Here is a 144179-nt window from a genome sequence, read left to right as displayed (position 1 = left end):
GGCATATTATAGAGGGATTAGATAAAGGTCCCCGCGAGATTTGTTGTTTCAAGCCAAGGAATAACAAGTCACGGTCAAGTAAGCACCTGGGAGGCGGCAGCGCGGACTTTTGACAAGGTCGGGGAGCGAATGAACTTCTCGTTCGGTATGACATTAATACACATGTTTTCTTTTCCAGTAGTGTTCAGTAGTGCTGAGCATTGATACGTGCATCATGGGACGGACTGTGGAGGAAGTCATCTGCACATGTGCTTAATGAACAGTGCACTTTATGAAGGTCTTACGAGATGAAGGTCTTAGGGCGATGGGATTTGGGTGCGTTGGTGGGTATAGTTTGGTCTCATGCCACTGCATCGCCGTTTAGATTGAGTGCGTGCATGCAGTGGGCCTTGAATGCCGAGGAATTGAACTGGGCAACGACAACTTGCTCTGAATTCAAATCACTGCATCTCTTATTAAGCCCGGCGGACACCTTTCTGGTTTTACCGGTTCACCGGATCACCCCATCACCGGTACGTCTTTTTTTTTCGCCGTTGCGGTTACACCACAACGTGCCGCAAACATGCCCGATAGATTCCGTTCTATAAAATCGGTCACATGATGAACAGTAACCCATGATGACAAAATGGCAGCCATCAATTTCGAATCATGTGACTTCCATTGTGAATCTGATTGGTTAACATAAATATCCCGTCCGGTGAAATAACACTGTTGCCCGCACACCTTTCTGCCGGATTCGATGAAATCGGATGCGAAACAATCAAACATGTTTGATTTCATCCGGTCGCCCAGTGTACGGTCAGATCGGTCCGAATGTTCAGCGCACACCTCTGTACGATGGCCCGATGATCTAGTGAACCGGTAAAATCAGAAAGGTGTGCGCCGCAGGCTTTTAGCTTTCCGTCCTATCAGTTCTCTGTTTGAAGCATGTTCTTTATCGAGTCCATCCACCCACGAACAACTTGAATCAGTTCTTTGTAGCAGTAGATGTGGATTGCATAAAATGGCTGGGGTCCGGGTCCCCAGGAGGTTTTGGAGACACTAGTTCATGAAAATATTAGAGTAGTTTGTGGAAGAATTTTGAGTCAATCCGTAAATGGAAAATTATAAACTGGCTTATACCAGCAGCTTTCGTTTTGATTTGTCCACCTGGGTGTGTTTTTGTAAGGCCATCGTGACTTTGGAAATCAGAACCGAGCGGGGAAGCCGTGGGGCGAATTGAGCGGAGAATACACCGTGTACTAGGCCGAGGGGCGTGTCACGAGGGCATTTGATTTGGCTGGGTCGCTTCTGAAATAGTCAGAGTCTAATGTCATATTTATGACATGTGAAATGAGCCACTGGGAGCGTAGAACCAGTTTAAATAAAAACAACACAAATGACAAAACAACAACAACACACTCATGTTGCGGCAGCTGCCGACTTTGATAGGCCATTATGACTATACCACTTATTTGCATTGTTAACATTTTTATGAGGACATAACTTCTTAACCAGAACGGATACAGAAGTTTAATTAGTTATAAAGAAAAAAAAACAGTTCTGAAGACGTTCAAAAGGTATCGTGACAAGTTAAGCCACTCGGCGTGTGTGTAGTAGTCTCCACTCAACTCCCTTCGTAGCCTCATTCTCACTCAACATCTGGCCCAATTCACTATGGATTTATCAAACGGAAGCCCCGTTGGAGTAGGTCCCAATATGGATGTATAGAGACCTTACCCCTAGTGATCACCACCTTAAACAACTGCTTGGTGGCTCACGGACCAGTAATTAAATTGTTCTGTATGTTTGTTTCGCGGCGTTCTTCAGAGAAGCGAGATCTGTCCAATCCAGGCGTTGTACATCGTTCTGATGAATGCTGTGGGGGTCCTGTTTTCTCTATCACATCCTCAGTAAACGCTGTGTATGAGTCCGTTTGAGTATTGGCACGTTGACGTGTAGTGCATTTACCACCGAGAGCAAAATTGGACCCCCATCAACACTACTTTCTCCAAATTGCGGGTATTGGTAAATATAACCCTCGACCGCACACTCTCATGAGACGTCATCATGAGCATAACAGGAAATGTATAGATTGGCTTGTATTTTTTTTCATGTTTTGCCCAGACGTACATTAAGTTAATGTGAGCTGCATGCTGCTGTTGTCGTTCGACCCTGTTGGGCTAAACGGATAACCTGTTTTTGATTTGTGAACATTTCATGGCAAATGCGAATGTTTACCTTTCGCTATCAGGGATGTGTCTGCAAGCGAGTTTGGAACAGGTACCTTGCTGTGTCATCCGTTCTTGACTCGTCCCGAGTCTCAATTTCAATCGGCCACATGGCAATTCCTAACAGAGAGTTTCCTTACTAAACGATGCAAGCAATAGATAGATACTAAACTTAAAAGCTATGACCTATAGCAGTGTTACACTAATGGAATCTATATCTGAGATGCATCACAGATGAGTTTTAAGTATAGAACAGGAGTTCAGAAATCATAGGTCTCATCATGACGTCTCTGCGTGGCCGCACAATTCTGCTGTTTTATCTTAATGCCGAACCTGCATGGTGACATTCGGGAAGCCATGCCCCTTAACCAAATCAAATCTCGGCTGACGGTCCAATCCCCCCCCCCCCGCACGTCTGTGAGCGAGATTTAGCCTACTTCGACCGTGTACCTTTTTCTTGCCTGCGTGTGTTGTGTTCGAGCATTCGAGGGATCGCGGCACTTTAGCGTTGATTGGGGACATCACAGTCCGGACACCCGCAGCGCGGCATGTTCCCGGCCTAAAAGTACATTCATCAAATGCTCGATGCAATTTCACGAAACATTTAATGCGTGTCACCAGGGCAACCAAGTGTCTTTCATACGGGGAGTTGCCATGGATCCACTATGCATGTGTGTTTTCTTATCCAATTATAAAGCTCCGTCCATTCTGACGGACATGATGTCTGCTTTTAGCCGGCAGGCGTTATGGGCTGTTTTCGATTTAATTGGTGATGTCCCCAATTTCTGTTTGGAGTTGTACTTTTGGTAAAAGGGTTTTGTCGTCATGAACCAGTCTCACGAGAAAATGTTTAAAAGCATTCAGTTCTGTTTGCCCAACGTTGTAATTGTTATCTTCCACCTGGACAGGTAGGATGCACTGTCGTATGTGAGGGGTTAAGGGTTTTCAATGAGAACTTGTGGCTATATTAAGACAAGATAAGTTTGCGATGACACCATGTGAATAAATCTCTTTTGTGAGTATGTGTGGTTCTGAAAAGAACCGGAGAGTTCACACATACTCACAAAAGAGATTTATTCACATGGTGTCACCGCAAACTTATCTTGTTTTAGTATGTTTCCACCATGTAAACCTTCAAATCTCATCTTGTGGCTATATTATTTTTATAATTTTTGTTTTTGGAAAATGTAGTTCTTTCATTTCGTGGCTGAATTGAAGGTATTTTCTTTTTATAAAATGTACTTTCAACGAAAACAGCAAGATACTTTAATAATATAATAATCATTTGGTGCTTATATATCGCTTTATACCAAAGGTCTCAAGCGCTTCACAATTATTACCCCTGTTCAGCAGGCCATGAGACCAGTTTTTGCAGCGGCTCGAGAGCAGTGCATTCTGGTCTCTACCTTCACATTTACCCATTTATAATGCTGTGTGGAGAGAGGCGATTGTAGTAAAAATTGTCTTGTCCAAGAACACAAGCACCATGTTCCCCGTCAGGATTCGAAGCCACGCACCACGGCAGAGTCGAACACCGTTGGACCACAACATTTTTGTGTGTTATCAACTACGTATTGAAACCGAAGTCTCCTCATAAGATTTAAGACATTTGTTTCTGTCATTTCTTTCTTTATTTAAACTTTTTTGGGGGCTGCAATAACATCGAATATCTACAACTGTTAGGAAACTCAAACTAGTAACATACACATGTATATGAACTTGCGTACTTAACCACAGTTAAACTTACAACCTATACATACAGCATATAGTCTTGCACATTTAATATACATTCATAATATATATTTTTCATAATAGAATTGTTACAGTAAAATGTAATTTTCTCACTGTACACTAGCAGCAAACATTCATATATTACAATTGAAGCTGCTATAATATTCTGCCATTATAAAGATAGTTTGAATAGCTGGCAAATGGTTGCAAACACCGTGTGCTCAGCCTCACCACACGTGACTAGGTAGTTCCTCTTATTTGCTCTATTCGGCCTTTCCACGCCCAGTTATCGATATTTACACTTAAAAATCAAGTTGTGTCATATATATATACGCCCAAGAACACTTTCCAGTTATGCCTAATATATTACTTACACCACAGAAACAGCCATTCCACAGCCTAAGGTACATGCCCAGTTCACGGGTCCACATTCCACACGGATCCACATTTCAGTGACGTAGAGCTAGTACTAACATTGGTACCTGAGTACATATTTTTTCGTACTCTTGTTTGTACTCGTAGTAATGGCAAAGTTCTCATATGAAAAAGTTCTCCAGCTGAAATTGAACAAAAATTCAAGAGATATATATACATGCAGCAAATTGTCTACTGTTTGCGAGGCTTTTGCATTTGTTAAGTGCACCTATTTAAATGTGCTCGTCCTCATCGAAAGTACTTGAATTTGTACATCGTACGCCTGAAAAGGTACATTCGTAGTCGTACTCGTGGAAAGAATGCCTTGTACCCATACTCGTAAACTCATGACACACTCGTACTAATGTCAACATATACATGCGAGTACCTTGCAGGCATGCAAGGTACTCGTACTCGTGCTCATGTCAACTCATACTCGTACTCATGGCAAGGTACTGGTACTACTCGTACTCGTACTCATACTCGTACTCATGGCTAGGTACTCGTACGCATGGCTAGGTACTCGTACTCGTACGCATGGCTAGGTACTCGTACTCGTACGCATGGCTAGGTACTCGTACTCGTACGCATGGCTAGGTACTCGTACTCGTACCCGTGGCAAGGTACTCATCAGACTGTTACTCGTACTCATGGTCAAGTACTTGTAGTTAGTACTTGTTTACAGTATTTGTAGTTGGTACTCGTGGAAATGTACTCGACTAAAACACTGCCTCATTCAAACATGCTTATACTTACACATTTCCCGCTTAACTGCTTTGAATTGCACGCCCCTCACAAATCACAATCTTCCCACTCACAAACCACGCCAATTCCCAGACACTCTCTCATTCTCACACCCTCCATACATTATATCTTTTCCAGTCGTGGCAGTTACTTCACTATTTTCGCGTTCCAAAAATAGTTTTTCCTTTTGATCTAGGGCCTATGCGTTGGAAGGTTAATAATACAGTAATACATTAAGTAATACGCTAATATATGAATCTACTAATGTTTGTGCAGTGTTTCTTTGAAAAGCTGGTGCATAATCTAACCCATTATCATTGTTGTAATTTCTAAAAGCATAAATTGCCCTTTTGAATTACGTACGAATTGAATTATTCTCGAATTATGCCAGAGTATATTTATCAAATCATTTAAAATGCCATGATATCAGAAACATACTGTGGTCTTCCATCATTCTTTCGTTTGCATTTCATGTTGATTGGTGGCCAATTGCCCCAGCATGCCAATTTCGGTTTCTTTTATGCTTGATAGATCTTTGGCTACTTACCAAAACGATACATTTAATGTAACTATCTGGCTGTCTGATTACGGTCAAATCTGTAGGCTTTCCGCCCGTAAGAATAGCCAACTTCGTACTGTAAAATCAAACATTGACATGTCGTTGACTCTAGATCTGTTTTTCCAGATCGACTCTGTGACAGACGCGGTTCTAGAGCCAATATTTTTTTTTGGGGGGGGGGGGGGCTAAGGTGGATCCAGATTTTTTCAGGGAGGCGTTCTTAAATGTAGACAGGTTATTTTCTCCGGACACTTAAGCCTCTGAAAATCAATGCAATACGTGCCATATTTTCAATGGGGAGCGCTGATAAAATCCTACAATCAGGCACACTATATTAACTAAAAGTGTACAAATGCAGTTTAATGCACCCTTCTCATTTTAGGGGGAGACCGTTCCCATGTATGTTAAATTCTTACATTTTGCTTGTTCAGTTTTTTTTATGGATTTTTTTTTGGGGGGGGGGGGGGGGGGGCTAGACAAAAAATTGGGGGGCCTAAATCCCCCGCTTGCCCCCCCCCCCCCGTAGAACCGTTACTGCTCTGTGACCTCTGGGTGACCTTTGTGGCAATTGCTCAGGTGATGATCCAACTCAATCATATCCCCATACTGACCAAAAGGATAAAATCGGTGAGGATACATGCCTCGAATAATCGGCCAACTTGTACATGTGCGTACACTTGTACTACTAACGTGTAATTAGTTTACTGTAGGGAATGAACTCTATTATACTCACACCACAATGCACAATATACATGTACACATTTGGACGAGAATCACAATATAAACCGGTGATTATATATTCAGGAAAGCATGTGCACTTGTACCACACGTTCTGTTACTGGTGAGAAACAATAAAAACAGTCTCATAGGTAGACCACGATTATTCGCACTTAGCGAGTGACTGAGGGCCGAGTAAAATAATAGAGTAAAAAAAGTTTGTAAATTGCAAGTATTCAGACCTTTTTGGGATAACAAACACAGCCGCAGCTAAAACAAGTCCTCTCAAAAGTTTCCTCGCGTAAAATGGCGACTGAAACATGAGACTACGAGTAGGCTACAATTCAAGGCTATTGGGTGGCCTGTTGACGTCACGTCGTTCCCATTGTGGTATTGGCTGAACGGCCAGGGCAGTGGGTACAACTATTCTGCATGCAGGGGGAGAAACAAAACAAATAAAAACCGAGGCTGGACTAAAGGCTATAGTAACTGCTGTCGGGCGAGAGCAACTACACACTACAACATTAAGCGATATGATATGATGAATTAAACTAACAAAGCTGCTGATTAGCAAGGCGAGATAAGAGGGGCAGAATTGGCTAATTCTAGCTGAAGTTGGGAACAACCGTGAGTAAGCATTGCATTCTCGTGTGATCGACATAGAAGGCTCAAATTCCATCTGTCAACTTTTTTTTATGGCACATTGCTTGGTTGAACAGCTGATATACAAAAGTGGTACTGATACGTGGATCTACTAGGGGCCCGAAAATGCAGCCCTGAATTATTGTTAGTTTTTTGCGTCCATTCCCCCTCTTTCTATGCTACTAGCCAATGCAATATTCTCAGGTGTTTTTTTTTTTACATTAAAACACCCTACCGATAGACAAAGTGATGAATTATCACAAATAATTAATTTTGTGCCAACGACTGTTGCAAAAAATGTCCCACAAATAAATGAACGTGGACTTGCTTTTGATTATATTGGGAGTTGGGTATGAGCCACACACAAGATCCTCAAAGTCCCGGGCAGATTTGACCCATACATTTCCGGGTCAAAATGACACCTTTTCGAGTCAAAATGACAACTGTTCGGGTCAAAATGACATCTTTCCGGGTCAAAATGACATCTGTCAGGGTCAAAATGACACATTTCAAGGTCAACATTACACAATTTGTCTTCAAAATGACAATTTCCGGGTCAAAATGACTCCTTTGCAGGTCAAAATTACACCATTGCGGATCGAATGACACCTTTCCGGGTCAAAATTACACCTCTCGGTGTCAAAATTACACGTTTCCGAGTAAATACAAAAAAAAAATTCTCTGGATCATTTTCTGGGTCAGTTTGACCCAGACAAGTGTCATTTTGACCCTGTGAAGTTTGACCCTGTCATTTTGACCCTTTGAATCCGGGTCAAAGTAACCCGGAATATCAGGTTAAATCTGATCCGGGACCCTTCAGAGCGCACGTTATTGTGACATTAATGGGGAGACAGCCACCACGTAAGACAACCACATCAGCCTTTGACTACAGTTATAAGTTCAAGGCACTATATTTTTTTTTAAATTGAGCTTCGCACAGTGACTTGATGGATGATTACCATGCTCATATTATTGACAAGCAATTAAAAAAATTTGTTCCAGCGCAACGGCAGCGGTGCCATTAAAATGCAATATTGGAGATTATTTTCCGTCGGTAAATATTTGAGGACGTGCGATCGCCTACGCCAAATCGAAGGACGTTTTTTGCTGTGAGCTGAGGCGAATCCCACGAAGTCTATTTTTTAAAGGGAGGATAACAAAAGTATACCTCGTTAAAATTAGCTCTGACAACAACTCAGAATCACCATGTTCCGTGTACTCCGAGAATAAGTCAATGTTTGATTTTTGGAGTAATCGTGAATCTGGGCTACGAGTCGATAAAGTATCCGTATATTGGCTTAATACTCAAGTGCCGACAAATATAGTTGTCAAACAAAAAAGTGCCACATGGGTGAGAAACGAGGGGAGAGAGTACTTTGCAACATGCCATGGAAAAAGGAAAAGTTGATGACTCGTTTTGCATGTATGGGCATCTTTTCTTTTTTGTATTTTGATATAAAGTTTCAGCCATGTGGAATAGTGTGGCCTAGTGGTTAGGGTTTATGACTCGCGATCAGAGGGTCAGGGGTTCGAATCCAGCCGCTTGCCATATGTGTGTCCTTGGGCAATCTAATTTACCCCAATTGCCCCTCTCCACCCAGGAGTTAAAATGGGTACCGGCATTAGCTGGGGAGCAACTTGCGATGGCCTGGCATCCCATCCACGGGGAATAGAAATATTCTCAGTTGTGTCATGCCTAGGAACTTACCGGAGGTAAATGCCGGCCTGATGGGCCATATTGGCACGTGACAGACTTTATTTACTTTAGCCGTGAATCCTCCAATTTTGAAATATACAGTGTATGTATTTTTCCCACACCAAATAGGGAGTTAAGAGATATAGATACACGTGTTTTCATCACTTACTATATCCAGATTAAAAAGACATTTAGAAGCATGTGAACAACCTGCTGACTATCTTTAACTAATTTGTGTGAGTCTTAACCAAAGTGTTGTTCGACTGATCGTATCTACAAGTGGTTGAGGTGACTGCAAACGGTGGTCAACACGAATAAGGATACACAGACATGCATGCAAACTAGCCATCGAACTGGGTATAAAGCAAGCTTGGGAATCGGGAAATGCCCCAAATACTTAAGAAGAAAGTAAAATAGCAAACCAGGTTTTTTTTCAAATGAGTGTCAGGCGGAAACGAACGAAAGCAGTGAGACCTTCATCACACTTTCATCTTAGTCTGGCTCCCATCCAAAAGCATTTCAGCGTATGGTATCGTCGTTAGACTTGGATTTTCTGGCAGCCATGAGCTGTATAGAAAATCTCATACAGTTTTGGTCCGTACACATTTGGACTCATAATCATATATCGCCGTATGTGCTCTCTTTTACACGATAATGTACTCAATATTAACAGGAAAAGTGCTCGATGTTCGATTTTGAATTAGTCGCCAATTTTAAGGACTAAAAACATTTATAGTTCGTGTGTGAGCAGTCCAAATGCTGTGGAAAGTTAGGGCTTCTCACATACATGACATAAGCGTGATGAAGGTCTGAATTACAGCGGGAATGGTCAAGCAGCGGCTAAGGCTAGCCATGGTAGTCAGTCGTGCGGCCATGGACTCTCAGACTGGACGTGGAAGTGAAAGAGCGAGTGGATATGGACCTCTTGCTGCGAGACCGCCGAGCGTCCTCGCAGCGGATGACCGACCGGAACGCCGCCCGGAACTTGGTAGAGATGAGGTTGTACAGGATGGGGTTGATGGCTGAGTTGATGTAGATCAGTACGCGGAAGCCGGCCAGCATGACCACGAAGGTGTGTTGGTTGGCCACCAACCAGGAGTAGACGGACTCGCGCGGCGCGAAGATCTGCCAGAGCATGAGGATGCGCATGGGAAACCAGCACACAAAGAAGACGACCACCACACTAGCCAGCATGAGCACCACGCGGCGGTGGGACTGCCGCGTGGCCGCGTTGGCCATGCTCTGACACGCACTGTTCGAGCTGGCCTGCTGCTGGCCACCAGAGGCCCCTGACCGGAGAGCCGTGTAGTGATTGGCCTCCCCGTCCACCGTGGCCACCGTGAGTGGCTCCTCGCTCTGGCTGCTCGTGACGTGATTGGTCGCCGGTGCCGCATGGTTGTTGGTCTCCATCAGGTACTCCACGCTGTTCCTGCGTGGCATGGAGGCCAGTTCCACCAGCCGTCCGGCGTCACGCGACGACGCCAAGTCACCAGACGGCGGCGCCAGAGACTCCTTCTTCCGGATGGCAGCCATGTAGTTGTCGTGCATTCGCAGCGTGTTCGCGATAATGCAGTAGATGACGGTCATGAAGCCGAAAGGGAGCAGGAAGAAGAGGCAGAAGATGCCCCCGATGTAGGCTTCCTGGAGCTTGGTGTTAGCGTATGCCTCGCAATAGCCCTTCTGTTCCCCAGTGTCCAGGTCAATGCACGACCTATAACCGGTCAGCAGGACAACCGGGATGCTGCTGATGAAGGCAATGAGCCAGACCAGACAGCAGATGATGAGGGTCCGCTTAGAGGTGCAAGTGTAGTTAGCCTTGAAGGGCATACAGATGACGTAGTAGCGCTCGACGGATATGGCTAGTAGGGTCAGGATGGAGGCGTGAGCAGTGGCACTGTCCAGCACGCTCACTAAATAACCTGAGGAAGAGAAAAACACACACAGGAAAGGCCATCAGCAAATGTTTGAAAATATGAAATTGACCTTTTCTATCCCTCCACGATTAGGCGATCTTCCTTTGCTGAATGTTATCGTTGATGGCTCGGTTTTTGTCAACAAATCTACCCTTGTCTATACCTCCGAACTCCTGTGAAATCTTTGAAAAGGCTCATGAATATGTCTTCTTTTTTTTAAAGGTTTTTATTGTAACTTTTTTTTGAGAGGCTCGTAACTAGTAGAAACACTTTACGTTGACGGATCCATTACTAACTGTGCCAGTAATTCCAAGTACAACTACACCATTACCTACGAACATTGCCAATTTGTGTTGTGCTGTTCTGTATATACTATCGAAAATTATACCAATTTGGAGACACTTTGGCGTCAAAGTTATACCTTTGGGAGACATTGTGCAATAAGGGAGACTGTTCAATGTCTCCCTAATGCCTCAGCTTCTATTTAGAGGCAACATTTTACCGTCGGAAATAGGCTAGATCGATTGCTTGTGGTTCATTAAGCAAAATAACCAAAACTCGTGGGGGTAGGATAAGGTAAAACTGGGTTAAGGGGTCAGGAAAGTCGGAAATTTGTTTTTGCACAAGTCTATGGGAATCTCTCCCTCAATGGTATTTTTTACGGTTATTATATTACATGTATTTACTATAGACTGATTCATAAGTACTAAATCTCACAACCGACAAATTCCCCGCTTTTTCTCAACCAGTCTTCTGCTTCCATGTCCTAAACAACACACTTTTTACAGTACACAAAGAACGATTTCAATGAAAAGGTGCTCTGATATTAACCCACATAGGAAAATAACAATTTTTGAAAAGCACATAAGTGAATTGAATGATTCTTGTACAAAATACAGCTTATGAATTGGGCTTTTATATCCTAGATTTTTTTACTCAACCTGTACAATGTTCGATTATCGTAAGTGTGATTTGACTTTTGCTTGAGACTACATCTTGGGGAAATATATCTGAGTTCTTTCGTGACAGGAGTATGTGCTTTCATCTTTCATCGGTTGTTGGTTGAGGCCTCCAGAAAGATGGAGACTGTCACAAATAGCCCTAGTGTACTTGATACAATAAAAGGAATTTTTTTGTATTGCGGTTTGGTATTATGGGCCCTGTTACAACTGATATTGTAATAACCAGCGGGCTACGTATCACCAACCGATAATGTAACAACAATTGACTGATACTGTATCACCAACCGATAATGTAACAAAAAAATGACCGACAATGTAGTAACTGTTACTACATTGTCTGTCAATTTTTGTTACATTATCGGTTAGGACTGATAATGTAACAACAATTGACTGATAGTGTAGCACATTCTACTACATTATCGGTCAACGTTTTGTAACATTATCGGTTAGTGATACAGTATCGATCAATTGTTGTTACATACATTATCAGTTGGTGATACGTTTTGGTTATTACATTATCAGTTGTAACGGGCCCTATAAATCTGAAAACTGGTTGCCGTGTGTCCGTGTTTTTTTTAATGTCTTATATTTTCATAGCATTAATTTTTATGGACTATGATGTAATGCTTCGTATCGATTTTTTTCTTTTTAAGTTTAGCAAAATGCTATTGTAGTTTCGACCCAATTGTGGTGAACCAATTGGGCTGACCGCTCAACGACCTTAAGGCAAGATTTGACAAGAAAAGACAGCAAGAAGAGAATCTTGGAGGCAACAAGAGAGACCCAAATGCATCAGTCAGATTGATCGAGAACACCCAGCTTCTCATTTGGGTGTTATTAGTATTCGGAGACCCCGCATCGCCCGCCCGCACTGCATGCATGATGGAAATGCAATCTGATTCCTCCTCGAATGTCGGGAAGGAGAAAAAAAAAGCAGGGCAGGATCGAATCGGTCTGACACATTATTATGGACACCAACCGATAGATGTTAGCTCAACTATGGCATTTTACCGGGGGGACTGCCCTCTGGAGACGAGAAAACATCCAGGGAGCACTTGCTCCCCCTCCCTTTTCTATCCCCTCAGTGCCAGAACGAAGGATCGGTTTCAGGTCGGCATTATTATAGGCCGCTGCTCTGAATCGATACGCCCCGGGTGCTGTAATGAATGTTACCGGGAAAGCTGAGTAAAGCTAATCTGGCTAAAAATGCCCGAGCGGTGCCTGGACTTGGCCTGGTCGCCCGGGCTCCGGACGACCCGTGTGGGACGCCCCTGTACCTGCCCGGAGCGCAATCGATGTCGGAACGGCGTGTATGGACCGAGCGAGACGCGGCCCAAGCCTCTGTACCGTGGATCGCTTCGAATTGACCCGGGTCTATCGACAGGCGCAGCTGGTGAAGGAGTTCTCCCCCTCCTCCGCATGTTAATGGACAAAATTAGCTCATTTGTGTAACGATTGACACACAAGTATCAGTGTAAATTATTATGGGCAGACGCGGTATCGGGTTTGTGTTGAAAGAGGTCCCACTGCTCCTCGGCTGCAGAGTTTCAAAAGGTTCTCCGGAGACTAGATTTGGCAGGAATTTCAGCGTGCTGAACTAAAACTTGAGTTTACTCATTGCAATGTATCAGAATTGTACATCTGGGTGTGGTCAAGTAACCGCCCCTTTATATTCGATTCATACTATAAGTAGGCCTAAGCAGTGAAAGTATCATAAATATACCAGTCACGGTATAGCCAATTAAGCTGAAAGATGGAAACATATTATAACTACATTAAAGATGAATTCATGTGTTAGGTTTTTGTTGAAAACATGAAATTGCAGGATGGTCCAAACTTGTGATCATCTCCCGCCCCTATTATTCTGAACACGCAAGGACAACAACAACTGTGCCGAAGTACGTCAGTGGTAGTACTGAAAAGAACACCGCTCAAACTATTCTGAAATTGGAATATGTTACGTTAATCACGTTGCCATGCAGGAATGGTTTAATCCACCTGTTTCAAGTTCTCTCTTTTAAAGGCAAATCCAGAAGACACTAGTAGCGGATCTAGAGTGGTTGGGGGTTGCACCCTCCTCCCCCGTTAAGCCTCTGACTAATGTAATGATACTTGTAAAATGGGGCCCAAAATAATAAAATGGAACGCTAAAGTTCCTAAAGTTATTCTCGAATTGCCTTAGAATGCAGCATCGTAGGTTTCAAATGTTTCCGGGGGCATGCCCCCGGCGGACCCTCCATAGCAGAGCGTGCCTTTGGCACGCCTTAGTCACCCTCCCTTTTTATATATCACCCGCCCCTTTCTTGAAAGCTAGACCCGCCCCTGGAACAGTAACACTTAGTGTCAAATGGTGTATAAACTCTACCCTCCCTCTTTAAATTTGCTGGATGTTTGTATCATGACTCGCTCCTACACCCATTCGTCGGAGCAAATTTACATTATTGAATTGCATTAACTAAGTTTTCAACATCGGTCCATTCAATGAGCCAGTATAAAGTCATTGCTTTAGAGTGCGGTTTTTCTTTTTTCTCAAGAACCAAAAAATCAATTATGTTTATACATTTTTATCCAAAACGCATAAAGGTTTACCCCCCCCCCCACTTCCATCGAATAACCGTACAGCGAGGAGAAAACCTGCTCGACGTCTATACATTCTGGCACCTGAAAGTCCCAGCTTCCAGAAGACAGCTGTAGAACCCATCGGCCAGGAGAATCAAGTTCCTGCTCAATAACCATGGGAATCGCTCCCGGGTTGTGGAAACATTATATCAGGCTTGGGCAGACTAGCTTAGGGATGTTCCCCTTTATTCCTATCCATTCTGTGTATTTTATCGGACGAAGGGTATCGATTCTCGCGCCTGGAGAGGTGCTTCACCCCCACCCTCCCCCGCGCTGAGTTTTATGCACAGGCTGTGGTTCGACCCGATTGCCAATTTGGCTGTGCCTTTTTTCTTCCTTCTAGATGCTTCGTTCCCTGGGGGCGTCTGCTCTTCCCTATTCAAGACCCTTTCCCCCCCCCCCCCAAAAAAAAAAACCATGCCTAAAATCAAAGCCACAGCTTTGCATTCTGCCACAATCTCGAGGGGGTCCCCTAGAACGCTGTCTTGGGGAGATACCATTGTATCAGGCTTCGTTGTTGGCTTTTCCCCCAAAGGGATGGGGGATCAGAGAGAAGTGGCGAACACGTATAGTCCGATCCGTTTTTACATTATCTCCAGACTTCGGCTTTGCGAAATGAAAACTGCGCTGGCCTGAATCGCTTAACCTTTCAGACTCTAACTTGCTTGAAAGGTTACATTTCGATAAACAAGCGTTTATTACAAAGTCCACCGTTCTTACCATATTAGATTGTAATCGAAATCGATAGGGAATTGTGAATGAATATTCAATTCCGCCCACTCATGTGACAACATGACGCATTTTATCAAAACGTCGACGTCACTTTTTTTTCGTTCCCCCTCCCCCGATAAATTATGTACATTAAGAAACATTGGTCGAGTTTGTTTTACCTCTTCTGTAGCCTTATTAAAGCTCACTCATTATGCACGTCGTTCACTTTCACGATTGTTATCCCCGAGTAAAAGCATGCATTGGCATACCTCACGTCCGGATCCCAAATTGATACGATTTCAGATACGTTTAATCGCTGACTATTTTTGAAAGGCTTCGTTCTGTGAGACAATGATGTTTTACTGTCAACTCTAATTATAGATACATATGCATTTGGCAATACAGATATTCTGCTGCAAATTCTCTGTGACTTTGAGCCTGAGGTTTGATTCAGTAAACACAAAGGAGAAAATCCCACTGGCAAGATGTACAGTGGACAAAACAAGGCACGAGAAATGCAAAACAACGCAAGATAAAGTATCGATTGATGCGCCCAAAGTGGTGCCCGGTTCACTTAGCGAGTAGTGACGAACTTCCTTCAGAGGCAGAGAGCATAGAGATGGACCGGAATCGATCACCGACAAAGGCAAGAGAAAAAAGTAGCATCTTAATAATCGATCCCTTGGCAATTTATCATGGGTTTGTCGTGAACGGGTGCGAGCATCGGCTGTGATTTTGAAACCCGTGGAGGAGAGGGGTATAAGACGCGAGAGAGAGAAGCCCTCGAGCTTGGAACGCGATACCGGGTTCCGTTTCTTAAACAGAGCGCGGCAAAACGGTCAGCACCAATACTTGGAATCATGAAAAGGGGGCATTTCCTCTGTCAAGGCCGGCCAGCTCAGCGCCAGCCCACATGCACGCGTCTGCCATTAATGTCACCGCCATGTTTGGGCCCAGCGTAATGAATGAGCATCATTGACGCAAACGTCTGCCTTGTCTTGCTGCCTCACCTGTCATTCATTGTGACAGTGAAGTTTCGAGAATTTAAAGATTTTAATGCACCGGGATATCGCAATAAAGTTTGGCCAAACATTCTTTTTTTAGTCACTGCCTTGAAATAAGTGTGCATAGCTGTTACAATGAAGTTGATTTATTTCCTACTGTGGATACTAATATGTTAGTGTACATGCTTCTCTGGAGAGTTGAGACGGATGCGGACGAGTCACTCGTATATCTGTGGCCTTTTCAGTGAAACTTATTTTTAACTGTTACGTGCTAAAAGGCCGTTTCGAGAACAACCTTTTAGAACTGCGGCCACATCTATTGTCAGTATCTCCCTTCGTATAGTAGTGATGATCGAAGACCTTAGCACTAACCAATGACACCAGATTTACACCCAGCCTTAGCCTGGTGTTGACGTCCCGCTTGCCAGAACGCATCTATACCTCGAACTCGTAGAGAACTGAAGAAAACGAGTGCCAGTATAATGCAACATCAGCTCTGGCCGTGTTGCAAGAAGTCTTGCATGCATTGCATGCATGAAAGTCTTGCATGAAATCGATCGAAATGATCCCTGCCAGAGCTGAAAAAAAAATGCGACGCCGAAAAATGCGGCGCTGATGGCACGTATGGAACACCATAGTTTTGGTCAGTTTCCGGCGGAAAACAGACCGACCACCAAGTGACATGTAGAAGCTCATGCCAGGCCTTAAAAATAGGACGTGGTTAGAGAAACCCCTGACATGACAACCCCTGAAAAATAAGCATCATGAAACCCCTTAGGAAGATAGAAAATAGTTATCACCCCTAAGCTGGTAGAAAATAGGTAGTGGCAATTGGTACTCCTTAGGAGGATAGAAAAAAGTGCACAACGAGCTTTGGCTGTGTTGCAAGAAGTCTTGCATGACAGTCTTGCATGAAATTAATCAAAATGATCCCTGCCAGAGCTTAAAATGAAATCGATCATTACGATCCCTGCCAGAGCTTAAAAATGCGACGCCGATAAATGCGACGCCGATGGCGACACGAACGACCGACCGAACAAGTGACATGTGGAAGCCCCTGCTGGAGCTTAAAAAATTATTGAAAGTAGCATTTTGTGAGTACCACGCAGCATATGCAGTTCGCAGCTTGTTGCACCTGCAAAACAAAAACATCGGCAAAATCGTTGAGCTACTTGAAGTAGGGAATCGAAATATGGACCTTGTCTCAAGTTGACCCAGCTTTTGCCGGGGTGGTTGGACGAACCTGGCCAAGTGTATATGGGTGGAGTGCAAGGAAGTCCAGGGTAGTCGTTGGTTGAAGTTCTTGCCGTGGGAGGTTTTGGATCGGAACACAATGAGTCTCTGGAGTTGCTTTTCACTTTGGACTGGATACCGATACATGTATTGTGTTTACGTCTTTGCATGGGTGCCGCTTCTTGTGCTGGAATGGTTATGCAGTATTGCTTATGAAACACAATATCGTTATTTATCGGTGGTGAAATGTTCTGGTTTACACAATTCTTGAATGTCTTGGCTGAAACGTGGGCTGTTAAAAACACTCGAGCAAAGTGCCACCGTACAATCAATCGTCTTGTAGCTTTTTGGTATTCCGCAACTAATATCATTCACACAGTTGCGTCCATCTCAAATGAAGTTATGTTAAAGCATGCGGGGCTTGTTAACAATTGACATTTCATTTGGTTTTGCGTATTGCAGTTACGAATAGATCCTGCACCAAAACACAACCAAGTTATCGTTTTATATGCAAGGATATAAAAAAAAAGTATCATGTATTACTTCTTATAAAACTGCTTGGCCACTGAATATTCAGACGTTGATTACTTAACGCTGTTGAAACCGCGTCCAAAGTACGCGAAGTTCTCAAAACATTAAGTGGTACTACAGCTTTAGTGCTACAAGTATCGGGGTAACGTTCAATCCAGCTACCGCTTTATGGAGATTAATGTGAGCGTTCAAATAACAATGCCAGACAATAATTAGACGGCTTTTATCCCCCGACGGCTTTGCGCGGCGTTTTATTTATTGTTTCCTGCCGGCGTTACGCGCTCAATTTGCAACGCCTCATTGAGTCTCGGAGTCTGGCAACCGCGCCTTATTTCGAAACCTGGTTTCGCCACGCAACATCGGTGGACCGAGACCCGTCTGCAACGTCAAAGGAAACCTTGAAATTGATTGCAACCACCATTGCACATTAATCCATTAATAAGGGGCGGCCGTGGAAGCACGTTGCTTAACGAGCCTGGTACGACGCGAGACCCCTCGTACTTTTTATCACGACCGGTAGCAAGTCATTATGAAGATTGGTGCAACCAACGGCCCATTTATTCTGGTCTTTTTAACTTTTGCCGCACCCCATTAATTTTGAACAAGAAGTTATAACATCGATATTACAGGGTAATCGTCATTGATGACGCTGCATGTCGCATTCGATCCATTTCGACGAGGCATTCGGAGGCGTCATAACACAGTTGGAGATGCATGGTAATTTTTGGCGACTTAAGAATTGTTGGCGTCTCGACTAAACTCCAGTCCCAACGGGTAATTGACTCGACTCGACTCGACTCGACTCGAGTCACTGCGAGCAAATGACTCAACTCGAGTCCCTGATCAGATGACTCGACTCGACTCGAGTTGAAGGCTAATAACACTCGAGTCCCAAAACTGTGCGAAAATATTTTCGTGATGACTTACGGCACAAAGTTATTTTCATGTACTTCGTGTATACTTCGCGTTACCGTAAAGTTGTGGCCGCTTATTGCATAGACGGCCGTATCATTAAATTCCCGCCTCGTGATTTTATAATGTAACGCACAAACTACTGTCCTGGAACCAGACTTTAAACGCATTTCCCAATTCTTGGTTTCATCATCGGCTTCGGGTGATTTCTTAAGCCCTTGATGGAACTCTGGCTAAATCTGTGTCCCGCTTTCAAAAATTAATTATATTTCTATAAAATCAGAAACAGTTTCGTATGTTGCAATTCGGTTTTGACATCAGCGTAAACAAATTCCGGACCCAAAGCCAAACCAGATATAAAACCGAATTTTCCCTTGTTAACTGTTTAACGTAAATATTTGGTAGAAACGGATATAGCATAAGCTGTCTATTGGGTACCATACAGCATAATTGTAAGTCTTTGGATCTTCATAATAGACAGGTGCCTCGTGTTCCTTCTTCTATTCTGTAACTATTACATGTAGATGGTGTTCATGTGTTATCAGTGACTCAAATTGACTCGAGCATAAGTTTGACTCGACTCGACTCGACCTTCTTGACCTAACAACTCGACTCGAGTCACTTCCTTTAAAATGACTTGACTCGACTTGAGTCACAACATTCAGTGACTCTGCGATACCAACTCGGTGCGGCCCAGGTTTTTGGTAACTCTTCACAGAGCGTTATAGCCAGACCTTCGGAGAAATCACGATCCGATAGTGAACTTGCAATGAACCTTGAAATGACAGTGGAAATGGGGGAGGTGAGAAATTAGTCACAGATGATACAGCTTTTCTTTTTATTGCCCACGTGAAAGTTGTCCAACTATCCATCGACTTGCGGTGTTTTCGTTTAACCGAAGCCTCTTGCGAAGGACTTGCAATTTTGATTGGCCCTGACAGTTCAGGCTCAGTTGCAACTGCTGTCACAACACCGTCACACAAAAACAGATCAAAACATTTCAGTTTCACTCATGTGCTACACAACCGAGGCCTGCGGCATGACTTTTCCTTGACGGGTGCAATCTAACCAAAAGACAACGACCACATTTTGCCCATCGCCCGCAGGTATTTCAGGCACTCTATGGGGAGTAAAATGTTGTTTTACGGCTCATAAAACGAAACCAGGTATACCCGTACCTCGATTTTATTAATACATTTTGTATTTACTAGAAAGAGGATTCATGGTGTGATTTTCGACTTGAGAGGACATTTCTGCCTCTTTGGATACTGATTGAAACATTCCCTTGCGGATCACAAGGGGTATTTCTGTGTGCATCATCACCACTCGACATTTTTTTCTTCCGTCTCCGAGGGAATGAGAATATTTCTCTCCCTGGATGTGCCTAGGGGATGAAGGTGTATTTTTTCCCCGTAGTTGAATAATTTCTCGGTAAGTGGAACGTTGACCGGTAAAATGAAGGCATTTTTTCGTCAGCAAAGGACAGAAACGGACCGGTTCTCTAGAATAGACCTCGGAGTAATCTTAGAGACTTTTCTCCCAGAATTGAAGCGATGAGGTAGGATTTAATATGTAACTGACAACCTTGTAAATTGGAAGCTAAGAGATTTGTCAGTCCGGATCCTTCGCAATTCGGCCCCAAACCCAAGGCATTAACGGAGATGTTGGAACATTTTGCAGCCGTAGACCCTGCATTATGGCCACGCGATTGTGTATGTTACTGATTGATTCCTCCACATCAGCCCGTGTAGGCTACATACTGCTCCATCTGATTGTGTCACATCGTGACACGCGCAAACGACGCCTGACACATGCCATCCGTTATCGTGATAATGTATACATTTTGACCTTGTCCCAGTTGCTTGTCACTAAACTGTTCAAGCCTGTCGAAAGCTGTCATATGAAGGTTTGTCCATTACCATATGGTATCTGAACCGATACTGGTCACATCTTTGTCCACAACGATGGTCGTGCTGATCAATACTTGATATTCCGATCAAGCTAATATTTAGTCCAGTGATTATTAACTGCTAGTTTACCAATACAACAGTTACTGGTGTGTCCTCGATCGATATGCGTGCAATTTCCGTGTAATTTCCAATTAAAAGCTTTAGTGTCCAATAAAACTTAAAGGGACATTATGGCCTAGAATGCGCCCAATTGGGCTACAAAACGAGTTTTAAAAGAAATGATATTAAATAGAAAGAGCATTTAAAAGTACATTGTAGAAACGTCCATGTAACCATCTTCAGGAACTGGGCGTTTGAACGAATTGCAAGAACGAATTTTGGGGGTCACAATTATTTTGTGCCCGAAAAATCCGAGCTGTTCAGGGCTAGTTGTCATCCAGGCGCACAGCTTTTTTATTGCATTTTGCGGACGTGTGAGAAACAACATTCTGTGTATTTGTAATGTGTGTAATAATCTGTACCACACACACGAGGTGCATGTACGCTGCTTGAATAGACACGACTTGAAATGCGTATAGGTGTGCCGCAAGATGTCTGTCTCGTCTTCTAAACAACTGTTGTTTTTTTCAGCTTTTCTCGGGAACGGTAATTAAGACATTAGGTTTGTTTCCTTTATACCAGACATTTGAAATAGGATAAGTAGACAATCCAAAACATGACATTTTCGGGGATTTTAGGCCGCAATGCCCCTTTAATACTCTCTCTAATTCCACTTGAAAGGTCTACTGACCTCACAGATACGAAAGGTCTGAACAGTTAAACTATTCCAACCCTGATCGTTCTACGTGCAAATCGCGTAACGACTTCTTAAAACAAGGCACGGCAAGCTTATTTAATAATGTTATCCCAGACGGTCCAAAACTCTATTCGATTTATTATCTTCAGAATGACTTTTACATGCAATTCTCTATGCATTTCTTGCAGACAATGAGCCGTAATTAGCCGAATCATTGGCGTTGTGGGGTAATCCTATACGAGAGCACTGCTCAGCTCACACGTGACAGCCAGTCAGTCAGTCCGCCAGCCAGATAAAGAGAACACTGCCGGTGCTGGCACTCTGACATCAGCCAAACTAAAACGTCAACAAAATTATTTGAGTTGATTTGATAATGGTCCAAGTATACGACAAACATCGCTATGCTGTAAATATTTCGAATTCTGATAAAGTAGTGGAGTAAGCAGTGGATATTTTAACCGTTAACCATTGACGTAGGGGCTAACGCCAGCCTGCTGCAGCTGCTGACGGTAGCAGAACGCAGATTTGTTCACGAGTCGGCCATATTAAATTGAAAGCGAGGTAAACTCTTCATTTTGGAACTACGAGTACGTGGAAATAAAAGCCATGAGCTCGTCTGCTCTGATGAATGACAGTCGGAACGCACGCCAATCTAAAACAGTCGAGTCTGGCACCATCCCATTCAACAGTTAACAGTTTAAAAAATAGATTCAGGGAACACGATCGAAAATGGCTTCGTCGTGAATAAGGTCTATTCCAACCTCGTTCCCATGGGGACGAGATCTTGCTGCGCCATGTTGTTTCCCGTCATGCCTTGCGCGATCTCAAGGCACGCGCTCATGGAGTCGAGGCTGGGTCTATTCCGTTTGAGGTCGTGTTTTCACGTTCCTCGCGTGGGAACTAAAAGGAAGAGGATTTTGATATTATTACCGGGCTCAGACGGTCTGGCCAATGTCTGGAATGAACGGCTACAGTTGCAAAAGTGCATTAGTTTCCGGTGGGCTGGCTATAACAAAATATTAAAACCGTGCTCATGCATTACTTTAGCGGCCAGGATTTAAAATTAATCGGTTCGATTCCCGGAGCAGATTAAACCGTGGGTGCGGAGTGACGTGGGGGCACGCACGGCCCGTCGTTCTGGGATTAAAGGATGATCCCTTGTTGACAGGACAGGATATTAAGGACTCGGGCCGGATTAGCTAGGATCAACAAAGTAAACTGGATTGCCGGTAATTTTCGGCAGATGCGCCGATGTCAACCCACAGGATGGGTCAAAATGTCGAAGGGGTTTACTGAAATTCCGCTCTAAGATATCATTATGATTTTGCATGATGTCTACAGCTGCACAAAAAGAACCACAAAAATATTCCTGAATAAGTTTTCGTTTAATTGGACTTCCAATTTTCTCGTTTTAATCTACCAGTGGTTCGAGACCCAAATCTATTTCTAATTGTTACAAACATGAAGCAGTGGCGAGACTATCGGAAACATGTAAAGCACCATGATATCACTCACGAAAAGTCTAAAAACAGTCTGCTTCCCTTTCAGAACATCCTATGTTTTCGACACTGCAGTTCTCATGGAAAGCGATGTGCTCCTTCGAAATTGGTGTGGAAGGATGGACCGTCCGGGCACCGAGGCTCTTCTTTCTCTAAGTCAACTCATTAACGCAGACCCTCCACCGGCACCGAGGTACAGTGTCTAATTTTTTATTCAGAACCAATATATCTGTTGACAGTAATGACGCCAGGGACCATCAACGCTCATGACTAATGACAGGCGCTGCCGGCTAGCGGCTGACGACGGTGATCACCCTGACGACAATGACACGGGTTGCCGCGATGATGACGACAATGACAAGAGACTGTCATATTTGGTGTAACAGCCGATGCACCAACAAAGACAATGGCAAAGTCAACAACAACATTATGTTCTCTGATAAGTGGCCAATCATGTATACCAGAAATTGAAGATTTCAGCTCAAACTTACTTTTGGAATCAAGCAGTTGCGTCTTGTTAGACTTGCCTGTTGCCCAATACCCGGGTAGAAATTCCAAAATCTACACCAGTGTATTAAGTGTGAATGGTACGCCTTGCCGACCCGTGCTCGATGGGACCCGGTTCCGCTCACAGTGGACCGGTGCTGATTACAACACATGTAGGTGAGACGATAGTGTGAAAGGGCCTTTTGATGTAACAGTTAGATATATCAGAGTTGGGGGGGGGGAGGGTGGATTGTGAGCTGGTTTGACGGGGCTCTCAACTCGCGGTGATCTATGTTCAGTGACGCAGTAGCAGCTACACGGAGGCTGTTTATACGCACGTATGTCATTTGTTGCCGGGGTAATCGGAGGCCGATAGACAATGTGTTTAGGATGCAACGGGGGCCTCTTCCCGACTCCGTAACTATGCTAAGGAAACGAGGCTGGTTACGTTGATTACCATCCGTCTTGTTTACCATCAGTTGACTCGCCGAGACCATAGCTTCTAGAGAGAGAGTGAGAGAGAAAAAAGAAGACATCTCGCAGAGGGACTTTTATATTGGCGCAAATTTGTACCACCGAATGTTGAATCCTGATTTCAATCATGCTGATTTTTGTTGTCGGTGCTGATCTATCTGATTGTTAATACTCAAAATGTGGAAAATACCTGGGTTCATAATTGATGATAAAAATAGTAATCTGTATAGTGAGTGGCCACAGAATCGGATATATCTGTGTGATGCTTTCCATCACTGTAAACCAGATCGGTGTTTTTGACCGTACTACATACGATTATTATTATTATTGAATAATCGATAATTGTTTCCCCAACGGCTATTGTTTGATTCCTGAATCTTTAACATCGATCAGAGGCTATCATGCCTACAATTGTGATACGATATGGTCAACACAATAGCGCTAAAAGCACTGCAATAAGACCTAATGCATCATTGCAGTTCTCTGTGCATGCAGTGCTATTTTGTTTACCATATCTGATATCTCACAGAATTGCATGTGGACAAACTAGTTTATGACCATCCTTCTTTCAACCATCGCCATTTCTTAATTGAGGCTTTATATTCAGCGCCGTTTTAACCATATACCACGAAGATGATGTTAAGGAATGTCTTAAGAAAAGTTTACATGTCTTTCCAATTTTGAGACATCATGCGTCTGAAGAATATATACTTTTTGTGGACCACTCTGTATTTTGAAAGTGTAAGAGAACCCCGCGGTGTTTGGTATCTTTCTTTCTTTCTTTCGTTCTAGCCTATTTCGCTCCACGTACTGCAGGAGGAAAGCCTCTTCACCAATTTTCCATCTCACTCTTGCAATGCCATTATATGTTTTTAGTTCATCCCTCCATCTTCTGTTTTGTCTCCCTCTTTTCCTGGTTTGGTTTCTTGGAGTCCAATTGGTGGTTTTGCATGTCCACCGGTTGTCATACCTCCTTGCCAGGTGACCTGCCCACCTCATTTGTCACCCTGTCCTTCTTTTGTACCCATATCGTTATTCTTTCCATAACTCTCGCTGTCACCCTTAATTTTTTCTCTAGACGTTTGGTGGTAGTCCATGTGTCGGCACCATATGATATGACAGGTAAGATGCACTGATCGAACACCAGCCTTTTCAGGGATATAGGAAGTCTCGAAAGATGTAGCTTAGTGTGCCAATTTACACCCAACCGAACTGGATTCTTCTCTTTATCCCCCCAGTACCATTGTTGAGGGTGATCTTCTTTCCTAGATAGATGTAATAGTCTACTGTCTCCAAATCTTTCCCCTGAACTGCTATTTTGAACTTTTGACTATTGCTATACTCATCACGACCTTTGTTTTCTTGATGCTCATGTTAAGGCCTGCCTTACTACTTTCGTATGCAAGCTCCAGAATCATTCCTTGGAGTTCCTCTGGGGTGTGACTGAAAATGAGGATATCATCAGCAAATTGAGATGGGTGAGGTGTTCCCGGCGCACCAAGATCCCTTTATCACTCCATTTGATGTTTTTGAAAACTTCTTCCAGGACTGCTGTAAAAAGCTTCGGTGATACTAGATCACCTTGTCTGACATGCTATGCATCCCTCAGTGTCTCAATCGAGTCGGCGATAGTATCGTCTAGATGATCTCTTGCCGTGGGCTCATTGTATATTGCTTTGATGATTTTCATGTACTTCTCATCATCATCTTGGTACCATATATAGTCCTTTAATCCTTTACGGAAGTCAAAACCCCCTCCCAATTCAATATCAGCCAATGCCAAGAAGATATAACTAGATTATATAAACACTCTGGCCAAAAGACGAATATTTGCCGTGTGTGTATCCACGGGGATTTTCATGATGGAGCTGCACATGTCGTCCGGAACGGTTAGATTTGATCGGAACGAATATTAAAAAAAAAATAAAGATGAAAAAGTGCACACAAGTACTTTGCCTTCTGTGCGCCGAGAACGAGTGTGCACCTCCTTGAATGTGTCATTGCTTCGAGGGGGATGAATATATCACTCGTAATCACAGTCTGGGGAATCCGGATGGAGCGTCCTTGTAATCAGCCCGGATGAATACTGGAGCATACCGCGGGATTTACTGTCCCGCTTATTCCATGGAGGGCGTACGTACGGGGTGGGCTTAAGGACCGTGGCTTTGGTATGCCGCGCGTTTCTCGGTCAAGTTTAAGCTAGGTTTTTAAGGTCACATCGGATTTCCAATGCACATGGAAACAGAGTTGATCAGTGTCACACTGTGCTCACATAAATTGACATTATATGGAGTTGCTGCTGCTGCTGCTGTTGCAAAAGCTCACCATAAACGTGTACATCTTACTTCAATACTTGGCTAACTTAAGGATCACGTTGAAAGCTTCTGAAAGTAAGCCGAAAAACAGGTTTTTACGAAAGGATAACTGTGGGGGTGTGGCCTGGTTAGGGTTCGTGACTCATGATCAGAAGGTCAGGGGTTCGAATCCAAATGCTGGTCATATGTTGTGTCCTTGGGCAAGCCATTTCACCCCAACTTGCCTCTCTCCAGCCATTAGTATACATGGTACCGGCATTAGATGGGGAGTAACCTGCAATGGACTAGCATCCCATCCAGGGGGAGTAGAAATATTCCCAGTCGTTTCGTGCTACTGAAACCGGAGATACACGCCGGCCTGATGGGCTACATTGGCTGGTGACAGACTTTACTCTAATTTACTTGTGGGGTACTCCTGTAAAGGAAACAAGGCACCCCACAAGTAGGATTTTGTCTGACCGTACCCCACAAAGAAAATTCTTAAGAGGAGGGATAAAAGGGGAACAAAATCATGCAAGTACCCCATAAACTCCATCCGTAGGGTTTGGCGGGCCGTGACCGCGTTATGGGTAAGTTTTTATTGTAAGACAAAAGGACTGAGTTATATCCACACAGTGTCTTCGGTCCCCATGGTACAATGGGACAACTCGTGTGTAGTCCCCACGACTACGGAACAAGTAGGTGTGTACGTGAACTATATACACCCCGAGGACAGACAGACAAAGGGAGAACAACATATTCTTTGTTGTCCTCGAGAGTTCATCTTTTGTTGAAATCGGTCCTCAGTCGTGCGTTTGTGTGCTTTATAGTCTATGGGAGAGTGTTATATTACTTATTATATTATTGTCCTCGAGAGTATAGTAAAACACGACTGTGTGTGTCAGTTTGTTTCTGCATTCAATAGGGGACGTGGAACAATAGAAGACAATAGGGTCCAGAATTTCCGAACGTCCTCAATTGATGATCGTGTACAAAACATATGGGAGGTCTTCCTAAAAAGTTTGAGTACAAAAACAAGAGGGACAATAGGGGGTCCGCGATTGCAGGCAAATACACACTTGTGTGTGTGGACGGATGTGTGTGTCTTTACAAGGTCTCCTTTTCTCCGTTTTGCTGCTTCGCACGTGCACGGTTTTACCCTAGTTTTACTTTTGTTCAATACGTATCGCTATGAAGCATATAGCGACTACTTGACATGCGACGTTTGTTTCAAGCATTTCCTACGAAGGAAAAAACTCCACTAGATGAGGAAATTGTGCCACTTCACCAAAGGCTGACATCATCAATTGACCGATGTACGTTATAACCAGTGTGTGACGTAAAGCGACTGCGTGTCTGAAGAAACAAACGCAGGAGTAAAACGATTTTGCGGACTCGGCATTTTGTTCTTTTCGAAACGTTCGTCCCTCTATCTCATCTCGCTCTTAAACACGACAGCCGGATCATCTAACAAAGAGGACGGAACCCGAAGAAGCCTCCGTCGAGAAAGGAGAAATGCCAACCGGAGTGGAGAGACAACGCGGCACCGCTTCCCTTCGGGATTTCTGACATCTGTCCGGGGGATAACAGAGCGGTTGTGTCCCGGGAGGCTACACGCGCCCAACGCAGCAGCTCGCACCACTTGAACCCCTCCGCAGAGGTAAAGCATCGGTAATCATATCGGTGACATTATATCTTCATCCCCGTGCCAGTCTTTTTACATCATGCCAGCATCTCTGTCATATAAGCGATCTATTAAATGTGGAGACGAAGAGCACCAGTTGATGTCCCCAGGCATCGTGCCGACTTCACACGCGTAAAACGCTAGACACGAGCGAAGACTGAACCAGAAATCAAGCGGGTTTTCACCCTTTTCTTTTTCTCTGTTCGCCGGTACGCCGCTGGCGCTTTGGCGGTTCCTTAACAGATGAGGCACCGCTTTGGTAGGGCATTGAACGGCGCTGACGTCGCTATAAGTGGCCTGCCTGCAATTCGCCGGCTTTACACTTGAGACTTTGGATGGAATAGCCATCTCTTGTATTTGCTTAGTTTTTCATCTGGTCTTTTCATTTTGACAGGGAAGCAAATCTGATTTCTATACCACTGCCCGCTTGATGGCACAGACAGGCACGTTGGACTTGCAAATAGTTTTCTAACCGTGGCGCTGTTGTGAGATCAGATTGATCTTGGTCCTTGAAGTTGTTTGCTTGTGTTTGCTATTTATGGTCAAGAAATGTCTTAATCATAGACCATCAGTCTGTGGTGGGAATACCGTGGCAAATACCACCTGCGTGATATTCAGTAAGGAGCACGCCCGATATTGCATCAGTCGGATTCCATGTCTAAAACAAATGTGCGGTCCAAAGCTCTCTTGGGGAGTTTTGACATCTTGGCGTCAAGATGTCAGTGATCTGGAGCAACCCAGTTGATTAGAAAGGTTGCTGCAAGATTGTCCAGCAACCTTTTGATTCATCACCCCGTGATGGGAGGAGCAAGCATCTGCCTCCCCCTCCCGACCGTCATCGGAATGCCATTGCCAGCTGGTCTCCACGGTCCACCGTTTCACTGCCCAGCTAAGTGGAACCGGCATGACACCGAATTCCGCAGATGTTTATGCTCGGTCGTAACTGCGCCAAGTGCGATATTTTGTTTGAAAGCGTCTCCGTCGTTCCGCATCCAACAACTCAATCTGGACTTCATCAGAACCCTCCAGACGCGTCTATCAATTCTGCACTAATCAGGCTTTGGGCCGTCGGCCCCAGATCTCCAAATACCAAGCTATAAGGTTCGATGTGTTATCACGGTGCGAGGGCGTACTTGGCATTGATAGTCCATTTATCGTCACTTAACGGCCATGGGTATCCGTATCACTGTCACATGTGAAGTGACGATCAGTTAAGTGAAGATCACTTCACGTTTGGTTGCCACTGCAAGGACATTGAAGTGATAAGAGAACCTTGGCCTTAAAACTACAGCCCTCCGAAAAAATTGTCCAAGCATGATCTGTTCATCTCGCAGATGTTTTGCTCGTTCTTATTAGACGTGTGCCAATTTAATAACCATTTTTTTCGCAAGTGACAAGCCGCTCTGGCCTTGAAATCCCCGAACCAAGATTTTATGCTTGGGATGGTTTACTTATCCTATTTTTCAAAGGGTTCGGTTGAAAGGAAACTAACCTAACGTCTTACCATTCACGAGAAAAGACGAAAAAAGAAACCCCGGTTGTTTACATCGGACGCGGCGGACATTTTTGTGGCATACGCATACGTATTTTCATCCGTGTCCATTCAATGTATGGTAGGGGTGTGTGTGTGTGTCACGCATTCATACACACAGCACCAAAACACAAATGTTTCTCGCACGTCCGCAGAATGCGATGCACTGGTGGATCATGTGCAGCAGGATTCACGACTAGCACCCCCAACAGCTCGATTTTTGAGAGTCAAAATTTGACCCCTCCCCACGATATGCGATAACGATAACTCGATATTCTTGCGAAAACGCAAGAATGAAACAAAACAAAACAAACAAAAAAAACGCCCAGTTTTTAAAGGATGGTTGTGTGGACGTTTATATCCTACTTTAAGTGATCTTTCTAAATTAACATCATTTCGTTTGAAGCGCGTTTTATAGCCCAACTGGGCGCATTCCGTAATGGCCCATTAACTCAAATGCAGACGCACCCATACAGATCAAGACACGAAGCGTTACAGCTTGCTGCTGCTTCTTACGCACACAGAAAGCGGGCTATAAAGCTTGATACCATTATGGAGCAAGGAAATAGTTCGAATTGCCACTCGTTATTGGTTAGAGGTCATGGGTAGAAGTATCTATCCACAAACGTACAACAAATCTAAATAGTCGTCGACTTTTACATTTTCGCCACTGTCTAGGTGCCACTCATCTGATAGTGTCTTTTTCAGCTGTCTTTCTTCAGCTGTCATGGAATGATTGACGTGATATTCTTGGCCGTGCGCTAAGTTACAATAACAATCATCAAGAAAATAGTATAAATTTGTTTCAATCTCGCCAAAAGGAATGTAATGTTTTTGTACTTCCCTCGCAATAGACCCTGAAAGTACGCCATTTTGCCTTTTCGAGGGGCCCGCAAGCGCGCCACCAGGGGTCAACTTTCAGGCTCTACACTTCCCTTACCATACTTAACCTCTGATAAGAATGACTATGTAGTTTTCATCCCTCCAAATCTGTTTACTTCAAAAAAAAAAGCACTGTGTTTCGGGTAACCTGTCTCGGACAAACAAGAAGTATAACAAAGACGCCCGTCCTTGCATAAAAACAAATCTTCCACTTTACTGACTGATCTTTTTGTCTCGAACTATATTTAACCGGAGGCTCCTTCACCCACGCACTGTTTAAAACATGCTTGTAGCAAATCCAGCTGCTCGCGTCAAGCGTAGGGTACATGTAACTCATATTTTGATACCAGACCGCATTATTTTTTTTTTTCTGCAGGCTATTATACTCATTGATCGTAATACGCCTAAGCATGCGTGTAACATATCAAGTGAATGATAGATCACATGATTTTGAAGTATTACGTCAGATATTCATTAGATGGAATTTTTGCGTCGGGGTGATATCAATCAATTTAGGTTTTGCCCTTCAAAAAATTCCATCTTACGAATAGTTATGCGGTACCTGCTGCTATGTACATCAGATTCGAACCAGCCAACCGATCCCGTCACGCTGTAACGTCCATGCAGGGCGTTCACATTGCGGTGTTGAAATTCTTTAAAATGTAACAAAACGCCATGAAGGCGCAGGATTCATGGCGCCAGTGGCTTGCAATGCGTCTCTGTGAAGTCCACCGAAAGTCTAAGACGTCCGTGTGACATTCTATAGCGTCCTTGTGGTGTTCTCCATTAGTTTCTTTGCAGACCAATTAGAGGTCTGTGTGGCGTCCTCTGCGTCCTCGCTGCGTTCCTCATTGCGTCCAATAAGTTCGTACGACGTTCTTGGAGTCCTTATTGCACGCTTGATGCGACCTTAAAACGTACGTGTGACGTCAGCAGCCAGGAGCGCGGCGTATACAAAATACTCGGGCAAAAACAGGCGATAGTCGTTGAGTCTACACATTTTGAACGGCATGGACGCAGGAGACGCAGAAGTGACGCACAGTCCTGATGCATGCACGTCCGTGGAGTTCTCACAACGTCGCTCCCACCTGCCTGCGTGTTGCCAGTACGTCACGGCCGTTGGCGAAGAGTTCGCGCAGAGTCCTTACCGCGTTCTGGTCAAAACGCCGAGGCGCAGCGTTTGTTTTGTGCACGTCCAAAACGAACGTGGCAGTTTGGCGTTCAGCGAAGTCCGTAGAGTCCCTCTGAAGTCCTCAACTAGTATCAATGTGTCCCCACGCCGTCATCAGCGTTCCCACCGCGCTTTAGTCAATTTTCTTGGTTGCAGTACGAACCAGAACGTGACAGTGTGACAGGCCCTTTAACTCGGTGGTCGAGTGGTAAGACGACTGCACTAGAAAGCAGGAGGTCGTGGGTTCGAGTCCCACCCAAGTGATCTTTTCCAACTTTCACTTAGGAGGTTACACACTGGGTATACAGTATTTCAGATAGTTTATATTCCACGGCGGATAGCATGGCTTCACTGTGACGTGCTACGCTAAATGCTGTAGGTTGCGGGTTCGAATCCCCAACATTTTATATTGTCATTTTCCCCCAAAAGTGGATTTTCTTTCCTAAATTGTGTTTAATCAAATCCTACTTTCACCTTTTCCTTCTCATTGATGGCTTTGTAGAATTTCTTTTTAAAGAAAAGTTAAGTCCGAGAACCATTCCGGTAGTAACTGACGCATGCGCATTATGGACATTGACTATACTTGGTTGTCCCCCAAAAAATTGCTACCCGTACATTTTACAAGTAATAGAACTATAAATTGTCAGTGCCTGGTACTGTCAGTTTACATGCAATGTCGTCGGTTTCGGCCGGCAGGCCTGGCCGAACCACTGCGACCGGACGGCGGGATGGATCTAATTGATTGACTCGGTAATAAATCTATACGGGCGGCGGTATCGGGTAGATTACGTGGGCACGACACGGGCCGTCGGCCGCGGTTTTGAGTTGCCTTATGAGTCGACCGCAACTTAGTCGGAACTCTGAGTGACTTCAACAGGATTACTAATAAGTAATGTCACTTCCCATCATTAAACACAGACTCTCCGGGTAAAAGACGGTCGTCACAGTGAGCAAAACAATAATTATTTGGACGGAAAATCCTTGTAACTTTCCTTTTTGATACTTCCCGGTAACTTGCCGAGGCGTCTGCGTTCAGTGAGGACAGAAAAAAATCCCTACATTATATCATACTGCGATGGATTCACGCGTTAGAAATCAAATAGTCGTGTACCTTAATTCCCCTGCGCAAGCTTGTTGTGACGGCAGCGGGTGTTAGGGGATAGGTGGCGGGTAAATGGACCGTGTGCACAGCAGGCTTGGCGAGATCAGAGGCCGTCCAAAATTGAGTCTGATCGGCCCGAGTTAGCCCCCGCTTGGCCGGTGCCATTTTGTTCTATTATCCGTGGTCTAGATTTTCGCACGTGAGTTGTTCAAAACACCTGTTATGTTCTCACCTGCCGAATATGACCTTTAAGTTTGGCTTCATACCTGAATCGAAGACAATTTAAACTTTTGATATTGTCTGGTCGCCTTTTCCCCGATGGACGACCCGATGCATGCAGCGTGCTTGCTTTTTAATCTTTTAGTGTGGGCGTCATATTGTACGACTGATACCAGAGGGATTGTATTGATATCGTTATGTAGAAGAGTTGCACATTAAATTGTTCTGTTCAGTATCATAGGGTGTGGGATGCGTCTAGTCTCTCTCTCCAGGTGTTAATCTAGATAGCTTGATACATTTAGGAAACTTTCGATAACGGTTTTACCAGATCAGACTCTTTCAGTCTCGAACTAGGTAATGTGGTCATGATTGCGTGGAAGACACATCTCCAAATAATGCAATGCGAGCAGTTATTACATCTGTTTTAGCTGTTTGGATCGGCAAATCCAAAATCATGTTTCAAACCAATCTTTATGCTTGTTGTTGTTGCTAGGGTTGTTTTATTTTAGTTAAATATTTAGGCCTAAATATTTTAAAGAGATAGTTATAAAGTACATGTCATTTATTAGCAACTGTGCAAATTTCACGTCATCTGCACACTCTATTCCCAAGTTACGTCTCTTTTAACATGAGGATCACAAAATTTAGGTTTCCACCACTGATCATACACCGTTCTACCAACTGACGAATACCCATTAAATGCAATGAAACATGAACGGTTTCCCACCACCGCGATAAATGGAGATGATTTCCAAAGGAAAAACATACCAAAAACCGCCATTAATGTTTCAGACAAAAGTAGGTGACTCGTTTCTCGTATTCAAAACACACAAGTTGACAGTAAAAATAATTTTCCAGTCTCGATTCTAATGATTAAAATCTTATTTGTATTTGAATGCTTGTGTGCAACTGTAATTCTCACTCAGCTCAATAGCCTCTAATGACGTTCCATGGACAGCTATAAAAATTGGTTCTTTTAGTTAAACGTGCATAACTTCGGATAGCATTGATCAATTTCAGTATTTTTATTTGTTAGATGAGTGGAAGAAGATACCCTTAAGATATACTTCATTGATGCTTCAAACTTGATTGCTTTTTCAAGAAAAAAACCCCGTTAATTCTGGTCACTTTCTTTTTAACTCACCCCGTAGGGCAGAACCCGTGGACGAGTCTAAAGTCTATATACAGCCGCCTATCGATAAACGTCTACCAAAGTTCTCTGTGGACTTCATTGGTAGACATGACAGACAGATATTAGTCTAAAATCTCAACGGATGTTGCAATGCCTTATGGGCTTTAAAAAGCAAAGAATTGTGTACTAATCGAATGGGTGGGTTCAATACATTCGAAATCACAGAGCTGGCACATTTTGTTATTGTAAGTTGAAAGAATTAAATTAACTCATTTGGAGTAAGTATTTTGTGCGCAGAAATATCCGTTTTGAAATTATTCGGGAGAGTATGTAGCCCCTAGATGTATCCTAGGATAAACACTTCATGAACTCTTCATGCAACACGTACTCGCATCTGGGGCTTCATGTAAACACTATGCTGTTTGTGTACGACACAAGACCTGAACAGCGAGTAGATTTTATAGACGCACAACCGGCGACGACTAGGTTTTTAATTTATTGGCCGTGTATCGCACCCTCGAGCTCTATGATTTACGGTTAATTATGAGACGCGAATCTTTATCAGAACCTATAACGGAGATACGGAGTACGGAGCGCACATGCAGCTAGGAGCCGCATTGAATTCAGCAGTGCACCGTATTAACTTCGCAAGGCTCAATTAAGTGCCGATTCCTCGCCCCAGACTAACATTCCGTTGACCTGTGGAATTTTTTTTTCACCGCAGGCTCGGCTTAATACGAGTTGCTCTTGATGTTCACACCAGAGACTGAGTTTGCAATAAAGTATTTGGAAAATTATTGGAAGAAACGGTTTACATGAAAAAGGCAGAAAAGCTCTTTAGAATCAATATTTTTTCAAGACCCCTTAACATCCATCAAAATGACGGAGCTTGATTTCTTTCTGATCAAATCAGCCAAGCTGTAGGCCTGTTTTGTTTTCAAACATTATCAAACATGCGTTTATAAAAATCATCACAACTCGGGCAAAAGAAAAATTGTCACAATCACTCACCGTCACCATTTTAGGCTCTCTCGGTCGATTTTATTGCGGCATTAATTCGTTTTAGAAGTGTTAACGACTCGAGTAAACATAATCCAACGGCCTATTTTCCCCCTATTTTGGCAGGTGTCGCTTGTGAAAACAAGTGCAGATCGGAGGGCCACATTTTTATTGAGTTTTGAAAAGCCAAATTTAATAGACAACATGAGAAAGAAAGAAAAAAAAGTGTTACCGAATGTGGGTAGCCAGCTGTCAGATTAAATGGGGGATTTATGAAATAAGCAGAGACCGAATGCTTGTCACATAAATTGCTTGATGGGCGATACAAAATGTTTAATGGCACACTCGAATGCTTCGGCAGCCATAGCAGCGGCATGCGTCAACATTCGTAATTGCGGACTTTGTTCCAAGATCGTACATTGCCGTTTGATCTTAGCCGCTGCAGAGCGATTTGCGGTGATCTGTGTACAGGTTGGATAGGAGTCAATGACATTCTGTATCTTCTTTCCTGGATGAGCTCCGGATGAGCCGCTTCGTTGTAAAAAAAAATCCGGAATCATCCGGAAGCCTGAGGCCAGGTTAGTGAAACCAGACCGGCGATGGCTAAAAGCCATACCGTACGTTTTGAGACAAAGGCCTGTCTTTAACTTCAGGTAATAACTATCCTGAGCTTTCTTAAACAAAAAACAAAACAATTTATTCAACAGATGAATGGAATAAAGAAATCACGGGGTAAGGCTTATATAATACACTCATCTGACGTAATCTCAATGCCCTGCACCGAGCTTTATGTTAAATAAGCAATTTCGAGATTTTCGGAAGCTTCTTAATGGATGAATAAATTAAAACAAAAATTGGTCGCCAACAACGACACCGACGTACGTCAGTGCATGATGCGCTGACGACAGACGTAGTCGCACCTCTGAGAGACGGTTTCGGAAGTGGCTGAGAATGGACCGGTGGCCAAAGCCTATACACTGTAAAAATGGTGCTTAGGATTTAAACACATTTCTAAACACTTATTCTGTACCCACTTTTTCCACACGTTTAGCATCATGACATGTTTAGATGTCCTTTTTCTGTGACACACATTATCCGTTTGACATGTTCAATGAATAATATGTTTAGCATTTAAACACCTTCCTAAGCGCATTTAGATATACAATCCTAAGCACATGTCCAAAACGTAAACACGTTTTGTTTCACAACATTCAAAAGTGGTAAACGTTTAGAATTGAAACACATTCCTAAACGTTTTAAACTCTAAACACGTTCTGATGTGTCTAAATGCTAAACACTGTTTTTACAGTGTACGTGCACATACAAAAGCTGTACCTTTTAACGCAAGGAGTGTGAATTTCTCATTGGAACCTGATGAGCACATTACAGCGGCAGGACCGAAGTTTTTTTTGTTGTAAAACACCAAGGACAGAATTTCACGTTGCTTCTCTTAATATTGTCTGGCTTGCAATTAGGCATATGGTCTCCAAACTGACAACATGTCTCGAAAACAAATCTCGAGTGTCTGAATTCGCGACAACATTCATTTCCAGATGGGGACATGTTGAATTGGGTCACGCCTGCACAAGGCCACAGATAGCTACATGTTGGAAGCATATTTGCCTTTATAGTGCCTGCGCATGTTTGCATAACCTGCAAAAATGGACTTTTCAATGCGATTGGGGACATGATCGGATAATCGCGTGCAGTCCCATACCTTTCGCATATTGCAGTCAGGTAATTCTGGCGTGACGCATATCGAGCCGTCACATCTCGCTGGGGAATAGTTCAAGCATTTCCATGTACGTATGCCCTGACTGACCACTTTGAGCTTTGACTGTCCTTTGGTTGTTTTGCAGATCTCCCAATAGCGGGTCGGTAAACAAACAAACTCTATTTAACCACGGACGCGGCGGACATGTTTGTGCGTTGAGTGCGTTGCTCCTTCGAAGTGCTTGGGTACAGGCCTACCGGGAGACGATGTTGGGATAATGTAGTTCCAATGTATAACGCATAGAATTGTGATATCTGTGCATGATTACCAGTAACAATCTCACATTCCATATACCCTGTAGTCACGTACCGAAAACGAAGTTTTTGATAAAGGGTAGGCCTAAACTGGGTCATTTTACATCTAGCTATCACCTTTTATGCGTTGAGTTTGGTATACCTTTTTGAGAGCAAACAGCCCCCATGTCACAGTTATAAAAAAAGAAAAAGATGGGAAGAAAAGTTGCGAAACCTACTTATAAACGGCGATACACTGACGTGACTGGAGGTAGATGTCTCCAGAAAATAATTAGGCGTGTTTTGTCAAAGATTGAATTTTAAAAGTCCACTGATTTAAAAAGCTTCACAAATCCGGTAACACGAAGAAGACAACTGTCTTTTTGTTCATTTTTGATCAAAAAGCTCTCAGAAATAATGAACAGCAGTGGCGAAAATACAACCTGCTGGCTGTTATGGCTTAATACCACAGCTTCCAAAAACCAACCGCTCATGCGCAAGGCAATGACAACCTCTGCTGACGTTCCATTGTGCCTATTTGAAAGAAGAATAAATGATGGGCAAACATTTTTATCACAATACTTTGAGGGTTGGCTCTGTATGAGGAATACCTTAGGACTTCATTGTTCAATCGATCACAAAAATTAAATATCTACCATTTTACTTGATACAATAGACGATAACAGAGGTGATGACGTCGATTGGGGACGCTTGACTTGTGTGTGTGCCCGCCGGCAGTGTTGTAGTTCAGTCGAGTACATGTCCTTGAGTACACGACTACGAGTACGAGTACGAGTGCGAGTGCGAGTACTTTGTCATGAGTACGAGTACGAGTGTCGCAAGGCAATTTTTTCCACGAGTACGAGTTCCGAGTACGAGTACCAAAAATGTATACTCGAGTACGAGTACGAGTACGAGAATTTCCACAAGTATGATGAGCAAATTTCGCTTCCTTGCTATCAAACTATAGGCATTAAAGAAATGCAGAAGCCTCCCAAACAGTAGAAAACTGGTTCTTTTCCTGCTTGTAGCTCTTAAACAAGCTGGATCGGAAATATCTCACGAATTCGCGTTCATGCATGAGTCACGTGATCGTGCCATGTAATTTCTAGATGGAGTAGTGTTTTGAGTTAAAAATCAGGTTTTTGACCCCGGTGACCCCACGATGACCTTTGACCCCAGTTTGGTCACGTGACATGTTGGGCCGTGCTACTGATACGTTGACAAAGTTTGGTTGAAATTGCATCGTCAAAACGTGTAGAAGCAATGTCAACGTTTGTCACTAACTAACTAACTAACGGACTATTGGAGAGACACGATGATTTGTTGAGTTGCTATCCCGCAGCTAAAATAATGAAACCCTTACCGAAGAACATTTCCAGGAGTACGAGTACGAGTACGAGTACTTTGTCATGAGTACGAGTGCAAGTACGAGTACCAAAAACGTGTACTCGAGTACGAGTATACGGGTACTACAACTCCGGTACACGGCACAATTGGCAGCAAAAGAAACGAAAAATGTCCCTCTTGAACTTTACACTGTCAATTTGTGATGGAAATGTAACGATTATTTGTCAACGCAAATGGAGACAATCGAATTCCTAAAAAGCAAAAGGGAGTCCCTCGCGAGATCTTGTATGTATGGAAAAGCGTAACTTTATTAACCTCCAGTCATGACACGACATGTCGGCGCTAATACCATGGAAAACACCTTAACGACGATCCTTATAAAAGCAAATATGATTCTGATGGTCCCCCGCTTGCAATTTGCATTTAAATGAAGTACGTCTACACTATATTAGAAGTGTGGACGCACACGAAGATAAATTGCTGAGACTTTGGATTTCGAAACAAAGTTTGAAAATAAAAGTTATTGGAAACAGCTTAAGCTCGTCCTGGCATCGCTGTAGTACCTGGAAGTATTTGTGGATGACAGACATTTCAATGCACATCTCTGGCTGCATGTATACCTATATGATCGCGCGGGAGTGTCGCACACCGGCCACGATTATCGCGTAGCCGGACCAGGCGAATACAAAACGCGTGATTCAAAAATTAGTATTACGTTACGTTTATAGCCGAAACGTCACTAGATATGAATATTTTTAGAAGCGCGCTAATAAAAACCATTTTAAAACTGTAGAAGGGCCTGCAAATGCAACCAAGCAGTATAATTTGTTACAGGACATTATATTCCTTTAATAATCGTTCGAAAGAAAATCGAAATTTTTTGAAAAGCACGTATATACCACCTTTAACGTACAGCAGTGACTCTTGCAGACACTATCTCCAGGACAATAATATCTTACATCTCGCCTCTATTCTTTATCACATAAATAAATGCATGGGGGTTCAATGTCCATTGTTCGCAAGAATACTGTTCGATAAACAATTGATACACAGCCAAACGAAAGCTCTGAATTATTGGCCTAGTTTTGGAATGAATCCAAGTGGTGTCACACGGACTATTTTGCATGTCTCACTAATACTTTGACACCAGTTCGCATGTGTTATCGTGTGACACTCATGCTTATTTATAATTACGTCTCCATGATTCATTATTCCCAGCCGCAGGTGCACAACCTGAAAATACAATAATGAGAACCACGTCAAGACTTCTAAGTGTCGTCGTATAAAATGTTAAAAAAACACAATAACAATAACAACAGGAGTATTTGAATTTCAAGAAAAAATCGTCAATCTTCCTGCATGTTTCAAACTGTCTGTAAATGCGGATCGATGTATTAAAGGGGCATTACGACCTGAACTCCCCGAAAATATCATGTTTTGGATTGTCTACTTATCCTACTTCAAAGATCTGGTTTAAAGGAAACTAACCTAATGTCTAATCGTTCGAAAAGACGAAAACAACCGGTTGTTTACATCGGACGCGACAGACATTTTGTGGCATACCCATACGTATTTCAAGTCGTGATATGCTGCGTACACGTTGTGTGTGTGGTACATAATACACACATTGCCAATACGCACATGTTGTTTATTACACGTCCGCAAAATGCGAATAACCTGTGTGACTGGATTCACAACTAGCACTGACGGCTCGATTTTTCGGGGACACCGAAATTGTGACCCACGAAATTCAGTCTCGCATGGTTCTCGCAACGGACACAAAAAATACTTTTTACGTGAATGCAGCATCAGCTTTATTACGACCCACTCAGGTACAAGCCCATTATTTTGCACTTGTCATGTGTATGTATTGTCACGTACATGTACTTCGTGGCTGGCCGGCTGTTGGAACCCGCCCTATACCACACCCGACCCCTCCCCTCCCCCCGTCAAGCGAGAGCTCAGTCCGTCGTGTTTGATGCGCATCGTAAATGTGCATGACGGGGATGTATGACGTGATACCCCGCGTTGGCTTTGTAAGCAAACACCACGAACGGGAGACGACACTTAGGAGAGTAAAGATCGCGTGGACGTGGCGAATGCCGTTGCTCCGTATTCCTTGGCGCAGAGTTGTATTTACTCTATCATTAGCAGTCCATTAAGGCGAAATTGAAGTTCAAGTGATGGCTTCACAGCCCAAATAAATACGGTCAACTGTTACAGGAACGTCTTTAAAGGGTGCGTGTAATAGATTTCTGAAAAATAATGCGGCATTTGTTTCCCCGTTCCTTTGTTTTCAATCTTCGTTCGTACAGGTTGAGTATTAAAAAAAGCGGAACTCAAACTTCAATAAAGATATTTCATATTTAAAAAAAAAATATTTAGCACCTACAATAAAAATGACTGGAAAGCCAATTTCAAAATGAAAAAAACAATTACTGAAATTGCTCAATCCGTTCAAAGTGTATGACCCTAAAACCTCTTTCGTCCAAAAATGCAATTTCAAGACTTGTCGTCATAATTGTCTTCAAACGGCACTAGCGATAAAACCCCAGTTTAAAAGTTATTAATATTCAACAAAGTCCTTTTGATGGCCCGTCTTTTGGAAACAAAAGTGGATTTTATAAATATTGTTTGCCTAAGCAGGGTTGTTAATAAAGATATTATTTACTACAGTTGTTGACAGTAACGTTGTTGAACCAAGTATTTTGTGTCATTTTATTTGTTGATCCTATCAGTCAGAACGCACAATAAATAGAGGGTTTTTTGGTGGGGACGAAACAGGTTTTAGGGTCATTTCGTTTAAATGGTGCTATTCTTTGAACGGATTGAGCAAATTCAGTATTTTTTTCATCTAAAAGTAGTTGTTGAAATTGGCCTTCCAGTCATTATTTTTGGTGTTACATATTTTTTTTAGATATAAAAGATTTTCGGGGGGGGGGGGTGTAGGTTCCGATTTTTTTGGCTTGCTCTGTATATGCAATGTCAAACTGGTCGGTGATATTTCTTTGCGTTCATTTTGTACTCGACAGCCAGTCAAAATGGGCAAACTACGTGCACTTTTTGTTTCAAAATGATCTACAGTGAAGTATTGATTGTGGAGTTTGCGTCTTAAGTGACATCACAGCAACAGCGCCCTCGGTTGTCAGGACATAAATATTGAAAACGGTGCACTTAAAATTAATCAATCATGGATGTCTCAATTTTTTGGGTTCAGAGCAAAAGTATGGCCTTCGTCCAAAAATAGGTGTAATTGTCAAATCCAATTCCCTGAGCATTTAACCATTCCAATGTTTTCCCTTCCTGCATGTCCGGTCTTTCATCCGACGACGTATAAGAAATCTGCATTTTAACAAGATTTCAGCCTTTTTTTAATTTGCCGATATCATATTTGGTGCCATATACATTTGAGCATACTTTACTGCCGTACCGTTCTGTCAGATTGTATTTACATCCCTAATTATGATTAACCATCCATCGGGAATCGCTCTCAGGTACGTTTGATCAGCCATTTTACATTCCCTGACGTGTTACATAAAGGAGACATTTCCTGCTCTAGATCTTAGATTCTCCACGGATCAACGTGAAGAGGGGAAAAACAAGGTTAAAGGCCTTTTTGGTATTAAAGGTCTTATATTTCCCCTGACCATATCAGTCGCCGTCGGCGTTTCATTATGATAAATCCCCGGGGTTTGTTCCACCGGACGGGTCATTTATAAAATGTACGTAGTGATAAAACGCTGCAATTTGTATGATAAAACGCTGCCGTGATTTGGACATGTCCCACCACTTAAAAAAACAAAAACGGTAGTCCCTTGCGCGCGGACGCGGACGTACGTGCGCGGCCTACGTCATTTGTCATGATCGTTGTTTTTACTTTCGCAAACGGAGGAAGAGAGCACCTTTCAATTTGGAGTTATTTTCCTCCGGAAGTTGAGAGATATAGGTACAGAGACATTGAAAACCCCAGCCACAGTTTTCTTACTTGGATGAAAAATATTTTGACGTGGACGTTGCAGCCTTGTGTGACTATTTCACTTTTGTATCGGCCCATCCCGAGTTCTGTGTATTTGGCATTCGCTTTTTACAAGTTTCACACTTTGATTTAAAAAAAAATACCTAAAATTCTTCAGCCTTATTTCTCGGTGTTAAGCCAGTGTAAGATGACACCGAATACCTTTTTTTGTTTACTTTTGAAGAAAAACTATACTATAATTTAAAATTAGTCGGTATACTTCTCTTTGCCTGCATGCTAGAACATTGTCTTTGCACATTATTGATGCTTTCAAGATAGATTTTCTTTCTCAGCGTAAGGCCTGATATTTTTTACACAAGAGGATGTCTTTGTGTTAAATTTCTGTCCTCAAAAAACGTCAAAACCTCATGTGGTTTCCATCTTAAAAGTAAAAGGTTTAGTCTGCTAAACTGCCGTCATCTCCGGTGGCCCATAGAGGACAGACCGATAATGGACGTGCCCAGGGCACCTGACCACCTGTGTATGAAAAAGCCGGCGTACTGACAATTTGCTGTATTTTTGTTATGTAGAAGAAATCCACCGTGGGAACCATTCACACTAAAACCTGTTGAAATCGATTTTCAAACTACATGTTCGCCTCAGCAAATCAATACAGTAGAATTATATTTCATACGTATCCAGTAAAGACTTAAAAACTACTTGGTAATAAGAGCAGTGCGGTGAAAATACATGATTTTTATACGCAGCATTAGTTCGGGTCTCAAAAGTCGGCCTACACAATATACCCAGAGTTTGCCAAGACAGACACCTGCCCACCAAAAAAACGTTATTAGGCCTACCTACTGTTCAGTGGATAGCTAACTTGCTGGTTCATGAATATCAAAACTACATGGTCATACAAAATCCATTTTTAAAAAGACAGTTGTGAGAGTATTTGAAAAAATCCTTATTCTGCTTCACTTTTAAATAATAAATAAATCGTAATGCTTATAATAATAAATAAAATAATCGTAATGCCTTTCATACATCGTATCAACAATCTCAAAGCGCTTTTCAATTAATCCCTCTTTCATCAGGCCACGAGGCCACGCGACAGCCGATTATCAGCGCACATTCGGTCCTCTACCCTCACAGGTACCCATTCATACTCCTGGGTGGAGAGAGGCAATTGTAGTTAAGTGTCTTGCCCAAGGGCACAAACACAATGTTCCTTGTAGGGTTCGATTCGAACCCTCGCACCATCGTGCACGAGTCAAACATCGTAACACTGGACCATGGCATCTTCAGCTGAGTTGCAAGTTGTGTGGCATGTTTTTGCCCGTGTAGCGTTGGTGTTAATATTTCGGCTATTAACAGCTGCGTTGCCCAAAGTGAGACCTAAGTGGATGGCTGGGCAATGAGGTGCATCTGTTTATATCTGTCCTTTTTTGTGCTGTGGGTAAAAAGTGCAGAGCGATCTTGAGGTATGGATGGGGCTGGACTACCCTCTCCCTCCAGCTCTCGGCGCACACTTCCCCCAGTCTTCATCCTATCAAGTAAATTGAGTTTCATGAACCCGCGTTGAAGCGGCCCGGGCCTTCTACGCTTCGTCTCCCTTGAGAGTTGAGACCCACGGTCTTGTCACGGGGCAGCGGCCGAGAGATATCGGAAACTCCCGGACGGGCAGCCGGTCGTTTGTCTTTGCGTTGTCACATTATTTCGAGCCTTACAATGTTTGCCCGGGATTAATTGCACCGAAACATTATTGTGTCTTGTGCATCATTTCATCTCGGGGGAAAAAAGCAAAACTAACCCGTGCCCAGCCGTTGATTGGACTGTGTATGTGTGTGTGTGCCTAATTCGGACCTTGGTCCGTCGTTTCGTCTCAAAGATACACAGCGTGTCATCTCAACGGACGGTATTCCATCAGTAAGTGTTGTGACTTAATAATGCGTTGCTACGAAGCCTTTTCCGATGGAAAGGTCTTAATATGGCGACACTTCAAGTAATTTGTGTTTGTGCACATTAAGTCCCTCTACACATTCTAAGAATTGAGCAATAACGTCGCGCAATATAAACCAGGTAGGTTTACACTGCTAGTGTGGGCCAATATTGGTATAGTGTAGCCTATACCACATAGCCACAATTCAACAAGCCTATAGACAATTAGCGGTCAAACAAACGTGGAGGATAACTGTACTTGCATTCATTCATATAAAACTTGCAGTCATTCGTATATTGGTACAGTGTAGCCTGATAAAGTTCGTGACTCATGATCAGAGGGGCCGAGGTTCGAATCTAGCTGCTGGCCATAATGTTGTGTCCTTGGGCAAGCCACTTAAACCCCCACTGGCCTCTCTCCACCCAGGAGTATAAATGGGTACCGGCATGGGCTGGGGAGTAACTGCGAGGGGCTGGCATCCCATCCTGATGGGCCATATTTGCTGGCGACAGACTTTACTTACTTCACTACAAACCTAGCTTCCCTGGTGAAATTTAAATAGGAAATCCATTAGATTGCCATAACCTAAGGGACTTAATTGTTTTGAATAAGTCAAACATGCAGACGTGTTTACTTTCTTTAAAACCGACTAATTAGTTGTTCGGTATCTGCCGAAGCTGTTGAGATTTATTTAAATCAACTCTCAAGGCGATTTAGAAGTAGTCGGTTGAAATTGTTTTCAATGATTGTAAGTTCTGTGAACAAAAAATAAAATCATTACTCTTTGCACAAACAATCACGCAGCCACTGTTTGAGCATTTTTTTTTGTAAACAGACGGTCTCCGCATAGCCACAACTTACCACGCCTAGACAACCATACAGTGTAAATATTTTCCATTATTGGAAGATCAGTACACACAAAGGAGATTCATGAAGTGTAGATAACGCAAAGTTGGTATTGACTAAAGAAGCAAGAATAATTAGACCCGACAAAAGCTTGAAAAAAAAAGAAGAAATAACGCAGAAAGGAAACTTAACCAAAGTAATGCACATAAAAGCTGTCACCAAACCACACACATTGCATTGCTAAATATTTACAGGATGATTGCTAGAAAACAAGCAGCCATTATCGTAAAACAACCTAAATTGGCTGTTTCACAACAATGAAAACAGCAATTTGGTAATTGCGAAACAGCCAATGTACACGTTACATGCATATACACATAAGCATGCGCACGCATGTTTACGTTACATACCGGTACCAAGTGTGGACATTCCCTTGGTTTCGTGTAGTTAAGAAAAACCTCGAAAAAAAATCAATTTACTCTCACTGTGAAAACATTTTCAATCCAAATTTTTTATCCAAGTGTTTCTCTTCATTTTGCCACGGATAAACCTAACCCAAAAATGCCTCTAAACCTGTTTTCCAGAAAGGGGGAAACACTGTGTGGACTTGCCCAAGTCCACACAACGTCGCCTCTACCTGGTTTATGTGGACCTCTTTTGTTCGAAAGTCCTCACAGTGAATGTAATGCGTAATGCCTACCCATAAGTACATGGTATATATGTAATATAGTCCAAACAGCATATATATTGTTTCTGACAAGAACCCATAACGGAAAGGCAGATTTGTTGTCGTGTTTAGTATACGATTAATTGTTTCGCATAAAAAAAAATATGTTTGAAATTGTTCGTACTGTTTTTTAAAGGGAATATACATCATTTGCTTTTGCTGTAATTTTCAGAAATGGATGGAATTGGGGGGTTGGAAACATATAGCAAATATAGTTACACTGACTTTTTTGAGGTTTTGGGTTCGAAAATCCTATAAAACCAAGAAAAACGATCATTTTCCTGTAGTCTGGTTCCCTGACTCCATATAAGAAGAAACAGAGCAGTTTACATATATTGGGGAATTGTAAGGTCAGGGAACCAGTCTAGCTGGCTCGTACCCGTTCATAGGTTTGTAATCGATTGCAAACAAGTGCGATGGTCAATTGGGGCCAGTATTTGAAAAAAAAGCCAGTTGTTTCCAACGCTGATCGGCCGATCAGCGTTGGAAATTGATACAAAAATACCACTTTTCTTGAAAATGACAGTATACCAGGTGCCATGATTTTACAGGATGCTTTACACTGTCATTCACTAACAGTCCAGCAAGGTATTTCAAAATGATTTGGTAGTTTTATTTTTTGATGTTTGCAAATGTTGTATTTTCCCTTTAACACCTGTGCTTTTCGCCTGGACTCATTAAACTACCGTGGAGTTTGCCCATTGATAACCGTATCGTTAAACAGACGCCAACATACTCTTACTTCATTATACTCCTTTCGATATCAAGGTATATACATAAACATCGATAAAATGCATGTGTACCTTATGAATATATTAATATTTGGGGTGGGCTTATACATACAACACTTATGGTATATGTTACAGCAATTCCCATCCATATCAAATCGTTAGTCACACCTGTGAATATGTCTTGTTGGATGGTTTGTTACTAGTTGCTGAAAAAGGTAAGGATGCAAGTACGTTAAACGTACGTTAAACAAAACTACATATACATTTATGGCTTTGCGATAGAGGACAGACACACAAAGGGAGAACAAAAGATCCTTTCAGTCCTCGAGTGTTGGGTCTTTTGTTGAAAACGGTCCTCGATTGTACGGTTATGTGCTTAGTCTATGAGAGAGTGTTATATTACAGGGACAAAGGGAAACACAAAGCATTGTCCTCTGGCGTATAGAAATTCACGATTGTGTCTTCAGAAAACCTTAAGGCATTTGACACAAAAAGGGTCGACAATATTTGGAAAGGTTGGCAAAGGGGAGGTATTAATGAAACTTGTGCTTGGGTATTGAAGTGATGACTATTGAAAGAAAAGACTTTTGCTTGCTGACAAAAAATACACCTGTCCTGTTCAATTGTTTCCGTCATGTTTAAGCTCATGTGCGCGTGTGCATACCAGCAATAGAAAAGGGCACGCGTGTTTGCTGCCACCAAGCGTCTTAAGTGTCCCCAATAAGCCAGTTCGGTATTCCTACTACGCATGTGCACATCAAGATTTGACGATTTTTCTTTCGGGATAAACATTTCATCGTAAGCTTGCAATAGCAAAATTGAAGAGATCGGCGTGTTCTGAAGTAACATTTTGCAAAAAAAAAGTTTGGCCGATAGCGAAGTGTTTTAAGGTGTCTTGTGTCCAAACTTTTGAACGAACGAAAGTTTCCATCTCTTTTCCATTGCACGAACAATGGTTACTACGTCCCCCATAGCCTTGTGTGCACTTATCTGCCGCGTTTATCCCGGAAAAAAGTCGAATCTTGTTGTGCACCAGACTACTTTGGAATACCGAACTGGCTTATTGCACATGATTTATAAAAACCACAATTCCTGCACAGGTTTAGGGGTGGGACTTCAGCCCGCTTCCCGCCCCGTGTTCTTGTATCAAGAAAACGAAGGTGAACTGCACCTGACCTCAGGTGTGTTTTTTTTTTTTAATTTATATTGGCGCCTTTTATACGTAAATAGTCTGTTGTAATGAACACCTGTGGAATGTACGCCAGCCGCAAAGTTTGTGTTTACGTTGCAATTATTGCGATACAATCGGTCTTATTTTTAGGTTAATTGTTTCATATCATACTTGACTCATGATAAAAACCGAACTCGATGACAAAATAAATTATTGACAGGGAATACAGATACAAAATACTGATAGCATTATAATAATAAAGTGTATGAAAAGGGTAAAATGTATGTATTGTGAAAACAACCGTCAACGTTAACACATTTCGAAATAAAGAGTATTGTATGACAAGTATTGATAACATAATCATTTGTACATGATTAGTGTTGATGCAACATGTGTGCGTCAGAATTAAAGTTCCGAACAATGGAACTCTACGAGTAGAGATCCAAGAGAATATATGTAAAAGTGTATTTTTTATCAAATGTAAGGCGTACTTTATAATACATGTACAAGTGCAACATGTTGTGACAAGCAGTCTGGATTTTGGTGACGAGTTTGAATCAGAAGACTAATATGAAATGGGTACTTGTGGTTAGCAAGACTAGTCTAAGTAAGTGTTATAGTCCATACGACAGTGTTACAGCTCATGATGCATTGTTGCTGACGTCCAAGTACATACGTGATCGGTGATTTTGTATGTTTTGGATAGCAGATTGAAGCTGAGAGCTTTTTCTCCCAAATGCTGAAAAAAATCATGAAAAGATCACCGTGACATTGGGTTGCTGAGAAAATGTCAAGAAAAGGATTTGTCATCCTTTCCAAAGGTGCTTCAAATAGTAAAACATGTTACTGTAAGCCCACTGTGCAATGTCTTTCCATTGAGCAAGTTCTTTAATATTTTGACACAGTTTTGATGCTGAAAAGGTTTAAAACAGAACTAAAAAGGATAAGAAACCTGTTCAGGTGGAAAATGAAAGATGTTTCCATCAAATGCATTTGTGCTCGTCATATTATGTGCGTTGTTGTTTTGTAAGGATTAGGACACAATGCGCTACATGCAACTCATGCGCAAATAGGTACAGTGTAAATCCCTTAACTGTGGTAATTCCATTGGAATGGACCAAAAAGGAGTTGTCCTACATAATTGGCATTTTCTCAGCAACCTAATGTACTATTTTCATGATTTTTTTCTTTCAGTATTTGAAAGAAAAGCTCTCAGCTTTAATCTGATATCAAAAACAGGTCACGTTTTTGGAAATTCTACAGTATAATAGTCATGTTTGTTGATAGAGAGACAAAGAAGAGCGTGGCTGCTGAAGCCAGGCTTGAATTTCAGGGTTTATGTCCGGTTGAATATATTCTTAATCGATCAGACAAGTTGTCGAGTTCAGAGGAGTTAGGTTTCTCTAGGAAATACGAGCCGACAATGTTACATCTTGAGTGGTTTGTGTTTCGTCTGCTCAACATTGCAAAAGTATCCGGCCGGACTTGGTAATAACGTCACCTGCAAACCTTCCGTAGTAAATGTTGCAATCATGGTCGTTCCATAATTGGATGAATTTCCGTTGATGCCAGTTTGTCTAGATTTTTTCGAGTCAGAGTTTGTTGTGATTAATCTAAAGCTAATATGTAATCTGATGCAGTTAATAATGTGCACCGTCTCTTAGGAATGTGAATTAAGCGTCATTTAGCGCATTTATTCTGACGTCGAAGCTAGACATGTCTTTACATAACCTGCCCACGTGATTCCTCAAGGCGCTCTCTGAAGTGCAGTGGGCGCGCTTTTAAGAAATCTTTGTCCTCATCACTGCAAAACATTATCAAGAAAGTCTTGACATCTGTACACTTCCTTCCTTTGTTTCTTTAAACTAGAAAGCACTCAGAGAGGGCATACCCCACCAAAGCTGAACAATATCCCGCCATTTCACACCGCACCAATGCACAAATGTGGTTTCTAAAACAAATCCTTAGACTCAAACATGTTGTAGTTTACATGTATATGCCTGTGTTGGTCTACCTTTCCACACCCCCATTGTATAAATGGTCTAGTCCATTGACCTGTGTGGTTAGGTGGGTGATAAGGCATACTGGGTCACCGGGTCAGTGCCACGCACACCAAGCTGGTCACACAGAGTGAAAGTTTTCAATATGATGGGTGAAAATCCTGAAAAAAATCCTGCATCCAGACGCAGATCCGGATCACTTCCAAAATCTAACCGATTTGTACTTGTATACCAAGGACCACCCCTAAACATTTTTTAGGAAAATCCATCCATAACTTTTTGAGTTATCCTGTTCACAGACAAACCAACGCCGGTGAAAACATAACCTCCTTGGCGGAGGTTATAAGAAACTGACAAGTGAACCCATATAACATGAGATTCTAAATTTTGAACGTAAGTACACATTAATCATTCGATACGTCAGTCGGAAATAGGTGCACTTTGGCGGATCAACGCAGAGTATGCCAAAAGTGACCAAAAAACCCCCAAAAATTCAATGAAGTTATTCATTACATTAAAGCCTGACTATTTCCCAATCCACTCCAATTTGCCCCATTCCATTTGGGTCCCTAGATCCAGAAATACAATCAATTAAGTGAAAGGGTGTACATTTTGGGCCACTCTCACCTGGACATGCTGAATCTGGGTTAAGCATTGATTAGGCATTGAACAGGCATTGAAGTTGAATCACAATAATTGAGAGAGAGAGTGGCCCAAGGAATATTGACACCCTTTCACTTAATTGATTGTATTTCTGGATCTAGGGACCCAAAATGGAACGGGGACAAAAGTAGTGGATTGCAAAATAGTCAGGCGTTAATGTAATATATAATTTCATTATATTCATTGGAGAAAAAACATTAAAAAGTTTTAATTATTTGTCTGAATGTTGCCCCTTTTTGGCACTCTCTGTATTATACAGGGTGAGTAAAAAAAAAACCGAAACCCAAATGGCAGGACCAATCCCTGAATGAAGTTTTGCCTGTGGCACTTCGAAAACTAGGATATGAACGCCCAATAAATAAACTTTCTTTTAGTACAAGAATCATTCAAATCACAGATGTACTTTTCAAGTTAGGGAATTTTAAAAACACCGCTTTGATGTTCTGTCCACGGATCACAAAAAAAATGTTCTTTCAGCAAGACGATAACAATTCACACAGGGATGTGTGTGAATCGATTTCGTTTTGCTAAAAAGAACTTACTTTTTTGTGATTCGTGGACTGAACTTTAAAACGGTGTTTGTGTAGGGGAGTCAGGTTGGCGTAGCGGTATTTTCCTCGCCTTCCACCGCTGTGACCCAGGTTCGAATCCCGCCCAGGCCAATATGTGGATTGGGTTTTCAGTCCCTACCTGATTCCGTGGGTTTTCCTCAGAATATTCCTCTGGGCTTATCCCCACCTCTAAAACTGTAATGTCTTCTCATTGTCTTCTCTCTACAGGTTTCTTCAGGCTTTCGAGCTACAGTGCTCAGGGTAGTTTTGAGGAATCCTTGGTTTCATTACCAGAAAGAATTAAAATAAAATAAAACATAAAATAAAATTCCCTAACTTGAAAAGTACAGAAGTTATTTGAATGATTGGGTTTTTATATCCTCGAGTTTAAAAGTGCTACAGGCAAAACTTCATTCGAAAATTTGTCCTGCCATTTTGGGTTTCTGGTTTTTTTTACTCACCTTGTACACTTTATAAACTTGTCATAAGCCCTTCATAAGCCGTTTGGCATAAACCCTTCCCCTCATACACGGAAAAAATTACTTGGCAGAGGATACGTCACATCCATTACTATGGATACACAGAAACGACCGCTTTATCTGCAGTCGACTTGCTGGTATTCCTAATTACGCGGAAGTCATTTAATGCCGGACTGCCCTAGGTAACCGCGCTATCTGTGGAGCCAAATGAAGAACACTTATCAGAGAATGCCAAACTTATTACTATAGTATTGCTACCTCTCTGCAATGGACGGCCACTGTGGGAATTCCACCACCTTGTTCATTATGCTCCCGTCGGTTCAGTGTCAACGTTGCAATTTGTGTATTGAATCTAGTATTTGCGAGTGTGTTTTGTTTTGCCGTAAGACAATATTAATATTTACACGTGGCGTCCCATTCGCGGAATGTGGCTGCAGGCCTAATGGAATGTAATTTACGAACAGGAAGTATTTTAGACGTAGCCAAAACCCTCGAAAAATGTTGATGTTATCAGGATTATATTTGGTAACTTCTGAGAAATAAGAATGACATAGTGGTTGCTCACATTCGCTGACTTTTATTTCTGTAATAACTAATATAACTAAGGAAATAAATTTGTGCTTGGCCGGTATTAAAATATGCTAAAGACTGGTCGAATTCTGGGTGCTGATAATTACCCGAACTGAAGATTTTGTTCAACAATTTTTACTTCATGTTCTTCGAAACACCCCTCTAGCTATATTTTGGTATGTCCCTCTCGCGAGAAGCCGTATAAACAACTCCTTATATGGAGGTTGGCGCGCGCATCGTGCGTACTGCGCGAAGTGGCGCAGAAGGCAGCTGTGCCGGTGTCTTGTGAATTTAGGACCATGCAAATACTGACTCACTGGTAGTATTGCACACGCCTACGTGAGTACAGTGAACGTTCAACCAATGAAACAGATAAAATGCACCGGATTTCATAGAAGTCCAAATTTCATGTGACACTGGAAAAGTGTTTAAGACTGGACAACAGTTTTTTATGGGTAAACTGTTTTAGGTATTAATGCATGTTTATTTAAGGTAAGGTGTTTTTCTTTTTTGGGTTAAATTTAAACTTATTTGTTATCAACGGGGCATGGCCAGGTTCAAGCTTAATTGGCTTTCTGCCAGCCTCCACCTGGTTGCTGTAATTATATTCCGTTAATTGTAACTGTTTATTGTTACAATGTAACGTTTGGAAATATATCTATTCAAAATCAAATCCAATATTGATTTTTTAATTAGTTTTCGAATGCACGTTGTCTGTGGAGGCTGATATAGTTGCTGGTATTGTGTTCAATAATAGCATTTGTTCTTCCTCCTCGCTTGCTACAGGGTGAGTCAGAATGATCTGGACCCCAAGTAAAGGAAATTTTAAAATATGTAGCGATTCTCAAAACAAGTGCAAATGATGTATGTTAGAGGCTGGTATTTTGGACATTGGGGAAAGTTTTATGTATATCCATTGTACCATTTTGAAGAAAAGAGGTGTGCGTTCTTTCTGCAAAACGAAAACAATTCACACATCCCCATGTGATTTCTTCTCGTTTTGCTGAAAGAACACTGCATTTTTTTGTGATCCGTGGACAGAACCTTAAACGGCGGTGTGTTCAAAATTTAAAATGATTTGAACGATTCTTGAACTAAAAGAAAGCTTATGAATTGGGCTTTCATATCCTAGATTTTAAAAATGCTACACGCAGAACTTTCCTAAAACAATGGTCCCAACAATTGGGTTTTTTTTTTTTTTTTTAACTCACCCTGTATACTCTATTTGCCAAAACAAAATGGTGAACTTGGGTCCAAATCATTCCGGCTTACTCTGTACTGTGAATTTGAATTAGCAACTTATTGTATAGGATTCGAATCCCCACCCAGTAAACCCTCTTGTTTCAATCCAAGTATTGTTCTCACTGATTATATATACAGCGTTTACATTTCTACAATGTCGCCAAGAGCAAAAATAGCGGCACGCCTTTCATATGCTGAAATTGACGACATCTGCGCAATGTATCTCTGCGAGTAATTCACACCAAGCATATGCTGCACAGTTATTGCCAGTTGTTGATAACTCGGGAGAGATGCAAATAATAAACGCGTATATGAGAAACAGCAAGCGCGTGCGGAGGCACGTATTGACAGATTTGTCGTGATTTTGAGGGGCATTCATCAATTTTAATGAGATTCACATTTTATTCAGATCGATAAACTTTGTTCGTTCCCCGCGTTAATTATTTTTTTCTGGTTTTGAAATCTCGTGAGCAACCTCTAATTGTCGGTGTCATTTGAAATTTAGACTCATCTTTATAATATAGCTTCTTTTGTCAGCCTCATATTTTCCTGTGAGTTACCGCTGCTGGGTTAGTCACGCATGCGCAATACGGTCAACGAGTCCGTGTTTTTATGCAGTCCAAATCTCACACTTCACCGGTATTGCAAAAAAAAGAACGACAAAAATATTGAATATTCAGAAAGTGCCAAAAAGTTCAACATTAAGAAAACAAATAATTAAAACTGATTAATGTTTTTTTTTTCTTCAATGAAATTGTGTATTACATTAAAGCCTGACTATTTCTCAATCCACTCCTTTTACCACATTGTATTTGGGTCCCTAGATCCAAAAATACCATCAATTCAGTGAAAGGGTGTAACTTTTACCAGGGCCACTCTCACCTGTGATGTCACCAACTTTAATGCCTATTCGATGTTTAACCCAGATTCAGCATGTCCAGGTGAGAGTGTCCCGAGTAAAATTTACACCCTTTCACTTTATAATGGATCGTATTCCTGGATCTAGGGACCCAAATGGAATGGGCTAAAAAGGAGTGGATTAAGAAATGGTCAGGCTTAAATGTAATTATGTAATTTCACTGAAGAAAAACAAATTAAACAGTTTGAATTGTTTGTTGTCTGAAAGTTGCACTTTTTTTGGCACACTCTGTTTTGTACCGGATATCTTCAAGTCCACCGTCAATATAGAAGTTGTAACTCGTCCGAATGAACAGAAGACGTGATATCGTGGTAACGCAGATCAAAGTGCAAATGTTCAAGTACTACACTTTTGCAAAAGCTTGCTTTCATGCTTGGTGTCAGTATGACGAAATAAGAATAAGAAACACGAATTACGATGGAGCCCCATGCCGAATAACATTCCACTTGACATGGCTCTAAGTGAATAATATTTCTCTTTAAATGAACTAGGCCTACTTTTTAATAACGTTTGTCATTTTATCAACGTTTTGCACATTTGTTTAAGCTGACAAAGAGGAAAGTACAGGATTGTTAATGCGCATGTTTGAACTCAAACTGATTAATGGAATAACGAGAGGAACATGTTAGTCCACGTCAGCTTAATAAATTGATGTGAAAAAAAAGAGATTAGATTTAATGTAAACAGGTACTTTTTGTCATAGTAGGGTGCAGGCCAGTAAATAGGCCGGAAATTCCTTTCGCGGCCAAATCACGATTTGCATGCCCTCAACTTCTCCGGTATTAAAACATTTTGTTGGCCGTGAACTTGAGGGTTTGTAAAACATGAAGGGTGGAAGCCGTGAAGAGGACTGCGAGCTTGTATTTATGTGAAAATCGGATGAAATTGGGCCCTACAAATTGCTATATTTTGACATCCTTTTTCAAAATGGCGATGGGCTTCAGGACTTCTTTTAGGGGTGATCCTTTTTGGATGGAATTTTCTCCCAAAAGCCATCGTTTAACCCCCAGAAAATTGAACCAAAAATAAAGATGATGAAATAAGCTTTGATTTGATGTGTGTCTAAAACACCTTAGTTAGTTGTTAGTATTATTTAAAAAAAATTGTGGAAGTGGGCGTAATTCTCACTGAGCTCTATGGCAATTTATTTACTGGTCTGCAACCTTAAAATTATCTGGACTTGCATGTAAGTCAGGGTAAACAAGATCTTCAATCTTCTGCCTGTTGTCTCGCGCCAAAATATTTGATTGCTGATTGTTTGGCATTCCAGTTTAATATTGCTGCTTTGTGACTTATCTTTTACTATGTTATTGCACTTCAGTGGTAGTATTGAAAAGTGGGTGCTCTCAATCCAAAAGGTTTGAATGATGTATGACGTGTGATTGTACTTTTCAATCAGATTGTTTCTGAAAGCATTTTCGTCCCGTCCTAGCCTGTCGATTTTCATGTCCGATTTATTGGGGAGTACAGATAAAGAAACTTAGCAACTTAGCACAGGCAACTTAAAAATTTAGCTCCAAAAATCAATAGACTTTCATTAACCATACAAAACAACCAGTTGTTTGCCAACCCATGAAAAAAATACATCTCACATTGATTGATGAAATTAGATATTTAATTAAGAACGTGCTTGGCGTGCAGAATGGACCTAAATCAACCATGCTTCTGTTGTTTCAACCTCGGAGTCTTAAAAAATCATTGATCGACGATTCAAAGGAAAGGTCTGAAACGGAGAAATGTGTTCTAGATTCCAGAGGCTTCATTAATGTGCGATATCCGCAAGCGTCAGACCGGAAACGTACGACTACATTGCTTTCTTTGCGTGTAACCCCGAAGGACGCCGAACAAAATTCCCGCTTCGAGGCTGAACTAGATATGGCCCGGTGCTGCCATTTTTGTGTGCGTGTCCTACAGCAGTTTAATTAAGCACACTCGACAGATGTGAGAAGTGCCATTATAACGTGTAACACCGAAGTGTTGCGTTCATGGGTTGTGTTGCCGGCCCTGCTGAGTCCTTGGGTTACCCGTAACCCTGCGGAATCTCGGCCACACTGTTCCCCACAGGTGCGAAAACCGGGAAACGAGAGAATGGTCGAAGGGATAAAAAAAAAAAAATGAAACAGTTATCGATTTGATTTCATCGATCAACCAGTTGGGTCCGCGGCTGGGAAAATATGATCGCCGTCGCGGCGTGAAAAATCCTTGGGTTGAACCACGGGCAGAAAGGACGCTCAGATTGGGTGCGCGTTCCCGTGCAATGACGGGCGATCAGTAATTTTTTTAAGTGATCCCGGGAAAACAGGGTCCAAACTCGTTAGACGCAATGAGCATATTTGTTGTTACTGTAGTGATTTACTACAAGCCGGTGCCATTACATTAATTGGAAACGTACGACCACGAGATAAATGAGAATTTGTAGTACTGAGGTTGTCATGCCAAAAAGTTCTGTGGATGTGGTATGGAGTGCTGTGGCCTTGTGGTTAAGGGCACTGGGTTCGTGGTCTGTGGGTAAAGCTGCAGGTTGTGGGTTCGAGTCCAGCCTGGGGGCAAGGCACTTTGTCACTCATTGCTTCTCTCCACCCAGGAGTAAATGGGTACCTGTGAGGGCAGAGATGGTTATTGTGATTGAATAAGCTTCCTTGCGCCTAACAGGCTACATCGAGCTGTATACTCCCCAGGGAGCTGAGATAGTATTTGGAATGTTTTTAATTGGCCCAGTGATCAGGGGTAATAATAATGTAAAGCGATTTGATCTTAAATAAAGGCGCTATATATAAGAACCCGTTATTATTATTATGCACCAAACGGTTTCTTTAATACTTCACGTTTCGTATCGAATGACTCTCGCCAATTCTACAAATAATGATCTTTCGCCTAACCCATCCAACAATATTTCGCCTTTAAGGCTATACGGAATCGCCCGTCGCGCGCATTCTACACCGATTGTAGCCAACCAACAAGCACATCTGACGAACGAATATTGACTGAATGAATAACTACCGAATGAATATTAACCGGCATAATAAATTGAAATTTGTCACCACGCCAAGATTATACGTCAAACTACACTCTTAATTCGACACATCTGAAAAACTAATAACTTGAAGAGAATGGAATTCCCATCTGGGCCTGTTTCTTTCATCTAAATGCGATCAGTGACATATTGCGGATGTGGTTGGATTTCCTCATATCACGGCACACCACGATATTTGCGGCGTCGCGGAGTGACGCGTGCGATGATTTTTGTGCCACACAGTAACACCTGGCTATGTCTTTTCTCGGTCAGGTCAAACATTGGAACACTCTTTGACAAAAAAAGAATTAGCCATCCATCCCCCAGGTGCTTCTTCAATCAGGCACACACACTTCAAACACCTGTGGCAATAATTAGCTGGGGAACGTCCCAGTGTAGACGAGAATATACGACAATCACTCGGTGTGCAGGACATTCTGATTATCAAAGGCTGTTGTGCGACTGGTTACCAGTTTGGTCCTGCACTCCCTTTATACATGGATCAGTACGGGCCACCAGGCAACTGACGCACCAATGTCATTTAGTTTGATGCTGGTATCTGGGATCCGCCAGAAAACTTCCACGATACCGTCATTGCAACAGACTGAGGTCGAAGGCAAGCCTTGTCGGTTTTACCATTGGGTCCCGTTGTTTTACCATTTCTTCCACATCAAAACAATACGCAAAATAAGTTTGCAAAAGTGTTTTAATTGGACCCACTTGTTCTAATGAGCCCCTTTTGTTGGTTGAGAGTGGAACACACGACCCTGTATGTGCGAGTGCAGTTCTGAAAATGTCTTCATAAAATGAATCAATGAATAGCGGACATACAGATCAAGCGGATACCTCAACTTGTCCTCGGTACACGCGTCTGAAACGCGCGCGTGCAAAAAAAGGGCAATCAACCGAGTACGTGACGTGCATCTCACGAGCGAGTGGAGTAGCACGTCAATTCGGCCTGTACTGTAGTTGGCACTTGCGAAGTAGGCAATCGCTGTTAACACGTCTTCAACTCGTCACTTGGTTATAGACTTCGAAGTCAAAGATTAATCTCGCGAGGTGAGCTGTTGAAGTGCATCGGCAATTCGCCACACGATTGATACGTTCGCGTTATCAGATTTCCCCAGTCCGCTGTAGCTGGTGAGTCTGAGGCCAGGATTAATCATCAGCCAGAGGACCGCCCTTTTTGTGCGAGTGTTGACTTACAACACTCCTTCATGTAGGGAATTTGTTCATGTAGCTAATCGCGCTGGAGTGTTGCTAAGACCCAAATGGATGAGGAAAAATGTTTCATTTAAGACATGGCAAAACAGTGTAGCACCGGCATGCTGAGGTTGACTGACATTTTTATGCGATCCGTCATGTCATTTTGAAGAGTGGTTTGTTTTTCTTCCGTGACATGATTAAATTCACAGCGAGAACATTGCATCACAACCAACTGGACTCAAGAGTTGAGGCGTTATTTGGGTCGAAACCCGTTGTTTAAAGAGGAGAATACGTTGAACTTTAAGATATCGATCGCCACATTCTGCAGTTGAAGAAATTTGTAGTTGGTATTGCTCTTTCGGTGTAAACATAATAGGAAAAAAACGGGTTTTATGATCAATATTATGCAGCCAATCAGCTGTACGCTTAAAAAAAAACACCGCTAAAACAATTTACGAAAACTCGATGCACATTTCCATATCGTGAGCAAAACGGCTTTACCATCTCCTGTGCTTCAACCTTACAGTCGATTTAGCTTAAAAGTTTCTCTTTTGGGGGGGAGGGCTGTTGTTTTCTCAAAGTCAGTTCTTTAATTTTGTTTATGCTTGAGTACCAGTCATTCAATGAAATCTGCATGCTGCCACTTAAGGGTTTATTAAGTGACAAGAGACATTAATGTGTTACGTTAATTTTACTTCAAGTACGAGTAATAACAATCAAGTATCTTACGCCTCTACGGTAAACTTTAAGAGCGAATGATCTCCAGACGAATCAGTGTCAAATTTAATCTGGAATACTCAAATCCTGGCTCCCTCCTGTATGTATGTCCTAAATACGATACGATGTTGGTAACCACTAACCAGCTGTGCAACTTATGTCGATTGCTGTTCTCATCGAGTCGATTGGGCTTAAGTTGATAGTGTGTGTTCCTTAATGTAATTCAAGTTGACCTCACATCAACCATACCGTAGGCCTATGCTGTCCGTGCCGAGACTTGAACACTTGAACATTGGGAAATGATTAAGGAGCTCAAAAGAGGCAACCACTGTGTTTCCGCGATTGTTATGCATGCATGTCGTCAAGAAATATGATATGGTACTCACTTATAAACTACACGGAAAAAAGTGATATGGCACTCAATCCACGGAATAATCTAGCGAGATCGAGACCCGAATAACCAGGGCAAATAACAAGTAGCTGATTTTTTTTCTACATGCGGCAGTCTTTACGTGACAGAAATTGATTCGATAGTTCCAAGAGACAAAATCTTCAGGAAGACGGGCATCAATCAGTCTATACAGGGTCTTATCTGTAACGATAGTCATCTCATTCCGTTGTACCAACAACAAATCACTTCTGAGTCAATATTCGCACGGTAGACCATGTCGCAAAAGGCAGACAACTATCCCTCTGAATCAATACTCATGTTTTCGATGTGATACTTATAGACTTGTTTTTGGAATTGCTCGGTTTTTTTAGCTTTTACTTTCCGTTTATTGTTTATTTTATTCATTTGTTTTTTAGGGTGGGTGGGAGATAAACCACGGTTAAGTGCCCAAGTGTATTTTAAAAAAGAGCAAGTGTATAAAAGCAAAGGGAATTAATTTCACTACATCGAAGATTAGATTAATCGAAGATTAATTGCAAAAATCATGACCATTTCGATGACCTAATTTGATTGCACCAATTGCGAAAAAACGGTAAAAATTTGACTACAGCACGATTAAAAATGCAATCTTGAAATCCCATCAAAGGAATGACTCAAACGAGCCTGCATATTAAAAACAAAATCTCGTGTGCACAAACACACAATTGAATACAATACTATTTAAAAAAAAGAAAGCCTAGATTGATCTTAATTCAGACACCTGCGTGAATTGGAAAACTTTAAAATCAACCGAATGTTGTTGAATTTGGCCGGGAAAACCTACATTTATTTGAAGTATTTGATTAAGTACTCTATACACAAACCGTCCGCACTCGCCCCGAGCTCTCTCTGATGAAAGTGGATCAGAGAGACACGATTATTGCGCCGCCGCGATTATCTAAATATTTTCTCTAGCAAGCCAGGTGCCCCCTTTGTCAGGTAGTATTCAAGCAGCTGTTTTTATGTCGGTTTTATCAAGCCCTGATCGTGGGTGTATTGCCGTCGGCGTTGTGCATGCACGACTGAAAAGTCAGTCTTCCAAGTTCCAACCTACAAACCTGGGGCTTGAAAAAGAGCTGTGGCCGGCGGCGAAGTCTTTAATACGCACTCTACATTTGGGGAATTTGCAGCGCGGATAAAAATTGACGTCATAATTTCGTTTTGCATTCATATTTCGCGTGACGTATGTATTGTGTTTGTAAGTGGGCAGTTAAAGGGATTATGGCCTGGAATGCGCCCAATTGGGATAACGCGTTTGAGACGAAATTATATTAATTGGAAAGAACATTTAAAAGTAGGATATGAACGTCCACAGAATGATCCTTTAAAACCCGGGCGTTTTTGTGTTATTCCTTCGAGAACCATAAAAGAACGAGTTTCAGGGGTCATTTTGTCCCAGAAAAATAGAGCTGTGAGTGTTAGTTGTGAATCCTGTCGCACAGTGCGTCGCATTCTGCGGACGTGTTAGAACTAACATTTGTGTATTTTGTGTCTGTGCGTATTATGTTAGACACACACACACGACGTGAGTAGTTCGTTGAATAGAGACGACTTGAAATACGTATGTTGAGGCCTATGCCACAAAATTTCCACGGCGTCCGATGTAAACAACCGGTTTTTTTCCCCGTCTTTTCTCGGGAACGGTAAGACATAAGGTTAGTTCCCTTTCAACCAGACCTTTGAGATATGATAAGTAAACAATCCAAAACATGAAATTTTCGGGGACTTGAGGCCATAATGCCCCTTTAACATTAAGGTGTACTTACGATAGCCAGTAAATTCTCCCTAATTGAAGCATAAATAAAGGGAGGGGAGAGGAACAATAGATTGGGATGTGCCTGTTTGTCCTCTTTTTTTTGTATAATAGGCTATGAGGATATCAACTAATTATCTAGGGTGTTCCAAGCGCACGCCTTGTATTCAAATTAATATGCTCTGCTTTTCAATCGTCTGCATCTCCTCTTCTTTACAACTATGGCTTACTGGCACGTTTCTATTTTGCGTATTGTCTGTTCCACCTTGTTGTTCAGCTATACCGTAATTGTTTATGAAGGACATTAAACATTGTTAGAATACCCCATAAATTGTCAGCAAGAGTTTACGTTAGGCCAACCATAGACCAGTACAACCAACAATAATACTTTCATTTTATGACTATTTCTGAAGGACAAAAACATTACTGTTAACGTCACGAGAAATGATGTAAAATGCACATGACATTACGTTCTGGGGCCAATTTCACGGCGCTGCTCAGCACAATAATTTGCTGAGAACAAAAAAAAGTCTGGCTTATAAAACAAGTTACCAGCCAAAACACCTTTTGATGTATATTACTCATGATTAGTATTCAGCTGTTGTTTGCCTAGCATGAAAATCACTTGGAGTTTTGGCTGGTAATCTGCTTGTATAAGCCACACTGTTTTTGTGTTAAGCAAATTTAGGCCCTGATGAATAGATCGTCTGCGGCTTCAAAGTTATGACGAGAACAAGAGGATTTTAACTTTTCTTCAATGAAAAAGAGTTTTTACTCACACATAAACTTTCCAAGAAGCCAGACGTGGGGCACGTACAGCTCCATCAGGGGAGGCGGCATACAGACCAGGAGAACCATCAGGTCGGCCAGACTAAGGTTGACCAAGAAGTAATTGGTGGAACTCCGCATGTCCACGTTGTTCCAAATGACGATCGCCACCAGGGCGTTGCCCGTCACGCCGAAGAAGAATATGAGCGCGTAGGCCACGGTGACCAGGGCCACCATGGCGCTGGACAGCAGGTCGGGCGGTGCCGGGCACGAAAGTGTGGGCTCCGTGGTGGTATTACCACCAATGCTCGCGTACACAGAATCCAGGGTGTGATTAGCGGCATCGCTGTACAGCGTTGTGGCGTAGCTGGAATACACATCGGGCGGCCAGGTAGAGTTTTCCATGTTTTTTTGGTGGTAAGGATTGAAATCTATCGATGCACCAGTTTTACTCCAGAGGATCCGACAAACGAAAACTTCAAGATGGAACAAACTGCCCAGTAAAGAAGCTGTGGTGCGTCTACGTCATGCCAGAATCAAGGAAGATGAATCTGGAAACGTCGGCACGAATATCATCTCACAATTTAGAAGGAGACTGAATGATGCCACAGCATGTTTTATCTTCGGAAGTGCGTATTCTCACTAGTCTCGTCTGGTATCGTGTGAACGGTAAATTGTTAGTTTGGTCTCGTGTATCGTGGTAAATCACGCGTGCTGCCCGCCAACACACGAGTGTGCTCGTCAATACAGATATCACTGCTCACTGTTCAGCGAGTGAGTGTGTCTGTGTGTTTTATACCGATACTCGTCCGTGTGCCGCGCTTCAGATTGCCACAGAGCGCATCCTCTGCGCATCACTGTCATCATGACAGATGGTCAGCGTTTACTGCTCATGCGCATAGAAAAGGGCTTCTCCGTGAACTTGGTATGTCGAAGAATACTTCTTGGATCATGCATCTTTGGGTGTTTCATTTTGCATTCATAATGTCTCTCGATTTTTATTTCTTGTGGGCGAATCTTTTCTTTACTATGTATTTTAACTAAACTCGTTTTCTGGATGTGGGGAAATAGAGTCTTCAGACTTTTTCTTTGTTGTCTACTCTTGATGTATGAAGAATTATTGTATAGGAAATGGGGTAATCCTTATCTTTAGGACACCTCTTTTTGTACGAGTTCTGTTCAAAACTTTGCAGGTGACTGTCCAGTACCAAAGTGACTTTTGCAGGCTAACGCAGTCTTTTTTCTTCAGATTAACTCATGTTTTGTTGTAGTTTTGAAACGCACTTTCAAAGAAAATGTGACTTGAATACCCTTTTTTTTGCAGTCAGAGACGTGAGACCTGCACGTGGAAGCCCGACACAATAAAAACCTGATCCTGATGCTGATTAGCTGATAGAAAAACTAGAACAATATTTTTTTGTTATCAGCCAATCAGCATCGAGCTTTCATTGAGTCGAGCTTTCAGAATTGCCATCTTGGTTTTTGAGCCTGTTTTCTGGTTGTCGTTGTCGTCTTTTGCCCCGTTATTAAATAAAAGCCCTGCCCTCATCACACAAAATCAAACCTGCCAATATTCAAGGTGTCATTACCAGCTGTGTCAAGATATATTTTTTAAAAATCACTTTTGAGTGTCATTTTAGTCAGCTGTTTTGGTGAGTCTTTTAACCTTATATAGGAACGGGGTCCCAAAGAGAAGGATTACCGAAAATGGGATGTTCCCTACAGCACCTTTGCCAGAACTAATTCATCACAGATGAAAGAGAACTCCGCCATAAACAATCCTCTCAAAATTGAAGTGGCAAGCGTCATGCAAATTTGAGTTCTCTGTTTGTATTCGGCCAAGTTCGGTTATCATAAAAGAGAGACAAATTAGGTACGGGAAAAGAAGGGGGAAGCGCGCTTGTGCTCATTGGTTTTAAGCTGTCACGGCTGACCTACGCCGGCCCGCTGGGGAGGCTTGCCCGCTAATGGAAGGGCCCTCATGAGTTATGAATGACTGTCAGATAGTGGGAAATCGTCAACAGTCGTGATGGATCGCCGATTCCTGGCCTGAGCTTAGGGGTTCGACGTGCCGTGACGAGTAAAGGCATTTAGTTGAATTTCGTTTTCTATTTTTCTGGTAAATGAACGAATTATACACTCTCAAAACACTGGTTAAAATTTGGCTGGTAAAAAAAGGTTGGTTAAAGTTTTAAGCAACATTGTGTCAATGTTTGCAATTTTACCAATATTAGTTACATTTTACCAAACGTTGGGTAAATTGCTTAATTTTTAACCCATTTTTTAACCAACTGTTGTGTGGTTCACCTGGTAACCAACGGTCGGTTAAAATGAGTCATTTTTTTATACCCAATGTTGATTAAATTTGACCAAATTTAACCAACGTTGGGTTAGTTCGTTTTATAGCAGTATTTCTAAAGATACACACATGTAGTAAATTTGCATTCGGTTCGAAACTCCCAACTGTAGTCCAGCTATTCAAGATATGCTATCCAATTGTGATATATTGAGAATTGATACGGATGATAGCATTGGGAATTTAATTATCATAATGTGCCTCGTTCAGTTTAAAGCACTTGTGGATAATAATAATTGTTTTTCTCGTCATTTATTGCACAACATCTTCAGCAAATGTTAGCCAGTGAAGTTTAACATCATTGTATAATGAGTGGACATATGGATGTCTCCACTCATGTTAAAATAATATGGAAGTAAATTACAGGGTTCAGCCAGCTTGTATGCCTAATATGTGTTCCCGTACATTAATTCTGTTATCTATTTCCTTGGGAAACTAGTTTAACATACCAACATATATTTATTATATAATCGTGCCGCTAAAGTATTAAGCACATTCAAGTAAATTCTGATATGTTGGGGGTTGGTCTGCAACAATTTTGAGCTTCTCCTGTTGCAAGCGTAGTGAAAGCTATATCGGGTTCGTGTCCTCCTTTCTTAAATGGTATCGGAACAGATGCTTCTCAAAATCATATTTCCATCTCGCGAATGAACTTCAGGAATTACGATTGTCCTTTAAAAATCGACGCATCCCTTAATTCTCGCGTCACTGGAGACCCTTGATACGAATATTTTTATATTGACAATGCTCGGTAACCCATGGCAACCGGGAACTCTCGTTAGGCTAATTACAATCTCCCATCATTTATTAACCAACACTTTATTAATGAGCTATGCCCTTCTGACAGACAGGTGTCTATAGTGCTTGACTGACGGACAATTTTGGTCACAAACTGAGCATACCGATTTTGATGGCATTTGACTAGATTCCAAATCATCGTACGATTTTATGTTCTGACTAGACTTCATTGCGAATGACTTTTAACAAACAATGACCATTTCGTAAAAGGGCGCGATTGTCTTTTGATCTTACGAAGGTTTTACAGTGATACCAATGAAAAAAATTATGTTCCGTTTCAGTTTGTCCTTTTGGCACTTGGTATAGTCACTTTCACTGCCCCAACCGATACATTGATATTTGTTATTGTTTTGCATGACGGATTACAAAACAAAACTAAAACATTTAGCACATTCAAAGACGCATAATTGTGACCTGCCATGGCATAATGAGGAATAACCCCCACCTTTGACTTTTCATGTTGTGTGCATCATGTTAAAGCGCAATTCGTTGGCTTTCCAATGATACCAGATGGATCTCTGTAGCTTAATTTATTCCAAAGATATGACGCAGGAACTTCAACAGTGTCCTGCCACGAGTCGCTAACCTCATTTTGAGAAAAACGGCTTTGAAAAAAAAAACACGCATTGCGCTGCCAACGCCGATAGTAAAAAACTGTTCTTCACTTTTCCACTTTTGTAGGTGTTTTTCCCAAAACAAAAGGCATAGTTTGAATATTGGGTACCTTTGCTACTCAAAAATACAAAACAATCAACATCGATTTTGACACGATTTTTCTAGTATATCCGACTGCAGGCGGCGATTACTCTAAACAAGGTTTTGGGGGACATTCCTCATTTTGCCTCAATATAGTCTCCGCCTCTGAAATTTCACCGGGATAAAACCAAGTCTGTGCAAGGCTACTAAACACCTGTGCCAACTTTCACCGAGAGGCGTCGAGTTTCGAATCGAGCTCGTGTAACGCGTGCGCGGCGCCATGCATCGAGTTGTTGTGCGTAACGCAGATGGAGAAATCACCAAAAGCACTTTTGCAAGGGATAGATAAAGAAAGAAAATACACGAATATGAAGTACATGTAGTTGATATTTGTTTTAGTGCGAAATACATCTCGTCGTTGATAACGATAACGGGGCATCTGGCATTGACCGTGTAACTCGGCACAGATGCTCGCTGAAAGTCGTATACGTACAGTAGCTCTGATGTGGATTATAATGAAGTCTTTTCCATTCGGGGACTTGGAGTCTGGCTTCTGACGAATTTGAGAGTGGGAGAAATCGATGCAACACGGTGGCCATGCGGTACATTTGGATTTTCCTTTTTCTCCGTGCACAGAGGGGTTCGGGTTTCACCCTAACTTTTTTTGCAATATCTCTCATTGGTTTTGTACACGTTTTCTAATCGAGGTCGTCCTTGATTTGGTTCCTGTCCTCGATTCACTGATGATGTTGCACGTGTGTGTCCTCGATTGACACCATAAACAAACGCCCCCGCACTCGCAGGTTTGATTATGGTGTAAATCATATCAAGGATTTTGTATTGTTCCTCATCATCGATCTTTTGTTTTTACACGAAATTTTTGCAGCAGCTCCCATTGGTTTTGTGTACACGTTTTCTAATCGAGGTCGTCCTCAATTTGACTCCTGTCCTCAATTACTCGATGATGCTTCACATGTGTGTCTTCGATTTACACCATAAACATGCACACTCACGCAAAACCTTTGAATTGTCTACAGTCAGTAAATTTCGGTTTTACTGTTGTTCATATTTAGTCGCTCGTTTTGTTTTGTTTTTCCTAAGTCCTTTTTTCGAGTGCATAACAGCGTCGTTATATTATAAGACAGATTGCAATTTAGTGCAATATTTCGGCATGGATAATAAAACATTTAGAATTGTCGACCAAGCGAGCGAAAAACGACAACTGCGCTCTAATTATGAGATGAAGTGCTCTTTTGGGGTCAAGTGACTTTCCATTTTTAAGGTCAAGTAGTCTCTTGACGAGTCGTCGTTTGCTTAGTGTTGGCACGAGGAAATTTAATACAAGCTGAATCGCGCAGTGTGGTCTGAAAATTTGTAATTTAAATCGGGCCACCATTTTGCGGTTGTTTTGGACTGCCTTGTCGGGTTTTTACGTGTACACTCAAGAGGCAAGGCTTGATTTGGCAAGATTTGGATTAAATTGGCACGTAAACTATTTTGTGCAAATTTATTTTTTCCAAAAAAGTAAAAAAAAAAATTGGGTGGAACGAAAACAGGGCCAGTTTGGGTTCCATTATTGAATTCTGATCGCTAACAAAACATGGAAAAGAGGCAGTATAATAATATCCCATTTTATTTCTCGCTTTCCCTGAGCGAAAATTCTTCATAAATGGTCATTGGGATGAAATTTCCATGGAACACAATTTGTAGAGAACTTCTACTCCTCTTACATGTATGAAAACTATTTGACATCCCTTGTTGGGTCAATTTAATTGAAAAGTGCACTTGTTTGAATTTTTTTTTGGTTATTCCATGCTTTTCCGGACAACTGAGGGCGACACTGTTACGTTTAGGGGTTTCCTGTTCGAATTGTGAACCTATAAATTGTGTTTATTGAAGATATTAACATTCAGAGGGGGCACCTGGGGTGCACCATTTTTTTCATGGGGGACAACTCAAGGCAAAGATTAAAGATTTCAAGCATGAAATAGTATCAGTTGTTCAAATTGTTAGAGATTTTAATCTTCAGATTAGTGTTGAAGCAAAAGCTCTTCTGTCATCCGAGGCCAATGCTTTGGCCCTTAAGGCCAAGGCCAGGGCTTTGATCCTCATGTTCCAGGCCAAGGCCATCTTACACAAAATGACTAGTCGCATCATCACGAATCGCCGGTATTAAGAAGAGAAACCTCCCTACACAATGTATTTTGGTTGCCGAGAATAAAAAAAAATAGATCAGGTCTTCAGAGATTCCACTTTCTTATTAAATATGACATGTGTTTGTGGTTTTTGGGAAGGAGCGTAGTCATGCATGCCGCCTGCAATACATTTATGTGTTGGATGGATGGAGGACATGTATGGGCCCACAGCAATGCGTCTTTATCAATCACATTTTCTTTTTTAGAGATGTGTTTACTTAAAGGGAGTGTGCATCATTGGCTTTGCTATAATTTTCAGAAATGAACTATTGTGGGGGTTAGTATATAGATCATATATTGTTACACTGACATGGTTGAAGTTTTGTGTTCAAAAATGCTGGAAAAATCAAGATAAAACAAAACTGTTCACGTAGTCTTGATCCCTGACTCCACTAAAGATGAAATGGCTCAATTTATAGATGCCGGAAAATTGTAAGGTAAGGGAACCAGTCTAGCTGGCCTGCATCCGTTCATGAACATGTAACCAATAGCAAACAAAATTTGGACTGGATAAAAATGGTAAATTTGGAGTAGTAGTTGAAAAATAGTTAGGTTTTTTCAACGGTGGTCGGCCGACCACCCTTGGAAATGTATACAACAATACCATTTTCTTGAAAATGACTTCACACCAGGTGCCCTGATTTTACAGGATGCTTTAGACTGTCATTTACCAACATCCTAGTGAGGTATATCGTAAAAATTTGGTAGTTTTATTTTTCGATGTTTGCAAATGTTGTATTTTCCCTTTAAATGAGAAGATAGCAAGGAATAACTGGTATGCGCATGCGAATGTGGGAATAGTCAATTGATGTAAATTGTTTGGTAAATTCCGAGAAGATTGCAGTCGTGAATCAGATGTTTTTAAAGGAAAAAATGTGAATTGTTACATAGGCCCTAAAATCCAGCCTTAATTAGGTAGCCTTATAAAGCCAAGGCTGAGCAACAAGGCACTACGTCACTGCTTCAGGATATTGTGACCATAAAATGTTGGAAGTGCCGTGTCAGTAGCAAAAGTGCATGGATTGTGTCCCCTAAAAATTGACTGAAGTACGACTTGAACCAGCAACAGCATAAATTATTGAACCAAAAGGAGGAATGTGCTACAGGCAGACTTCATAAAAGAAATCGTGCGTTCTTCGTTAAAACTCGTAAAATGTCACAGCTCAATATTACCGCTAACGCGTAAATATTGCTGTTATGAATATAATTGTCTAACCACCTTTCACACTATGCTCTCCTCACACTATACACCTACACGCACGTCTAGTTTTCAACTAAAAGGAGAAAAATAGGGAGGGGGGAAGAAGAAGTATCGCAGACGGAAAGTGTCAACAGAACTGTTTGTTTTCCACCTACATAATGGACCGAGAACACGAGTCGATGTTGACCGTGAGTGTTTGCCGCTGGACGGGCGGCCGGTGTTGCGATGGCTGGTGTATCCGGGCACGCAGGAGGCTCGGTGTTCGGTGAGAGGCTCGCCCCCCCGTCACGTACACTGAGCACACGGTGAGATTGGCCCGTCTGGAGTGGTGGAACCGAGAACCTCTTCAAGGGTTGCGGACCCGAGATACGGTGTGTAAGTGAGAACAAATAACAATCGAGTGGTATAGGTATTCTGTAGCGACGACGGTTCGGGGAAAAACTTCGAGACACGTCCTGTCTGGAAAACAGTGCAAATTGTTCGTTGTTTAACCTTACCTACTTTCCAATTACGTGCACTGAATGAACAAAAATGACCGATTTTCTTCTATGTATTAATGTAACCAGACTAATTTAATAATGAGGTACCAAAAGCAAACTGGAGGTGCCTATCTGAGTTTAAGCTTTATACTTTACTCCTCCCCTACCTCCCCCCTCGCGGCCCAGGCCCAACCCCCCCCCCCCCAACCCGACAAAAATCACTGTTAAATATTTGCTGCCACCAAGCGTCAATCACTGAAGATTCATACCCCGTGAAGCGCCCACTACGGTTGTCAAAAAGGCTAGATTCGAAAGTCGTTATTTGCACGCTTGGTTTTAATAACCGTGACATTTCCCATATTGCATGAATAAAGCTGCTTTCGGAGTTATGCCCAAAGAGGGCCCCTTGGTCACACACAATAGAGAAGTGTGATTGACTGGCGTCTTTTGACAGGTAGACTTTTAATACGGGCGATTCCCAATAGTGCGCCTCCAAGAGTTTGCAACGCGTTGGCCAATCACAATGCGCAAAATCTGTCGACCCAATGCGCGTTTGGAAAAGGTCGACTGATTTCGCGCATTGTGATTGGCCAACGCGTTGTAAACTCTTGGAGGCGCACTATTGGGAATCGCCCGTATTCATAATCTGAGCCAAACGGCTGTTGCTTGTTAGCTTCGGGATAGCTGCTCAACAAAGCATCATGCCTCCCCGTTAATCCGTTAGTTAGTTGGTTAGTAACAAACGTTGAAATTGTCTACTGCTCCTACATATTTTGACCGATTTCAACCAAACTTTGTCAAAAATATCAGTAGCCCAGCGCCAACATGCCACAACACCAAACAAGGTCAAAGGTCATCATGGGATCACTGGTGTCAAAATCTGATTTTTTTTAAACTCATAACACTACTCCTTCCAGAAATTACATGGCACAAGCACGTGACTCATACATAAACATGAATTCGTAGGACCGCAGCTTCCGAGATATTTCCGATCGATTGTTTAACTGCCATATAGTTTGGGCGCGAGAAATGGCCAGCATTTTTTCTTTTGGCCGGGGGGGGGGGGAGGGAAGGGGGCCTGGGGCTCGGGGAGAGCGGGTTTAGACCGATCTCGTACAAATTATGCTTCAGGGTTCATCGCCCAGAAATCCATCCATTAGAAAATGGGATTTTTTTGTCGTCCTCTGTGCCGTTATGGGCACCTCGCACGAGAATGTCAACGCCTTAGTGGCACACAATAGAGTTCTTCCCGTCGATATCCGGTGACACGGGGATCAGTTTACCGACTCCATCACAAAGACAGAATGTTAAGAGTAGAAAAGTTCAAAGTTTCCGGCGAAACACGTCGCGTCACAGACGCTTAAAGCCATATCCCTCTTTAGGCCATCAGCCTCGGTCCAAAATTTTGGCCACCGGTATCAAATGAGGGGAATAATCGTCATAGCGATTTTTAGCAAGGTATACACCTCTGGAGTTGGAAAATATGTGATGGCATTGCAACAGTGGCAACTTTTTAGGTGTTATCACCCTTTTTTTCAAAATGTCCATCAAAATGCTTGTTACCACTCTAGGGGCGGTATTCCTTGCGCATGCTCATTATAATCATTTATGCCCTGATTTGATACTGACCAAACCCCAGGCTGATGGCCTACTTACAAGGGAACCTATATGAGTTGTTTATTATTTTATGGCCTGCAAATATAACAATTAATCCTAAAATATTTGCATTTCATTAAACCTTTAATCCTGTAATAGAGATATGTCTTTTTCAATTAGATATATATCTTTATACATGCTGTATTACATGTTAACTTGCGCAAGGCACGTCTGGAGATATCTTTTTTTAAAATACAGATATCTCTATTTTACCACGGGCCGGGACAGACATCAGAGAAATGTAATAATACAAAATCCGGTTAACAAAAGTTGTAGTATTCAAGTTTGTCAACATGGAAATGTAAAAGACAATATAAGCCGTGAAACCTTAAAAAAAAATTAAAATAAAAAAATACAGGCATATTTAGAAATTAACTATTAACCAGATCTGTAGATGCATTTTACCGTTCACATACAATGAAATAAAGAGCCTTTCCTTGCGTTCATGAACGAACGAAAATTTGAGCAGACAAAGATCACCGTCATCATTTCAGAAAAACAATTTCCTCACATTCAAAACACACAATCTAACAGTAAAAATAATGTTTCAATCTTGACAAAAAAATTTATAAAAGTCTCATTTGTATCTGAATGCCTGTGTGTAATCTTTCATTATCACTCAGCTCAATAGCTTCAAATGGCATTCAAAAGACAGCTGTAAAAAAATGGATTTTTTAAATTAAAATATGCATATTAACTTCTCATAGCGTGGATCAATTTCAGTAATTCCTTTGTTAAAATGAGTGGAAAAACATGCCCGTTTAATATACGCTTCCTTTGTCTGTGAAACATAATTGCTTTTTAAGGGGAAACAATTGATCCAGGTAATTTTTTTTTACACACCCTGTATAGTCAATCTGCATGACTGACAAGTCGTTAAAGGGGTTCATGACTTGAATTTTACACTAAAGTATATTTTTTTTTAGCAAATATCCATTCCTTTTAAAATGTATAAAAGCTACACGAGACAATGGGAACAAACATAATGCAAATTGCACTTTTTTAAACATTAAAAATGTTTCATGCTTTTTCAGACAACTGAGGGCGATGTTGCTGTGACGTCTCTTTAGTAACACACTTCTCGGATGAGGGTTCGTATGTACAAATAATTGTAAAAGCCAAAATTGTGATTATCAAAAACATTAAGTATAATTTTCTCATCGTATTACTATCATATCATCGATGAGCCACTGAAAACAGGAAATAAAATATAACAACAGCAAACCCCTAAAATTCTGATAACTGTTTATGCTGAAGCAGATGTGAAACTGAAGTTCTGCCTTGAATGTCATCACACTTTTGCTCATGAATATGGGAAATTAAGAAAAATTACCCTAAAATAACAGAAAGGCACCCCTCCCCCCCCCCCAAAAAAAGGGGTGTCCACTCATAAGTCCTACGCCTCATAGGTCTGACGCCTCAAAAGTCCGAAATTTCGGACGTATGAGGCGTCGGACCTATGAGGCAAAAAATGTATTTATTCCGCCTCATAAGTCCGACGCCACATTAGCCCGACGCCTCATAGCTCCGACGCCTCATAAGTCCGAAACAGCATTTGTCCATTGTCGGACTTATGAGGCGTCGGACTTATGAGGCGTCGGACCTATGAGGCGTCGGACTTATGAGGCGTCGGACCTATGAGGCGGAATTTGTGCCTCATAAGTCCGACGCCTATGAGGCGTCGGACCTGTGAGGCGTCGGACTTATGATACGGCCCCCAAGAAGGTTCAAGAGTGCGTTACACCTCTATGTTCCGACACCCCTATAATCCGACACCACTATGTTCCGACTGCACATATTCTTATCCCTATCCCTAACCCTAGAATCCTCACCGGGAGTACACACTTTTTATCTGCAGGTTGTCGGAACATAGGGGTGTCGGAATATAGGGGTGTCGGAACAAAGGTGTGTCGGAACATAGGGGTGTCGGAAAATAGGTTGAGTTGTCGGAACATAGGGGTGTCGGGAAATAGCGCAGTCACCCAAGAGATACATTTGAAAAATATTCCATTTCACGGGCCCTTTACTTTAACACGATCGAAAAGCAATTATTACCTCAAGAGCAAACAGCAGATGCAGCATCATGAATTATGTTCCTTAATACCCCACATGAGAATGTGATTGCCAGAAATGGCATTGAGACGTGTGACGTATACAGGCGATCGCGATCGACTGGATGCGCCCGAGGCGTGAAATCCCATGGATGACAAAATAGCGGGGAAATTAATAATTAGCCGACTGAGAAGCGTGGTCACGGATGATCGCAATCTCAAGGATTTTTGGGCAATTGCGCATGCGTTGTCGAAATTCACAGGTGTGGACAAAAGTGCATTTTAACCCACGAAGAGTCAAAATAGTGTGCAGTGAAGTGTGACCAGACGTTTGAATAGCTTGATTTATTATTATTATTTTTAACACACGCATGCAAACAATATGGACGTTTCCAGGGTGGCTTCGACTTTCAAGGGATGTGCGTTTGGGGTAGCTCTCTTTGCTAGGATTACTGGAACGATTGTAGATCAACTCGCCCCTGACGACTCGCCCCTTACCGGCTCACCCTTACCAACTCGCCCCTAGCCGACTCGCCCCCTTGCCGACTCACTTCCTATAGCCAACTCGCCCCCTCGTCAACTCGCCCCTCGCCAACTCGCCCCCTCGATCCCTCAGTGTGGATCGAGGCCGCTTTTTTGGATATTGTTTAAAATGTGTATAATCTGTAAATGTAGCAGTAACCACGAAACATTCGTCATTATCGAACACTTTTAGGGACCGAAACAGGCGCGTGCCGTTTTTTTAATGTTTTTATGTATACACACATTACTAGCACGTTGTCGTAAAAGTTGGTACCTTGATCCGGTCTTAACTTTTTCTTTAAAATGGGGCTTGCGGTCGCTGCCGAAGTTAATTGAGCGTGACTGGGAGCAATAAATAACCGTCTGATATTTTCTACACAAACCCCCGGTGGAGGGGGTTTTGCATAGACATTTTTAGATACCAACTTTGACGACAATGTGTTAGTAATGGAGTCTTCAGAAAGACGCTAGTGCTTTTTGTGGGGTGGGCGTGGTTATCTTGAAAAACAAATATCTCTAAGGATGGGGAAGAAATGTTTCGTTGTCATTGAATGTTTTATTTAGCAGGCTCATGTCTTCAATAGATCCCCCTATCCATCCCCCACCCACCACCCCCACGACGAAGTTTCAACAGCACCCCCCCCCGCCCCCCCCCCCCCCCCCCCCTGCAACCATTCCAGTTAGGGTTACGTTTCATTAGGGTTAGCCTCCGTTAGGGTAACGATCCGTTAGGGTTTCCAGCCTGTTAGGGTTATGATCCGTTAGGGTTCAGTACCCTCAGTTAGGTGAGTACTGGACGCCGCCATTTAATATAACATGCAAGCCGACATCACTGGGGTTTCTCAAACAAAAAATAAATTATTGTCTAGTCCTTCATCTTTTCATTTCTTTTCAATTGTGGGTAGATTAGCCAATTACATTTTTAAATATCCACACCAAAACAAAATCACCTCCTGAAAAGTGATAGTTCCCAAGCCTGCATGCAGCCATTTTACAAGTGGCATCCTAACACTTTCTCTGGCAAAGAGGACCCTCTTTGCAACCGTAATTTTATCAAGCCTGCCCTCAGATGGAAGCCCAAAATCCTTGGGTATATTTACACAATTGTACCAATTTTAAAGCCAAACGGTCTCCGTTTTCAAAAGAAGTTGTGGGGGGGGGGCACTTTTTATGCTAATGAACTTGCGTAGAAATTCTCACTCTGAGTCTGCATAATCAAACGCGAATTAATTGCGGCCTCTATCGTTCTAATTGCGCCAGTCGAATATCTCTGTTACAATCGCTGTAATAATAATGACGTTATCGGCACTCTTTGTGCTTTTTTTTTTATTCTTGAATATTTACACTGCGTACACCACCTACAAACTCAACCAAAGCAATACGTTTGAAAGCTTCTTGCTTTCATATCTTAAATTTGGGCGGAATTTTTGGTTCATTCGAGAACAAAACTACCCCCTCCCCGCCCCTCCAAAAAAATAATTGTGTCCTGCCGGCATTGTCCAACCAACGCGTGGTTCCTCCACTGCCGAATGACACGATGCGGTGAAAAATGATTTCTATCCCACAGATCAGAACCGTGCTCATTTTCAGTGGCTTTGCATGTGACATAATAACGTCATAGAATATTGCAAATCCCGATTCATTACATGGCATGGGGTAGGCTTTATAGTCTATCGCCATGGTCTACATTTTACATTTTGGTAGATTCGCTGATTAATTATGCAAGACAACTGCATCTTGCATGACCTCTATATTTTGACCAATCAGTGGGCGCTTATTAAATAGGGTCTTCGGTCATTCACCGTTGTCGCGTCATAGACATGGATAAAAAAGGCTGTGGTCACACGCTCTGTATTTCAAGGGCAGATCCAGAACACAATTTTGGGGGCCCAAAAAATGTTGGTCCCCCAAAAAAGTGGGTCAAGTGGGTTCGGGGCCCGCTTTAATAAGGGCCCCGAAATTTTTTTGGATTCTAGATGCTCTGTGGTGCGATCTGAGGCAATTTCTGACCACTTTAACCAGTGTTTTTTTGAGGAAAAGATGGTGGTGTACTCATTGCCTGCCTTTATTGCGATGTCACATGGATCCGCCCTTGCTGTGTTTATGTTACTCGACAAGCGCCCGGCTGTTGTTGTGTTACAATGATTCGAATGATCCAATCACAGTTTAAGTCCAAATTTGGGAATGAAATGACGTCACGATTTAGTAAAGTAGGCTCTGATTGGCCGAGGCGCAAGATCGTTTAAATCTGCATGTTTAGACATATCAGACGTTATACAGGAGACTTGGCTCCGAGATTTGTCAGACTTTTGTCAGTATAGAATGAAATGCATTTTTTTTTACAGACTGTTCATCCCATTTTCAGACTTTTCGAAATTGACTTTTTCATCCCTACTTTTGTCTTCCTAAAAATGAAAAGTCTGTATGCATTTATTTCACCATCTCAACCACTTCTTGAAAAAAAAAAAACCTGGGACTTCAAAACCTCATGCATCCCCTTTAATGATCCTGGATCCTGGGGGGGGGGGATCAAACGTGACTCGAAGGTTAATGACGTTAGTTTACATAATAGGTGAACATTCGTAATTATATAGACGATACCTCGAGGTTTTCCTCGAGCTTGGACGGCCATGGATACACACAATGTAATTAATCCAACAGATCGTAATTGACAATCTTATAATTATTATTATTATTATCAGTTTCAAGAACGGTTACGAATACGATATAAACTGCTTCAAGGAATGGGGTTTTACTAGAATTTCCACCCAGAAAATGGCGTCGTACGTTAACAAAACAGACCACTTTACTTCAACATTTACAATCGTTCAAAAGTTGGGCCAGTGACGGTCGAGGTCCTGTATACCGGTCGAAGACAGACGACCGTCACGCTCACTGGTCTAATTTTGTCCGTGTCATTAACCCCGTTGTAATGTTAAACCCCCGTCTAATTCGTGGGAGGCAAAACTCATTACCTTTCCAATTGAGTGGTGCTGATCGATGAATACAGACCTGAACGAAAGACGGCTTCGTGTGTCCAAGGCCCCGCAAAATTCATATTTGCTTTATTTCATCTTCATATGCACTGACACACGGTTATTTTTTTCACTGAACAATATTCATCCAGTTATGCCTTTCCATGCTTTTCAATTTTGTTTTTGTTTTTCTTAATAGGATATCAATGAGATCCATGTTTGTTTTCCCTTCGCATCCATTTTCACTCTTTGTCTTGTCATTTGCAAGGGTTTTCAGGATATTAAAGGATGGTTGTACCTATTTTAATTTCTATATTTTATGAGCAAAACTCTGGTGTCAACTTAGAGATGCATTAATGTTGCAATGTTGCTTAAAAATTTGATTGATTGTGTTTTTTGGCTGTCTGTTTTGTCTGTTTTTCATGTTCTTCTTCTTCTTCTTCTTCTTTTCCTTCCAAAAACATCAAGTACACTATAAGGCCCCCCAAAAAAGACTCCGGTTTCTGGTATGGAGCTTGCCCAAAAAGTGGTGCGGCGACGCGGCTTTTTTTTTTACCTGATTTTTGTTGCCTCAAATGTCGGCTGATGACTGCAAATGGTGCCCGACTAAACTTAGTGGAAATATATGTGAGTCCAGAGAGGCCACATAAAGCTTATTCTCGATCATAACCCCATCCAAAAACACGTTAAAATTGTGCAGCAGCAGGATTCCAGTCAAACCAGTGAGTTTGGCGGTTTTGAGACATCATCTTTCATTGAAATTTTTTTTTTTTCATTTTGCTGACGCGCATGGCTCTGTTACGGCGACGCGCGCGCATACCAGAAACCAGAGATTTTTTTTTTGGCCTAATGCATCTATTTTGCTACATGATAGATTTTCCCCTTTTAACATAGAATCCTGCAGGTTTAACTGAGTTGTGTACGGAAAGCGAGAACATAACAGCGCCCTCACTGTCAGGAATAGGCATATACGTTTAATAGTGAAAATGCGTTTTGCAAAAATGAATTCCACCGACAATATAACACTGTAAAAAGGTCAAACTATTTTCATATTTCAGAGGCGTGGATATTTCGGCTACTTTCGTGTGAGTGTTTGTGATTTTTATTTTATGACCTTTAAGATTGTTCTTTTGTTAAAAAATTAATAATAATGTAGGCCTAGTTACGAGTTTCAACCGGTGGGTAAAAAAATCGGATCACGTACGTACGTTTGAATAATTATGCATGTGATGACTTTATAAATTTCGAAATAGGAACTAATACAAACTCAGCTAGGTTATACACCGGATTGACTGGTTCGCGCCCACTATCGGAATTGATAATGTAGGGAACGGGAACCAGTCTACTCACAGGGATCTGTTTGCGTGCAAAAAACATCCATAAGAGAGTTTTTATCTCAAAGGGTTGGAGACAATCAGTATAGAAACAAAGTAACTTTTTCCTTTCACAATACAACATACGAGATGAAGATTTGTAAGGAAGGAGAACTAGACACATCTGCAAGTGTTGAAGATATAAGGTCATCTTGAAGCAAGTTCAGTGCTCAGGAGGACAGCGTGGCTTCGTATAATTGCTGCGTTGCACGTTTGCAGTGCGTTTGTGGGTATACGTCTCCTTGTTCAGCAAAAACACGTCAGGTATAGGCTAGTAACCTGCCTTTTAGTGACTTTCTCCAAACTGGGACTAAAAGCTTCCAAAATAGATACTCTCTACTCACCAAAAATAAAGCTTTTAATGCACCGGTTCAGGTCTCGGTTATTGCCCCAATTACGAAGTTTGCTCGTTTCGGCGTGAGACCTCGCATTGTGAATGCCAATGTGGGACACCGACAGAATGCGGCATTTTTTTTCTAGTTGCTTTTATTTTTGGTTATTTTGACCATCTCTCAGCCGGAGGGGGGGGGGGCGGCCATTGAGTGACGACAAATTTTGAAACTCAGTACATGCATGTAGCAACTCTTCCTAAACATACTCAAGAAATTTCATGACTGTAGGTTAATAGGTTTCGGAATTATGGCTAATTAATTATTCATATGTACGAATGGCAATTCTGCGTGGTGTAGACGACGTATAATTATGGGAAAATTCAGTTTTCACGGCGCGTAGCGCCGGAAAATTTTTCGCTACGCGGCAACCCGTGGTCCGATTTTTAAGTTTTTGGCATCAAAAGATGCGCAAAGATCGAGGCTAAAAAGTCATAACAGCTGGGGTTGCGAAAATATTTTTTTTTAGAGGCTATCGCGGCAAATGTTGAGGGGGGGGGGGGTTGGATTCCGCCCCGGCCCTTTTAGGGTTAAACTACTCCACGCGTTGCGGGGGGAAGGGGGAGGGGGAGCTGGACACCACATTATACTAGTGGGCGCTGTTCATGATACAAATATCAGCAAAACGGTGCATGTAAAGCTTTTGTATTTTTTCTCCGTTTTTCAGTGCTATGGAATGCATTGGTTGTTCGGAAGTTCGAAAAATACCTCAAAATCTGCATTTTTGTTTCTCATCACGAAAAAGTGGGGTTGGGATTGGAATGATCCAATAGCCCATCCCCTTGGTCAAAAAGGAGGGTGATTATCCGACCCCCCCCCCCCGGATTTACGCCACTGGTGGAATTAAGGTATATACCGTGTACAAGGCGCGTAAAAAGTTAAGTTGAACATCTATCCTACTAGTAGACTGATTATCAAGGCATTACGACAAACCTGCACAGTTTCCGAGAAAACAGATAAACAAATACATTATGTAATAGTTTTCCGCCCTTCTCGTTATTATATTTCGATAACGATGAAATGCGGATGGATGGCACAGGAAGGTTCCCGTAACAACTCGTTACTGTGGCAATGAACACGTCCAGCAGAATTGTTTGTCTTGTTCGAAGTAGAAATCCGTAAACGTTTGTGCGGAAAATCAGCTGTGGTTGCTTAATTGGTGCATGTTTCGGATGTTAATTAGGCGCACTTGGCCCAGTTATGGACATCTGGGTACTTAATGAATTTCCATCCTCAAGCTCATATTGTTGGATTTTTAGAGAAATCATGATGGTGCAGGCGCACGTAATACTTCCATCATCCATTCTCGTAGACCAATTCTGAAACACACGGGTTAAAGCGCTCAAAACGTGAAGGAATAGCACGGCTATAACGCTGTAAATTAAAGTTGTCTTTGGTCCATATATTTCGACCAATGGGATCGTAAATTATAGCTACATGTAATACGTTTATCGAAATTGGCCAGTAATCAGGCCGTACTCGGAAAGCGTCCCCAAAATATCAAGGTCATTCTAGTAACACCCCCCCCCCAAAAAAAAAAATGACACGAAAACAAAAACAAAACAAAATTGCCCGCCAGTCTCGTAAATTATGAGAAATCCCAGTATGCCTTGGCCCCGGCTGAATTCGCGAACTTAAATTGGGACAACCAAAAGTTCGCCAGAGTTTAAGTCAGATTTTAGATCACGTGATCCGCCTGACCAATGACGAGGTTGTAAAGTTGTGGCATTGAGCGCTGCGGTTTTCAGATCAGCGCGTTCAACAGGTGTTTCGGATTTTAGTTATACAGGGATTATTTTGTATTAGTTTGAAGACCAGCTGGAGTATTATTGTTCGAGGAATAAGGTATTTTATCGTACTTTCATCATTCGACTCTGGTGAGTAAACACATTCTATGGGGGAGTTATACTGGGTAAAATGTAAACATTTTGTATGGTAAACGTATAATTAAGAGTCAATCAAGTTGCGGCTAAGTTGTTGATGAATTAAAATGCTGAAGTTTGAACTAAGAATTGTCAGCGCAGTATATTAGTGTGGACCAGATTGTATAGTTTGAAAACTAGCTGGAGCAGTTTATTTTTCGAGGATTTTAACTTATTTTTATCGATCGACTGTGGTGAGTAAAATTCTAAGGGGGAATAATACTCGGTTAAGAATGTAAACATTTAAGAAATTAATCAAGTTTCTGCTAAGTTGTTGATGAATCAAAATATCAAAGTTTGAACCACGAATTGTTGCTCTATAGTGTAAGTGTGTTAAAAAATAACCCGAGTATGATCAGCTTATAAACCCATCAATTCATGGTGCGCACACTCCATGAATTGATAACATACAGGCTGCACTTCACACTCTTGTGCAGCGTTGCTAATTTATAACATTTATGTTGTCTTTTTTCTCTTTTTTTTGTTATCATTGCAGCATAACAAGACATGATGGGCTTGTTTGTCTACTTGTTGACGGTCGCCGCGATGTGCTACGGCTCGACGGGGCAGGAAGCCATCGATCAGCCGGGCGAAAGCTCGCGAGACGGTCAGTACAATCCCCGCCTGCAGCATGGGATCAATTTGAAAGCCGTTAATTATGAACTCGGGAAAGTCTGACAGCCATTTTATAAAATGATAACTATCAGTCTTTAGAAAAGGTGATTAGGCGAACCCCCCCCCCTCCCTCAAGAAAAAAATACCCCTGTCATCAATGTGACTTGAATTGAAAGTCTTAACATTAGCGGAGAATCGTGTAATGTGGTGGATGTATTTTATCATGGTAGTTCACGACAACCAAAGAGATACCAAGCAGTGGCGTAACTGGGTGGGGCACGAGGAGCGCGTCCCCCCTGGGAATTCCGTGCCCCCCGGGTACCCCCACCCCCATCTAAAATCCTTCATTGCACAAAAACAAAATATCAGTTGCCTTAGGTGCCCCCCTTTAAAAATGGGTGCACCCTATACGGGCTTAGACGGGGAATTGAGTTTGTGATCACAACTTTCCCAGATACAAACTTTTCCGCACAATTCTATATAGTTTTTATACCGATTTCATGCGATTTTAGGACCATGGGCATCCGCACATGATTCGAACAGGGTGAGTCAAAAAAAGCGGAACCCAAACTCCAAAAATTATATTTCATATTTTAAATGAAATGTAGCACCGAACATAATAATGACTGGAAAGCCAATTTCATAAGCTACTTTTAGATGACAATAAATACTGAAATTGCTCAATCCGTTCAAACAATATCACCATTTAAACACAATGACCCTAAAACCTTTTTTCGTCCAAAAATGCTATTTCGAGAATCGTGGTCACAATTGTCTTCAAACATCACCAGCAATAAAACCTCACTTTAAAAGTTAAAAATGTTCAACAAAGTCCTTTTTAAGTCCCGTCTTTAAAAAAAAAGTGGGTTGTATAAATCAAATTGTTTACCTATAAACCAGGGTTGTTAATAAAGTGTTTGTGTACTTTTGAAACATGTATTCTGTGACATTTTCTTTGGTGTACCAAACAGTCAGAACCCACAATAAACTGCTCAAGGTTTTTTTTTTTGGACGAAACAGGTTTTTAGGGTCACTGCGTTTAAATGGTGATATTCTTTGAATGGATTGAGCAATACCAGTATTTTTTTTTCATTTAAAAGTAGCATATGAAATTGGCTTTTCAGTCATTATTATGTTTGGTGCTACAAGTCTTTTTAAATATGAAATATGTTTTTGGGGGTTTGGGTTCCGCTTTTTTGACCCACCCTGTCTGATAAGTGAGCGACTGACTTAATCAAAACGACTGACTTAAGACTGACTGACTGACCGACACAGTGAATATAATCATCACCCAAAAACGGAGACTTTCGGATCCGGCTCGACTAGATAACTGTAGGCCTATAGTCTCGTTTACTGGAGAGAAAATATGTTTCCAACCACGCAACCTTCTTCCCCGTTGTCTCTGTAGCTGTGGACGATGCCTGCAATGCCACGCATTACACCGTCTTGGACGATGCAAGACGCAGTGTCGGCTTCAACTCCATCCACCTCGAGCCCAACCAGCTTCTGAACGACCATTCCCTGCCCGAGGGTTGGTACAGATTCACCGAAACACCGGGTAAGAGGTTGAGTTTTGTTCAAATTTATAACAACATCTGGTGACAAAGACAAAATCTTCACAAAACAAGACCTTATTTGGTCTCCACAGGGTGAAACAGAAAGTGACCCGAATAATATTTTTTTCCTAATCAAATTGAAACACCAATGAAGTATATCTTATAAGAGCATCTTATTCCACTCATCAATAAAAAAAATTACTGAACTTGATTCATGCTATCCGAAGTCAGTATTATGTTTCCATCTGCTCCCAATTTGAAGGCACAAGGATGCCGACGGAGTGCGTGGCCATGGGGCTGTGTGGGACTCGCTACCCGGTATGGATGAGCGGGCATCTGCCGGCCGATCGAAGCAGTTCCGTGGTGGAAGGCTGTATCAACACGGGTCAGTATATTGGGTCAAGCTTTTTAAAAACTTGGAGAAAGTTCAATTCAAGACCATTATAGTCGACTAATGGTTGATTCGTGACGTAAGTTACGCCTACTCACAAAAAAGCACATGAAAGCGTTTCTAATCGAACGATGGTCAAAACGTCATCACTGAGTAAACGGCTTGGTCGTGTCTCCCCCCCCCCCCCCCGTGCATTTTGATGCGCGGCTATAGCCTGAAAATTTAAGTATGCCATTTTGTCTTTGAGCATACAGACCCCACCCAACCTCGTCCCCAGGGTGTCGAGCAGTACGCGCCCACCACTACCTGATCTCTCACCCTGGTATTGGATCATTTGCATGTGCAAGATTTTTGCACACGTATGCAAATGAGCAACAGTCTGGTGCCTGGATATGCGTTACACATTAGCGTTTGTTTTTGTATGCGGTGTCTGGGGTAAAAACAGAGTCAATTCGTAGCAGCGCGAGCACGGCGTGAGTTACGAAAACACGATTTTTGAAATCAAACTGTTACGATCTTATCGAGACAACATGCAGTATCATATTTCATATTAATATGAGCAAATTGGAAAAATATTTAAGGGGTCCGGAAGCGCACCATTAGAGGGTGACTTAAAAAAAAAAGGAAACCCAAATGGTAGGACTATTTTCTTAATAAAGTGCTACATGTAGCACTTTCAAAATCTAGGATATAAAAGCCCAATTAATAAACTTTCTTTTTGTATAAGAATCATTCAAATCACTTATGAATTTTTCAAGTAACGGAATTTTAAAATACAACCAGCCTTTTAAAGTTCTGTCCACGGATCACAACAAAGGTGTGTGTTCTTTCAGCAAAACGAAAACAACTTTCAAACGGTGTTTGTGTTTAAAATTCTGTAACTTGCAAAGTACATTGAGTGATTTGAATGATTCTTGTACTAACGGAAAGCTTATTATTGGCTTTCATATCCTAGATTTTGATAGTGCTTACATGCAGAACTTCATTAACTTCCTTTGTTTTTACTCTTCCTGTATTGTTAAAACCCATTTAGCCCCCCTTCTTATCCGAAATAACAATCAACAAAACGGGAAAAAAATATTTTTTTAAGTTGCAAGTTAAGTACAAGCTATTATTTCAAAGGTGAAATTTAATCCCACGCAGTGGCAATGCTGGAGTTTGTTTTGTAATCACACGAGTGATTGATTCTAAACATCTGCAAAGCAATGTGGGTCACGGCCTTTATGAAATTTGATTTACAAATTTCGTTTTTTTAATTCTCCAAAATCCTTTGGGATTCCAACCCCGGCCTAGAGTCGTAAACGGGGCCAAACCTGAACTCAAACGCTATCGCTTTATGACTCGAAATGCCAGATGTAAAGGGAATGGCGAATGGCTTCGATTAGACCGAAACCTGGCTATATTGTGAGGGGACGGGGAATCGTACAATGCCTTCGGGATGAGAGTTTTACAAAAAAAATGAGGTCAATTTATGGAACTCACAAAAACGGCCTGTTCGACATTCCGGGTCACACAGGGGACACAGACATCGTAAAAAAAGGGTAAAGCTCATTCATAATATCAGTGTTAGTTTTCTGGAATGCTGAATACGTTTGTCAATGCAATTTCGTTGCCTTTTTTTTTAATGGCTGGAACCTTTCCACATACGTTTTGTAGACTTCCATTTCTAGTCTGTCCATGAAAAAAATGGATTTTTTTTTTATTAATCCCAACGATGGTCGGCCGACCACCGTTGGGTTTAAAAAGAACAGCATTTTGTGTTGGTTTTTCCAGCATCTATGAACACAAATCTATAAATAATAATAGTGTACTGTGTATATATAAAGCGCACGTATCCACCAGATCTTGTGCTCAAAGTGCTACATAATAATTACCCCTGCTCATTTAATTGGGCCAATGAAACATTCCAAATACCATCTCAACTCCCTGGGGAGTATACAGCTGGATGCTGCCATTTCAGCGCAAAGCAAATAAATTAACCACACGTACTATTGAACAGTTCCCTCACAGTTACCCATTTACTCCTGGGTGGAGAGAAGCAATGGGCGACAAAGTGCCTTGCCCAAGGGCACACGCACCATATGACCCCGGCTGGACTCGAACCCACAACCTACAGCTTTATCCACAGACCACGAATCCAATGCCCTTATATAACCTCGAGGCCACAGCACTCCAAACTGGTCAGCGCAACAATTTTCCTATAAAATACTAACCCCCGATCCATCCTTTTCTGAAAATAATATCAAAAGCAAATGCATATTACCTTTAAACTTCTTTGGTCTTAAAATGACTGTATTTTGTGCAGAGGAAGAGGGATGCTGCAACGAGCGAGTCCAGATGATTGTACGCAACTGTGGTGATTACTACATCTACCATCTGCCGGCGCTGCCCCGCTGCGTCAGGCCAGCGGCATACTGCACAGGTACGGGTAGGCTGATATAAATGGGACGTACCATCAGAAATGCCACAATTATTTGGCACGGAAAAGTTAATTACTTGTTAAATCACCATTTTGCGTGGTTCATTTCATCGGGCACACTATGTGGGCAATGTGCATTTCACATCACAAGGTTAAGATTTGTAAACAGGGTGTCCCAAATAAAGTTGTGGAAGTAGATATCCTTTAATTTCTCCAAAATTTCTCCAAAAACTAGTCAGTGAAAATGGCATCCGAACCCTAAAAGGGCCGGGTTATTTTGACCATCTCTCAGCCGGGGGGAGGGGGATTCCGCCCCCCCCCCCAGATCTCGGCCATCGAGTGACGAATTTTTTTAAAACTCGGTACATGCGTGAAGCATCTCATCATGAACATACCCAGGATATTTCATGACTATAGGACAAAGGGTTGTTGAATTATGGCTATTTAATTATTCATATGTACGAATGGTAATTGTGCTCTGTGTACACGACGTATATGGGTCATTCCATGTCAGACCAACGCACTTTTTTACCTCATGTTTTCCGATTTTAATAAAAATTGCTGTGCTTGTAGGTCCTAATGAGCCATGAATACACACCAATTTTTAGCCCGATCCGACCTACCATGTGGTCAGGGCAGAAGCCAAAAAAAATGGCATTTTTAGAGTAAAATACCACCCTTTTGGTATAAATATGTCAAAACTATGGCAATTTTCATCGAATATATGTGAATTTGGTATTAAAATAATGAGGATTGCATGCTCAAATCACTTCTTTTGTCAAAATTAAATTTTGTGAAAAGTAGGTCACGTGACCTTTAATATGCTATCGTGACCTTTGACCCAATTTTTGTAATAATGTATCATTCTGAAAATCAACGAAATAAAAATAACTTGCTAGAGCATGTCTTCCTCTATCAGAATCTACTAAATATCAGTTGGGGTCTTCAAAATATACAACTTTATGACTACTTTTGTACAGTTGGTAGGTTACAGATGAGTCAATTTATAGACTTTACATAAGAAATACACCAATACAACTTACTATTCTGTTTCTTAAGTTACTAAAATTAATCTAGATTTTTATGTATAAAGTACAAAGCCAGGAAAAACAAAATTCTACCTTCTGATTCCAAAGAAACTGTCTAATCAGAATATCTGGACTCAGAAGTGTGCTAACCACTAACAGTAACCAGGCCTTCACCCAGTACAGCGGACTCACGTCCAGGTGAAATTCATCTCAAAGGAACAAAATGCCAAGTCTGTGAGAGTCATTAAAGTTCAAAAAGCACAGTGATGAATGAGTAAAGGTAACTTCGATTGTAATATTAAGTATTATCTTCAAGCAAACTTGAATCCTAGACCCTGATTAGTCCATCTATAGCAACAACTGTGTGATTTTATATAATATTGCACAGCTATATTGCACCCCAGATATAAAAAATGTACGTGTACATATGTTGTGTTATTTCCTGCAGAACGGACCAATACACTACATGTATGCACGTACATCTTCACCGCGTGTACGCATTTGATATCAAGTTTGCTTGAAGATAAATTGGTTATAAAATTGGTAGTGCATTGAGTGGCATATGGGTCACAGCAGCATTGCATTATTTCATATTCCAAGCGCGCTCGTGGGATAACTAATTATCAGTGGCACCAAGGAGGGGGGGGGGGGCTTGAACCCACCCCAACATTGTCAATTTGTTTGTTTGATTTTAGGCTAGTTTTTGTTGGTCCAATCTTTTACAGAAATTTGAACAAAAAACGATTTATGACCCCCCCCCCCCCACCAAAAGCCAAATCCTGGGTGCGCCACTGCTGATAATTTACACTATGAGTCTGGTTAGACCTCATCAGCCCTCAGAATGAGAAATTCACAAACCAAGATATATTTTAGTAACTTTAGAAACAGAATAGTAAGTTGTGTTGGTGTATTTCTTATGTAAAGTCTATAAATTGACTCATTTGTAACCTACCAACTGTACAAAAATAGTCATAAAGTTGTAAATTTTGAAGACCCCAACTGATTTTTAGTAGATTCTGATAGAGGAAGACATGCTCTAGCAAGTAATTTTTATTTCGTTGATTTTCGGAATGATACATTATTACAAAAAATGGGTCAAAGGTCACGATAGCATATTAAAGGTCATGTGACCTACTTTTCACAAAATTTAATTTTGACAAAAGATGTGCTTTGAGCATGCAATCCTCATTATTTTTATAACAAATTCACATATATTCGATGAAAATTGCCATAGTTTTGACATATTTATACCAAAAGGGTGGTATTTTACTCTAAAAATGCCATTTTTTTGTGGATTCTGCCCTGACCACCTAATAGGTCGGATCGGGCTAAAAATTGGTGTGTATTCATTGCTCATTAGGACCTACAAGCACAGCAATTTTTATCAAAATCGGAAGACATGAGGTAAAAAAGTGCGTTGGTCTGACATGGAATGACCCATATGGGAAAGTTTTCACGGCGCGTAGCGCCGGAAAATTTGTCGCTGCGCGGCAACTCGTAGTCCGATTTTTATGTTTTTGGTATCAAAAGATACGCAAGGCTCGAGGCTAATCAGTCATATTAGCTCGGGTCGCGAACAAAAAAATTCAAGGCTATCGCGGAAAAAGTTGAGGGGGGGGGGGGGCGGATTCCGCCCCGGCCCTTTTAGGGTTAATGTGGTTCTGAAGAGAACCTGTTGGTTTAACTCGACGTTTCGAACAGTATGCTCTGTTCGTCATCAGGAGAAAACCTCTCATCTGTCCACCATGCAAACCTTCAATTCTCATTTAACATTTAAAGTTACGTCGATAAAGCGGGCTTCACATTCTGTGTCACCCTAAAAAAAAATGGTGGTGTAAACAGCGCCCTCATTTTCTAAAAATGGCTTTTCTGGTTACAGAGAGAGGTCATTGGGTGATGGTCTTCAAGGCCATCAGCGGCCTGGCTTATCCCGATCCCTACGAGCTGTGGACGGGCGAGAGGGAGTGGAACGAGCACAAACCGGAGGCCTCCCGGGTCGGCACGGGCTACCGCGGCCACTTCAAGAGCGCCCTGGTCAAGGAATGGAACTCCCTCAACATTGCTGAGGTAATTTTCATTACAGTAAAACGCAGACTCACTCATATTTGTTTTCTCTTTTTAAATTCTTTGCGTCCTTATATGTCCCTATCCTTGTCAGTCATTAAATGTGTGTCGACTAATTTAAGTGTGCTGACTAATTTAAGTGTGCTGATTTGAACTAGCTTTTTAGAAGTTCAGTGTTGCTCCGATACAGTGAATATGTGTATAGGCAAAAGTTGGTTGATTGCAATTTTAACGGTCGGTGCGTCCAGACTCCAGAAGTCCCGCCGTTGCAATCACCTTTCCATCGAAATACACCTAATAACTAGCTCAAGAGAGTCGTACGGTTATTCTCTCGGTTTTGTAGTTATTCAGATGACTCAATTGATGCAGCTTTGTCAGTTTATTTCATAATTATGTTTGACTAATGCATTAACAATGTGTTCAGATTCTTACGAACTGTTCATCTCCATTTGGAAAGTAATTCCTTTACCATTGGAATTAAGCTTGCACGGTCACGTTCGCCGGTCGGACCGTTATGGTCCATAAAACATTGTATGAGGATAAAAAAATAAATGTCGAAGGCAGCCAGAACAATGCTTTTGCCATCAAAGTGGCCCTCCGTGATAGAAGTGATAGCGTGCCCGGATTGGTCAAAAGGCCCACTGTGGACCAGCTACTCCATGTAGCGCCCTCTGTATTTCCATGGACTCATAAAGGTACTAATTGAAGTGGCATTGATTTATGTCTCTAGGTTCGCCTGTCTCTGTACGAGGCAGGGGTGGAGGTCTTACGGGTCGTCTTTGACGGCTCTGGCATTGACAAGACTTCATGGTTTGACGCGGAAAGGATTGTCTCCAGCCCCTATCAGGACCTGAACGCCTCCAGGTCCGACCTCCTTGATGTCAGAGTCGAGTACGTACTTAATAAATTCTTTGGGAAACTTACAACTAAAATAATTTGGTGTCATTTTCACACTGTCAAGTTGGATGCATTGTGTCTCTTAATCTTTGAGTCTTCATATTCGTTTGTACCACTTTTCACGGGATAATTTTGGTACCGAATGCGATACAGAAAAGACCAAAGAATGGCACAATATCTTACAAATTGTACATTAAAGAGATACACCGAAATATGCGTTTCAATTATAATTTGTCTAAATTATACTTTTTCTGATTGTACACTCATATCGTGCCATTGCAAATATTTTTACTCGTTGGTTATTTGAGTTAATTTTCATTTTGGTCTGGTCAGGCACAACAATCACCGCTTCATGATGAGCCGTAGTGCCGTGGACTGCCGCAACGCCAACGGCTGGCTGCTGATGGTGGCCGCGGCAGGCGACTGTGATTGGGAGACGGACGGCCCCTTCCCGGTCTTCAAGTATAGCCGGTCCGGCTCGGCGACCATATGGGACAATGGTACCAATTAAGATGCATCCCCGTGGTTTTCAACAAAATATGGATTTTTTTCTCCCAACAAATTATCAACTCGTTCGTTTCATTTAACGAAAAAAGACTGCGTCCGTCTAAAAAAATATATATAATTTCTGGTTGCCTTTGCGCACAATTTTTTTGTTAGTGCTATACGGTACGTCTCTACCACATTACAGATGATCACTTGAAATGTGGTTATTAATTTCGTGAACACGGGGATTCCTTTTATGTTTTTTATTTATTCATTTCAGACCAGGTTGGCGAGGCAGACGAGTTGGTCATCTTCATGAGGACGGAGGGTAAGTTGGAATGGAATGCTGTCAATGAAGCTGGAATGCTGTCATTTTCAAGAAAAGTGGAATTTTGTATCATCAACTTTCTAACAATGGTTGGCTATCTATCGCTGCAAAAAAACCTGACTTTTTAACGAATTTGGTATAGTCCTCATTTTGTTTGCAATCGGTTACATGTCGATGAAAGAGCATGAGTCCGGCTAGTTTGTCTCCCTGGTTGGACCGTCACCATTCCCTGATGTCTATAAATTGTTCCATTTCGTCTGAATAAGCGTCGGGTCAGGTAATCAGACAACAAAAACAGCATATTTTCTTTTTTGGGGTGGAGGTTTTCCCGGCATTCACGAACAAGAAACTTTAACATTACAGTGAAACTACATTTACCTTCCCCTAAATCCACCTTCCCCTAAATCCGTCTATTTCTGAAAATTACAGCAATAGCAAATGTCTTACATTACGTTTAACTGTAATATGTGCAGGCCTAGGTATCGCCACACCATGGAACTGAAAGCTAGATGACTCCCATGGTAAAATATCAATTGCTTTCATTTGGTAACTTCGGAATGTATGTTTGTGAACGCTGTTAAACTATTTTACCATTTTGCCAGAGGCACCGGTGTGTAGAGATAAGAGCTACCAGGTGATAAGTAACACCGAGCGCGGGGTGAACGCGCCGAACAGCGGTGAAACCGTGGACGATACCTCGCTGGTCCCGGGGTGGTATCGCTTCAGCGGACCGGCGGGTAGGTATATTGTGTGCCCAAAAAAGTGTCTATTTTGGAAATTATTACAAAACTATGAGGTCGATTAAGAGAAATGTTTGGTTGTGCAGATGCTCCTAAACCTTGTCCACATCAACCCCTGTGAGTTTCATTTAATTTTAGTCACGCATCACTACACAATTGTCAATTGATCACAACGACTTTTTAGGCATTGTGACCGAGTTCCTTGCTTTATTCAATTTCAGTACTGTGCCAAGCAAGCTGTGTAAAATCATTCCTCTTGAAACCGCTTAGAATGTTATGCTTTCATTATTCTGTGATAACCACTTCCATATTGATATCAATATTCTTTGCTGTTTACAATTTCTTATTGTCCCAATAGTTTGAAGCATGCCAGCTTTATTTTCCCATTTTAGGCGAGGAAGTCACCCGCTATTGCCAGCCGATTGGCGCTTGTGGGACATTTTACCCGATCTGGCTCATGGACGTGCCGAGTACAGAATCGGGCGAAACGGTGAAAGGCACCATGTGCATCAATACCCGTGCGTACACCATTCGAATGTCCTTTGTGTTATCCTATAGCAAGTCTGTAATTACCAGAGATTTTATTCTTTTCTCAGTCTGCATGCTTCTGATTAGACATTCAGATACATTATTTGAAACTTTATCAAATTATACAGGTATTCGGACCTTTAATCAAATAAATAATACCAATTCATTGTGAAGGCCTATTCAGATCGGTTTGGTGCTGTGTCATCTTTAACGATTATGCTTGTGTTATAGTTGGCCTGGGTCTGGTCTTTGCCTCCAGAAATTTGAGTCAACTAGGGTTAAAGGGGCACTCAAGACACTTTTTAGCTATGTCTCTATAGGGAACTGCTGGAGTATGATTTTTTTTGACGAAAAAATGACGGAGTAATTAAAAATTATTTAGAAAACGCATACTGACAAGTTTAAATTGAGCAAAACAATCATTGATAGAACAAAATGTTATTCCTCATGTTGTCTGTGCTTGTATTGCTACCATATAAATTTATCCAAGTACTTGGAGATTTGGTTGGATATTCGCTCATCTTTCCTTGTGTGTTGGTCTTTTTTTTTCTTTATCTGTTTTTTTTTATAGAAAAACCTGGTTGTTGCAACGAGAAGATCCAAGTGTTGGTGCGCAACTGCGGTGGTTTCTACATCTACCGGCTCCCGCAGCTGGAGACAACACTCATCGCTGCATATTGCACAGGTATACGTGTACACAGATTGTTTGTATACAGTTCGTTCTTTCAAAGGTCCAGAAAAGGAAATCGGTCCAAACTTGCCTATATGCGCCGGCCAAATCACGAATTGCATGCCCTCAAATTCTTCCGTATAAGAGCATTTTGTGGGCCATGAACTTGAGGGTTTGTAAAAAAGAAGGGTGGAAGCCGTGCAAAGGACTGTGAGCTTGTATTTCTGTGAAATTTTAATGAATTTGGGCCCTAAATGCGCTCTATTTTGCAATGGAGCGTAGGCATCGTTATTCAAAATGGCGATGGGCTTCAGGATTTTTTTTAGGGGCGTCTTTGTTAGGGCGGAAATTTCTCCCAAAAGTCATTACCTCCAAAAAAATTAACAGAAAACGAAAGATGATGAAATAAACTTTTATTTGATGCGTGTCTTGAACACCTCAGAGAGTTGTGAGTATTTTTTAAACAATTTTGAGAAAGTGCGCGTAATTACAACTGAGGTCTATGGCAGTATATTTACTGGTCTGGACCCTTTAGTGAAGACAACCAGCGCCCTCTGACAAACCAATGTTTTTCACCATTGCTTCACAAAATCGATTTTGGCAGAGGTGAATCATGTTTCACTACCAAAGCTCGAATGATCGGATAGGTCTAAGTATTATTTTTGCGTATTACAACAAAGCTAAAACCGTTTGGGGAAATCTTTGAAATGCCTTAATGCTCTGATTTTCTCGTTGACTTTTGTGAAGCCTTCGACGAGTGGGATTTGGTGCTGAAGGGCGTCTCGGTACCAGACCACGATCCTGGCAACCTCTACGAGCTCTGGGCGTCTAATGAATCGCAGAATGCCGACGAGCATAAGGCTAAACTGATGGACATTAACTTCGAAGAGCATTACAAGAGTAGTCTGGTGGCCGACTGGGACCGGATGTTTGTGCAACAGGTGCGGTAAACAAATTGTTTGGGGTGATGAATTGTTAAATTCCTTAATTCGGGAATCCTCAAGATTTATTTGGTAACTTATATTATACCTTCTCAGCACCAAGTATTTTGTTTCGTATGGAATTTAAATCTCACCCTCTTACTGATGACTCTCGCTCCATAAAATTGGTCATGCCTTGTTAACATAATTTGAAATGTTGGCTTAATTCCATTCGTAAACAAAGAGTTATTTAGGATCGAAAGTATTCCTTTTTTTTTTTACAGGTACATGGATGTACGTGCATTTGCAACGGAATCCTCTTACAAAATACCAAATTAATGCACACGTGCTCTGTTTTCGTTCTCGTGTAGTAGCCACCAGGCTGACAATTCAACGGGTTAGTTGAATTCAAAGAAATTGTATTTCTTTGAATGAAAAAGAAAAAAGGGTTAACACGAAAAGCAAATGATGTTACTTACCTTTAATGCTGCCCATATAGGTCCGGCTGTCTCTGTACAAAGAAGGCCAGGAGGTGCGGCGATTTATCTTCGACGGGCGCGGCTCGGACCGCTTCAACTGGTTCTCGCCCGATCGCATCATGGAGACCCCCTACACGGACATGACGGCCAACACAAGCTACACGCACTTCACTATGGGAAGGTAAGATGGGGATGAGTTTAGTACCAATACTAGATGAAAAGTGTCTTCAGGTTTTGAGCTCGGAGACATGTAGCGTGCAATTTCAGTGAACAGATATGCACCAGTTGCCCTCGAGAAAGTTGTCTCCCGTGAAAAAAAAAACAGACGGGTCCTGATCTCGAGAATCGAACTAAGTTGTATTAAGTCTTGAATTCATGCCTGATACCATTTTCGTTTCATGGCGTTTCGTTTCCTGAAGAACTTTGTATACAAATTGGTTGAAATTTTACAAGATACTTTGAAAGGAAGACTCGTAAACATTCAGTATCCAACGGTCTACAATATACTTAGAATCAATGCAACGACGTCAACGTTTGATGAAGAGCTATTTCTTGTCTGTGAAAAAAATATGTATGATGTAACATGTTACTCTGATTTTGCAAAAACAGTCTGCATCATCGAAAATACAGTCGTCGGCAACCAAACAGACAGAAAACAATCAAACAGACTTTAAAGTGACCACGAAGTGATTTTCTGATAAGAACTTATTTTGTGCAACTTAATTCTACTCTTAAATGTATAAAATATATTTGACATCCCTGTTTGGTTAATTTTATTAAAAAGTGCACTTCTTTAAACATTTAAAAATGTCTGCGTTTTTCTGGACAACGGAGGGCGCTGTTGCTGGCCTGTGATGTCGTTTTGGGAAGCACTGTTCAGTTTAGGGGTTTTCAGTTTGAATTGTGAACCCAAAAGTTTGCTCATTGAAAACATTTGTGAGAAAAGCTTGCTCGTTGCCTTACTGCCATCTACTGAATGACACAACGAATAACCAAAGAAATGTTGAAATATCTGTATCATTCAGGTTTTTGCCTGAAATGACAACACACTCTTGCTCATGAATTTGGAAATTCGCAGTAGCATAAAAACAGAAAAGGCACCAAAATACCCTTGAAAATGGCCAAAGAAAATTGAAAATGGTCAAATGGGACACAAAGGTGCATTTTCAAGGATTCCATTAAAACAATTACATTGCATGGGCCCGTTCAGTCTGTTGACGTACTGATCGTGGTAACACCCTTCCATTCCTGTAGTCCAGACACCAGACAGTTCTTCATCAACAATGTCGATAGGGACGGAGCAGCGGATTTCTGCCGGGAGTCGGCGGGCTGGCTGGCCGTCACGCACGGCGAACAGGACTGCCTGTCGCAGGGGAGCGCCGTCCCTGGCTTCGTGTATAGCGGACGGGATACCGCCGTCAACTGGGAGGAAGGTACACGCGCTCAAATTTAATTTGGCCGTCATTAATCTGTTTTACTGTAAGGTTCCACCACATATTTATTGCCTGTCAATCTTGAGCCCATTTATTTTCTTGTTATGATTTCAGGGACTTATTGTTTGAATTTTGAATACGCGATCGACGTTACTTGGTCACTTATTGTGCTGTTTTGTTATGCGTTCGGCTTCCTGTAATGAGATATTGCTCATGAATTTGCCGTCGAAAATGGACAAAAAGTTGTGATCGAGGAGCTGGAATCTTGCACACTGTTAAGAAGTTTCCTTCCATTAATTGATATAACTAAAACACGGACGTACCGCCTATAAACATGTTCAGAGTACACTTTATAATTGTGTGTTAATGTTCCGTCTTTTTTCGGCTTTTTTTGTTGTTGTATTCTTACATGTTTTTATTCTGAGTAGGTCCAGTTGAAACTGCTGACGTTCTGGCCATCTTCATCAAGTCTCCAGGTAACGTTCTTTGATACAATTAAGCAAATCTGAAACAGTTGACGCCAAAATTACCCATGTATACTAGTGGGTTATTTAATTGTGCACCGCTCGTTTTGATTTGTGAAATCAAGCACGGGAATGACAATATTCAACCGCATCTTAAACTATCGTATATCAAAGGAACGTGAAATCACTACCATGTAACAAGGCGAAGCAAGCCTGGTAACGCTTTAACAAGAACACACAGAATTATTTTCAATACGGGCGATTCACAATAGTGCGCCTCCAAGAGTTTGCAACGCGTTGGCCAATCACAATGCGTGAAATCAGTCGACCTTTTCCAAACGCTCATTGGGTCGACAGATTTTGCGCATTGTGATTGGCCAACGCGCTGCAAAATCTTGGAGGCGCACTATAGTGAATCGCCCGTATTAATTCAGAATGGCTGTTCACTGGAGGTCTTTTCATGTGTGTGCACATTGGTCACGATTTATCCCATAACGGGGTAAAGTTGGAAAACAAACATTTTTGGACACTGCATACAAAAACAAGTACGGATTAAAGCCTCCATAACAATTTTGGCGATTCCTGAACGAGCCATTGCTAAATACAGTCTTGTCAAGCACATTCCTGGACATCCATTTTTCTTTCAGTGTTGTTCAACCCATGTAGTGAGAGCGGTCACACTGTGATAACGGACATTCGACGCAGCGCGGATATGATTCACTACAGCGGCCTGTCGGTCGACTATAGGACCCTGCAGCCCGGTTGGTACCGGTTCACGGACAATAAAGGTATCCGTAGTATTAATTAGACAGTCCAGTACTATACGTGTCCAAAAAAACAATCCTGCTTTGATCCTAAATATAAATAACTCTGTTGATTACCAATGGAATTAAACCAAAATTTCAGATCATGCAAACAAGGCACGACATGTTATGGCGCGAGTGTCATCAGCTTTGTGTATTAGAGGGTGAGATTTAAACGCCAGACGAAAAAAATACTCGCTTTCTCAGAATCAGCCACTTTCGACTTGTCAATACAACGCTGGAGACGGTGGCGGATGGCGGATGGCGCATGCTGCGGCTGAAAGCTTCTGAAGGAATGCAGGATCACCCCTGATGTCATTGCACACTTCCTCGATCTTGTGTTGCGCCAAACGATCGAGGAGGTAGGGCATATTTTTTTTTCGACACGTAGTAGTAACGTCCGTTCTTGTATCATTTCCTTGTATCCAATAATTATGTTTTATGTCCCGAGTAAGGTTGCTTGACTGAAGTTGCGATTCCCTCAAGTAAGACCAAACTTCCTGTAGCCTAATACTCAAATTCTTTGGATTGTTTTCAAAGGTGCATCCCTGAATATGCCGACTAGCTGTGTGGAGGTCAACCACTGTGGGACACATAATCCAATTTGGATTGACGACAAGTTGCCTTGCAAACCAGGCGAACGTAAACCGCTGATCGGATGTATTAATACAGGTAGTAGATTTGTAACCGCGGTTTATTTGATTCATTAAAAATGACAAAGGAAACACGTAAACGTCTGATAATAAACCCTGATAAAAGCGATTACCCGATTTGTAGCAGGTCTTGAAGATTGACGCAAACATAAATAAATTCGGAAAAATCTTTAATCTCGTATTATGCAATTATTTTTGACGTTGTTTGTCAGTTTATCTTCTGGATTTTTTTGACAATTTAAAATGTGATAAGGTGCCGTCAAAGTACCAGATCTAGCAGGACAGTGCCGGCATTGGGCGGAGCCATGCCAAAATTTGGTTCCGACTTTGGGCGAGACTGATTTTTCTCTTGATTTGGCACTATCCCGCCCAAAGCCGGCATTGTCCTGTCTTAAGCCGGCACTGCCCCGCCCAAAACCGGCACTGCCCCGCCCAAAGCCGGCACTATCCCGCCAAGGCCGGCACAATCCCGCCCAAAGCCGGTACTAGCCCTCCCATGCCGGCACTGCCTCGCCCAAAGCCGGCACTATCCCTCCCAATGCCGGCACTATCCCTCCTAATGCCGGCACTGCCTCGCCCAAAGCCGGCATTGTCCTGTATAAAGCCGGCACTATCCCTCCCAATGCCGGCACTTTCCCGCCCACATAGCCAGCACTATCCCGCCCAGTGCCAGCACCGTCCTGTCCAAAGCGGGCACTATCCCGGCACTGTCCGGCCCAAAGCCGGCACAATCCCGCCCAAAGACGGCACTATCCCTCCCAATGCCGGCACTATCCCTCCAAGAGCCGGCCCTGTCCAGTCCAAAGCCGACACAATCCCGCCCAAAGCCGGCACTATCCCTCCCAATGCCGGCACTATCCCGCCCATAACCGGATTAAGAGGCGACAGTTGCTTAAGAGGTGAGAGTACATGTACTGCTCAAAGGAACGTAGGTTCGGGCTGTCATTTTTACGGCCAATTCTTGATTCGACATTTAATAAACAGAAATACTCTAGTTGATTGACTACACCTATGCTCCATTTTCCCTGAAACATTTCTTTAGATACACATAGATTGTATTACTTGCAGATAAGGATGGCTGTTGCAATGAGAAGATCTATCTCGGGGCTCTGAACTGTGGTGACTACATTGTGTATGGACTGGACCAGGTTCCGTCCATAGAGGGCGATGATGAGCCGTCTGGATACTGCACAGGTCAGTGCAGAATCTTTAACCGTATTATCTTTAATCTTGTACAGTAAACTGCAGCCATATTTCGAAGCGATACTCAGAGAAAGACCAACTGACTACATACCATTCGCACCAAGGCTCATAATACAGTATGGCATGAAAAAAAGGTGTCTAGTGCTAGAGAAACGTGCACACAAAAGATGTCGAAAGATAAAAAGGAAGACACTGTATACTTAAGACAGTACTAGTACGTGAACAGTAGAGAATTCCTCGCAAACCCGTGAAACACGCTTAGCGTAAGCACCAAATTTTCTGCTACAGTAAGAAAAATATTTCGCTATTCGGTAAGTAGAGCCAATAAATTGGGCCAAGCCACTGCTCCTACAAGGATGATTGCATCGCCGCATAGCTGTGCGCAAAAATGTATATTGCGTCGGTTCTGGAAGATCGAGAAGAGTCGTAATGACGTTAGATCTCCATTCGACTCATACATGTTTACGTTGCATACGTAGTGTGGACATTCTGTTGTTTTCGTGTAGTTAAGATAACCTGTAAAAAAAAAATCATTTTACTCGCACTGTGAAAACTCTTTCAACCCAAATTTGTTTTCTATGATTCCCTTTAGTTGTTCTCTTCATTTTGCCACGAATAAACCTAACCCCAAAATGTTTTCTAGAGAGGGGGAAACATTGTGTGGACGTGGGTACGTCCACACAACGTCGCTGCTACCTGGTTTATGTGGACCTCTTTTGTTCGGAAGTCCACACAGTGAATGTAATGCTTGTACACGATGTTTGCACCTTAAAATAAGCACACGCACTGCAACGCACGTGAAGATCAAACTCTAATGGACAAACTTTCATGGGAGTAAGAAAATAAAACCGTGTTTTTTTGACAACCAGAGCCGGACCAATGGGAGCTGGTCTTCAAGCTGACGGACGGCTTCCTGGCGGGACCAAACCTCGCGCAGCCCTGGCGTCAGCGCTCCTCGGTCAACACGGACATTCCGCACGCGCGCCAACTGGACAACGCTTTCCCTGGCAACTACAAGACCAGTGGCGTCTGGGGATGGTCCCTCATTGATAAGGTAATGAGAATTGATTGTATTCACGTTACTATGGTTCACATTGTGTCATTTTTGCAAACGAATGTTGGGTGTTTTTTTGTGAACTAGCGGGGCGCTGAGCGGCATCTTGCTAGCTGGTTGACCTCAATTTGCATGTTGACCCCAATGGGCGTGGTAAACCTTGCTGAAGCAATTTTGCCAAACTTTTTCGTCATCAACGTTATGTTTTGCGTAATTGCGATACGTTTTGGAGTGTGTTGGAGTGTTTTCATAGTGAGATAATGTTGAAGTATTTAACTATTGAAAATCTGAAAGAAACAAATTTGCCAATATAGCAAAACAAATCAAACAAATTATTTTGTTACATGGCAACCATGACTGCAGAGGACAGTGAAATCAGGACATGTACACTTTGTAAGAACCTATATTCAATAATCGTTGTACTTTTCGCTTGCGCCCACTATTGCCTTTAACCAAAATAAATGTGACACACAGACATCAGACAGACATCAGACAGACAGACAGACAGACAGACATCAAGATAGATAGGCAGACAGACAGACATCGGCCAGCATTTAATACAGGATATGGCCACAGTTTGTGAATCTGGGAGGAACAACTCAAACCGTATTATGTCATAGAATTCAACACGTGGTTTCGAAAATTGTTTCAGTACCGTAAAGCTATCCTCCCGAGGAAACTGCTTTGCTTCATTATCCGTTTCGCAAGTCTCAAAAAAGTGAAATGTTTTTACTCCCAAGCGGACCATATTTTCTTTTTTGAAACTTTTAAAACCTCAAAACTTCAAGAAGCTTGGTACTCCTTTAATTGTCAAAACTAGTGGGCGGGCCGCCACCGCGTTATGGGGATGTTTTTATTGTTGGGGCCAATTAGGACCGAGTTATGGGGACTTTCTGCCGTCCCCATAGCGTCTTCGGTCCCCATAGTACCATGGGACAACTCGTGTGTAGTCCCAAAACTTACTTGTTCCGTTAACACACATACTGGAATTTATATCCTTGTAGAGTCATTTCTTTGTTCTCGTGTACTAATGATTTCGAGTTTGAAAGTGTAATTTCAAAATGCTCCTTTTTTACCTATAATTAATTTCCTGGGCTGAAATTCGGATTTAATATCCCTTACTTAATATACTTCAATTTGCGACGTATCAACACACCTTGGAAATTCCTACTTTTTGAGTAAAATCCATATATCTATTTCGTGACAACCTTATGGAGACGTATTCACCTATAGAAATTGCTCTGTGGAGACGTATATCTTTTGTTCCCTATTATGCACATGTCTCCACAGGGTAAAGTGTACCAGATCACAGCACTCACGTTGTGTTATCTTCTCAAAGTCCTTACCAAAGTTATTCATGGATTTAACTCTTAATTTTTAAGGTAAAGCTTGTTGTTTACAAAGACGGAGAAGAGAGAATCGTACTCGTCTTTGACGGCCGCTCCACCGACAATCTCAACTGGTTCTCCAAGAGGAAGCTCCTCTTCTCACCGTGGACTGACCTCAATGGACCCGGCGAGTTCAACATCTTTTCAATCGAAGGGTGAGCCAGATTACATTTACAGTTCTCTTGCAGATTTATGGAGTGGTTGTCCAAACTTCGGCTCCGTCTGTGTATTGGCCGCAGTAGATTTGGCGAACCACGGCTTGTTGCAGGTCCATGTTACTGCATGGGGAGCATCAAATCCTATAACGTGAGGCCTCAAAGTTAGGGATATTTGAGTTTGGGTTCCAACATTGAAGCCTTCTAAGCATTCTATGCCAGCAATGATTCCGCAGCTGGAGGCGAAGCCAAGGTTTGGGAAGCATCCTAAGTATCCCCTTGCATGAGCACAAGAGGGCGCCTTTAAATATACTGAATTGTTTCGCGATTTGATGCAAGTTGTACACAGTGGTATTTGAATGCGCAGATGCCTGTTGATATGCTGCATTCAATAGCCTGTGAAACCATTTTTGCTCTGAGCAAGCGTGGTTTCGCTAAAAACACAACAGACAGAGCACATCTCGAACACATAAACACAATGAGACATTTCGAACTACGCGTGCACACATCACCATTTTGATATCGTAAAACAATCCGCGTCATATAGGCCTATATGAAAAATCCTACCAATGACGGGACATTATTTTAATGAAGAAGACTGGACTTATTTGCACTCCAACAGACGAGCTTCTAGAAAAAAAATCGCCTTTTTTTTTTAATTTGGTGGCAAATTGCAGAATGCAAAGTTTGTTGCCATTGCCGCCATAGACTTGTGTCGTATCCCGACAGGGGCGGCGGAACCGGGGGGGGGGGCACAGATTTACCCAAGTGCCCCGTTTGTGCCCCCTCCAGCATAAATGTGCTCCCTGGAGATGAAAATAAAAACTTGCCCCAACATCTTTGGATAATTTGTTTTCAGTAAACCATTTCCCAAAATGCTATAGAGAGTTCTGTTCACACCGTCGATCGAGGACGTCCTATTGTCCCTCTTTTGTTTGTACTTAAACTTTTTAGGAAGACTCCCATAGGTTTTGTACACGACCCCAATCGCGGACGTATGCTGGGAATCGTGGACGATATTGCTGTCTTTTGTTCTGTGGTATTTTTCGTCCACGGTTTTAATAGATGAACACGCCCACACTATTTGAAAAAAAAAGTGTCGACATTTCAGCACGGATGTGCCAAAAAGAAAATGGTGGATACGCTGCTGCACCGACGGAAGATGCCTTTTACTGAGCAAGTGCCCCCTTTTGGTGATGTCCCCAGTTTGAAAACCGTTCCGCTGCCGCTGTATCCCGATGTGCACATGTGCAGTTGCAGCGCCTTATACTGGATTATCTAGGTGTCTTCTTTTCTCGATCTCAGAGAGTATACCCCGGACGTCTTTGGCACGCGCCGTTGGATGATCAACAAGAACCTTAGCCCCTGTGACAGTGCCAGCGAGGGGTGGCTCATGGTCATCACGGACCCAGGCTTCTTGTGCGCAATGCAAAGACCGCCGCAGATACTGTACTCCAACACGAGCACTGCCGAAAACTGGTCCGAGGGTGAGTAACAGATCCTAGGCCTAAATTCGCCTGTCCACCACTGACCATTTATCGTTCAACGAACTGATGAATATAGCCATTAAGTACAGTAAAACATGGACATTTTCCAACCTCGATGAATGGGGCAAAGGAAAACATACCAAAATTGCCATTAATATTTCAGAAACAAATATCTCACAGTTTAATAATGTTTCAGTCTTCATTTAAGTGATTAAAATCTCATTGGTATTGAAATGCCTGTGTGTATTCTGCTTTTCTCACTTAGCTCAATACATTCCAGTGGCATTCCATGGACAGCAAGAAAAATAGGTTCTAAAACGTGTATAACTTCTGATAGCATGGATCAATTTTCGTAAATCTTTTTTTTTTAGATACCGAGTGGAATAACATGCTCTTCCAAATGATACTTCATTGGTGCTTCAAGTTTGATTACTTTGTATGAAAAATTCATGAACTGGGGTCACTTTATTTTTACGGCTAGAAATCATTCTGTCAAAAATTCCGGAGGGGTCCGGAAGCTCAAAGAAAACATGGTGTACTCTCAGGATCTGCTCCTCTCCGGGTTTAAATTACCATTGTTCCTATACGTGCCTTTAAAGATTATTCAGGAGAATTTTATTCCCAATTTTCTGAGTTTTACTATATCATGACAGGTTCGGTCGAGAAGGGCGATTTCATGGCCGTCTTTGTCTCAGGCCCAACGGTGACCAGCCGACGGTGCTGCACCTGCTAGGAAAACTAAAAGGACACCTGCCGATTCATGAGAAGCCCGGAAACTATGCATCAGCCCTTTTTGATACATGGCCGACACTATAAGGGCACTTTTTGGATTGGGTAAACTCTTTCTATTTTTGCCCAAACTAAATAGCGCCTATAATTGCGTCAGACGTATCTCAAATAGGCTAATGATGTCGGCAGCAAAAACATTGTAGGGCTCACTGGATCGATGGGAGTTAAATTGCATGAGAAACCATCGGATACAATTTTCGGATACGTTATCTGACGTTTTGACTGGGATCTATGATTCTGACAAGTGTGTTCAAAAATATATAAACGATAACAATTTATCTTACCAGAGTGACGATTTGCTTTTAGATTGCTGTGAAATCGTGAATTGCTTATAAATTATGACTATGTTTTGTAAGAAGCAGAGAAGTTGTTTATTTGATAACAACTTAATTTTTAAGTATAAAAAGTAGGATGGATAACCGTAGCCTCTCGTGTGACTGCAACAGTCTTGGTACTGTTTAGTCCTTTATTTTTATTTTTTTATAAAGAGAAAGTTTCGAAATAGTTAGTTGATAAACTGAGAAACCTATAACCAATATTCGTATTTCAATTTGTACTAATACAGTGTACAGGAAATAATACACAAAAGTCGCGTTTAAAATGAACTGTTTCAGGTTGCAGACCAGTAAATTAACTGCCATAGGCCCCAGTGATAAATACGCCCACTTCCGAATATCAGGGGAAAATACTTACAGCTCTCCAAGGTGTTTGAGACACACATCTTATTTCATCGTCTTTCATTTTGTGTTCAATTTTTGGGTTTAACCTATGGCGTATGTGAGAAAATTCCATCTAGAAGTAACCTGTATATAGCCCGTCGCCATTTTGGAAAAAAAAATGATGCCTGCGCTCCATTGCGAAATAAAGCAACTTGTGGGGCCCAATTTCATCCGAGTTTCACAGAAATACGAGCTCGCAGTCCTGTGCACGGCTTCCACCGTTCTTTTTTTAATATAATACTCTAATAGAGCATTTGCAAACCCTCAAGTTCATGGCCCACACAATGCTCTAATAGCAGAGAATTTGAGGGCATGCAAAATCGTGATTTGGCCAGCGTAGGTAATTTCGGGCGTATTTACTGGCCTGCAACCATAGGCAATTGCACGGGCACAAGTATCAGTTATAGCGAGCGTGTTACCATAGCGTATAAAGTGCGTAGATTATTAAATAGCTTCTAAAACGTCTGTAAGAATATTTGTTTCGTATTTCCTCCATCCGTTCAGTCATTTTTAAATAAAATAAAAAGATTAAACAATATTTATGTTGTCTCTGCGATAATATTCATTGCCTCCGTTTTCCACATGAAAGTTCAAACAAAACTTCTTATTATAATACCCCTTGTCTGTTTGTACTTTATTATAAGTACGAATTAAATGAATTCGTCAGCCCATGCATACGTCGCCTGACTAATATATTCACATTTGTAACTGCAGGGCAGGGTTCCAACTGCAGTAATTAACCTTCGGTATAATTACAGCTCGTGTTGATAATTAGCGGCGAAAGCCTCTTTAACTGTAGACAATGATCCCGATTTAATGAGTACCATGCAGTAGGGCACGGTAGGGCTAATTAGTCTGGGCATACGCAAGATTACATACAGGCATGAGATTGTTCTGAATATGCAGGTCAGGCTGACAGATGTTTGGGGTTTTTTGTGAGTGTGATCATGCCGTAGATTATGCCACCAGAAGCTATAAGCCGTTCGAAAAACGCCAGCCAATGCCAGTAGACCACCATTCGGCCAATTACCATGTGGTACCATATGCTAACTGTGGAGGAGTCGATATCAGTCAAATTGCATTATACACTCATTTGGATACGACAAGCGTGTTCTGCAACGACGCGGTAAACTGCTATTGGTCGTAATATATACCGTGGAGTCATACAGGCGCGGTCTCTGATGATCGTGGTTTATGCTTGGACCACGGCATGCAAGGAAACGCCACTGGTACCTGGGTCTGAGTGAAACGCTTGGTGTATTTTGGTTCCTTGAGAAGAGACTGGTATCTGGAGATTTGGTGTTTTCGGTAATAGCGAGCCACACTTTGTGAAAGGGCATAGGCCTACGACACGTTATAGTGAAGGAGTGTTTAACTGTATAACTGCAACTTAATCCCCAATGCCTCAGACTAAAAGTGCGAACGTGACATGCATGCTTGATGGTTTGCCGTCGGTGATACTCACTCCTTACATCGCATTGATACTAAAAAGTCTGGCGTTGTAGAAGGTACAAAGGTACGTTTGCAACGAACTACACGTCGCAAATTCAGAGCCGCATCTCGACCATTAGCAGTCACACGCTTCGTGTGAGGCAGGTTTTACATATATTGAACTGCCGACGGATTGTGAACAAATGTTATTTGCAATTCAAACAGAAACCAAATTAGATACATCTGCAAACAAGAAGACTAGGGTTAATTTCCAGTACGGAATGTATAGTATGCAGTTCAAGCCCATTTTCAACAATTGTTTAAAAAGGAAATTGGGACTTCATTCACGGCTTTGGGCGCTCCAATACGGTAGATAGTTTCTTCCCAACCAAAATTGGTAAGTACCTTTTCAAAATGCATTTATTTATATACTTATCTTTTAATTTGCCGTGTATTTCGTTTTCTGTAACATGATTGCCTTAAATAGCAATTTAGGTAGAATGATCATCAGTCGACCTTTTTCTTCCAATGCTTCAATTCACCAACCCGATCTATTGTTTCTTCCAATTCCTAGTATTAAGCATTTTGTTACGTTTAATTATTCTGCCAAATGATTATTGTTTATTGTTTTATTGTTTTATTTTCCATTTGTCACACATTAATATAATGCCAATGCAACAATTTAAAAACTACAGTGACTTAACTTAATATAATGCTAATATATGTACAACACTTTGTTCAATAACAGGAATCCACCAAGATAAGCATATCAAAAGCTGAAATAAATTATGTATATTTTATTTTTGTCTTCGGGGAAACAAAAAATCGTCAATTATATTTTGCAAAATGTTCCCAAAACGGTTATACCTGTAAGATACGAATGAGTCCATGTCGGCCTATGTCGTGAATAATCCAGTGGCTCGTACATATCCTGCCATTCGTATGATGATTGCGCATTGTATTCTCGATTCGTAATCGAATTGCAAATACTCTGGCGCCCACGGCCGTTATATACAGTGTGTATGTAGCAACGGAGCTGGGCTAAAGACTCGTGGGTTGTCATGGCAATGGGGCACTGATCCCTCAGAAGTCATCCAATGCCCTCGCTGATGAAATTTTAATGTATGTCTACACGATGCTCATAACATTATGACAGCGGTTTTGACGAATATATTATCTAAATATTTACGTTAAGAATATCCTGAATTACTAATATACAAGACACCCCGTGCAGCTTCGTTGGATATTCGAAAATAGGTATTTCACATCTTAAAAATCATAAATACAATTTCTATTACTTTTTTGTACTTTCATATATTTTTAAATTGAAAATCGGTATAAAATGTTAATAGATTTTTTGTTTTTAGCGTTGGTAGGAGATGCCTTAACCGTCACGCACAACAAATTAATGCATTGTTTTCAGCTAACGCAGCTTGCAGTTTTTTTCTAAAATTTGCTGGTAGAATGCATGTTTAAAAATAATTATTTTCAATTTCTTGTTGTACTTTAAATTTCATCTATTTTTTAAATTGAAAATCGATCATAACATTTTCAATGACTTTTTTCCAGCGTTGTTAGGTGCCCTACTGTCATTCACAACAAAATTAGTATATTTTTTTGTACTTTCATCTTAAAAAAATGAAAATCGGTCATAAAATTTCATTGACTTTTTTTCAGCGTTGTAGGGCGATGCCTTACCCTCATTTACAACAAATTAATATATATTGTTTTCGGCACACGCAGCTTGCATTTTTTTCTATTCGTGGATGGAATGCATTCGTATAAAACTTGACGAGATGCCAAATACCTTATCATATAAGCCTGTAATCTCTTATTATAATTCCATAATATATTCCACAACATGTGACCCACATGTGCTGAAAATTGAAGTTCCTCATAAAAATGAATTATAGACAAAGCATTTCTTTTTTTAAATTTACAGTATTAGCAGTAAAATACGGTTCCCGCAATTCGTTGTGTATCTAGACAGCATTATTATAATTCCATAATATATTCCACAGCATGTGACCCACATGTGCTAAAAATAGAAGTACCTCATAAAAATGAATTATTGACAAAGCATTTTTTTAATTCACAGAATAGCAGTAAAATACGGTTCCCGCAATTCGTTGTGTATCTAGACAGCATTATATAGCGCTGTGCTATACCGTAGCGATCGCGCGAGTGAAAATTCTTAGATCGTCGGGTCAAAGTCAATCTTCTATTGATTCAGCATTGAGCTCAGTAAGTGGATATCTTCATAAGTGAATGCTCTTGCCGCAGGCTTTGTTGAGCAGATTCGATAATGATAAGTTGTGTCTTTTTCATAGAATCACGTAGGTTCTAATGCACCGTAAGATCTATTGAGCGCAACATATTAATTATTTAATGATTTACCACTGCCTATTTTACCCCGGGGAATATGACACAGCGGTGTTTTTATATTTATGCCGCTTGGTGTACAATAGTTATTAATGTTGTCAGGATGTAACAGAATGACTATATCTATCATCATTTTGGCTTCCAGCAACCGCACGTTCACTGCCATAGGCATCATAATTTGTGCGTGCGATGCACAATGCTGGAAAAAAGGGGCACCGCTGAGTGAATTTGGAATTATTTCGCGATGTCCTAGCCTTTTTTTGTCTGATTGTTTGTTGTAATTACTTATTTTTGGTAATTTTATTTGTTCTTATTTGTTGAGATTGTTGTAGTTTTGAACTGCGTGATTCCTTTTTATTTTCGATGTTGTCCCGTTAATGATTTTTGTTGTTAATTTGCGATGTCGTGACTTTTTTGTGAAACCTCTGTTCTTCCCCAAGTAAGTGATTTTTTGGGCGATGTCGTGAGCTATTTGTGATGACGTTTATTCTTGCAATGGCGTGTATTTTTTTAATGTAATGATTCCACATTTTTTTTTTTTACATTGGGTGAACACGTGACATTCAATCAATCTCGAGATTTCTTTTTTGGTCAGTTTTGTCTCGAATGGCTTTGAGATGTCGGGATGGTTTTTTTTCAGGGATGTCTCGATTTTTTCCCTTTTTAACTGAAATATGAAATAAAATCACGAAGAATTTGATCTCCCCTCAGAGCCAGCATTAGCAACCCACAGCTGTCTTTTCTGCAACGACCAATCACATGCCATGGAGCCAGCTGTAGTCCTGACGATGGCACCGCCTCCTCCGCTGCTCTCCTGTTAAGCCCCACCCCCTTGGAGGCTCGGAGCAGGGTCAGAACCATCTGATAGCCATGCAGCTGCTGGCAGCGAACACACTCATGCAGTACGTGATAATGTTGACTGTAGCATCCCATACCGGAGTGCTCCTTGGAACTGCAGACGCGAGAAGTAAGTGGTAGACATAATCACCGATTCAACGGTTTATCAACATTTTAACAACAGGTTGCTTGATTTTACACAAGCGAGAGTTCAGTATTCTTCATTCCTACATGTTACAAATTGTGCAGGTAATGAATAGTAAAATGGTACCCAAAACAATACTTTTGACGGATTTTGCCGGATATTCTGACTTACCTTTTACACATCTCACGAAACATGTATCCAAAACTGGTCCGCAGATAATAACAATTTGGCTTTATTATAGGGGCCTACAGGGTGAGATAACAATTAGGAAACCCAAATGGTTCTTCCTATTATGTTAAAAGAATTTCTGCACGTAGCGCGCTTTCCAGATCTAGGATATTCATAAGATGGAATTTTGCGTCGGGGTGATGTAAATCAAATTAGGTTTTTTTGCCCTTCACCGACGTATAAACACTGTATACTGTACTCAGTGTGTTATCACCCGAGAGAAAGTGGAGAAAAAAAGACCTAGGATATGACAGGCCAATTCATAAGCTTTCTTTTAGCGAAAGAATCATTCAAATCGCTCAAGCACTTTTCCAGTTATGGAATTCTGAACACAAACACCGTTTTTCAACCTTGTCCACGGATCACAATAAAGGTAAGTGATATTTCAGCAAAACGAAAATTATTCACATATCAAAAAACACATTAGACTCATCAGACCATGATAACTGGCACTTATCATAACATTTATATAAAACCCTGCTGCTTCCAATGTTAAAATAACATGCTTTATAATGTCAAGAGTTTATAGTCTGGCCCTGCCTTCTGCTTGGCTATCCCGGAGACTTATGTGATTATTCCGATATAATTTTCGGGATACGACACGATTTCATTTCTGCTGAAAATATCACGTACCTTAAATGTGATCAGTGGACAAGGTTAATAAACGGTGTTTGTGTTAAAAATTCCATAACTAGAAAAGTACATGAGCAATTTAAATGATTCTTTCACTAAAAAAAAAAGCTATTAATTGGGCTATCATATTCTAGACTAAAAAAAACGCTACATGCTGAAATTCTGTAAAAATAAGGGCGGACCATTTTGGTTTTCTGGGTTTTTTTTACTCGCCCTGCATTGTAAATTGCCGCGGTTAAAATAAAAACAGGTGGCAGGGTTATGGTAATTAAAATTTGTTACTTATGAAGTCGCCTGCGCGGGCTAATAATTACAACTTTAATATTTAACAAAACACTACTGAAAGTAATTTATGCATACAGACTCAACTGCATGCACTGTTAAGCTGAGAATTTTTGATCAGGGATATCCTATAATTATTCACGCAGGTACGCGGCAACCTGGGGACTCAACAACCGACAGCAAACAATGGGACGCAGTTCAAACAACACCATCTGGAGAAACATCCGTCCCTCAAGAAAGTGTACGTATATCAGGGATTTTTCAGCCTGGAAACACTCCAAAAATAGGGGTGGAGCCATGAATCAGATGGAGGGTGACTGACCTTTAAACATTACATAGCAAGACATTCGACTCATTAAACATAATGGGCAAGAGGGGGCTAATCGAGTAAACTCAGGGCGGGGCTTCAACCCTAAGCCCCCTACTGGGATCCACAAGTACAAGTCGTGTGCGAAGACATAAATATATTTAGGAATATTTATCCTGAGATCGATATCAAATTAATTGGTTGATGTATTTTTTTGTGTGATTTTTTTTTCTCTCAATCGTTATACATTTAACAATTAGTTGACTGCTATAGATGCGGGATATGACGTTTTGAACACCCGAGGGGTGCATAGCACCCGGGGTGAAGCCGAGGGTGCTATATGCGCCCTCGGGTGTTCGAAACGTCATATCCCACATCAAAGAGCAATAATTGATTTGTCAATACATCTGTCTTGGATTCTTTGGATTTTGAAAGTGTCTTTAAGGTGGTCACATTAATATGAAGTTATTATGAACGATCCAGACCACATCATACTAATCGTCTTCAGGTCCCTTTAGCCAGCCGGCCTCATCTTCATGGATTTACAGATCAGGTTTATAATCACAACACGGGCATTTTACCCGTATTAAAAGGTTGGAATCAAGTTATCACAAGTCAGTGACATTTTAAAAAAATGTCTATTTTCAAGTGAAAAAAGAGACGATTCGAACAAAACTTTGACAGTAATTCATCATCATTCCTGACTTCAATACAATGTGCATGTACATGAATTGACTTTTGATTGGTTAGATTACGAATATGCAAATTAATTTCGAAATAGCCATGCCCATCAAATTAGGCCGGTGGAGGATTCTACGAACTGGTAGTATTGCGCATGCCCATAATTAGGAGAGTGACTGGTCACGTGAGAGAGTTTAACCAATAATAGGGTACAGGAGTCCGATTTTCACGCCCACTCTTCTATAGTGGGAAAATAGAGTGATAGTGTAGACATGCTCAGCAAAAGTTACGTAAGTTCATGTCATTATTAGCATATTCATTAATGATTATGCTGGAATGGCCATATCTATCATTTTGTACATTGTTTTGTAACAGGTACAGCCTTTGGATCAGCGAGTCGATGGCGGTTGTGCAAACTCCAGCAACGCGAGATCGAACGGAACACGGCAGAGTAACCCTGATGGTCAACAGACGGACACCAACAGTGGTGACGTCACTAACGACGCCACACGTGACCACAGGTTCGGCAGGAACACGCTGACTGCCGAGAATTTGGCAGACGTCAGGCCACCAGACCAGTTCCGGCTGATTGAGTGGACAGTGTTCAGCGACTGGCGGGTCCTCGTCGGGCTTGGCACGTTCGAGGTCGTCGTCTACATCGTCACGGTTACCGTCGTCATGGTGCTGCATTCCCGCCAGAAAAATCAAGTCGGGAGTTTCCGTGATGGCGCCCTCACCTCAAAGTACCAGTTTACTTTGTGAACTCGGGCGATGTATTCACATTAGGTGGTCTACAGTGGCGTTTATTTGATACGACTTAAATGAACTGGATCAACTTTGAATGAGAACGAGAAACTATGACAACTGCGGGATGTAACCCTTCTATCGCAAATACACTGTTTAGACTTCTGCGGAACTTAGTACGGTTGAAGTCTCTTCTATTTTTATGGTGGAATTAAGAAAATCTATGAAGCAGTCCAAATGAGCAACTTGTTGCTGGCATCTTTTTATATTTTCCTTTTCCTGCAACACTGAGTACAAACATGACGGTAATTTCGTAATCAACAAAATTGTAAAGGTATTTACTCAGAAATAAAGTGACCAGTGATGACAAGCGTATTTCACTGAGAAAGGAGAAGCATGCCGACTTGACGAAGTCCACACAAAAGTCCAAATGAATGACTTGCAAATTTAATGAACCCCTATCTCAAAATATTATGATATGGACCTTGAACCAAACCGCAGTCACATTATTTTTGTTAGGCTTAACCATGAATATTTACTGTTTTTGACATAATGCTCACACTGTTTATAGCACACACTAGAAGCTCATGGAGAAGAGTTTAGTCCCGGCTTCCGCGAGTCTGTCGCGGAACTCCAGCCGGGCGTGGTTGCCTGCCGGCACGCCGCTCAGACCGTGCATCAGCCCCCACCAGCCGGCCGCGATAGCCCCGCTGGAGCTGCCCTCGCCGCCGTGCAACATGGCCCGGTCGCAAAGATCTTGCCAGGAGTTGGAACACAAGAAGGCATCGTATCTGAAACCGTAAACAGAGATGACTCAATAATTAAGGGCTATTCTTTATATACTTTGGAAAAAGACTTTTGGAAAAGACAGAACGTCTTCAGTTTGACCGGACACAACATTGGAAGCTGCAGATAATTATGCTTAAGAAATAATCTGAGACATATTTATAAAAGGAAGATTTAAATCTTTTGCAGTATTACGTGTATTAATTTTGACTGTGTGCAAAGTTCGAAACTGTTGTTGCTCTTTAATGCTTTGGAAAGTTCTTCAGACTTTTCGTTTTTTTTGTAAAGAATAATAACTATTTTGATTATTCCACTTTGGCCATTCGCATTCGGCAGAAAATGACTTTTATTTCGATTTTTTTTTGCGGCTGTAAAAGATCCGCCCTTCGGTAACGTAGGAGACTGTGAATTCTTTTCCGGCCGCAAATCATTTAAAATTTGTAACGTAATTATTTCATACCTAATTTGCTTTCTTTTCGTTCGGTATCTTAATTCAAAAGTTAAGATCTATCTTTTGTACTTCTACTTTGAAAACAAAATTGAAAAACTATATTTTTTCAAGACGCAAGTCGCAAATAGCACGGATATTACATCTTTGATGGGAAAAGCACTTACTGTTAGAATCTGGGCCTGAATGCTGTTGGCAAAGTTAAGTATGAAATAAATTTTCTATGAAAAAAATCAATTGTGTCACAATGGACCCGCTACCCTTGCATTTTTTAAAGCTATATTCGTGTCCTTTCTTCAGAAAGTATTTTCTATTTTGAAGAGTTACTAACTGGGAGGGGGCAAAATTAACAGTTTTGTCCTAAAACACAGATAAAACAATAGGGAAATATTGAACTATTTCTCTATAGCGTAAAACAGTTTAAAGTTTGATAAAATCTTATAATGCGAAATTATGAAGTATGTTTTCGTTAGTACTACACTCTAAAAACAACTTAGTCAAAATATTGACTGGTTTTCCTAGTTATTGAAAATTGACTAGGAATTTAGTTAAACATACAAAGTTTCATAGGCCTACTATGACTAGGAAAAAAAAGTAGTTGGGTTGGACTCCAATTTCGGTTATTTGCATAACTATTTTTCCTATAGTCAATAGTCAAAAATTTAGTCAGATTGACTGATTTTCAGTTGCACCCAGCTGACCCTGGAATGGCTAGTCAAATTTAACTGGTTTCTAGTCAAATCTGACTAATGCTTTTTTAGAGTGTAGAGAATATCAGACCATGCTATTCACTTACGCAATAAGCGGAGCATCATGTCCGCAGCTTCCGGCAACCATGTCATTTCCTGCGAAGCGACGATACAATTCGTCCCGTCTATCCGGCCCGTACCTCCGGGGAAACTTAGGCGCGCTTTCCCCGTCCGATATGCCCCGTATTGAGACATACTCCTTCCATATGTCCCCGAAGTAGCACCACGATCTCTGGTTGTCGTCCACGTCCCGACCGGTCGAGACGACATAGCCTAGCACCTCAGGTATGACCTCGAGGAGGCTGGCGGCCCACTCCCGAGGCTCGCGGCGCTGTGCTGCGTAGGATGTAAACAGCGCCGCTGTGACGGCACCGAGGTAGGCCGTCGGGTGGTGATGGGTTATCCTGGCACTCTCAACGGCCGTGGAGATCAGAGAGCCCAGCTGACTGGGCTTGTGGAAGCGAAGTCCGATGCAGACCGACCGGACAGCCGGGCACGCCTCAACGGCCGTACGGGAGGAGTCATCGAACGGTAGCTCCCATCCCTGGGGCTCGGCCGGCCGCAGCAAGGCGGTGGCACGCAGGAGGCTCGTGCTCGGCCGCCGGTTGGCCATCATTCGCGCCGACATGCAATCAACGTACCGGGCGGCCAGTTCCGGCCACAGTGTCTCGGATGTCCGGCCCGTGGCCAGGGCCTCGGCCGTCACCAGATGCAGCACGGTGTTTTGCCCCACCGGCCATCTTGGTGGCTTGACTTCGATCGCGTCAACACCGCCCATTGAAGACATCGATTGTTGGACTTCGGCACCGGATAACCTTCCATTTTTGCACCCCAGACCCAGTGCGTCGCCCGTGCCTGACAAAATCAGCGCTGCTTGGTAGGCTTCTAATGAAGGCAATGTCACCATTTTAACCTTTGCAGACTCGTTTTTAGCACAATTTCATGATTGAAAAAAAAAAGTTACTGGCTTTGAAGTTAGCTCAGGTGAACTGCATGGCGAACTTAACGGTGACAGGTGCACATGTACCGTAATTGAGTAGCGTTGCTTGATGACATGGAAACGTCAGCAGGTGGGGTTAAGGGTCAAACGATAATGAATTTGTCGCTGGTTCTCGAAATACATCGACCACTGCAGTATGTTGACGTAGGCGAACCAGCGGCATGTGAAACGTGGGCAGCTGTCAACGACGGACCGGTGGAAGATTTTCTGTCTGTTTTCTTCCAAATTGTAAGTAGGCCAACTGTATATTTATTCAAATACTGTAATATTCATATTCATAGTCCAAAATGTATTGTATGTATCGATATAAAGGCGAAATTTAAGGAGACATACGTAGTACACAAACGGAAATTATAATCAAGACAGTAAAATCAGTGCAGTGCGAGTGACTGTGTGCATGTGTCATGAATCTGTGACTGAAGCTTGTGTACGGAGCGATACCCACAGAGCAAAGGAATAGTTTTGTGCCGAATTTCCGGAACCCATCCTTTTTTAATTTAGGACTAAATTTCATGACACTGATATTGTTCACAAATGTTCAACAGCAAGCATTGATCGTTTATTAATAATAATGTCAAAGTACCAGTATTTAACTGAATAAGTTTGACAGTTTGAAGACGTGCAAGTTTAACTGCTAAAGTAAAAGTAAAAAGGTAAAAAAAAAACAAGTCACATTTTCTCCCAAAGTACTGAGCAAAATTTTAAAACCTAGCGATAATCTAATTCTTAATTAAAAGTCTACTTGATTCTGCAAAAGTCAATTTGGAATTGCAAAAGTTATTTTATAAATGGAACTAGTAAAAAAAGAGGTGTCCTAAACTAGGGGGCCTACACTTTTACCATCATGACCATATGTACATTGGAACTTAAATGATAATTAATTAAATTAGTCATTGGGCTACTCATTGCAGATACTGAAAATGATAAACATTGGATTGAGATTTAATAGCCCCAGTCGATTGGGTTAGATTGAGATATATTTTGTGGGAACATATTTATTTTCCCCATAGACATGTAAAATCCACCAGACTGGCATGTAAAGAACATATAATTCTTCCACAAATGTATTGTTTGAAAATAGAATAGTTGCCTTTTTATGTTTTATATTTCTTACATAGTATTTAAAATGTTATTAAGAAATACACATACTCTAAATATGTTCTGACGACAGAGAGCTTACAGAAATGTCAAACCAACGCCTTTAACAATTTTATCAATCTGTTCAACCCTATTAAACTTTTCACTTGATTCCATATGTTTAATTCCATCAGAAAATCCACTAGACATTTCCTGTGACAAGTTTACCTATTTCGCCAGAAATTGTCTAGGCCCTACTTATCGACTCTGACGATAACTGAGTGATGGCCTGGCGGTGTGTAGTCAACCCGTCGGCAGTCACCATGATGGTTGAGATATTGATGCGTATTGCGCTCTCTGCTATATTTCTGTAAGTAGAAGGGTATCCTTACCCAGACAGGGACATCGAGTGCTGAAAAACATGTAAAACAAAATCAGGCCAACTTTAGCAGACACAATTCTCCAACATTTTCATGAGGCTAAAACAAGGTCCTCGGTATTTCACCGACCAAGTTTGAAGACTCAATTCAATTTTTAAAGGGAATATACAACATTTGCAAACATCGAAAAATAAAACTACCAAGTTTTTACGAAATACCTTACTAGGATGTTGGTAAATGACAGTCTCAAGCATCTTGTAAAATTATGGCACCTGGTGTGAAGTCATTTTCAAGAAAATGGTATTTTTGTATACATTTCCAACGGTGGTTGGCCGACCAGCGTTGGAAAAACCTAACTATTTTTCAACTACTGCTCCAAGTTTACCATTTTTTCAGTCCAAATTTTGTTTGCTATTGGTTACATGTTCATGAACGGCTGCTGGCTAGCTAGACTGGTTCCCTTGCCTTACAATTTTCCATCATCTATAAATTGATTCATTTTATCTTTTGTGGAGTCAGAGAACCAGACTACATGAACATTTTTGTTTTTCTTGGTTTTTTCCAACCTTTTCGAACACAAAACTTAAAAAATGTCAGTGTAACAATATTTGATCAATCATACTAACCCCTCAAATAGTTCATTTCTGAAAATTACAGCAAAAGCCAATGATGTACATTCCCTTTAAAGGAGATATTTCTTCACTATTTTGCACATGAGATGGAAGTCAATTGATATCAATTTGAGGCCAAAGACTAGACTGGCACATGTCCAACCATGGTCCAACTGTTTGAAAAGACTGACGTCTTCGTTAGTCTGATGGCTGACTATGAAGAAATGTGTAGAAAAAGAGACCAGTACCAGACATTCCAGATGGGTTTTTCTGGCATGGTTGTTTTATGCAGTACTGAAGGGTTGTTGGACTGGTTGTTTCAGGTGCCAGTCTTTTTTCTTGTATTGCATGTTTTCAATACCTAAGTTTTGGGACTCTCATGTAGGGCAAAAAAGAATATACAGTTGATGTCTGTCTAGTCAACTACATGTACAAAAATATCGACACGATGACGTTTTGTTAGCAATTGTGATTGTGAATTAAAGCGTGTCTAAATACATGAAATATGCCACTTATTTTCGTGTCCGTTGTTTGTGGAGTAAAAACCTCTTAGACTGTTCGGTATTATGTCATGTGGCGGCTGTACAATCCAAGCATGAAAAAAAAGTGAGGGACAAAATCTAAAACCAGAATTTCCATCAAAGTTGATTTCGTCGAATAAACTGCACAAGAATTGATGATGAATCGTTTTACTTTCCCTAAGCTAAATCAAATGTTTGTGTTGTGTTCCTGAGCATTTTGGACGTCATTTTTTTTGTTTTTACAAATCTCTGCAGGGTTACGGAGGAGATGGAACCATTTCATCGCGTCATTCAGCCAGAAGAGATGTGGTTGTACAGGAATCCAGTCACAAATAGCTACACAACAACACGCACACTTTTTGTAAGTTTCTCAAAGTGACTGCCCAGCTTTGATTGTGATGGCAGGGGTCATATTTCTCGGCATAAATAATTTTCAAGATCTTTTCCAGATCAGCAATAGGTCTCTCTCAAATGACGTCACTTCCTACAGATTGCCACGTGCATCAGCATTTTGGGCGTCCAATGTGCGTGACGCGCATCGGCTGTGTCATATTTCACAGAAATTTCAAACAACACGCGTGCGTGTTTAGATAATTTTTCACACTGTGCGCACAGTTGTAATTTTCCTAAGAAGATGGCGTCCTATGAGAGAGATCTAATGGTCACAAGGCTAAGACGTTTTGGCAGGGTTTAAGCTAATCGTAAGTCTTGGATCTTTGGGGGTAAAACTTATGGAGACAGTTGTGAACTTAACCAAATCAAGTCCAGTGCGGACGGCTGGTAAACTTCTCACATTGTCAACTGTCCACTGTCGACTAAGTTTTATGCTCAGCTCACTTTTATGGGGCCAAATGGGTGGCAGAAGAATTGCATTGTTAGTTTTACATCACTGAAAAGTCCCATGCGGACAGCCACTACTATGCAAAACTTACAGTGTGATCATGTGACTTATGTGTGGGTCACCAATACTGACCTCAGTAATTCACACGCGTGCCATTCACTGTAGGCAGGCTGCATACTGTACCGCAGCCGCAGGGCGCCCTCATAATATTCCGAGAGAGTACAGTATGATAATGTTTAACAACTGACTTTTCCGTTGGCCGAAATTAATCCAATGCTGATGCACGGAAAAGAATAGCCTCAATGGAATCATGATAACATTTTACAATGCGAATGCAGCTTCAGATTACTTTGAACTAGCCACAAAACTCTATGCAAAATGTTTTATCAGAAGCGTACTACCATTGTACAATCTTCTGAAGACGTTGTACTTTGAAGCTTCAATGACTATTAAGTTGCCCACCATATGATTAAATGGTTGATGTTTTGGTTTTGATATGCAAACAGTGTCCATGAATTTAAAGTGAAGAATTTTGATATTTTTGTTTTTAAATAGTTACAGGCAACCATATTTTTAACCCTAACCACCCAAACTCCATCAAATCCATTCCCCAATTTAGGTGGATTTTGGGGGACTTGGTCCAGAAGGCCTGGTGTGACTAAATACTGATGGAGTATGATGGACTTGGGCCTAATGGCCTGAAGCAGTGCTAGGGGTATCCGTTTTATTTTGCCTAGCTTCCTGTACTGCAATTGTGATAAAAGCCATGTGTAGCAAGTCCATGAATGTCAACCAGTGCGTCAGTGGTGGATTCCATTCTGTCATGTACAGTTTTGTATTGGACGAACAGTGATTGATGGATTTTGATGGAATTGGTCCAGTTCCTAGTAAAAGACGCTAGGGATTTATGGTTAATAATCAGGTTTTTTTCCCTTATTTCTGACAGACGATCATTTCCGTTGTGCCAGCTGTAGTCATCACAATGTTTGCGATTTTCAAACCAGATAAAAAGGACACACAGCAGGCTATTTTAGGTAAGAGCCATTTAAAGGGGCACTAGGTCCTGAAATCCTCAAAAATTTCATGTTTTGGATTGTTTACTTAGCCTATTTCAAACATCTGGTTGAAAGGAAACCAACCTAATGTCTAACCGTTTTCTGAGAAAAGACGAAAAAAAACGGGTTGTTTACATCGGACACGACTGAGTACGAATACGTTTTTCGTTGTCGTTCTCATGCAGTGTACTATATAGACGTTGTGTGTCTCGGGAACAGTGGTGACCAATCACCAATGCAACAAATATGGTTTCTTCAACGTCCGCAAAAGGCGGACACTTTACGAATGGAATCGCAACTAGCATCCAAACAGCTCGAATTTATGGGGTCGCAAAAGTGGACCCCGAAATTCGTTTTCGCACGCATAATACATGAATAACACAAAAACGCCAAGTTTTTAAAGGATAGTTGTGTGGATGGTTATATCCTACTTTTAAATGTTCTTTCCGAATAACATCATCTTGTCAAAGCGCGTTTTGTAGCCCAATTGGGCTGTTCCAGGACCCAATGTCCAATAATATGAACGTTTATATTCTCTTTTACACAAAACTGAAAGTGTTTTTTTAACAAGCCAAACTAAGATACAACATGTAGACACAACCCAACCAGTATAGGCTGATCTGGTGGTCACAGTTACAGTATACTAATATGTCTCGTTCACATGACGTCATTTCCTACAGACCATCCACGTGCATCGGCATTTTGAGCATCAACTTGCATAACGCGCATCGGCTGCGTCGTATTTCGAACACATTTCAAGCAACAAGCGCGCGAGTTTGGAACATTTTCAACTCTGAGCAATGCGTGCTTGATTGCTTTAAATACGCAGTTGCACTTCTCCTACAGAAATGGCCGTCATTGAACGAGCCCTATAGATTATTAAAACTAAAAGGTATGGGTAGCTGATGGCTTGGCTTGCGAGGGAGATACCCAATGTTTTATTAAAGTTTCCTGAAAATTATGGTGGGGGGGGGGGGGATGGGGGGGGGGCTTGGCCTTGTTTCTCTCCCTCCAATGACCCACCAATGGTTGTGTACATATTTTGACAGCTCTCTGGGTCAAAGGAACATGGATTTTGCTCATATGGCCTGTGTGAAAGGTTGGTGAACCTCAGATATGGCTTGTAATTCGAGCAATTCCCAATGCAGTGCGCCACCAAGGGTTTGCCACGGAGAGTTCGTTTTTCAAGGTCACGGTCGACACAAAACATGGCCCATTTGAACGAGTGTCAGTAGAAAACTTGAGCTAATTTGTTATAGATTGGGGCAAGGGGTTTTGCCGCCTTACAAAAAAACTCCATTGTGATAAAACAAAAGAAAAGGGCAAACAGATACTCGAATCGTACGCTTACGAACTTTCTGGCCGAAAAAACTGTCAATTTCAAATGTCCCGCGCTGCGAATTTGTCGACCATCTCCCACAATGCACTGGGAAAAATGAACTCTCCGTGACAAACTCTTGGTGGCGCACTGCATTGTGAATCGCCCGAATTGTAACTGCAGGAAGAGTTAAGAGGGCACTCAATGTTATCCTAAGGTCAACTTGAATACACAATCCTGTTCTCGAAGTGCCCCAGGGGACACCTAGGCTGGCTTCATTTTCTGGAAGGGGGCAAACTAAAAAGCTCCTTCCATGAACCCCCCCACTAACCCACCCCCCCCCCCCCCCCCCCCACTGACTGTGTGTTCTGTCCTACAAACAGACTAAAAAATACCACCGTGAAACGTTTTGTTTTTAATTGCTGTATAATCATATCTGAAAATCCCTATTGATCTTTCTTTCCATTGATTGTATTGCAGCTGTTACGTTAGCCCTGGCTCTGAATGGCGTGGTCACTAATTCTATCAAATTAACTGTTGGACGGTAAGCATATTTGTCTCCATTCAAATCAATGTTCAATTCTGACATGGATATTCACGAAAATTTGTTGTGAAAATTTTGCTATTTTTTTCTAATTAACCAGTATACATTTATTTAGGGCTGTCCATTTTCGAATAATTTAGTATTCAATTACTCAAAACTGCGTTTGACCGAATATTTGGATATTGGAAACTGCCAGCTTCAACTGCATGCCGCGCTGGTTAAAAGTTGCACGCAAGAGTGCGCCAGTTAATATGTGCGTGCGGCGATCGATATGGGCAGCTGGAGTGATTTGCAGTAAGTGTGTTATAACTGTCAAGGGCTTTAAAGGGAATGTACAACATTTGCTTTTGCTGCAATTTTCAGAAATAAATGGATTTGGAGGATTAGTATGTTATAGCAAATATTGTTAAAATGACTGGTTTCACGATTTGGGCTTGTAGACGCTGGAAAAACTAAGAAAACCAATCATGTTCTTGCAGTCTGGTTCCCTGACCCCACTTAAGATGAAACGGAGCAATTAATAGACTTTGGGGAATTGTAAGGTCAGAGAATCAGTCTAGCAGACTTGTACCTCTTCACAGGTGTGTAATCAATTGCAAAGAAAATGCGGAATAACTAATTATGAAAAATTCGGAGCAATTTTTGAAAATTAGCCAGTTTTCTCCAACACTGGTCGGCCGACCAGCGTTGGAAAAATACCGTTTTTCTTGAAAATGTCAGCACACCAGGAGCCACGATTTTACAGGATGCTTTAGACAGTCATTCCCTAACAATCCAGTAAGGTATTTCGCGATAATTTGATCATTTTGTTTTGTGATGTTTGCAAATGTTGTATCTTACCTTTAACCTGCTAAAAGGATGGGAACACTTAACAGATGTCGACACAAAAAGTTAACCATCGACAAAAAGTGGCATCTGACAATAAAGCGGTGCAACTTTACGATCAAATAACATCACAATCGTGTGTGTATGTGTGTAGTTTTTTGTTTTGAATATGCAAGCCAACAAAAAGTTATTCGAACATTCAGTTGATGATCGAATATTTGGTATGTTCCTACATTTATTTTATTTGCTCATAAGTTCCATTTCTGGTTACTATAGGGGCGTTACGGCCTAAATCCCAGAAAATTTCATGTTTTGGATTGTTTACTTATACATTTTAAAAGGTCTATTTGAAAGAAAACTAACTTAATGTCTTACTGTTCCAGAGAAATGAAAAAAAAGCTAGTTTACATTGGAAACAACGGAGTACGCATATGTTTTTCCTGTCGTTTTCATTCAATGTACAATACAGTTGTGTGTGTCACATAAATTACACACAGCACCAATACACAAAGGTTGTTTCTTACACGTCCGCAGAAGGCAACCATTGTGCGGCTGGAATCACAACTAGCACTGAACAGCTCGATTTTTCGGGACAAAATTGTGACCCCCGAAATTCGTTCTAGCGTGGTTCTCGCAAGAATGACACAAAAACGCCCAGTTTTTAAAGGATGGTTGTGTGGACGTTTTTATTCTACTTTTTCTACTCTTTCCATTTAATATCATTTCGTTTAAACTGCATTTTGTAGCCCAATTGGGTGTATTCCAGGCCGTATTTCCCTTTAATAAATTATGTAGATACTATCCATTGTTGTCATTGATAAATGTTTTTGTTCCATAGGCCGAGACCAGACTTTTTCTGGCGTTGTTTCCCCGACGGTAAGAACACCCTTGACATGAAGTGCACTGGCAAACCTGACGTCATCACAGAAGGAAGGAAAAGTTTCCCGAGTGGTCACTCCTCCTGTGAGTTTACTTTTAACTTTTTTATTTATAATTTGCATACGCTATTCAAACATCCTCACTTTACAGTAGTCTATGTAATAGACCTCGCCGTGGTCTATAACATTTGAGTAGATTCGCTGATTAATTATGCAAGACAACCGCATCTTGACGTCTAGATTTTGAAAAAAATCAGTGGGCGCTTTCTGTATCGCGTCTTCGGTCATTCACCGTTTTTGCTTTATAGACATGGATAAAAAAATACAACCTATAGACACACAACAAAGGCTGTGTCACGCGCTCTGTATTATGTTACATGACACGCGCCCGGTTGTTGTTGTATTACAAAACACTGCATTCGAATTGACCAATCACAGCTTTAGTCCTTTTTTTGGGAATGAAATGACATCACGATTTAGTAAGGTCGACTCTGATTGGCTGAGGCGCGAGATCATGTAAATCTGCATGCTTTGACATTTCAGACGTTATACAGGAGACTTGGCTCCATGGATAACGGGTGATACTCAGACTGAAGGCTTTACAGCTGGTTCAAACGTGAATGCAAACTGTATTTCAAGTTGGAAACATTTGCAGCGAAATTTAGTGAATAGTTTGAATACTTTCGAAGATGTCACAAATTTGTGCTCACTTTTCTGCCTTGAATGAACTTGCCCATGAGCTAAAACCAAAAGCTTTCATTTCCAACATTGTGATGTGTTGATCTTGATCAGGTAAAACAACTAGAGTCTTTTTTAAGCTTTCTCTCACAATGTGATTTTTGTGTTACAAGCTGCCTTTTCTTCATGAGGAAGTGTTTTTCTTAAACAGCCCCCTCAGTTGTCAGTCAAAGTTTATTTCCTCAATTCAGCATCTTTTGTCAGTGAGTGTTATTTTGTGACTGGCGCCCTCTATGTTCAGGAACTTGTTTAGTTGTCAACTTCTGAGAGAAAAGAGTCTGTTTAAAAAAAATGGGTAGTGATGAACATTCTCCTTTCTATGATCATTTCAAGACAGTTTCCCTATAATGTGCAGTTCTGAAAAAAACTGCTTGAAGCTGTAGAAAAATATTTATGTATAATCTTTTCTGTAGTCACCTCAATGAACCTGAAGTTTCACCTCTTTTTTTTATTTTTTGCCCAAAGTTTCTCATTTTTTTTACAAAGCTCTTCATGAAATGGAAAGATTTCATATTAATTTTGATGGCTTTACACGGACATAGCAAAGACATTTTCTACAGGGGAGATGTTGCTTGTTGATTTTCCGATTGACATGATAAAAGGAATATAAAATGTAGGCAAGGTCCATTTTTACCTCCGCCTAGGAGGTTATGTTTTCATCGGATTTTGTTGGTTTTTGTTGATTTTGTCGGATTTTGGTTGGTTGGTTGGTTAGTTGGTTTGTCTGATAACAAGATAAACTCACGGATTTGCATGAAAAACTTTTTAGGGGTGGTCCTTGGTACAAGAACAATTTGATTAGATCTTGGAAGTGATCCGGATCTGGGTCTGGATCCAGGATTCTTTTAAAGGATTCTTCACCATTTATGCGAGTATTTCCTTGGGGTGTACTGACAATATGGTGGGAATTGATATCCTTGGCTGAGGTTAATTTGGGCTCTCTGAGTGCTTTCTAGTTTATTGATGTGCCCAGTTTGTTTTGGGGCATCTTGTCATATCCTCCTCACTATGCCCCTGGCTGAGCACTTCCAAACCTGACCCCATGGATTATGTTATGACAGGCAACAGCCTTGACCAGAAACTCTTACATAACACCTACTGAATCACCAGGGGAGACGGGCCAGTCACATTTCATACCTCCATCACTTGACGCTCACAAGCAATTATCCAGCTAATATGATCCCTGGTCAGTTTACTAAAGCATGTCAGGGTTTACCACTTGAGGCCTCCGTTCCACCTTGACCAGGTATGACAGGCATGCCTAGAGTTGAGGCTTCCTCTCTGTAAAACCTTGGGGGGAAAAAGAGTTCCTATAATATGTAATGTGTATTATTCATTGCTAAATTCCAACAGTGGGAAAATTGTGTTTTGAGGTCATTTTGATGTCAGAGTTGAACAAACAACTGTTTGTTGTACCGTAGCTGTTGATTTTCTGTTAGATTCAGGACAGTGGCGTAGCAAGGTCATTTTTATGGGGGGGGGGGGGAGAGACATAAAAAAGGGCACTCACCCATCCGTGATGCAAAGTAGACAAAGTTTTTTCCACGGGTCACTTGGCCACGGTAAAATCAAAAAGTGTTGGGGGGGGGGGGAGGTACCAATTCCTTATTGGGGGTGCTGTTCAAACCAGACAATTCTGGGCACTATCGGTGGTGCTTTTCTGGCCGGCACAATTGCCGACTTGCGCACAAAATTACTAAAAGGGCACTCGTAAAAAGCCGTTAGTAAAACAAAAAGGGCACCTGTGTTAAGAAACAAAAGGGCACTCTTTACAAAATATTGGGGGGTTCGCTGGTGAAAAAAAAGGGCACTGGTGTACAAAAGGGTACTGGTAAATACCCCCCTACCCCCACCCCACCCGGACTCAGTGAGAAATTCCAAAGTCAAAAAGTGGGCGGAAAGAAAGTAGCTGAATACCTTGATTATAAATCTCGTACACTTTTTCCTTTCCAAATTCCCAGTTGCCTTTGCGGGACTGGGTTTCACGGCCCTTTACCTCGCTGGCAAGCTCCGTTGCTTCGAGTCCCAGGGACGAGGGAGCTCCTGGAGGTTGTGCCTGGCCGGGACGCCGATGCTGGCAGCCACGCTGATCGCCTTGTCAAGAACGGCCGACTACCACCATCACTGGCAAGGTAAGAAAGGGCCACTGTTAGGCCAAAAAAAAGTCTCCGGTTTCCGGTATGGAGCTTGCCCCAAAAGTGGTGCGGCAACGGGTTTTTTTTTTTTTCCCCTACTTTTTTTTTTCAAACGTCAGCTGATGTTTGTAAAAGGTAACGTCAGACCATACAGCGACATCAACATCGTGCATGTGCTACCAGGCTGGTCATTAGTCTGCTCCCTTACATATTGCGCTAATCATAATTAAAAAGCGTTTACAGGTTGCAGATACACAACCATTGCTCCCTCAGTCTGGCTTCCAGACGCACAAATTACAAAATTACAACACTGTCTGCAAATGGTGCCCGACGAAATTTAGTGCAAAATGTATTGGAGCCCAGAGAGGCCACATAAAGCTTATACTCGATCGTAACCCCATCTACAAACACGTTAAAATTGTGCAGTAGCAGGATTCCAGTCAAACCAGTGAGTTTGGCAGTTTTGAGACATCATCTTAATTTGAATTTTTTTTTTTTAATTTTGCCGATGCGCATGGCTATGGGGGCGCGCACAGACCAGAAACCGGAGACTTTTTTCTTTGGCCTTAGTGGAACTGGGTCCTGTCGAACACGGGTAGACAAGGCATACCGTTCACACTTCACTGGGGTGTACACGGGTCAGATGTAGGTTTTACATTTTCTACCTAGGTGGAGCCTCTCAACGCTGGTTCTGATCATGGTTGGATTTTATGCATGTAGAGTGCCAGACTTGTTTCTTGCTAGTATGGAAGGGGTTACCGAGATCTTCGTGTTGAACCCGGGCACAACATGGAGACTTTGGACAGTTTGAAAGTTCCTAAGTTAATTAGGTAAAGGGTATCAGAGTTGTCACTCCCCCCTTTTTATGTTCACTCTTTTATTCTTGTTGATGGGGGTTGGGGGGGGGGCAACACCCCTCAACTCCACCCAGCATATTCCCGAAGAAGAGGCAAGTGCATTTTGTCGCTTCTCTTACAAAACCTCTGTCTCGGAAACGTTGACCAATCAGAGGCTGTTTTTCTTCTCTGCAGATGTTCTGATTGGCTCTCTGCTCGGTTTTAGCGTCGCGTTTATGTGCTACCGTCAGCACTATCCGCCCATTGCCCACGCCAACTGCGACAGGTGCTATGCGTCCCTGACGCCTTACGCGCCTCTTCCGCCGTTCGCCGACTCACCACAATCCGAGTACGAACTCAATGGGGTTATATCCACGGCACCCAGAAATCCAGACGCATCGGTAAAGCAAGTCTGACATTAGGTATGACAGCTAAACATCAGTACAAATATTAACCAAAAAACTCAAGGCAAAGGCTCTGAATCAGATCACTTTGATTCAGTTTATTAGGTGAAGAGTCCGTTTCGCTGCACAGTGCCAAATTACAAATTGACTTACTTAAAAACCTTAGCCTTAATCATGCCAAATTCAACAAGATTACATTTACTAATTTGTTATGGTGAAAGTACAAACTTAAATGCGGCCTGAATACTGTTAAATATTACTCTAAACTTGAAGTAGGATTTAACGTCTTTAAAAGATGCACTTTTTGTGCTATTTTACAAGTTTCACCCCCCCCCCCCCAGTTCCTGCCCCTTAAAATTCATTATGGTAAAAGTACAAATCTAAATGCAGCCTGAATACTGTGAAATATTGATCTTAACTTCAGGTAGGTAATTCTAACTATACACAAGTTATGCACTATTGAATGAGACATTGACCAACAAAAAGTGTGTTTTTTCACGTAATTATGGAGTAAATAGTTTGAATTACATTGGGGCCAGACATTAATTGTGTTTTCATAGATATACTGGTTCCCACTTCTTTTAGAAATGATAATGAAGGGATCGGGAACCAGTTTATTCACAGGGTGGATCTGATTGTGTGCAATGGAAACCCCAAATAAACAGCATTTTTTTATCAGTGGGTTACAGACGCCGATTATAGAACAAAAATTGTTAAGAACCCTAACTAGCCCAACCCTTCAAAATCCAACTGCATGTTTTGTTGAAATCTGTTGGAGTGAGTACTACACTAGTACATGTAAACTGGTTAAGCTCTCAGCTGCAGGGAGAGCAAACAGTCCATTTTTAGATAGTTATTTATGGTAACACCATAACAGCTAACCAAACAGCCCACTGTCCGTGCTGTATTTTATTGTGAGCATAAATAGGGAGGAACAGTATCGTAAATTGGCTCCCTAAAAGTACCCTGTGTATGCACTGTTCTCAATGACACATACTGTACAACTTAAGTTTGGTCAAGGTTTGTGCATGATCATCTGATACCATAGTTTGCCGGGCCTCAATGGAAACCAGTTTTGAACTGTTTGGGCAAACCCTGGGTGAAGAAATGGAGTGAATAAATAAAGTAAAAAGAGTGCTGCCCTTTTACTACAAAAACAAGACGAGGCAAGCCCAGCAAAGCTGGTCCCAGAGTGCATGAAATGCTATTCAATTCGGGCGATTCACAATGCAGTGCGCCACCAAGAGTTTGCCACGGAGAGTTCGTTTTTCAAGGTCACGGTCGACAAAACATGGCCTATTTGAACGAGTGTCAGTAGAAAACTTGAGCTAATTTGTTATAGATTGGGGCAAAGCGTTCTGCCGCCTTACAAAAAACTCCATATTGATAAAACGAAAAGAAAAGGGCAAACAGATACTCGAATCGTACGCTTACGAACTTTCTGGCCGGAAAAACTAACAATTTCAAATGTCCCGCGCTGCGAATTTGTCGACCATCTCCCACAATGCACTGGGAAAAATGAACTCTCCGTGGCAAACTCTTGGTGGCGCACTACATTGTGAATCATCCGAATTGATTCACAATGGCTACTCACCCGAAGTCTTTTCATGCACACGGTCTACACAGTGGGTGGCTGGAGTTTATAGCCCATTGATTGGCATTAATACAGGGTAATCCGTTTTTCAAATTTTTGGGCCGAGGTGCGACTTAATCAAGTCTAATTTGCAAGTGACAGTTATCAGTGAGTCTGTCAGTTTGTCAGTCAGATACAAAGGGGATTATAAGCTTTCAAATTTTGGGATCAAAGTGAGACCTAAGCAAGTCTAATTGACAAGTTACAGTCATCAGTGTGTCAGTCAGTCTGTCAGTCAGATACAAAGGGGATTATAAGCTTTCAAATTTTGGGGCCAAGGTGAGACTTAATCAAGTCTAAATGACAAGTTACAATCATCAATGAGTCGTCAGTCAGATACAAAGGGGATTATAAGCTTTCAAATTCTGGGGCCAAAGTGAGACTTAATCAAGTCTAATTCACAAGTTACAGTCATTAGTGAATCAGTCAGTCGGTCAGTCAGATACAAAGGGGATTATCAGCTGGTCCTCCCTGGTACCAACCACAAAACCCCATCTGTGAATAACAGTTACAGCAGAGGACCAGATTATGACTAGGCCAGTATTATGTAATGCAAGCTGAATCATTCTGGTCGGGCGCCCATCCCTACAGGAGAGTTCATGGTGCACTTGAAGCAATCAATGTAATTTCCGGTGTCAATGCATTGAACACATGCATTCAACACTTTCAAAAGAGGGGAAGGGGGAATTTCCCCCTTCCCTTACCGATTGATGCCCATGGATATTTCTAAAGTCAAACCACCCCCCCCGGCTCCCGGCTTTGTTTGAAATTTAATAGAAATCCATGTAATAATTTATGAATTGTAGTTTAAGTTCGTACATTCATTATCCTTATATTTGTTTTATCTTTTTTTTGTTTAATGGACGTAAATCTTTAGTTTTTTGTTTGAAAATTCGCTTTATACTTTTTGATTTTTACATTTCGAAAGTGCAAGCATTCATTTCGTTTTTGAACAGTTCTTTTCATTTTTTATGGAAGTAAAACCTTCCGTTTGCTGAATATTTTACACTTTTAATCTTCAAAACTTAATGCATTTATTTATTATTATTATTTTTTAATTCCACTTTTTATGGAATAATTTTTGTTTTTATTTCGAAAGTTATTGCATTTAGTTTCTTTTTGAACATTTCTTTTTTATGGAAAACTTTCTGTTCTCTGAATAATTTATTTGTTTCCTTTCAAATTGATTTTGATCATAACCATGCAGTAATGATATAATTATACGTTCTAATCTTTAATTTTTCATTTTTTGGGGGTTGGATTGCACCACTATCTCAATAAGAGGGGTGTCCTCTAATTTGACATTTGGTATTTGCACGTTGATACCGTTTATTTATTTAATTTAAGTACAACTTGATAACAAGAAAAACTCATCAAACTATAAAATAAGATAAAAATGTCTATATTGAAATAAGGCTTGTTTAAAGTTGCTTTGATTGTTTGTTTGTTTTTGGTGCGCCTTTTTAATTGAATAAATACGCAAACAGCTGTTTTCAAAGTAAGCTATTACATGTTTTTTTATCATTAATTTTAAAGAAAGTCCAGTAAAATTCCTGTCAACGAAATCTTGACCAACTCAAGACGAATTACTTAAATGTACTCATTATCAGTGGCTATAGTATAGGCCACTTTTGAGATCTAAAACTTGCCAAGGACTTATACATATGCACCTAATTCAAATTTGGGTAGATTATGACTTGCCGAGATCCTTAATTTTAATTGAGAAGAAGCTTGATGCTCCTTCAGTTTCTATTACGAAATGTGAAAATGTCTGAAATGTACCCACATAATCATGGACACGCACTCACATGGTATCGGAATTAAAGTTTGATTGGAAGCGGCTCTGTGTCGATATTTTAATTGAAAGTCCTTGAATTGTTTTCGTGTGGTCACGTAAGTCAACTCACGACCCCATCTTTATGTTGTGTCCATATTTATCCAACAGACAGGTATGCATTAACTTCGGGGTCACTGACCTCTTGAACATTGCCCTCGCCGACCTCTTCATACCCCAGACAGTAGACAGCATTAGACAGACATGGCACCTGAAAAAAAGGCGGGAAACAATGTGTCAGTCTGCGTCGGCTTTAGTCCACCATTTCGTGGAAAACCACGAATGATTCCAAAGATAACCATGAATGTTAGGTGGATCTATATAAATGCTCAGCCTATGTCTCAAGGCCAAGTCATTTGCTGGAGATGGCTCAGCCTGTCTTGAATTCAGTTGCGGTTGGTTAGACCTTGGAGAAAAAGGGGCCCCATGTTGGTTTGGTATGGGAGTAGTAGTTTAGCCGTCCGTGCCTTATTGCGCACTTATCGAGGGCGGATCCGGGGGGGGGGGGCAACGGGGGCCATGCCCCCCCCCCCAAAAAAAAATCATATATAAAGGCAGGCACTGTGTACACTACCATCTTTTCCTGAAAAAAAGGTTAAAGTGGTCAGAAATTGCCGCAGATCGCAACGCGCGCAGATCATCTAGAATCCAACAAATTTCGGGGCCCTTAATAAGCGTGCCCCAAACCCCACGCCGTACTTTTTTGGCCCACTGTTTGGGGTACCAAATTTTTTTCTTGCCCCCCCCCCAAAAAAAGTGTGTTCTGGATCCGCCCTTGTGTTACTTCCAGCCCATTTCTCTCATAAAACATCAATAATATTGTGTTGATCAGAAAAAATTATTCATTAAAATTTCGAAATGTGAATGAGAAATAAATTGTAATCAGAATAACTTTATACAAGTGAGTACCAATACATGCACACAATAATATTATTGAGTCTACAGTATTGCTCAGTGTGCATCTTTCTCAAGCGTTCATTTTTTGTACTCCTGATTTAAAAATACTGTTTTGTGTTTCACTGCAACAGAGCAGTAGTAAAGCACAAATACTAGTACCCAAATATCCCTTTCGTCCCAAAGCGTAAACTGTTTTCATTCCCTCCTTCACGACTTCATGACTTTGGGGAAAATTCATGGCGAGAAACATAAAATCCATTAGAGCTGACAAAACTTTAAAAAGCATAGCTTGTATGATACATTTCATTACATGCAATGGCCGGAGAGAAAATCTCACTTTTTACAAATTTCTTTTTTTGAAAAGCACCAAAAAGTTCTACCCAGTCCCCACAAATGTCCAATTTCCCAGCTTAAATCGATACCCTCCCTTTGCCGTTACAATCTGACCTCGACGGGCTTTAAACGAATGATCGACGACGCTGAAGGATCGATATCATAAAATCATTCATGTGACATCCATTTTATTTTTAACCCGCACCCGAGGTCGAAGCAAGATTTGTTCGGAATCGTGGTCATTTTCGTACGTGCGCATTGGCACCGTATACCCAGGGGCGGATTTTTGCACGGAAGGGGGGGGGGTTCAGGCCCGTCAGTTTTTTTTAATCAGCAAATCAGTGCTGAAATATAGACAGCTTTATTTTCTCCGACCACTTTGTCTCCGTAAAATCAAAGGGGGGGGGGGGGGGTAGATTGGAAGGTGTTAAACACGATAGATTTGCAGGTGTTACAATGGGGGCGCTGTTCAAAATCCGACGATCATGCACACTATCGCACAATAGTGTGCAAAAAAACCCTTACCCCAGTGGCTACGCCTCTTGTGTCCCGAGTGTTGCGGACAGGCGAACATAATACGTATTTATTATTAGTCTAATTGTAATAATTATGGGGAGGGGTGTCGGTGCAGGTAAGAGGGGGGGGGGGCCTGGATTCGCACCTGATACCCCAATGTTTTTGTATGCATTTCCAACTGGGTTTTTTTTTTTAATTGTCTTCTTTATTAGGTATATTCGAAAATAATATGTTCGGAAAAGCTTCATTAATGTAACACATCATACAATACTACATTCTTGCACAGTCTTTAAGACTAATATTACTATATCAATTGTGCTTTTTGCGTCATTTTTAAGCGCCCGAAAAATTGAAACGGTACCCTTCGGACGGTTCGGTGTTCTGGAGGTCGTCGGTTAAAAACCCTGCCGGCTGTAGTCGGTATCCTATTTGAATGGATTGGCAGGTGTTCCTAGCCACTAGTTTCCGTTTAACGATTACTAGATGATTTGTGGTGGGTTTTTTTTAACCATACCATTGATTAATTGCCCTTTACCAGTTCCGAGGTTTGCAGCATTTCTTATAAAATTATTGCACTCACGACTTATGGGCGTGGCGGCCAAGAGGCAGTGGTTTCTGATTAGCGCCGCATGAGCAACTGGGTGACCATAAGGTCATTGCCAAATTCTGCTAAATGCAATTCAAAAATCTGTTAGATTCATCAAAAAATCTGCCGAATTCCCCCAGAATTACTCAAAATACACTATAAACACTTAAAATCGCATGCAGATTAAGTTGCAAATTACATCTATAGCAAAGATTCTATAGCGCCGCGTAGCGCCTACAGCACAGGCGCTTTAGTATCTTTGATCTACAGTCGCATAAAGATGTTATGAAATTGCGTAAATTTAAGGCAAAATTCGGTTGCGTTACGACAAACTCGATTCCCATTGAACCTCAGCACCTATACCAGCCAACCTGTCGCATTATGCAAGGTTTTTTTTGAAAAGATTGAAGCTTGTTTAAACAAAATGCACCATTTATTTTTAAATTTGCTATGTTCTTCTGTTAAATATCCATTTTTGCAGAATTCTGCCTGAAATCTGCCCAAAAAAATCCATTCTGTCAAACCCGGTTTTTAACAAAAAAATCTGTCAAAGTTAGCCGAAAATCGGCTAAATACGGTCACCCTGATGAGCAAAAACATTCACAAATTGGAAAGACCATGCACATATAGGACTGGATAGCTCAGTTAGTAGAACGCCGGTGTAGCGTGAATATCCGACTCCATGAAATGTGGACTCATTGGTAGTACTGCGCACGCGTGAGTACGATACTATGCTATTTTTAGGATAGTTTCGGGAGAGTGACCTGTCACGTGCGTGGGATCAACCAATAATAGGGAAATAGGGGTCCGATTTTCATAGAAGTCTGATTTTCATGTGACACCGGTACTGTTTTCCAAAGGTCACAGGTAAAAAACTCCCCCCCCCCGTCTTTGTTCGAGTCGACCTTTAGTTAAACGTGACGGCCGGCAGGCCAACTTTTCACCTTGCTTCATTGTTAGGCGTTCCCGTCTGTAACTCGTCTTGTCTACCTTAGTTAACCAAGACGGGATCGAAAGCACCAAGACAACGAATGCAGTCGATTTCGATTTCCGACTCGTCAGTTTTCCTGTTTCTCGATCGAGAAGGTATTGTTTTGTGGAACATACCGGGTTGGCCGTGTGTCCTCGAAACATGAGGTCATGCGTCGGCATCGATTTGGGCAGGCATTTCACGTAGTCATACCGACCATAGACTTCCACAAAAACATCAATTAGAACTTAGTGTCATTGACACCACACACCCATCAGACTGATGAGCGGTTGTATAGACGTACCTTGGGACTGGGAGGCTGCTTAAAAAGGTGTCGGGATCGATAAGATTCGTCTGGAAACATGAAAATGTTCTCAGTCTAGTGAGCTGCGTTTAGAGGCGTTGAGTTATAGACAACCTCTTTCAAGAGAGATTCGTGAACATTGGAAAGCATGTTGCGCGATTGCATTGTTTCGTTTGTGCTCAGTGATATTGTCAGCACAGGGTGACCCCCCCCCCCCAAAAAAAAAATGCAACCCTGAAACATTTGCCTTTGTTCATAAACGTGATAGGTAATTTGTATGTGTTGGATATCAGATTAAAGGCTGAGAGCTTCGTCTTTCAAATACTGAAAAAAAATTATGAAAACAGCAATGCCAATTATGTAAAAGAAGTGATTTTTTTGTGGTGCTTCAAACAGTGAAACATGTAACTGTAAGCCCACTGTGCAATTGTTTTTCATTTGTGCAATTTCTTTAATATATTGACATATTTATTTTTGGGGGTCACTACGTTGAGCAAATGCCGTGTTTAGATTTCTAACCGAAATGTATTTTTTTTTAAGCTTTGTTTTTCAACATTAAAGTGACTCACATTCTGCCGAACTAGAATTATTTCCTCTATGCTTCGCCATTTTAATTAGTGATTAGACTACTTCTTCCTTAAGTTGAATTCGGTGGGGTTTTTATCGCCAACAAAATTTAAAATCCCTTCCCGGCGCTGATTGTCCAAGTCCCGGTAGACGCCTCGTCTTTGACCAGGGGTACAGAAAGCCCGAAAGGAACCAGTTATCTAGCGGCATTCTTTGACATTTTTTAGTCTTCCCTATTCCATAAAGTAACACCGTATAAACACACAGACGTATATGGTGTAAAACGAGGTCATCTCATTGTCCTTTCGTTTGTCACTAACCCCTTGAACATTTTGCAGCACCTCCCGGTGGTTTTGTACACGTTTTTCTTTCAGAGGACTGTCCTTACTTGGGTACATGTCCTCTATCAGAAATGATGTGTCCTCGTTTGTATTTTACCATAAATGCGTGCCAAAACATACTGTGCGTGTGGCCTTTGTTCGAGTCGGCCGGAGGCGTTGTCGGGTTATTAACCTCCAGACGACACGTTACTTCTTACGCACAACAAACGGCATTTAACAGCTTTTGCAAATGCACCACTGACAGGCTTTTTGTTAATTGCCGTCCCGCCTGCGTCAGAAAAGGGCACGGTTACTGTAAAACAGACGTGTTGACAGAACTGTGAAACAAAATAGACACAGCCGTATTGAGAGCCTTTTTTTCTGTAATCAACATGTACATTCATTGTGTCCCTGTGTCTTGAACAAAGGTGCTGCACAGGCCATTTTAATTATTTTGATTTGTATGAAATCGGTACAGTTACATTACGCTAGAAATAAGCGCCATATGCGCAACAGTTATATTTTGAGGGTATAATTCTGTCGGTTGTTAACTAAAAGTGGAGTATAGAGTATTTCAAGTATAGGCCTTCCATTTTGACTTCTCAGTTTCAGCTGGTGATCACACACAAAAACAGAAATTCTCCTATATTGAAAACCAACTTTTCAAAAAAGAAAATCCCCTTTTCAGTGGCAAGTTACGCAGAGCAGAACTCATCAAAAGTCAAATGTTTATAAAGGGCCAACAAGTTTGGGTCCGGGTGCACAAACCCTTTCCGGACGAATGTCAAACATGAAAAATCACTGGCTGACGCGTCCCTCAAATCACGCTATCATTCAAGAAATTAAGAACACGTTTTATGGTAAATAAAGTAGTCCATTTTGTTATATTTATTTATTAGAGTCATGTAATAGCATATACAATGCATAATGCGGTCAATCAGTGATCTAATCAATCAAATGAAGGAGCCATAGGAAGCTAAACAGATTTATACATTTTTAAAATATAAACTATGCAGTTAGGCAAGGACGGGGCATTCCACAGGAGACGTATGTAAATACGAAGCAAAGACAGCCGCTCTAATGGTTCCCTCAGGTAGCGAAAGCATTCGTCCAAGGATGATATTGGCCCAATTAGTAATACCCTAACGTGTATCATGACCGAAGGCCGCGGCAAGGTACGGACATTATCATATCTCATTATTTCGTCCCGACAATTGTCATCAGTTAATATTACTCGGCTCACCTCGAGTGTCCTTCACGATTGTATCCAATTCAATAAATGCTTCATTTCGACGAGGATCGTCGCTGCCTTTGTTACACGCGTTACTAATTTATTGTCAACCGTTAATGGATTAATACAAATGCTATACGAGCACTGCTTGAAAACGACTCTCTTAAAAATTTCCTGGTCGCGTTTGACCCCGAAATCCGGGTCAAATTTGACATGATACTTTTCAGGGTCCGTATGACAGATTACCAGGGTCAGAATGACACTTATGCTAAAGTGTCCGGGTCAAATTGACTCGTTAACTTTGTATTACCAAAAAACTTTGCATGCAAATTGACCAATCGACAATTTAGTCCACATTTCTGATACAAATGACGTCACATTTTCTTAAGTCTTTGTATTACCAAAAAATATTGCATGCAAATTGACCAATCGACAATTTAGTCCACATTTCTGATAAAAATTACGTCACATTTTCTTAAGTCGGCTCCTTGGCTGGAACGCGGGTCACATAAAATTTGCATCGTGTAGGATGTATCAGACGTTTGTAGTGTGGTTCTGCACACGTGAATGTCTGATCCTCACGGACTAGTCCCGGATCACGTTTGACCCCAAAATCCGGGTCATATTCGACCTGACACTTTTCCAGGTCAAAATGACAATTCTGCCAAAGTTTCTGAGTCAAATTGACCATACAAGGAAACCCTTGGCAATAGTATCACAAGTGTCAGGTTTCCGGGTAAAATGGACTCACCATGCACTGGCATAAGTGTCATTTTGACCCGAAAAGGTTAATGTTGACCCTGATTTGGCCCGGATACTTTTCATGGTCCATGTGACACTTTTCCCGGTCAATATGACACCTATGCCAAAGTTTCCGGGTCAAATAGGAAACCCTGGCACAAGGAACCATTGGCAAAAGTAACGGCATAAGTGTCAAATTGACCATGATTTTGATCAAACCCCCAACCCGATTTTATTTTTTAGTGTTCGGGAATTTATATCCAATGCTGTGAAAAACGGATTAATGCCGCGATGCCTAAGAAAAGGCAGACGACATAGACCTTTTGCACCAAGGGCGGGGTTAGCGGGTAGGGGTTTTGTATCGCTTTAATAGACATGAGTAAGCATGTTGTGCCTTCAAATTAAATAAAAAGGACACCCTCTGAGATATGTCACACGTGTTCTAGGTCAAAAGCATGCAATATTACAATTGAGGCGCAACTTGATACATTTTTAAATTAATTTGTGCGGTTTCTAATTATCTTTGTCCTTCATTCATGTTTGAATAAAATGCTCATTCCATTTATAATTACACACGAACGTGTTGTGTGATTATCTTGTCATTCGCATTCGCGTGGAGTATGAACCGTGCTGTATGCGGCCAGAACGCACACGTTCGTTCCTCGTGAAATCACGAATGTCATCTTTAGAGCGCGAAATTTGAACCTGTCAAAACTCACTAGGGCCTAATCTAAAAACCAGTTACATATCTGAGAACACTTGATCGTAGCCCGGTTCATACTTCATGCGAAAGCGAATGCGAAGCGAAGTTGTTGACGTCAACTCATGAAACAATCGCTTCGAAATTCGCCCGAGTTGAAATGTGTTCTCAACTGTTACGAATTCGCAGCGCGAATACTTGTCATGACGTCACAAATTCGCGTTCGCTTTCGTTTTCGCGCCGAGTATGACGGAACCGGAAACTCGGACAGCTCCATGGACGGTTTAAATGTATAGTGAACGCGCACTCATGGATATGTCATTAAAAAAAGAGTTGTATTTGTTTTGCAAACAACATAAAGCGTGGGCTGTTAAAATGGTACACAATCACAGTGTTATTACGCATGACTGACATAATTAGTTTAACCCAATGGTGCCCATACGTGTTAACAACGGTCCTAGGCAGCACCCACCTTTATATGAATAAGTCAAATTTGGACGCCGTTTTTGATTAACCCCCAGTGCGCCATTGTGGAAACATTCTATGGGGCTTCCTTAAATAGAACAAAATTTATGTAAGATTACGTAACAGGTTCCCTGCCGACTGGGCGCCCAGGCCCAAAGTACAGCGCTCCCTGTCAAATGGAATTTGTTATGAGTGTTTGCCTTGTAAACCAGTGGAATTTTTTTAGACCATTCACATAGCTTTAAGTAGAGCTAACCCAGTAACCATTTACATGTACCCATGTTTTTCTCGAGCGATTGTGAAATTGTCCGGGAGACTGTATTATAACACGTAAGACCAGTGGATTAGAGCGTGGAGCTAAAACGGATTAGTCCGTTTGCTCTATGGTCTATGTACAGTACAGGTCCCTGATACATTAGTACAATTATTCCTACAGTGTTGCATGATGTTGCATCCTATGTAAATTACATAACTGGATCATCATGGTCTCGATGTCTGAAATAATTGTCCGTTTACCAAAAACGGGAGTTAACTTAAAACACTATTTGCCCGCTGTATATCTCCAGAGACTTGAAGTTGAACATGTGTCCTAAAGATGGTCATTCATTAATGTAACTTTTCATTTCACTGTAACTTTTGATTGTATTCTTTGTTTTGTTTGGCAATTGTATTAAAAAAACACCGGTGAACTAGGTTTTACTAGTGGCATGGTCCCTAGATGACGCTTCCTTGTACAATTTATTGGAGTGGAATAATTAATGTGCGGTGGAGGAATTTAGACAGCCCAGCTGTTCGATATTATCGTCATTTGTCCATCATTTTTTGTGTCTTGTAAAATTTGCCAATGAATTTCTAGTTCTGGCTCATGATTTTCGCACGTTTTTTCGGCTTCAGCTCAGATTTGTTTATTGTTGTTCACGATGCATGTATAATGACCAAATGCATGGCTTGTTTTGTTTTTTTTTGTTTATGGAGTTTTCTATTCAGCGGAAGTGACCAGCATGACCATGCATTATCGATGGACAGAGCGTGGCCGGCAGGACACTGCTGCCCGTAGCACGCCGGCGGACCTTTATGCCTTGCTTCTTCGGTGACCATGGCCCGGCCAATTACGTGTGTGGACATAGCTGGCTGTATCAATTGTGAAACACAATTGCATATGTACAAAATGTACCAGTATTTACATGTACATGTGCATGTACATGTCCTGTGGACCAGTGGTCAATAGTGCTCACGTCACGCCGCTATGGACATTCAGGACCCCGCTGCGCATTATTACTACGCGGCCTTGCTTCGGCCGTTGCGTAGGATATGAGTCAAGCGGAGCCGTTCCCGTCAGCAGAAAAGCCGAGATGAAATCATGAAATGGCCAAGATATCAGCACATTTTGCAACCTATTTGGTGGAAGTGAATTTGCATTTACCACCATGTTGGAGTTTATACGAGGAAACGTCAAGAGAGGATTGAGCTACTGTTGAGTTTGTCAGAATGTATCATACACGTTGTTGGTGAAAACAGCGAGCCAGCGAGGCGAAGGGAAATTGGCTACCGGCCAGTGCCCTCTGAAAGTCGGCCCGCTGCATGCTTGGGTCCATCCCTTGTCCGGCACCTTTCATTGTTAATCCAACAGTGGACCGCGGTATCAATTCCCCTCTTCGCTGCTGATTGTAATTCAAATGATTGCGTGTGGGATTCGCTTCCATATATTGACTGCACCAAGAAAAGTGAAAGGACCCCCAAATGGGGTGTCTCCTGATCCCCTGCCGGCCCCAAACGTAGCATAAAGTCAGGCGGGACAATGAGGCGAAGACCCTGAGACGGAGGGCCTGATGAATAACTTGGTGTTATTCCAACTCAACCGTGGAGGGATTTAGTCCGGTTATCGATCCAGTGGTGGATGAGCCAATGAATAGGAGAATGGGGGTCGATTGATCAGAAGACGGCCTCTGGGAGTTGAGAAACAACTCGACCACATCGCGGAAACAGACAACGGACCGTTAGTACCGTTATTATGTGGGGTTGTCTTTTTACATGCAGCTAGAGTTAACCTTACTGGATGTGGTACGGTGTACGCGGAACTTCACCGAGCGAGGGATGGACTGTGCATGCGGATGTCCCAAACGGTATGGCCCAAGCTGTTCCTGACGCAGAACTGGGGTGGATCACCCCGGATTTAGCGACTCTTGCCATCACCAACACGACCGACCAGCTACCAACGGATGCTGCTCTCTACGCGCCACCGTACCCGTTGTGGGCCAGCGTCTTGATCGCTCTTCTCATCGGGATTATTATCATCCTGATCCTCTTCGGCAACGTCTTGGTGATCCTGTCTGTCTGCTTGGATCGTCGGCTCCGTAAGCCGCCCAACATCCTCATCATCAACTTGGCCGTCTCCGATATGGCCGTGGCCGTGTTGGATATGCCGTTTGCGGCAGCTTTCGAGCTCAAGGGGGAGTGGGCGTGGGGCCCCGCCGTCTGTGACATGTGGATATCTTGTGATGTGGTGGTCTGTACAGCCTCCATTATGACCCTCTGTATGATCAGTGTGGATCGCTACATGGCCATTACCAGGCCCCTGACATACGTGAATAAGCGTACCCCGCGCCTTATGCTGATCTTCATACTAATCGTGTGGGTCACCAGTGCCTTCATAGGACTCCAACCGCTCTTCATTTGGGGAGGCAACGAGCACGAGAACAAGACCTGCTTGGTATCTCAGGACCCTTACTTCACGGTTGTTTCGACCTTCGGAGCGTTCTACCTCCCCCTGACGGTCATGCTGCTGGTCTACGCTCAGATTTACCGGGCAGCCCGCAAGAGCGAGATGGCCGACCTGAAACAGAGACACCGCAGCGTTATGCTCAAACTGGAAGTCGTGAAGCCCGAGCCGTGCACCACCACCAGTAACAGGAGTCAGTCTGTGGATTCGACCGCGGCTCACTCCAGCAGCTCTTGCGATGACAACAACACAACTAGCTCGCCTAGATCCCAAGAGAGAAGACCCTCGGTGACCAGGGTGGCAGAATTCCTCTTGGGACGGACCAGGTTTTCATCGGGGTCCATCAAACAGGGCCCGAGGCGGATTTCACTCAAACGCGAGCGGAAGGCGGCCAAGACCCTCGGCGTCATCATGGGCGCTTTCATCTTCTGCTGGCTGCCGTTCTTCATCGTGGCTCTGGTGCGGCCTTACTGCAACTGCGAGATCCCCCCGCTGCTCAACTCGTTCCTGCTCTTCCTGGGTTTCACCAACTCCCTCCTCAACCCCATCATCTACCCGTTCTTCAACAAGGACTTCGTGCCCACCTACCGCCGGATGCTGAGCTGCCGTTGCCTCAGGAAGGACCCCGGCGGGAATTTCTATCGGCGACGGGTGACTTTCCGACAAGTGTCGCTTCCCATGAACGGGCATCACGACGACGAGGAGCTCAGCTCCGATGAGGATGACGATGACGAGTCCGCCGGCCGGCATCCGGGAATGGTGCACTTTGCCCCCCACACCGAGACTGGGAAAATGGTGACGGAACTGAACGGGAATTTAGACAGGGAACTTGGCGAAGGCCGCCCGCACCATCTCTGAAACTGCGGCACGAAATCAAGATTGGATTATAGAATATTGTAGTTGAAATGGCAGGGCACATTAATAACTCGAAGGCAATGGTGTCACAATGTAAAGAATAATACACATTCATTAAACTGGGCCTAAGTTATTCAAGAAGATCATGCAAAGCTTGAATTTCCTCGTTTAAATACCCTTGGATATTTCCAGAGAGCTTGAAAAGTTAAAGCAATGTCTGAATTGCGAAGCAGTTTTGTTCCGTAGCTTCCTGGCAAATAATAACCTACAGTGTTATCAACAAAAACCCAACTTTTTAAAGGATTGGTACATACATATTGAGATAGGAGACTATTATTTTCATGTTCGACGTTTCTGGTGTTCTGATATTTGGTTCAGAAACAAAAAAGCCATTACATTTTCAAAAAAACTCATCAAATTGTTTGCTACTTTCAAATTCACCATTCGCCTGCTTTTATTCAGTGGCTCCGGTGTATTTGGCGCCTGGGCAGCAGATGCCCTCGCCTCATTACTTCGGACTTATCTTCCCGAGGGGAAACAGACGATCGATTAAGACTCTTAAAGAAAATCCGAATCGGGAATGCAGCTAAGGGTCTTACCCATACAGATCAACTAAAGCTGCGTGCTATGTTTGCTTATGTGTCGGGATTAGCGCTTGGCCCACAAACGAACTGTCTTGTGAGCTAACATGTTTCTGCTGGAAATCGATTATAGGCCTATCTAGTATCTACGCAATTTTGACTGACGTTACGGTTTGTCAAATTTCCATATTTTTTTAGTTCTACATATGGAGCGGGATTTGATATGGACTACGGACCATGTTTTAAAATCACTCATACATATTTTTTAATCACTCATACACTGCCTTAATGTAATAGCCTATGGTGAACAAAATGTGTTTCAGAAAAACCAAGATGGCGCCACCCTTGGAAACCAAGATGGCGGCACGCTTGGAAACCAAGATGGCTGCACCCTTGGAAACCAATGTGCACACAGGTTTTGCTTATTCTTACGAGATCTACGCACTTTCTTAATACCGTTTTTTTATCCTACGATGGTGTTTTTAATTATAATACCTTACACCGTAGGGTTTGAGATAATTACACAGGACTGATGTTATGCACAATTATTGTTTCGTGTTGTAACAACGTTTATACCCAGCAAGGGACGTGCAATATAGTTTTCTGAATTATGTTTACGCATTGTCGATTGATTCTGTACACATTACAACAACAACAACAACAGTATTGAGCAGTAAGGTCGCTGCTTGGCATTCTTTACAGTTTCTTGAATATGAAAGGGTAATTTCACAGCAGCAGTTACTACTCTATGCTTACATAACCTTTAATGTGTTGCATTGTACGTTGGTTTTAGTGTCATACATGCTGGTGTTGGTGATTATAATATGTTGTCATCCCTTATGCACGGGTCTTCGTCTATGTTACTTTGCATACCGTTGAAAGGTACAAGGCCTATACAACATTTGCAAACATTAAAAACTGCCAATTTATTATGAAATACCTTACTTGACTGTAAGTGAATAATAGTCTCTAGCATCCTGTGAATTATATGAAATCATGGCACCTGGTGTGCTGTCTTTTTTCGAGAAAAGTGGAATTTTTGTATCGGCCGACCATTGTTGAAAAAAAAGCCGGACTGCTTTTAAACACTGCCCCCAATGTACCAAATGTACACCATTTGTTTGTAATCTGAACGGCTGCAAGCCAGCTATAGTCTTGTTCCCTGACCTGTCAATTCCCTGACGCTATCATTCAAAGGCTCCATTTCGTCTGATGGAGGGTCAGGGAACCAGACTACAAGAACAGCATTGTTTTCTTGGGGTTTTTTTTCAAGCATCTACGAACACGAAACTCAAGTTAAAGAGGTCAGTGTAAGAATATTTGCTATAAAATACTAACCCCCTAAATTCATCCATTTCTGAAAATTACAGGAAAAAAAGCAAACATTGTATAGGCCTATTACCTTTTAAGACCAGGGTTTGGTCTCGTGGAACTGTTAAGCACAGAAAGTATTTTGCTTACCATCAACCGCATATTGGTTTGGTTTCACCTGAATCATGCTAAGCACGTACATTCATTTGCCAAGCACGAACCCCAAATGATCACAGAAACCGAAGTTATCGGTGCTAAGCCATTGAACACGGTGAGTCAAAAAAAAAGCGGATCCCAAACCCAAAGAAATATATTTCATATTTAAAAAAATGTGTGGCACCAAAAATAACTGTGACTGGTATAAGCCATTTTTATAAACTACTTTTATTAGACGAAAAAAATTACCTCAATTGCTCAATCCCTTCAAAATAAACGAAATGACCCTGAAATCTGTTTCGTCCAAAAAAAATGCAATTTCAAGAATTGTCGTTAAAATTGTCTCCAAACCTCACCAGCGATAATACCTCAGTTTAAAAGTTAAAAATAGTCAACAAAGTCCTTTTGAAGGCCCGTCTTTTTAAAATAGAAATTGGATTTTATAAATCCTATTGTAAGCAAAAGCAGGGTTGTCAATAAAGATACAGTTATGTATTGTGTAGCCTACTATACAGTTGTTGAAACAAGTATTCGGTGTCATTTTCTTTGTTGTTCCGAACATTCAGAACATACAATAAATTGGGTTTCTTTCGAGGTACTGATTTTAGGGTTACTTCGTTTAAATAGTGATACAATTTTAACGTGTAGAGCATTTGAAATAATTTTCTCACTTAGAAGTAGTTTAAAAAATGGGCTTCCAAGTCATAATTGTTGTTGGTGCTACATATTTTTATTAAATATGAAATATATTTCTCTGGGTTTGGGTTCCATTTTTTTTTTACTCACCCTGTATGAAATGAGGACCGTTTTTATCGTCTCAGCTCTCAACACAAGACAGCTCTGAGGCCCTGATCGCCCTCAGTACCAATTTGAATTTTTTCTGTATTTTCTGCTCATCGGTGTCGTGGATTCAAAGCCAAACTATCTTTTTCTTTCAAAGGGAAT

The 144179-nt window shown here is 41.7% G+C and overlaps 6 protein-coding genes across 6 annotated transcripts; 4 read left to right on the top strand and 2 right to left on the bottom strand.

The window, feature by feature from the left end:
- Window positions 1-9185: 9185 nt before the first annotated feature.
- LOC119720984 (orexin receptor type 2-like) lies at window positions 9186-62222 on the bottom strand. The gene is made up of 2 exons (XM_038190849.1): window positions 61829-62222; window positions 9186-10632 (listed from the first exon to the last, which is right to left on the bottom strand). The coding sequence occupies exons 1-2, from the start codon at window positions 62220-62222 to the stop codon at window positions 9560-9562; spliced, it is 1467 nt and encodes a 488-aa protein (XP_038046777.1). The 3' UTR covers window positions 9186-9559.
- A 17866-nt stretch (window positions 62223-80088) lies between these two features.
- On the top strand, window positions 80089-103853 carry LOC119721045. Its single transcript, XM_038190916.1, has 23 exons — window positions 80089-80624; window positions 80927-81037; window positions 82454-82603; window positions 82864-82986; window positions 85298-85414; window positions 88319-88506; window positions 89234-89394; window positions 89734-89900; window positions 90167-90214; window positions 90817-90951; window positions 91347-91472; window positions 92054-92167; window positions 92900-93093; window positions 93572-93732; window positions 94806-94984; window positions 95413-95460; window positions 96096-96236; window positions 96792-96923; window positions 97973-98098; window positions 98977-99161; window positions 100544-100704; window positions 102010-102191; window positions 102845-103853. The coding sequence occupies exons 2-23, from the start codon at window positions 80938-80940 to the stop codon at window positions 102922-102924; spliced, it is 3018 nt and encodes a 1005-aa protein (XP_038046844.1). The 5' UTR covers window positions 80089-80624; window positions 80927-80937; the 3' UTR covers window positions 102925-103853.
- A 777-nt stretch (window positions 103854-104630) lies between these two features.
- On the top strand, window positions 104631-111543 carry LOC119719961. The gene is made up of 4 exons (XM_038189446.1): window positions 104631-105527; window positions 108224-108479; window positions 109784-109878; window positions 111001-111543. The coding sequence occupies exons 2-4, from the start codon at window positions 108383-108385 to the stop codon at window positions 111385-111387; spliced, it is 579 nt and encodes a 192-aa protein (XP_038045374.1). The 5' UTR covers window positions 104631-105527; window positions 108224-108382; the 3' UTR covers window positions 111388-111543.
- Window positions 111544-111615: 72 nt separating this feature from the next.
- Window positions 111616-114387, bottom strand: LOC119719959 (protein ADP-ribosylarginine hydrolase-like). Its single transcript, XM_038189444.1, has 2 exons — window positions 113400-114387; window positions 111616-112160 (listed from the first exon to the last, which is right to left on the bottom strand). The coding sequence occupies exons 1-2, from the start codon at window positions 114257-114259 to the stop codon at window positions 111947-111949; spliced, it is 1074 nt and encodes a 357-aa protein (XP_038045372.1). The 5' UTR covers window positions 114260-114387; the 3' UTR covers window positions 111616-111946.
- A 102-nt stretch (window positions 114388-114489) lies between these two features.
- Window positions 114490-127601, top strand: LOC119719960 (phospholipid phosphatase 5-like). The gene is made up of 8 exons (XM_038189445.1): window positions 114490-114580; window positions 115624-115799; window positions 117197-117302; window positions 118729-118816; window positions 120636-120699; window positions 122363-122487; window positions 125102-125272; window positions 126307-127601. Exons 2-8 carry the CDS (start codon window positions 115714-115716, stop codon window positions 126525-126527), a joined length of 861 nt encoding a protein of 286 aa, XP_038045373.1. The 5' UTR covers window positions 114490-114580; window positions 115624-115713; the 3' UTR covers window positions 126528-127601.
- Window positions 127602-138602: 11001 nt separating this feature from the next.
- On the top strand, window positions 138603-143761 carry LOC119719958 (5-hydroxytryptamine receptor 1A-alpha-like). The gene has a single exon (XM_038189443.1). It carries the CDS (start codon window positions 139669-139671, stop codon window positions 141187-141189), a length of 1521 nt encoding a protein of 506 aa, XP_038045371.1. The 5' UTR covers window positions 138603-139668; the 3' UTR covers window positions 141190-143761.
- The last annotated feature ends 418 nt before the right edge of the window (window positions 143762-144179 follow it).

The sequence above is a fragment of the Patiria miniata genome, unplaced genomic scaffold (genome assembly GCF_015706575.1).
Source record: "Patiria miniata isolate m_02_andy unplaced genomic scaffold, ASM1570657v1 HiC_scaffold_9, whole genome shotgun sequence".
NCBI lineage: Eukaryota > Metazoa > Echinodermata > Asteroidea > Valvatida > Asterinidae > Patiria > Patiria miniata.
This window is presented reverse-complemented; position numbering and strand designations above follow the sequence as displayed.

Bases quoted from the DNA above. Each gene is read 5' to 3' on its own strand.
- LOC119720984 (XM_038190849.1), bottom strand. From the start codon at position 62,222: ATGGAAAACTCTACCTGGCCGCCCGATGTGTATTCCAGCTACGCCACA. The intron at 10,633-61,828 runs GTGAGTAAAAAC...TCTCTTCCTCAG, and splicing joins GCTTCTTGGAAAGTTTATGT to GTTATTTAGTGAGCGTGCTG.
- LOC119721045 (XM_038190916.1), top strand. From the start codon at position 80,938: ATGATGGGCTTGTTTGTCTACTTGTTGACGGTCGCCGCGATGTGCTAC. The intron at 88,507-89,233 runs GTAATTTTCATT...TTATGTCTCTAG, and splicing joins ACTCCCTCAACATTGCTGAG to GTTCGCCTGTCTCTGTACGA. The intron at 95,461-96,095 runs GTAACGTTCTTT...TTTTTCTTTCAG, and splicing joins CATCTTCATCAAGTCTCCAG to TGTTGTTCAACCCATGTAGT.
- LOC119719958 (XM_038189443.1), top strand. From the start codon at position 139,669: ATGTGGTACGGTGTACGCGGAACTTCACCGAGCGAGGGATGGACTGTG.
- LOC119719959 (XM_038189444.1), bottom strand. From the start codon at position 114,259: ATGGTGACATTGCCTTCATTAGAAGCCTACCAAGCAGCGCTGATTTTG. The intron at 112,161-113,399 runs GTAAGTGAATAG...TTACGGTTTCAG, and splicing joins CATGATGCTCCGCTTATTGC to ATACGATGCCTTCTTGTGTT.
- LOC119719961 (XM_038189446.1), top strand. From the start codon at position 108,383: ATGCAGCTGCTGGCAGCGAACACACTCATGCAGTACGTGATAATGTTG. The intron at 108,480-109,783 runs GTAAGTGGTAGA...TTATTCACGCAG, and splicing joins TGGAACTGCAGACGCGAGAA to GTACGCGGCAACCTGGGGAC. The intron at 109,879-111,000 runs GTACGTATATCA...GTTTTGTAACAG, and splicing joins CATCCGTCCCTCAAGAAAGT to GTACAGCCTTTGGATCAGCG.
- LOC119719960 (XM_038189445.1), top strand. From the start codon at position 115,714: ATGGCCTGGCGGTGTGTAGTCAACCCGTCGGCAGTCACCATGATGGTT. The intron at 117,303-118,728 runs GTAAGTTTCTCA...TATTTCTGACAG, and splicing joins CAACAACACGCACACTTTTT to ACGATCATTTCCGTTGTGCC. The intron at 125,273-126,306 runs GTAAGAAAGGGC...TCTTCTCTGCAG, and splicing joins CTACCACCATCACTGGCAAG to ATGTTCTGATTGGCTCTCTG.